This window comes from Lagenorhynchus albirostris, chromosome X, assembly GCF_949774975.1.
Source record: "Lagenorhynchus albirostris chromosome X, mLagAlb1.1, whole genome shotgun sequence".
Taxonomy (NCBI): Eukaryota; Metazoa; Chordata; class Mammalia; order Artiodactyla; family Delphinidae; genus Lagenorhynchus; species Lagenorhynchus albirostris.
Window position 1 is genome coordinate 77,440,783 of NC_083116.1, and position 144,179 is coordinate 77,584,961.

The 144,179-nt window shown below is 44.0% G+C and overlaps 1 protein-coding gene across 2 annotated transcripts; it reads right to left on the minus strand.

The window, feature by feature from the left end:
* Nucleotides 1–12,726: 12,726 nt before the first annotated feature.
* On the minus strand, nucleotides 12,727–80,800 carry MSN (moesin). Of its 2 annotated transcripts, none has more exons than XM_060136802.1 (13): nucleotides 80,569–80,800; nucleotides 37,899–37,982; nucleotides 28,763–28,858; nucleotides 27,344–27,618; nucleotides 25,916–25,999; nucleotides 25,089–25,235; nucleotides 23,689–23,785; nucleotides 21,790–21,953; nucleotides 19,197–19,327; nucleotides 18,776–18,936; nucleotides 17,447–17,539; nucleotides 15,720–15,971; nucleotides 12,727–14,895 (listed from the first exon to the last, which is right to left on the minus strand). In XM_060136802.1, exons 1-13 carry the CDS (start codon nucleotides 80,578–80,580, stop codon nucleotides 14,731–14,733), a joined length of 1,761 nt encoding a protein of 586 aa, XP_059992785.1. In that variant the 5' UTR covers nucleotides 80,581–80,800; the 3' UTR covers nucleotides 12,727–14,730. The 2 variants fall into 2 exon arrangements, with proteins under 2 accessions (XP_059992785.1, XP_059992784.1); XM_060136801.1 differs by lacking the exon at nucleotides 80,569–80,800 and adding an exon at nucleotides 71,441–71,500 and having other exon boundaries at nucleotides 15,720–15,944.
* Between the last annotated feature and the right edge of the window lie 63,379 nt (nucleotides 80,801–144,179).

Consider the following 144,179-nt stretch of genomic DNA (forward strand, 5'->3'; position numbering starts at 1 on the left):
ACATTCTCAAGTTCAGTGCTTGTGATTGGTCTGTTCATATTTTCTATTTCTTCATGATTCAGTTCTGGCAGTTTGTGCATTTCTAAAAATTTGTTCATTTCTTCCAGGTTGTCCATTTTATTGGCATAGAGTTGCTTGTAGTAATCTCTCATGATCTTTTGTATTTCTGCAGTGTCAGTTCTTACTGCTCCTTTTTCATTTCTAATTCTATTGATTTGAGTCTTCTCCCTTTTTCTCTTGGTGATTCTGGCTAATGGTTTATCAATTTTGTTTATTTTCTCAAAGAACCAGCTTTTAGTTTTATTGATCTTTGCTATTGTTTCCTTCAATTCTTTTTCATTTATTTCTTATCTTTATGATTTCTTTCCTTTTGCTAAGTTTGGGGCGTTTTTTTCTTCTTTCTCTAATTGCTTGAGGTGCAAGATTATGTTGTTTATTCGAGATTCCTGTTTCTTAAGGTACGATTGTATTGCTATAAACTCCCCTCTTAGAACTGCTTTTCCTGCATCCCATAGGTTTTGGGTCGTCGTGTCTCCATTGTCATTTGTTTCTAGGTATTTTTTTTTATTTCCTCTTTGATTTCTTCAGTGATCACTTCGTTATTAAGTAGTGTATGGTTTAGCCTCCATGTGTTTGTATTTTTACAGATCCTTTCCTCTAATTGATATCTAGTCTCAGAGCGTTGTGGTCAGAAAAGATACTTGATACAATTTCAATTTTCTTATATTTACCAAGGCTTGATTTATGACTCAAGATATGATCTATCCTGGAGAATGTTCCATGAGCACTTGAGAAAAATGTGTATTCTGTTGTTTTTGGGTGGAATGTCCTATAAATATCAATTAAGTCCATCTCATTTAATGTACATTTAAAGCTTGTGTTTCCTTATTTATTTTCATTTTGGATGATCTGTCAATTGGTGAAAGTGAGGTGTTAAAGTCCCCTACTATGAATGTGTTACTGTTGATTTCCCCTTTTATGGCTGTTAGTATTTGCCTGATGTATTATGGTGCTCCTATGTTTGGTGCATAAATATTTACAACTTTTATGTCTTCTTCTTGGATCGATCCCTTTATCATTATGTAGTGTCCTTCTTTGTCTCTTCTAATAGTCTTTATTTTAAAGTCTATTTTGTCTGATATGAGAATTGCTATTCCAGCTTTCTTGTGGTTTCCATTTGCATGGAATATCTTTTTCCATCCCCTTACTTTCAGTCTGTATGTGTCTCTAAGTCTTAAGTTGGTCTCTTGTAGACAGCATATATATGGGTCTTGTTTTTGTATCCATTCAGCCAGTCTGTGTCTTTTGGTGGGAGCATTTAAGCCATTTACAGTTAAGGTAATTACCGATATGTATGTTCCTATTTCCATTTTCCTAATTGTTTTGGATTTGTTATTGAAGGTCTTTTCCTTCTCTTGTGTTTCTTGCCTAGAGAAGTTCCTTTAGCATTTGTTGTAAAGCTGGTTTGGTGGTGCTGAACTCTCTCAGCTTTTGCTTGTCTGTAAAGGTTTTAATTTCTCCATCAAATCTGAATGAGATTCTTGCTGAGTAGAGTAATCTTGGTTGTAGTTTTCTCTCCTTCATCACTTTAAATATGTCCTGCCAGTCCCTTCTGGTTGGCAGAGTTTCTGCTGAAAGATCAGTTGTTAACCTTATGGGGATTCCTTTGTGTGTTATTTGTTGTTTTTCCCTTGCTGCTTTTAATATGTTTTCTTTGTGTTTAATTTTTGACAGTTTGATTAGTATGTGTCTTGGCATGTTTCTCCTTTGATTTATCCTATATGGAACTCTCTGTGCTTCCTGGACTTAGTTAACTATTTCCTTTCCCATATTAGGGAAATTTTCAACTATAATCTCTTCAAATATTTTCTCAGTCCCTTTATTTTTCTCTTCTTCTTCTGGAACCCCTATAATTCGAATGTTGGTGCGTTTAATGTTGTCCCAGATGTCTCTGAGACTGTCCTCGGTTCTTTTCATTCTTTTTTCTTTATTCTGCTCTGCAGTAGTTATTTCCACTATTTTATCTTCCAGGTCACTTATCCGTTTTTCTGCCTCAGTTATTCTACTATTGATCCCATCTAGAGTATTTTTCATTTCATTTATTGTGCTGTTCATCATTGCTTGTTTCATCTTTAGTTCTTCTAGGTGCTTGTAAAATGTTTCTTGCATTTTGTCTATTCTATTTCCAAGATTTTGGATCATCTTTACTATCATTTTTCTGAATTCTTTTTCAGGTAGACTGCCTATTTCCTCTTCATTTGTTAGGTTTTGTGGGTTTTTATCTTGCTCCTTCATCTGCTGTGTGTTTTTCTGTCTTCTCATGTTGCTTATCGTACTGTGTTTGAGGTCTCCTTTCTGCAGGCTGCAGGTTCATAGTTCCCGTTGTTTTTGGTGTCTGTCCCCAGTGGCTCAGGTTGGTTCAGTGGGTTGTGTAGGCTTCCTGGTGGAGGGGACTAGTGCCTGTGTTCTGATGGATGAGACTGGATCTTGTCTTTCTGGTGGGCAGATCCACGTCTGGTGGTATGTTTAGGGGTATCTGTGGACTTATTATGATTTTGGGCAGCCTCTCTGCTAATGGGTGGGGTTGTGTTCCTCTCTTTCTAGTTGTTTGGCATAGGGTGTCCAGCACTGTAGCTTGCTGGTCGTTGAGTGAAGCTGTGTGCTGGTTTTGTGATGGAGATCTCTGGGAGATTTTCACTGTTTGATATTATGTGGAGCTGGGAGGTGTCTTGTGGACCAGTGTCCTGAAGTTGGCTCTTGACCTCAGAGGCACAGCGCTGACTCCTGGCTGGAGCACCAAGAGACTTTCATCCACACCACTCACAATAAAAGGGAGAAAAATGAGAAAGAAAGAAAGAAAGAAAGAAAGAAAGAATGAAAAAAGAGGATAAAATAAAGTTATTAAAATAAAAAATAATTATTAAGAAAAAAAATTTTTAAAAGAAAAAAAAACCCACAAAAATGGATGGATAGAACCCTAGGACAAATGGTGAAAGCAAAGCTATACAGACAAAATCTCACACAGAAGCATACACATACACTCTCACAGAAAGAGGAAAAGGGGAAAAGATCATAAATCTTGCTCTCAAAGTCCACCTACTCAATTTGGTATGATTCGTTGTCTATTCAGGTATTCCACAGATGCAGGGTACATCAAGTTGATTGTGGAGATTTAATCTGCTGCTCCTGAGGCTGCTGGGAGGGATTTCTCTTTCTCTTCTTTGTTCAGACAGTTCCCAGAGCTCACCTTTGGATTTGACCCCGCTTCTGCGTGTAGGTCATCAGAGGGCGTCTGTTCTTCGCTCAGACAGGAAGGGGTTAAAGAAGCAGCTGATTCGGGGGCTCTGGCTCACTCAGTCTGGGGGGAGGGAGGGGTGCAGATGCGGGTTGAGCCTGCGGCGGCAGAGGCCAGCGGGATGTTGCACCAGCCTGAGGCGAGCCGTGCGTTCTCCCAAGGAAGTTGTCCCTGGATACCGGGACCCTGGCAGTGGCGGGCTGCACAGGCTCCCCGGAAGGGAGGTGTGGAGAGTGACCTGTGCTCGCACAGAGGCTTCTTGGTGGCGGCAGCAGCAGCCTTAGCGTCTCATGGTCGTCTCTGTGGTCCGTGCTGTTAGCCACGACTCACGCCCGTCTCTGGAGCTCCTTTAAGCAGCGCTCTTAATCCCCTGTCCTCACCCACCAGGAAACAAAGAGGGAAGAAAAAGTCTCTTGCCTCTTCGGCAGGTTCAGACTTTTCCCGAACTCCCTCCCGGCTAGCCGTGGTGCACTAACCCCTTCAGGCTATGTTCACGCTGCCAACCCCAGTCCTCTCCCTGCACTCTGACCAAAGCCCGAGCCTCAGCTCCCAGCCCCAGCCCATTCCAGTGGGTGAGCAGACAAGCCTCTTGGGCTGGTAGTGCTGGTTCACTGATCCTCTGTGCGGGAATCTCTCCACTTTGCCCTCCACACCCTGGTGGCTGCACTCTCCTCCACGGCTCCGTAGCTTCCCCCCTCTGCCACCCGCAGTCTCCGCCCATGAAGGGGCTTCCTAGTGTGTGGAAACCTTTCCTCCTTCACGGCTCCCTCCCACTGGTGCAGGTCCCATCCCTATTCTTTTGTCTGTGTTTATTCTTTGTTCTTTTGTCCTACCCAGGTACGTCGGGGCTTTCTTGCCTTTTGGGAGTTCTGAGGACTTCTGTCAGCGTTCAGTCGGTGTTCTGTAGGAGTTGTTCCACTTGTAGATGTATTTCTGATGTATCTGGGTAGCGTTGGAGGGCAAGAGGACCGGGGAGCCCTCAGGAAGAGAAGGAGGCGGCAGAGAATGGGCTTCCCAAGCCTCCGTCTGCCACAGCTCCAACCCCTCCGGAAGGAAACCCTTGTGTGAGGAGACTCTTCGTCACTTTAAACATATCATGCCACTCCCTTCTGGTCTTCAGGGTTTCTGCTGAAAAATCAGCTGATAGCCTTATGGAGATTCCCTTATATTGTGTCTGTTGCTTTTCCCTTATTGCTTTTAATATTTGTTCTTTGTATTTAATTTTTGTTCGTTTGATTATGTGTCTCAGCATGTTCCTCCTTGGGTTTATCCTGTATGGGACACTCTGGGTTTCCTGGATCTCGGTGACTATTTCCATATTAGGGAAGTTTTAGACTACAGTCTGTTCAAATATTTTCTGAGACACTTTCTCTTTCTCTTCTTCTGGGATCTCTATAATTCGAATGTTGGTGCATTAAAAGTTGTCTCAGAGGTCTCTGAGACTGTGCTCATTTCTTTTCATTCTTTTTTTTTTAATTCTCTTCTGTGGCAGTGATTTCCACCATTCCATCTTCCAGCTCACGTATCCGTTCTGCCTCAGTTATTCTGCTATTGATTCCTTCTAGTTTATTTTTCATTTTAGTTATTTTATTGTTCATCTCTGTTTGTTTGTTCTTCTAGGTCTTTGTTAAACATTTCTTGTATTATCTTCTCAATCTGTGCCTCCATTCTTTTTCTGAGATCTTGGATCATCTTTACTATCATTACTCTGAATTATTTTTCAGGTAGTTTGCCTATCTCCTCTTCATTTAGTTGTTCTTATAGGTTTTTATCTTGCTTGTTCATCTGCAACATACTTCTCTGTCTTCTCATTTTGTCTAGCTTACTGTGTTTGTGGTCTCCTTTCCACAGGCTGCAGAATCGTAGATCCTCTTTCCTCTGTTGTCTGCCCCCTGGTGGGTGAGATTTGTCTAGGGGCTTGTGCAGGCTTCCTGGTGGGAGGGTCTGGTGCCTCCCCTCCTGTGAGTGGAGCTGGGTCTTGTCCCTGTGGTTGGCAGGGCAATGTCAAGGGTTGTGTTTTGGGGTGTCTGTGAGCTTAATACAACTTTAGGCAGCCTGTCTGCTGATGGGTGGGGCTGTGTTCCTGTCTTGCTGGTTGTTTGGCCTGAGATGTTCCAGCACTGGAGCCTGCTGTCTGTTGGGTGGGGCCAGCTCTTGGTGTAGAGGTGGGTACCTCTGGGAGAGCTCACAGTGATTAATATTCCCTGGGGCCTCCACTACCTATCCCCTTGCCGCCACAGTGAGCTACATACAGCTAACCCCGCCTCTCTAGGAGATGCTCCAAGACCCCTAGGTAGGTCTAGACCTGTGTTCCTATGGAAGTACTGCTTTTTGCTGGGTTGCACTGTACATGAGGCCTTGTGTGTGCTCTCCAAGAGGAAATGTCCCTGTGTAGCCTGCATCTGCATGGGGTTAATTTTTTTTTTTTTTGGTCAAGGGCTCTTTTTAGTATGGATGACTGCCACCTCTTTCCTCAGTGTGTGCTGGTCATTTTTCCCTTGATAGGGTGTTTGATTGGTGTCTTGGTGACCAGAGCCTACCCTGGATATTGAGTGGGGCCTCCCCTTTGCTGTGTGGTTGTCACTGCCCTGTCAGGGACAGTGTCTTCTCCTTAGTTTTTGGAGTAGTGGCCCCCAGTTCTGTTTCTTTACTGTGTTTCTGATCTGCGTTGCAAGGTAGGTGGGATTGGAGCACTCCCACTGGGAGAGAAGGCACTGAGAATTCTTCCTCTGGAGCTGTTCAACTGTGTGTGTGCTCTGTTGTGTCTCCTTTCACCCATTGTGCTGGCTCACAAAGTACACTGTTGTTGGGACTGGTCTCAGTCCTTTCACCATGGGTATGCTGGTAATTGGCTCTGGTGTCTCTCAGGCACTCTTTCACCAGGCCACCAGTGCAGAATCACTGTGGTCAGGTCCCAGGACTGCAGTAATCATGTACCTGGACCTGCTATGGGAGCTATTGAAGTAGCTCAAATTCTGGCCTGACCCAACCCCCATGTGTACATGCCCACAAATCCCACATCTGCTAAAGCCAGACCCATCTCAGCTGCAGGAGCACTTGTCTGTTCAGATGTTGTGCAGGCGCTGAATTTAGGAAGCCTTTAGCAGAGTTATAACTCTACCATTCACACTGGTGGGAGGAGAGATTTCAGCTCTCCTTCCTTAGTCACACCACCTCTGGGACTCAGCTGTGGTTTCAGTCTCACCTCTGCATGTGAGCCACCCACTGGCATCTGCTCCAAAGTCTACCAGAGCACACAAGCTTGTCAAGTGGGAGGGAGCTGCAAAGGCGATGGGGCAAGCGGGCTGCCCAGGAAGGAGGGAGCAGAGGCAGAAATCGGAGCTAGCATGTTGCCCAGGTGGGGAGGGGCAGAGGAGGCGTCGGTTGTGTAAGCCTACTCCTGCGGGGCCCCTCCCTAGTGCCCATGGAGGCAGGGGTCAGCACCTGAGGGCAGAAGCTGCAATGGTGGCCCCACCCTTTGCACCTCACACAACAATGGTGCTTTGCTTCTCTGGTGGTCCGGGCTTCTTCCATGAGCACTCCTGTTTGCAGATTTCCTTACTCCCGTCCCCTCAGGCTGTCTCTTCACAGCCAACAGCAGTCCCCTCCCCATGTCTGCTCTCCAAACCCCACGTTCCAGCACCCATCCCCCTTGTGCACTGGCAGACACCCATCTCAGCCTAGGGTGTGCAGAGCTAGATGGCACAGATCATCTGTGTAGGTCTTACTCTGTCTTGCCTGCCACATACCGGTTGCTGTGCTCTCCTCCAAGCCCCCGAAGCTCCCCTTCTGTCCCAGCTGATCTCCTCACCAGTGAGGGGCCTTCCCCAGATGCAGAAACTTCTCCTCTTCTTTAGTTCTCCCCCAACCAGGGGTGCAGGTCCCATCCCACTTCCTTTCCTCTTCCTTTTCCCTTCTTTCTTTTGGCCTACCTGGTTATGTGGGGATATTTCTTGACCTTTTAGGTGTCTGAGGTCCTCTGCTAGTGTTCAGCATGTGCTCTGTGAGAATAGTTCCATATGTAGATGTATTCTTGCTGCATTTGTGGGGAGAGATGAACTCCATATCCTCCTACTCCTCCACCATCTTGACCTCCCTCTTTGCCATTTTAATGTGTCTTGGTGGTGTCCTCTTTGGGTTGAGCCTGTTTGGGACTCTGTGCTTTCTAGACCTGGGTGCCTGTTTCCTTTCCCAAGTTAGGTAAGTTTTCAGCTATGATGTCTCCAATATGTTCCCGTACATTCCTCTCTCTCTCTCTCTCTCTCTCTCTCTCTCTCTCTCTCTCTCTCTCTCTCTCTCCCCTCCTTCTGTGACCCCTATAATGCAAAAATTAGTATGCTTTATTTTGTCCCTGAGGTGTCTTAAACTATCCTAATTTTTTAAAATTCACTTTTCTTTTTTCTGTTCAACTTCGGTAATTTCAACTACTTTGCCTTCCAGCTTGCTGATTCATTCTTCTGTATCCTATAATCTACTGTTCATTCATTCTAGTGTATTTTTTATTTCAATTATTGTATTCTTCAGCTATGTTTGGTTCTTTATCTATATTTTCTATTTGTTAAAATTCTCTGTCTGTTCATTCATTCTTCTCCCAAGTTCATTAAGCATTTATGATTGTTATCTTGAACTCCTTTTTGGGTAGGTTACTTATCTCCATTTATTTTCTTTTTCTGAGGTTATATCTTGTTTGGTTTTTTTTTGTGGTACACGGGCCTCTCACTGTTGTGGCCTCTCCCGTTGTGGAGCACAGGCTCTGGACGCACAGGCTCAGCGGCTACGGCTCACGGGCCCAGCTGCTCCGCGGCGTGTGGGATCCTCCCGGACCGGGGCACGAACCCATGTCCCCTGCATCGGCAGGCGGACTCTCAACCACTGCGCCACCAGGGAAGCCCTCTTGTTCTTTCATTTGGAAGATAGTACTCTGTCTCTTCATTTTGCCTAATTTTTTCTGTTTATTTCTATGTATTATGTAGGTCTGTTACATTTTCTGACTTGGAGAAGTGGCCTTATGTAGGAGACATCCTATGAGGCCCAGAAGCATACTCTTCTCTGGTGACCAGAGCTATATTCTCTAGTGGTAACTTCCATGTTGGTTGCATGGGCCCTACTCGGTGGCAAGGCCTACTACTGTGGTTGTGCTGGTAGGTGAAGATGGCCACCAGCCCAGTTGACTGCCAGGCCCTGCCTTATGTGATGGTCACTGGCCCACTGGCTCACTGGCAGGCAGGGCTGGTCCTGGTGCAGCTGGCTGCAGGGCCCAGGGGACTCAGGGTTAGTGCTGGCCCACTGGTGGTGAGTAAGCCTCCGGCATTTGTTAAATTAAAGGGAGAACTCCAAAATAGTGCTTGCCAGCATGAGTGTCCTCACAGTAAAATGAGTTCCCCAAAATGGCTACTGCCAGCATCTCCATCCCCAGGGAGATTCTCAATTGCTCTCTCTCTCTCTCTCTCTCTCTCTCTGGGAGGCTCTCTAAGATCATCAGTGTGTCTGACCCAGGCTCCTTTCAAATTACTGCCTCTGCACTGGGACTTGGAGCATGTAAAATTGTTAATAGCAGAGTCTCTGTTTCCTCTGGCTCTCCGATATGCAAGCCCTGCTGGTGTCAAAGCCAGATGTTCTGAAGGTTTGCTTTCCTGGGGCAAGACTCCTGGGCTGGGAAGCCTGATGTGGGGTTCAGACCCCTTGCTCCTTGGGGAGAACCTATGCAATTGTCATTATCTTCCCATTTGTGGGTTGCACACCTGGAGGTGTGGGCCTTGACTATACCATGTCCCTGCCCCTCCCAATCATCTTGTTTTGGTTCCTTTTAAAAATCTTTAGTTGTAGAAAATATTTTCTGCTAGTCTTCAGATAATTCTCTTAGATAGTTGCTCTGTAAATAGTTTTGATTTTGGTGTGTCCATTGGAGGAGGTGAGCTCAGGGTCTTTCTACTCCACCATCTTGGCCACACCTTCTATAGCTGTTTAATTTCTCTGTGCCTTAGTTTCCTTCCTCATCTATAATGAGGTAATAAAAGTATTTACCTCATGGAAGCATAATGAGTATGATTTAATATATATAAAGAGCTTAGAACAGTATCTGTCATATAAGAAGTCATATGTTTTATTTATTGTAGGTGTGTATGTGTTGGGAGTTGGGGACTAATTTAGATAGGGTAGGAAAGGAAGGACTCCATGAATTGGGACCTGAACAATTAGGAGCCAGCCATTGGAAGAGCATTGCAGATAGCGGGACAGTTAAAGGCCTTGATACTGGAATGAGCTTAGAATATTAAAGGAACAAAAATAAGGACCAGGACCAACCTGGTAGGAGAATCTGAGCAAAGAAGATGAGAAGGGTATAGGGGTTTCTAGCAGGTGGCTGGCAGCAGAGGGTAGAAAGGTATACAGGAGATCTAGTGAGGAAGCCATGGCAATCGTCCCAGCACCAGAGGAGGAGTAAGGAGATGTGGCATTAAAAAGTTATTTAGGGAACAGTATTAAAGGCAGGAGGACTGGGAACAGGGACATGGTAAGACGAGAGGGAATTGTCAAGGAAAATATCCAGGTTCTTATTTTGGAAAAATGAGTAGATAGTGGTGCCACCAAGTGAGAGGGGAACAGATGAGGATAAGCAGAGTAGGGTGACAATATAGAGAATATATTTGCTTATTAGACATTCTGAATTTGAGGCTCCAAGAAATATTTAAATCTTGTCTCTGTCACTCCATGCTGTGTGACCTTTGACAATTTATCCTCTCTGTGCCTTAGTTTCCTCATCTGTAATAATTGGCCTTGACTCAGAGATGTGAAAATAACATGAAGAACTATAAATCACATTGAAGAGTGTCCAACATACAGTAAGCACTTAGTAAACATTAATTATAATTACAATTATTATTACAAAGCCATGAGCAAATCTGAGATGTTGAGGGGCTGGGAAGGATCTATGTCTAGAATGTAAAGTGCTGGGGGAAGACAGACGATGATGAATAGTGGAAGAAAAGACAAGTCAAATTCTGAAGAGTCATGAATGCTCCCTAAGCTAAGCAAGGTAATGGATGTTCTCAAAGAGCAACAGGCTTGGAGCCCTCCATTTCAGCTCTAGAAAAATGATCTAGAAGTAGTGTGGCCTATTTCCTTAAGATCTTGACTAAAGGCTTCAAGAAACATCACCTATGCACAGATATGTAAATGTGGGATGGGGGGATATCTTTAGGAAGAAGATTGGAAACAAAGCAGCTAAGGCAGTAAGGGTGCCCCATGGTAGACTGTGTACAGGTCTGGGGCAGATACAGGAGATAGTTCAAGGCTAAGTCCTGCCATTGTGACTGTGGACAAGTACCTTGGATCCTTGAGCTTCAGTTTCCCACTCTACAGAATGGGGAGAAAGGATTAGATCCAGAAATCTCTCTGGTCCCTTCCTGATCAGATATTATAATTAAGGGATATAGTAAAGCAAGCAATGGAGCACTACTCCTGGATGGCAGAGAAGGCCTGACCTAGGCCTTGAAGGCCTACCGAAGAGTCAGGAAGCAAGTTCTAGGCCCCTATCTGCCTGACTGCTTGTGTGACCTTAGACAAGTCTCTTATCTCTCCTCAGGAAAGTATTTGTCTAGTCTGGACTCCAGTGGCTCTCAAAGTGTGGCCCCTGGAACAGCAGCATCAATGCAAATTCTCAGGTTCCACTTTAGACCCACTGAATCAGAGACTCTGGAGGTGGAGTCTAGTAATCTGTTTTAAGCAGCCCACAGAGATTCCAATAGACAGTAAAATTTGAGAACCATTATTCTAGATATTTTCAAACTTTTGCAGTGAGGGAGCCCCCCCTTTATCTTTTCTTTTTTATGGATTTGTAATTTATATACATCTTGATGAATTTTTACATGTTTGTACCCTGTAACCACCACCCAAGCCAATTGTATTTCCATGACCTCAGGTTTCCTTGTGCCACTTTCCAGTCAATCCCTCGCATCCCAGCTCCAGACAACCACGCCTGCTCTAGAACTTGACATAAATGGAATTATATGTTCTCTTTTGTGTCTACTTTTTTTTCTGTACAAGATATTACCTGTGAGATTCATTCATACTGTAGTGTCAGTAGTTGTTTTTTCTTTAATTTCTACTGCTGAGCAATATACCATTATATGAATATACTATTGTTTTGTCCATTCTCTAGTTGATGAATATTTGTGTTGTTTTCAGATTTGGAGCTATTGCAAATAGTACTGCTACGTCTTTTGGTGGACAGAAGCACTCATTACTCTTGGATATGTACCCAGGAGTACCACCACCCCTTTTAAAAATTAAATCTTTTTCTTTTGAGATCACTGTAGATTCACATGCAGTTATAAGACAAATAATACAAAGAGATCTCATGTATACTTTATTCACTTTCCACCAATGGTAATACCTTGTAAACTATGGTATAATATCACAACCAAGATATTAATATTGACACAGTCAAGACAGAGTATCACTGCAAGGATCTCTCATGTTGCTCTCTTATATATCCAGATCTACTTCTCAGATGGCTTCCCCCCACTTCCTTAACTGCTGGAAACCTACACTTTGGAATCATTAAATACATTGATACCTGTGTCCCACTACTAGAGATTGTAATTTGATCTGAGGATGTGGTCTAGGCTTTGGAATCTTTAAGATTCTAATATGCAGACAAGTTTGAGAGCCACTGCCTCAAAGGGTTGTCGTAAGGATTTAAAGCTCACAGAATACATACTTACTTTTCCTTGCAAGTATTGGCTCACCAAGAAGGGAGGTGGTAAGTGAGAGTATGCCAGGTCCAAAACGGCCCGGAAGGCTGATCTGGGTCTCAGTTTCCTCGCCTGTAAAACTGGGATAACCACATCTAGGCTACAAAATTGCCATGTTTTATAAACCATAAAGTACAACATCTTTTGTACATACATATACTACTCTCCATTCTTACTTCATACTCCACTCCCTATTACCTTTTGCAACAGTGCTCAAGGTAATTTCTCTGACCTTCACTGGCACTGCAATAAGTGAGGACAGTAGGTGAGCAAGCCTGGAGGCCTTCCTGAAAATAGGCAGGATAGGGCCTGACCACCCCAGGGGGAGTCCAGAGATATAAACCACCCCCCACAAGCAGCCCCAAAGCTCCAATGCCAAACAAGCCCAGGAGCATCACATGGTCAATGCAGGGCCCATCTACACCAGAAAAAATTGGCCTAGGGCTACGGAAAGGACACAGGCTATTAAGTCATACAGTCCTGTGCCCTTGGGCAGTTATTCTACTTTTTCAAATCCATTCCCTCCTCTATAAAACGAGGATAGTCATATCCACTCTCCATAGGACTGAAGTGAGAATGAAATGAGACCAGGGATAGGAAAGTGGTCCACAGAGTGCAAATTACAGTGAAGTATCTTACAGCCACCCACTCATGCCACAAAGAAAGATCAAGTCACAGTGAAGTCTTCCTAGATTTTATTGGCACTGAAATAGAACATTGGTTAAGCATAAACCCCTCCAAAAACAAATTTTAAAAACCCCAAAAATACACACACAAAAAAACTGAATATAAAATCTAACCTTTTTCCCCAGCTTCCCTGGGGTGGGGGGGTACTACCTTTAAGGCAGCTAGATTGCCCCACAATTCCAGGTTTGAATTTAGCCAATATAGGGCGTATCACCAAGAGAGTGTCAATATAATTCACAGCAATGCACATAAGACTCCGCAAGGTCAAGCAGGAGGCAAGGGGAGGGAGGGATCAAAGCCATGGGCTCTGGGCTAGGGGCACTGCATGGAAGGACAGTAGGGCCCCTTGGGGAATGAACTCTGAGGAGAAGGCAAAAAAAGGAACAATAAAACCAAATACCAAGAACCTTAAAAAAGGATTGTATGACCTATAGTGACAGGTGATATCACTAATACTGAAAGCTTCCTACATTAATTTTTCTGGCAAAATATTCTTTTACAATATAGTATATGCTTCCTAGGTGTAGGGGGTGGTAAGGGAATGAGGCCAAAATGATCCTGTCCCAACACTAATATCTTCTAAGGGTGCATTAGCAAGAAACACAGAAATCAATATTTAGTTAGATGCCACTAAAATATATAATACTGGTGGAAAGAAAAAGAACACACATGAGACAGAGAGGAGGAGGAGGCTGCTCCTGGGTTGAAAGAAAGAGGTGGGAGTGTGAAAAGGACCAGGCCAGAGCCCCTAACAGCTCTCTGGTTTACAGCTCCAAGGGATAGCACAGTTGGTGGCAAGACCTGGGTTAGAGATTTATTAAACAGAGGCAGGACCAAATCACCACCTTGGAGAGGTGTAAACTGTAGGATCTAGGCCACAAGCTTCTCTCACCATACTCAGCTTCTTCCGCCCACTCACCAATTGAGCCAACTGACATCAAGATCTAGGGCTCACCAAACCAAGGCCTTAATGGCCCTGAAGCAGGAGCTGTGGTCCAACTCTGAAGGGAGAAGTAGTCTGGGACCCCTGGCAGGTAAAATACTGAAGCCACGTGTGAATATTTCCTCCCTTTAGCAAAAGTCCTGGATGGGGCTGGCTGGGTTTGGGGGTAACCATCCCTACTGTTCTACTTGGAGGGGGTTTGGGGATTGGAGTGGGGAGGGGCAGATCCCAAGAGGGGAAGAGGAACACAGAATAATAAGGGATATCTCTGCCCATAGAGCTCACTTGAAACAAGTCTAGGCTCCCATAAGGCATAGGGGCAGATCCTCTACCCAATCTTGTCTGAACAGAATGGCCAACGGCCTTCCAGGATGTTGGTGAAGCCTCTTGCAGGCACTGTCTCCCCCATATCACCCTGAAGAGAAACTAAGTCCCTGAACTCAGGGACAAGGTTTACTGGGACCAAGTTTGTAACAGGTCCAATCTGGGAGGTAGAGAGAAGAATGAGTGAACATCTTTTTAGCCTACAATCATTACAAAGCCTAAATAACTCTAGAAGGGATGGACACTGGGAGGCCTAATCCTAGGGCAGTTGACATCCTAGAGCATATAGCCAGGGCTCCGCCTCCTTCTCTAAACCCTATGATGTTTCAATTCTGCAAATCACAGGACCATGAAGAGGAAGGCAGTGGTGGGGGCTAGTTTTCAACCTACTACACTTGACTCCTGCAAAGCAACAGTAAATGTGGGGGTATTTCCCAAATCAAGTGGGAAGTGCCTCTGAGCTGAGAAAGTGATCTCTTCTAGAAAGCTAGATCACCTGGGATAGAAGAAAAAGAGGGTCCCATCATCACCATAGTGGGCCATCTCTCTGCCTAGGGAAGTGAGTGAGGGCTGAGGGTCTAGGTTTGGTCCCATGGCTGTACTGAATGCTTGGCATGACTCCGGGGCTGCTCTAGTTAGTGGCTCCAGCACAGTGTGAGTTAGGCAAGAGTGTAGGAGTGTGAGGGCAAGGAAGAAGGGAGGAGGGGTCCCTAGAGGCTGGCTGCCCATTACATGGACTCAAACTCATCAATGCGCTGCTTAGTATTGCCCTGCCGGATTTGGCGCAGGGTCTTGTACTTGTCTCGACCCAGTCGCATGTTCTCAGCATGGATCATGTCATTAGCAGTCTTCTTGGACTCATCACGGGCATTGGCCAGCTCTGAAGTGAGGGCCTGTGAGGGTGCAAGGGGATAAGGGGTTAATGGCTTCCTCTCATTTTACCTCCCCTCGTTAACCAGATGTACTTCCTGATTTATTTCCTTCTTACCTTCCTCCCACCCTCTCCACCACCTTTCTCTCTCACTCCCCCACCCCTGCCCCCCTCTTTATACACACAAACACAGACACACACATTTTTTGAGAGCCATTTCCAGCTCTGTTAGAACTGCAGTGGGGCAAGAATAATAATAATAAAAAAAAACCAGAACACCAACTTAGCAGATCAACTGATGACAGAATCCTGAGAGTAGAACAATACACCAAAGAGATTCAAGTAGGAATTGTGACAACTAAGTATTTTCTGAATATGAGGTAAATGGAATATGGGTGGAGGATGGAGCAAAAAAAACAAAAAAAAAGGAAGAGGCGGTCCAGGCTCTGATTAATAAGTGAGAGCTGGGACTTCCCTGGTGGCGCAGTGGTTAAGAATCCACCTGACAATGCAGGGGACACGGGTTCAAGCCCTGGTCCGGGAAGATCCCACATGCCGCAGAGCAACTAAGCCCACGTGCCACAGCTAGAGAAAGCCCACGTGCAGCAATGAAGACCCGACACAGCCAAAGATAAAATAAATAAATTTATAAAAATAAAAATTAAAAATTAAAAAAATAAGTGAGAGGTGCTCTCCCTTAAAGCTCTCATTGAGAAATGCTCAAGCTCCCACAGAGCACTGAGACAGGCTCCTCTACTGCTCCCGTGCCCCGATGATCTAGGGAAGGCCATGGGCTACTAAGTCAATACACATGGTCTCCATGACCCTTTGGGTCAGCCTTGATACCTTCAGGTGCTTCTGCACACGCTCATTCTTCTCTGCCTCAGTGGTACGTTCCTCCTCGCTGCGATCCTTGGCCATGGCATCAGCCCGCAGTTCAGCGCTGGCCTCTGCACCGTTCTCATCCTGCTCATCCTGCTCATTCTCGGCAGGCTCTGCCACATGAGGCGTGCTCATGGCAGTCTTCAGCTCTGCACGGGTCTTCTCCAAGTCTTCTTGTACCATCTGAGCCTGCCCAGTAACAGAGGAAGAGAAGGTCTGGCAGTCAGACCAGCTAACTTGCGGCATCCCTATGTGTGCCTAGAATGGCCCAGCAGAAAGCAGGCACCAGGTAGGCCAAGTCACTTTGCCTGACTGATCCTGAGTTCCTTCAGCTGTATAATAGGAGTAATTCCTATTACTAGTACCAAATTCCCTGGGGGTACTGGAGAATTCTGGGAAGTATCTGAGAAAGGCTTGAGCTCCTTCTCCCATGATACCCACTGTCAAGGAAGGATAGAAGCGTGAAGAAACCCAAATCCTCACATCGGTCAGAATGGCCATCATCAAAAAATCTGCAAACAATAAATGTTGAAGAGGGTGTGGAGAAAAGGGAACCCTCTTGCACTGTTGGTGGGAATGTAAGTTGATACAGCCACTATGGAGAACAGTATGGAGGTTCCTTAAAAAACTAAATAGAACTACCATATGACCCAGCAATCCCACTACTGGGCAAACCATATACCCTGAGAAAACCATAATTCAAAGAGAGTCATGTACCACAATGTTCACTGCAGCACTATTTACAATAGCCTGGACATGGAAGCAACCTAAGTGTCCATCGACCAATGAATGGATAAAGAAGATGCGACACATATATACAATGGAATATTACTCAGCCATAAAAGGAAATGAAATTGAGTTATTTGCAGTGAGGTGGATGGACCTAGAGTCTGTCATACAGAGTGAAGTAAGTCAGAAAGAGAAAAACAAATACTGTATGATAACACATATATATGGAATAAAAAGAAATGGTTCTGAAGAACCTAGGGGCAGAATAGGAATAAAGACACAGACGTAGAGAATGGACTTGAGGACACGGGGAGAGGGAACGGTAAGCTGAGAAGAAGTGAGAGAGTGGCGTGGACATATGTACACTACCAAATGTAAAATAGATAGCTAGTGGGAAGCAGCCGCATAGCACAGGGAGATCAGCTCGGTGCTTTGTGACCACCTAGAGGGGTGGGATAGGGATGGTGGGAGGGAGATGCAATAGGAGGAGATATGGGGATATATGTATATATACAGCTGATTCACTTTGTTGTACAGCAGAAACTAACACACCATTGTAAAGCAATTATACGCCAATGAAGATGTTAAAAAAATAAAATAATTTTTTAAATAAAATATAAAATAATGGGGCTTCCCTGGTGGCACAGTGGTTGAGAGTCTGCCTGCCGATGCAGGGGACATGGGTTCGTGCCCCGGTCTGGGAAGATCCCACATGCCACGGAGCGGCTGGGCCCGTGAGCCATGGCCACTGAGCCTGCACATCCGGAGCCTGTGTTCCACAACGGGAGAGGCCACAACAGTGAGAGGCCCACGTACCGGAAAAAATAAAAAAAAATAAAATAAAAGATACTTCCAGGTATTATCTTTAAAAATAAATAAATAAATAAAAGAATCTAAGGAACTGGAGCCTATGCATATGATACCCCATCCCACACTGCTTTGTCCTGGGCACGGTATCTTACCTTCTGCTGCCATTCCACAGCCTCACTCTCCTTTTTCTGTCGGGCCATCTCCAGCTGGGAGATCCGAGATGTCAGCTCTGCCATTTCCAAGGCCTTTGGATCAATTGGAAGCTTATGAGAGGTGGGCCTTCTGGTCCTCAGGCCCCAGGTGTCTTCAACCCCAGATCCCCTGAGAACTAACAGGGAACTTGCTGCTCCACTTGCTTGCTGCTCTTGGAGGCTCTTTTTACCACACTTCCTCCAGGAAGCCCAGAGGAACACTCATTCTCAGATCTACTATAGCACCCTATTAACTCCAAATTATTTCCTTATAAGTCAGAGCTCCCTGCCTAGACTATAGACCTGAGGACAAACAACGTGTCATCTCTGGCTCTTCCTCATCTCTCTCTCCCTCTCTCCCTCTTGGTATTGCCAATTGCACAGTTAGGGCCTCAGTAAAGCTTTGGAGATCACTGTGTCACTGCCTGAAGTGGCAGACCCTTTCCTGTTATCCTACAATGCTCAGGGCTCCACTAAGACTCTTCCCAGGACAAGTATAGGAATGACACTCAAGTGGTCACAAAGTGATCTGAAGAAGGGAATAAGCTTATGCACGCCCTCACACTTCAGGCAAATCTCCCAGAGGACATTTCCCCCTGAGAATTAGGTTTTAGGTTCTTGCACTCTCACTCCAAACAGTACAGGGGAAGAGCATACGTCAAGGAATTTGGGACACAGGTTCTTAATTTCTGAGTCACAGAACCCTTGGAAATTGTGATGAAAGAATAGATGCTCACCCTTCTCCCCTAAAAAATGTATAGACACACAGTTTTACGTGTGCTTTTAGGGAGCAAACCTTTAAAAGAGAGGCAGAAATGACTTCTCATTCTTACTCAGTCACAACAGTGTGACCTCTGACGAGTCTCTTCAACCTCTCTGAGTCCTAATTTCCTTTTCTGGGCATATTATCCCACAAGGATTAATCTCATAGGGTTATTAGGAAGAGGAAATAAGGAAGTAAGGAAAAGGGAAAAGTTGCTAGTATAGCTTGTAACACACGTAGCTAGTCAATCAAGTGTGAATCCCTTTACTACTTTCCTCCCTCTCTCCTTTGTCAGGTCATCAGCTCAAATCCCCAATTGCTAAGAAAGAGAATAAAAGTAAGGGTTAGGGAAGAGTATTTGCAAAATGACTTCTCAGCTTGCTTCTGAAGGAGCTATCTGCTGGAAGCCTGCTGAGAGTTACCCTGCTGGAAAGAACCAGTCCTGCAAGCAGAGGTAGCTGTGAATAGGTAGGCAGACAGAAGAGAAAACTAAGGTCCCATAATCCCAGCCCATTTTGTAGCTTTACCAGTTGTTCCTGGGTCTTCTTCTGGTCCCGGGAGGCCTGCAACAGGGCCTCCTTGGCCTCTTCAGCTTCTTGACGCTCTTTGGCCAGTTTCTCAGCCTCGCTCTGGGCACGCTTCCGCTCCTGTTCAAGTTCCAGAGCCCTGCGGGTCTGTTCTTCCAGTTCTGGGAAGAGAAGGTAGGGGAGAGGTGGTGAAAAGTGCAGAGATCAAGAAGGGACACCTAACTTCCTTCCTGGAAATGCTTCACCCCAGGACACAGCTGGCAGAAAGTTCTAGGCACTCTTCCTCTTGCTCCATCACTCCTCTATTCTTTAGTCATATCTGGAATATATGGCCTGAGTCTGCAGCTCAGACAGAAGGGTTTCCAGTTCATAGAGTCAGACTGTGGGAAAACCCAGTCTCCAAGGTGACTCCAAGCCTCACCTTGTTGAGCCTTCTTAGTCTGTTCCTCGATCTGCTTCAGCCTCTCCATCAGTTCCTCCTTTTCCCGTTCAATCTTCTCCTTCTCCTTTTCTGCCATCTCACGTTTCTTCTTCTCATTTTCCAGCAGAGCACTAGGAAAGGAGAAAGAAGGGAGGGAACAGGATAGCAAGGCCACATGGAAGCCTTGGAATTCCCAAGGCTCCCTGGCCCTGGCCCCTCAGTCCCCACCCATCCAACACACTCAGGGCTTGTGAGACAAGACCACTCTCCCTTCTCTCTACATTCTTGTCCTTACATCACAGCCCTACGTGGGCCGGTATGCTCAGGGCCCTGTCAGTTTGTCCCAGAATCAGGAGATCCAACCTGGACTCTCAGCTTGTCCACTACCCAGTGGGTAATCAGTGGGTGACCTTAGCTACATCATTTCTTTGCTCTTGCTCTCAGTAACCTTATCTGTAAAATGGCCAAATAAGTCCTGCCCTATCTACCTTATAAAGTTACAGGGAGAAAAGTTTTGGATCTGTGCTGATATACTGTGCTTCAAGTCTGGTGATCCCTATGGCTGGGGCATCAGTCCTCTGCCTGCCCTCTGAAGCTCAGCTCTAGGCTCCTTTTCTCCAGAATTTGTTGTAAATCTAAAATAAGTATTTGCTTTTTCTTGCCCCAGTGCCTCTTCCAGGAGGCCTTCTTTTCTCCCTTGGCTAGATGTCTTTTCTCTTTCTGACCCCTCAGAATACTTGGCCTACCCTTCTCCATATCCCTCCTCCCTGTTATTTTTCTCCATAGTACTTCTTATCATGTCACATACCATATAATATGCTTATTTGATCTGTCTGTCTCTTCCCACTAGAATGACAGCTTCATGGGAGCAGAGCAGAGATTTTTGTCTCTTTATTTTTCACTGCTCAATAAATATATATTGAGTGAATGAATGACACAGCATTTGTACCTTGAACCGTTATATATATACTATTTTTTCCCTTTCTTCTACTATACTGTGAGGTCCTTGAGGGCAGGTTCCTGCCAGATCCAGTTCTGTAAACTGCCCCTAATTTCATTTTTCCGGAATAAATGTGAACTTTGGTGTCTAACCTCCCATACACGGAGTCATTTTCCAGCCTACTAGATTAGAAGCCTCCTGAGGTTCCAAACTCTTTATGACAGAGTATCTACTAAAACAGTGCTCTCAAACATTAACATGCACAGGAATCACCAGGGATCTTATTTTTCAAATAACTTACTGAGGTGAAATTCACATAATATAAAATTAACCATTTTAAAGTGAATAATTCAGTGGCATTTAATACATTCACAATGTTGTATGACCACTACCTCTATTAGTTCCAAGACATTTCATCACTCCAAAGGAAAACCTCATACCTGGTATTAAGCAGTTTCTCCACATCTCCCCTCTCTCCAGCCCCTGACAACCACCAATCTGCCTTCTGTTTATCTATTCTGGATATTTCATATAAATGGAATAATACAATATGTGACCTTTTGTGTCTGGTTTCTTTCACTTAGCATAATGCTTTAGAGATTCATCTACATTGTAGTATGCATCAATACTTTGTTCTAAAATTTTTAATGGCTGAATAATATTTCATTGGATGGCTGTACAATTTGTTTATCCATTCATTCACTGATGGACATTTGGGCTGTTTCCAATTTTTGGTTATTGTGAATTGCACAGCTATGAACAGGTATGTGCATGTACCTGTTTGAACACCTGTTTTCAATTTTTTTCAGTATATACCTAGGAGTGGAATTGTGGAATTGTATGGTAATTCTACATTTAATTTTTTGAGGAACCATCAAATTGTTTTCTACAGCAGCTGAACCATTTTACATTCCCACTAGCAATGAGCATGAGTTCCAATTTCTCCATACCCTTGCCAACAACTGTTATTTTCTGTTTTCATTTATTATATCCATATTAGTGAGTATGAGGTGGTACCTCACTGTGGTTTTGACTTGCATTTCCCTAATGACTAAGGGTGTTTTCATGTGCCTGCTGGCCATTTGCATATCTTCTTTGAAGAAATGTTCAACTAGGATCTTAAGTTGCAGATTTTGAATCAGCAGCTTTGAGGTAGGTCTCAGAATACTGCCTTTCTAAAAAGTTCCAAAGTTGATGCTGATGCTGCTGAGCTTTGATGCACTTTGAGTAGCAAGGGTCCTCAGTGCAAAAGGGCTTGGTAGGGAAAATTCTGGTGGCTCTGCCCAATTCCACTCAAAAAACCCTAGAGTCCAGGTTTAAATGTGCATGAAGCCTTCTGCTACTGCTGCTATACTGGTCAGATAGCCCAGAGCAACCCAGAGTCCACCTAGAAAAGCAATGGCATGAGAGTCATAGATAATGGGGAACTATGAAATGTCCCTCCCTCCTATCAGCCTCTGAAATCCTAGGGTTCTAAATGCCTGCCTCCTGGGGATGGGGATGCCTGAGACTTAATGGAAGGGGTGTATCCCTGTACATCTCTCTCTCCCCCAGTACCAGGATGGCTTCATGCCTTGCCTTTAGCAGGCTTGGCACCTCTGAGAAGCTTCCTTGCCACAGCCCTGGCCCCCACTTCAGTTCCACGTCACCTACCGCTCCATCTGTTTCTGGTGCTTCTCCTCCCGGGCCTGTGCCTTCATCTGCTGCACCTCGATTGTGTCGGGCTTGCGGCGGCGCATGTATAGCTCATGGTTCCCCATACACAGAGCCAAGATCCGCTTGTTAATCCGCAGCCGAGGAGCATAGAAGACGAAGTCCTGGTGGAAAACCAGCAGTCAGAAAGAGTTTAGAGGGACAGATGAAGGTGGGCTTCTGCCTTCTGAAAAGCTAAGTCCAAAAGCACTGGAAAGATCATGTTACAGATGGGAAGACCAATTATCAGAGTGGTGAAGTGACTTGCCCAGGGTCAGATGGCAGGTTAGTGGCAGACCCAGGACTGGAACCCAGGCTTCTTGACTCCGAAACCAGTGCTCTTTCCACCGAGCCACAATTTCTTTCAACCTTTGCTTATGAAAAGCATCCTAAAATACCCTCAATGCAGTTGAAAGATAGAAACTGACTTTATCTGCTAATTAGATATCCTGCTGGGTCTCAGGGGCCTCTCTTAGAGGCCAAATAATCCCTGCATAATACCGTGGTGAGTGTAGTATGGGTGGGCTGGACTGGTTCTATAATCTCCTAAAAGCATATCCTAGACCCAGTCCCTTCAATCCTGTTTGGAATAAGGCAGTTTGTAAATACATACATGAATATATAAATCTGAACATCGATTATCCTGGTTGTTGTTTTTTAAATATGCCCTTGATCTCAGCTGACTTTGTTACTTACCTTTTTCTGATGAAAGTTGAGCACAGCAGCAGTATTAAAAAAAACAAAACAAAGAAAAACAAAAAAAAACAAAAAAAAACACACACACAAGAAAATCCAGTGAGTTTGAGTTTGTTACTACAAATACCACTGGACCAAGGTCACCAGCTGATGGACTAACCACCAGCTCCTCTGCCACTGAACCCAAACTGCTACCATCTCGCATTGCTTGGGGTGCAGTAGAAGAAGCACAAGAACCAGAGGTCAAACAACCTAGGTGTAAATCCCAGCTCTATCATTTTTAGCTATGTGATCTTGGGCAAATCACTCCATCCCTCTGAAACTCAGTTTCATCACTTATAAAACAGGTATGCTACTACCTACCTGACAATGTCGTTGAGGGTTTAAAGAGACAACATATATAAAGTTCCTAGCAGGACAAGTTCAGAGACCTCAGAGCTGGAGAGGAATGGTTGAGGCCTCATGAGAAAGGTCTGGTTCAGCATGGCCATTGGCCCTTGTTGGACATGAGGTACATCAAAAGAGGAGAGTCTCCTCTCAGTTTTCTATCCTATTCCCAAGCACCAGCTTTCCAGTCTTGTCAGCCACAGGCAACTGAGTAGGTGACAGGAATGGCAAGCATGTTAGAGGAATGACTGGACTGAAAGCACTTTCTTGGTTTTGGATTGCTCTGGAAAGAAGTCTTGAGAGGACAGCAGCAAAGTTATAACAGAAAGAACATCTGGAGAATCATCTTTGGATCTGGACTTCTCCTGGCTCTGTCCTTTCTCCAGAATTAAAGATAAATCGAGTACATGAACAGTTTCCACTTTCTAGGGCCTAGAGGCTTTAAAAGATAAGATGTACTCTCTGTTTCCACCCCAGAGCCTCAGGGAAGTAAAAGACAGTGGCTAAGAGGCAGTAATTAGACTGCCTGTGGCTCTCCATGATCCATGCTTCTCCTGAGACACAGGTAGCAGTGTGGCACCAGTTATAGGATGCCTCCTGACCATTTCTTGGCATCAGCATCCCCTTTCATTGCCAATCGCCTTTTGTGCCTCCTATTCCCACCCACATACACAAAAAAGCCAAAAAAGGGAGAGAAATATAGAATGACACAATTGCTTTTAGCATTATCCAGGCCTTGGCAAGTACCTGTGTTGGCCAGTGGGAGGAGTCACTTACCGGGGCTTTTTTGTCAATGGGCTTGATGACAAATTTCTTGTCATTAAAAGAGATGTTCCTGATTTCACTCCAGGGGAAGCCTATCTTAGGAGTCAGTCTGTAAAAATGGATGCCAAGAACATTAGGATAAAGGCAAGACAATAAGGACTTAGAGGGTTGGTGCCTTGCCCTCCCCACCACCAACTTCTCCCTTAAGGAGGTAGATTCATTGCCAGCTCAGCCAGTGTCATCACATGCCACCAGGTCAGTTGCCAGCATTGAGGGTGCACAAAGGACCTCCTGATACCACAATCAACATATCCCTTGTCCCAATATCTGAGGTTTGTTTTATTTTATTTTTTGTTGAGGCATGGACCTTGTAACAATCTCTCACAAGAATCCCCAGCCCTACTTAACTGGAACTCTTCTATTCTACCAAGGTTGTAAAAGTTGGGGAGAAGGTAAATAATAAGTTCCAAGACTCAGAAGTTACACAAAACAATAATATACTGATCTCCATCCTCATCAAGAGCAAGCCAAGAAGGGACTTCCCTGGTGGTCCAGTTGAGAACCCACCTTCCAATGCAGGGGACATAGGTTCGATCCCTGGTGGGGGAACTAAGATCCCACATGCTGCGGGGCAACTGAGCCCACATGCCGCAACTACTGAGCCCACGTGCTCTGGAGCCCACGCGCCACAACTAGAGAGAAGCCCGTGCACCGCAACGAAGAGCCCATGTGCTGCAACTAAGTGCCAACATGGCAATAAATAAATAAATATTTTTTTTAAAAAAAGAGCAATCCAAGGAAAAAAAATAAGCTAGTGCGATAAGGCTGTAGCAAGAGGGATTATAGGCCAAAAGGCACTTAATCATCATATGCAAAGGAGATTAATTACAAATCGTGACAAGGTAGGTTTTAGACCAGTGTTGTCCAACAGAAATATAATGAGAACCACACATGTAATTTTAAATTTTCTAGCAGCCACATGAAAATAAGTAAAAAGAAATAGGTGGAATTAACTGTAACAGCAGTTCATTTAACCCAGTATATGTAAAATACTATCATTTGTACATGTAAATCAATATTTTTAAAAATATTAGTGAGATATTTTGTATTCTGTTATTCACACCAAGTCTTCAAAGTCCAGTATGGAGTTTACACTTATAGCACATCTCAATTCAGAGCAGCCACATTTCAAGTGCTCAACACCTATATGTGGCCAAAAGCTACCATAGCAGACAGTGCAAGTCTAGTCAATGCAAGATTCAGAGACCTGAGGGAGGTTGTACAATCATCTGGACTGGTCTAAACTAGGTAGAAGAAGAATGATATAGGTGGGACTCAGGAAGTATAATCCTACTCTGTCAAATCCTAGGTGTCAAAGTGGCCCAAAAAACTAAGTAAGCTCTGAACTATACCTGTCATTCTGCTCATAGATGTTGAGACCCAGGGCATCTACTCCCAGCCACAGCTCTGAGCCTTTCTTGTTCTTGATGCTGAAGTAGTTCACACCATACATCTCCAGATCCTGGGCAATCTTCAGATACTCCAGGACAGCATCCTCCCTAAACAAGAGAGCAGGGTGGGGCGGGGGCGGGGAATATAGGGGACCCTGTGAATCAGACCCGGGGAGACAGAAAGCCTACTTGTTCTGCAATTCTGACAAGAATCTTGCTATAAGGGGTGGGAAAGAGGATGGAAGGTGAACAGATGATGGCGAACAGAGCACAACATGACTTTTGCCAAAACATGCTCACAGGAGCCTCAGGTCTGAGGTTCCCAAAGGGGAATAAAGGCGGGATGACCCTTGCTGGCCTCTGGCATGTTTGCTATCACAGAAGCCTCGTACGCAGGCACATTATTAGCAGAGCCCAGATGAGGTGGTGATGGCAAAATGGTAAAATTTGTTCTTCAACTAGACAATTCCCAAATGGTATGCCACGTTTATAGAGCTCCTTCTTCATTTCATTCTTGGGGAGGAGACCCTGGTGGCGCAGAAGCTCCCTAGGGATCCTGAGATCCCCTCCATTTCTTTATGGTCAAAATTGTCTGGGCTATCAGTTGCCATCATTCACAAAAAGTACAGCTTTATGATGGCCCTGATTTGCCTTCCATTTCTAATTTCCTGTTTCTCTCTCTCCAATGTCCTCCAGTGTTCCTTGCCCTCTGCCTCTTCTCTCTCCAGAATCAACTCTCATTCTCCCTGCAGGGGCAATAGAGCCCACAGTTGCTAGGGCCGGCTTACCTGAGCATGCCCCGGTGCTCCTCATGCCACACCTGGATACGTTCCTCCCACTGGTCCTTGTTAAGTTTGTGCTGTTCCAGGACCCTGGAAAGACAATGCATGGTGAGTAGTTTAAAGCACAAAGTCCAAAAGCAGGGGTAAAGGGAAGTCTACTTAGCTCCCCAAGGGGTTGATGCAAAAAGTATGTGGGGTCATTACACCAGAAGCAGACTGAAATTACAGCAGGAGGTATTAATTAGACATAGGGAACTGCCTGAGGAGTATGAGAGATACAGAATGGGTGACCAAGAAAGACAATAGGAACACCTTCCTTTGTACCTTTAACCAGAAAATCCAATAATGTGCTGTGGTCTCTAAGCAGAGCAATAACATATCAACAGTCTGTGCTGGCTTGTGGGGCTAAGAGTAGGAACGGGCCTCATGGAGGCATGCACGCGCTCTCCTAGATCTTTGTGGTACCAACAGTTTGCATTTGTGAGACTATTGCTCAGGGATAAGATTACAGCCTGTGGCTACAGAACAAAGAACTGAGTCCAAATGGCACTGGGAGAAACTATTGATAATGGGCTCAACCTCCCAGATCTACTAGATCATAAACAAGGCTTGCTTTAAATATGCTATCTCAGACATTATGGCAGTGACTTAGGTAGAGTCCCAGGGCACAACCACTATCCCTAATACCTTCAGGTGAGTTGTACATTTGCCACAGCTCCACTGGGACTGAGGCTACCAGAATGAAACAGAACTTTTCCTTCCAATCCAAAAGCCTATGAAAATAGCAAATGGAGGCAGTGGGGTTAAAAAAATCAAGAGACTAGGGTTCCAGGTCACCTTAAATGAGCTGTGGGAGATTGAGCAGGTCAGAGTGAGCACCTCTGCACATCTATTTCCTGAGCTAATAAGGATTGTGCTGCCTTATTCATTTTCTATGTTGTTGTGATGCTAAAACAAGAATGAGTGTTTGAGAATGTTCAATTTTGAAGTTTAAAAAAGCAGAAATCTCTGTACACTGGTTATCAATATTAAAAGACTGTTTGAGCTCCCCACATCCCTGGCTTAAGTATTTCTCACTCCTATGAACCTCTGATATAAGAGGTCTAAATCAGTGAAAAGGATTGAGAAAATGGAACCGGGGCAAGGAGAATTAATCCATCTCTGGTTCTCTATATAAGCACCTGTTTCCAGGGGAATGAAGTCCTGTAATTAGGCAAACAGAGGAGGAAAAAAAGCTTTTTATTTTGAGAACCAGAGAAATAACAACAGGGTATAGTGCCATATGCAAATATGTCTGTCTGAGCAGCATAACACGGTCTTCAGACAGACCCTAGTGGAGAGGGACAGATCTGGCAACCTCTGTATAATAGGGATCAGTCAGCTTTGGGCTGCAGCCCACTCTGAACAGGGCAGATGGCCAGTACATCACCTCACCTCTGTGGCAGCAACTTGTCCCCAGCCAAGTAGCCAGACTTGTGGACTTCCTTATTGAAGTCACCATACTTGGACTGGACAGCATAGGAGGCCAGCAACACAGCAGTCTCAGGTGGGCAGTAAATATCATCATTGAGAATGCCCTCCTTCACTTGCAGGAAGAATAGTCGCTGTGTGATGTCCTGGATCAATTCCTCGGATACATCCTCAGGGTAGAACTTAGCCCGGAACTTGAAAAGCAGGGGGCTTTCCTTCCGCACATCCTGGGCAGTCACCTGGGAGCAGCAAGGGGTTATGGGCTCTCAAAAAATAGACTTTAGGGATGGGGGAGTGGCTGTAGGGTGGGGAGAAGACACTGAAAAGTCATCAATTTGGATAATCCCAAAGAGTTGGGTGGCAATTCTCCTGATAATTCAGAAAAGAGACACATTACTTTCATTGGGGACCCAATCCCATATCCATAATTGCTTCCTGTAGGGAATTTCTTCCTGAAAAAACCTAACACCCACTGATAGTCATAAGCCCTTAAGCCATCATCATCTGACAATATATCCAGCTGCCCCCACGTTCTGAAAGTAGGCTTAAGAAACTTCTCTCTTAAGGCCCCCCCAACTCCATAAATCAGCAAAATAAAGACCAGGATGTATGACTGAGGTCTGGGAATTGACTATAGGCAAAAGCACAAATCAGACTGTCTTTTAAAGCCTGAAATTGGCTATTAGCGGCTCCACATTTTTCCAGCAGAAGTCTCCACTCTTTGTGAAAAGAAGACTCTGCCAGCAGAAGGTGGGGCACCCATCCCCTAGACACTGTCAGGAAAATAAGCCATAGGACAGTAATGGAGACCTCCAAGGACAAAGTCAGCCAGTTTGAGGATAATGAGATGGAGAACTGCCATGTTCCTGCAGAGATGCTGCTTGGAGGTGGAGAGTTTGAATGGACATATACTTAAACCATCCCACTTGGAGTTCAACTGAGAGAGAAAATCAAGAAAGGACACATCTGTATGGGGCTCAGGCAACAGTTGACAGGCAAGAAAAGGGACAAGATAAAGATTATGAGACTTTCAAGATTCTTTCCAGTTTAATAGTCTATGACTCTCTGTTTAACAAATTTCCTAAAGCCCTTCAGTTTGGAAAGGAAAAAAGGATACCAATTCCGTCCTGAAGAACTACTAATGGCTATGGTCCATAAGTGGGTCCCATCCTCCTTGGACACTGGCCATTTTCGCTGTTAGGAGTCCAAGTGGAGACAGCAAGAGGTCTGCCCTTATTCTGATCTAGTGGTCGATCAGAATTTTTCACTCATGAAAAACTGAGCCCTAGATGCCCTGCATTTGCCAGCGAACACATTTTACACCCCTGAGAAAGATCTGGCAGAGGAGTGAATTCCAAACCTGACGATGGGATAAGCAATTACCTTCTTATTGAGTTTTAGCCAAGTAGAGAAACCCTTAGTGTCCTGGTACTGCAGACCAAAAAACCAAACTTCCCTCAGGCCGATAGTTTTCACCACCTGAAAGAAAAAACACAAAACAACCACTAGTTGAATGCCTACCTTGTGCCAGGCACAGAGGACAGAAATGTGGAGCTCACATGGTCCCAGGGTCTGGCAAGAAAATATACTTGGGCAGGAGCTAAGAAACGATGTCAACATCTCTCTGAACAAAGTACTTTCGCTGAGGTAGGGACTGGATCGATTACTTATGAGCACGACCACACACCAATAACTTGATAGCCATTATTTCCTTGAATGTTCACAATAGCCCTATGATATAATTACAATTGGGCCAATTTTATAGATAATAAAAGTAAGGTTCAGAAGTGAAGGTTCAGTTAGTAAGTAGCAGAGTCAGGTCTGTTTGACTCCAAACCCATTCAAATCCAGTGCTTTCTGCCACCACCACCAGCCCCCTCAATTATGCCATGCAGCTTCACACACCCAGGATGGATTAAAAGCTGAAGGTAAAAACTGTTGGTTTAAATCCTGAATCTTGTTCTCCTGGATTACTTCTTTATGTTTAGCAACTAGGAATAATGCCCACACCCTTCAGACTGAGTCCTATTTACAATGTCCAAATAAAGAATGTTTGAGGAGACAGAGCAGGGACTGTGGTATCTATACACCCCAAAGCTGTGCTGTGCCTAGGGGCTGAGATGCTTCTTTCCAATCCTGATTAGAGTTCAGTCATGATTCCCCTTTACCACTCACACAGGTTGAGAGTGGGAATGAGGGTGGAAACAGGGTGAGCACCTCAATGTGGTAGCTGAGGGGCCCCATGGTGTTCTGGGCATCTTGGCTGAGCAGTGGGCAGGAAAGGGAGGCCAGCCAGGAGAAGACAGATGGGGTCTGTTTTCCAGTCCCCGACATTAGCATGTAAATAGTTCTGGCCGGTGGCTCAAACCCAGCATGCCCACCACTGGGGATAGAGGCAATAAAGCTGAGCCACATCCTAATGAGGTCACACTGGCATCAGAGTCTTCTTTATATTTTCTTCTATTGTGGGGGGGTGCCGGGGGGGGCGTTGAGGTGAAGAAATTTACCTGGACTTAGAAACAGGTAACAAGGACCCAGTGTTGCTTATGTCCTCCCTGTGAATAAGTCAGTATCTCCCCTCAAAACGCACACACGCACGCTCGCACACACACACACACACACACATACACACACACACACACACTGCACTGTATCCAAAGTCTGCACTACACATCCAAGGCCAGGCCCCATAGTCACTCCCAGAGCTTACGATCTAGAGCTTCAGAGGTCCCAAGGAAAAAGTAGATCATGTTTATTAAAGTACCTGTTATGTGCCAGGTATCAAACACTGAACAACCATGAGATAGTTATTATCTCCATTTTATAAATGAGGAAAATAAGGCTTAGAGAGGCAACCTGTCTAAAACTGTAGAGCCTAGACTAGAATCCTAACTGTATGACTCCAAAACCTATACACTTTTCTCTTGCATGCTATCTCCTAATGCCAAGGGCTCAAAGGATCTTAGAAGCCCTGGGGTTCCCAAGTGACTAACTCCCTTGTCTCTCTTTTGGCCCAGATATCCCAGCCAGACAATGAACTTTGACTACCTCTGCATCTAGATATAGTTCCTGGCTTTCCCACTAGACTCAGTCAACAACAGCTTTGGAGAGAAGCCATATCCCGAGGTCATTAACCTTCGTGAGCTCACCAGGGTATGCATGGTGATCACCCCTCCCTTTCTAGCTTGAATCAGGTATCAGAAAACCTCAGTGGAAGTCTCAATTCTGTCTCCAATTTGCTGTATGATCTTAAGGTAGCATATTTCCCTCTGTGGGCCTCAGCTTCCTCATCTATCCAGCTTCCCCATCTACTACAAATGGTGTGGCTTAAATGACCTCTTTCTGCTCTCAAGTTCTACCATTCTACTAATTAGGTTATTTGTAAATGACCAAGAAATACAACCCCATTTCCCACCTACCTCTTGCCAACTTGGGTAACTAGGAACATGCTTAGAAAAAATAAATGAAGGAAGGTGCAGGGTATGAGGAAAGATCAAAAGACTTCCAGGATTCAATGGCAAGGTGAGTCCTTGAGTCTAAGTCAATAGGCAGTAGGAATTACCAGGTTTTAGATGACAACAAAGTAGTCATGTTGAAATGTGATTTTGGCTTTTTTGCAGAGGACAGAGGGAGAGGATGTGGACAGGAAAGATTTTTTTAAAGCACCTCTTATCCTATATCTAAGATAGGGCCTAATTAACAATTCTAATGGTTTTTCACAAGGCTGCAAAATAATAATGTACCAAGGTACAGTTGGTGGAAAGAAATAAGTTCCAAGAAACGATTCAGCCCCAAGAGAGAAAGGGACCCACTGAAGATGTTGAAGATGGACCACTAGGGCCAGGATGCTAGGTCACGGCAGGGCAGACTGGGAACAGAACTAGTAGGGCAGCAACTGGTTTTTGTCTGTACCAATGGCACAGCTGTAGAGGCTCAGAGACCCCAGAACTAAAAGGAAATGAGGAAGGCACGGACTACACAGCCAGTCCCACAGGTCCCAGGAGTAAGTTCCTTAGCCTCTTCTTGCACCATGTTGTCTGTTTCACTAGTGGGATGGGTAGGGGTGTGATGAGAAGAGGATCATGGGAGCCAAAACAGTTCCAGGATCTAGAGTATCTCTGAGGATAAAGTAATAGCTAAAGCGATATCTAAAGAAAGATTTCAGGATCAGCAAGGCATTTTAATCTCTCTGAGCACTGCCTCTTCCCTTATGAATACAGAGAAATCAGATGCATATAAATTTTCCACTTCCTTAGGCTGTAGGGCTTGGAGAGATGAGCAATGTCTCTTAGCCTCCACTGAAGTCCTAAAGTGAGGAAGTGAGGGTGTTGGGGGAAGGAAATATGGTCTGAAGTCAGAATCAAGACTGAAAAAGAACAAAGGATAAAACAGATGACCCCCGGACCCCAGGCTATAAGGAAAACTCCAATTAAGGTCCACAGGGTGCTGGGAATCATTTGATCAGGCAACTCTTGGCCCCATTTCTAAGTCCTGAAATATGGAAATGAGGCCAAGCTTAGCTTGCTTCCAGCTTTGCCTCCAGCTGAGACCTTACTCCAGAGGAAACAGAAACCTCGTTTTCTAGTGGGAAAGAGTATCTAGGTCCCAGTTCCAGGAACAACATCTGTGGCTCCAGTGACGGGTCCTTACCATTCCACTCTGAGAAATGGCTGCAACCCTGAGAAAAAATGTCTTTCTTTGCTCCCTTTGATTCCAGAGAGCCAGCTCATCTGGCCTGAGCTAGTATTTCTCAAAGCTGCCATGGAAGAAATCCTTAAGCAGCAGAAGATAATGAATAAATACACCCCGGGGACGGGGGTGGGGTGGGGTGGGGGTGGCAGCGTGAGATACAAGAAGATGGCTGCAAGCCACAATTTTTTTGAAGCCTGAAGGTTTAACCTTAATCATTTGTGCAAATTTTACTTTCTACTCCTTAAATATCCATGTTTTAATAATGAAATAGATATTATCTACAAGTAAAACTGATGCGCCAAGATACTAAATCACATCCATCCCACGGCTCTGTGTACCTCCTGGAACCTGCCACATTCACCTAGAGGGACTAGGACTTCAGTTTGTAAGACACTGGCTGTGGATTCTATTCAGCCACACAATAGAAACCCCCCAAACAGACTGGAGCATTGCAGGATCCAAGCAGCATAGACTAGAAAACTGGGGTCCAGTGAGGGAAAGAGATTTGCCTCTGAGAAAATCCTCACTAATTACCAGGAGAATCTGGATGTAAGCAAGAACTCCCTTTTGCCTCTCTTTTGCATGTGAAGGCTACTTACGTCTGAGGTCTGGGGAGGGGAGAGGAGATTAGGTCAATTCTGGAAACCAAAGCCCCCCTCCTCATATCCCTTATGCATCTATCTGAGTAAATAAACTAGTGACATAAGCAGTCACTTCAGAAGTCCAGAGCAGGATTGGGAAGCAAGGCTTGGGCCTCAAGAGGAAAACTGCATGAGAAATTATGTGCAAAACTGCACCAATGCCCAAACACCTGAGGCCCACTGAGATCCCATTACAGGCTTGGCAGCAGCTGCATCAGCCACCCACCTGAAAGCAAATCAGTGCACAACTGGAAAATTCCAGGAGGGCTGCCACCATCGCTGCTTCTGCTACCCCACACTGCCTGTGCCCAAGTGGCCACCTGCTCTGTAACACAGAACCCGTTCAGCTAGGGTTCTAAGTTTAGGGACCAAACTTTGTTCTTAGAATGGAAACAGGCAAATAAAGAGGAGGTCACAGAGGACACAGCTGACAAAAGATTGCAATTGCTATGCTTTGCTATAAGCTTTGGTTCAAGCCACTATACTACTTCCTAGCTATCTGACCTTAAACAGGTATTTTCCCCTCTCCAAGCCTCAGTTCATCATCTATAAGATGGGGATACTATTATTATAATAATAGATATTAGTTATTTTATAAAACAAAAATGGTAAAAAAGAGAAGAAGGGATTGATGCCTTCAATGCAGAGTCGACAAATCCTAAGGCTTTCACTAAGCCAGAAAAGCATCCTGATTTCATGGCTCCCTTATCTGAACTCCCAGGGGAAATTCCACCCACTTATTTAGCCCTTAACAAGAATAAGCAACATTAGAATGCCTGCTATGCACCAGGCACTTTACTTACTCGAGGATTAAATAAGACTACAAAATCTCTAAGATTAGTGTGATTACTATTTTACTGAGGAAAGTAAAGTCCTAAGAGGCTAAACAAGCCGTCCAAGGTCACACGGCTGAATAGCAGGACAGAATTTGAACCCAAGGCTGACACCAAATCCCATGCTCTATATACCACCTCTATATACAACCTGAGCCTCAAGGGTGTTTGTTTCATTCAATGTGAGAGAAGAGTTGCATGCACTTTTCTCTGTTTCCATAGGTGAGTAACTCCAAGTTCCTTAAGGACAGAGATGGTGTTTGATAGGTCTAGAGATTCTCCTAGAGACACAGTAGACCTTCAGTCAATACTGAATCAGTCAATGAACAGATGAATGAATGGATGGATGCTCTGAGATTTCACCTCTCTTCTAGAGCTCAAAACCTTAAGTGGAGGGGGCAGGTAGAGCTAGAATAGAGCTAGAGCTAGAGACCACGGCTGAGGAGGAGCCAGGCAGAGGGTTCTTAAAGTGGAACTTATTATGGCAGCACTGCCCCTTAGTGGCACCTAGGTAATCAAGAGCCCTCGGAAGAACCTCACGCTTTAGAAATGGGGCTAAGTAACAAAATCGCTGTAACAAAATGTGTTCTCTCTCCTCCCTAGCTGTGAACACACTCACAAGAAGGAACAAAAGCAAACGGGAAGAACTATGGGCCCCACTTCCCTTTCCCACCAGGCCTTGTAACTCCTCAAGCTATGGCTTCCCATTGTTGCCTGTTGTTTATCGCTGGTGCCAAGGAGGGTGCTTCCTCTCCAGTCAGCTTCCTCTCTGGTCATCAGCCAGACAACTGCTGGATTCCAGGATGGCCCCAGAGCTTCTGTCAATTCCTCCCAAGGAGTCCAGCTCCTTCCTCCTAGGCCCCTGATCTCCCTGAATGATGGATCTCAAAGGTCAGACAGAATGGACTTCCCTCCTTATGCCTCATCAACTTAGAGAGAGGGAAGAAGGGAAGAGATCAAATGCCCCAGTGGCCTGTGAACACGCATCTCTGAGGATTTCCATCCAGACCGGCCTTGGTCCCGAGAGTGCCAGATGCTCAATTCTGTGCCAGAGTTGAAATTTTTTTTTTCCTGTAGCTTTCACCTATGGGATCCCAGCTCTGCTCCTTCTGACCTCACAGAACATGACTGCCCCCTCCTTCCTACAACAGCCCCTCAGTGATCTCAAGACAGAGAATACATCTTCTCTTGAGTCTTCTCCAAGCTAAACAGGCTCGTTCACCCCAAACAGAGTAGCACAGTAGGGAAAAGTATAGTTTTACAGTCAGAGCTATATTTGAAACTCTGTATCACAATTTACTAACTACATAACCTAGAGTGTGTTTTTTCACCTCTCATAGGCAGGGTCACTACAAGGATTCAAACAAGGTTAGTCCATAGTAGGTGCTCACTAAATCATATTTCTCAAAACAACACTTATCTTCCTGGTGGGAAATCATGAATTTTCGGGTTTCCTCCCTTTCCTCTCCCCAACCAGTATGAAAGATTCATGTCTCTCAAGGGTTTTTTTGGGGAAGCAGTAGCTTTCAGAACTAGCACACCAATCTGGCCAGGGCTCCCTACCAACTGGGCTTCCCTCAGAACCACACCCACAGTACGCAAACCAAACCAACACTAACAAAGAACTATCCGGCCCTGTGGCTTTTCAAAGTTAACAAACCCTTTTGTTCAAGTATTTTTCTGCTCTAGGCTCTAAATTATGCCTTCTTCACCCTCCACAGCAACGCCCTCCAATGCAAATGGACAAAGCCCCCAGTGTTGAAGGCAGGGAACAGTGTCATTTGTTTGAGAGAGGTGGGATATAGAACCAGGGCTCTGGGAAGGCGTCTGGGTAGAGGCCAAGGGAGTCTCTGGTACCCAGCTGGACTATAAAATCCACATTGGCTGATACTCTCCTCTCTACAGATGCTGCCCAGAATGATACTGCTGTCTGAAGCAAAGGGTCCAACAGCCTACCTATGGTATGGACACCTTCTCCCTTTTGTCCCAGAGACAGTAGAAGCCTATCTAGGAAGAGCTGTCCCCTCACCAGGTATCCTTCCCCTCCCCACCCCCTGGCATATGCCAATTACAGATCATACTCAAGTGAAGCATTTCCCTCCTTTTTACAGAAAGGGGTCATCTGAAATCCAAATAGTGGGGTTAGAAATGGGAAAGAAAAGATATGGAATACAGAAATAAATGCCACAGATAAATTTCTGAGAGATAACCAGATTTGAGATATCAGTTAGACAGTGTACAGATGGGGAAACTGAGGCCCAAAGAGGGGAAAGTTTTGTGTAAGGTATCAGGAGAGTTAGTGGTAGAGCCAGGCCTAAGGCTCCAAATTTCCAACTTTCTATCCAGTGCCCTTTCGACTTCACCAGGCTGTCCCTTGAAAAGCTTTCCAGTATAAAACCTGCATGCAAAGGGAGAATGCAAAACCTTAATGTAATCAAAATGCATTCAGTCATTCCAGACTAGCATTGTAATCACTTGTGAACTATGTGAATGTCAGCACATTAATTGTAGTAAATGTGTGTTTAAATGTTCCTCTGACTAATTTGTCTTTTGTAAATTAAATATCAATGACTACCTTTCACCATTCGATACAAAACAAACTCCAGAGAAGAAGCAAGTTCTAGCTAGATCCAAAGTTAGATATGCTGAGGATCTTCAAGCCCATCTCCCAACTCTAGCTGATTAATGAGACAAGAAGTGTCACAGCATTTGGAAGCTATCATTTATTACATCTCTACTACATGCCAGATGCTTCACATAACACTCACTTCTCTATTTATATTTTCTTATTGCCTTTCTCTCCTATTTCTAATTTATCCTTTTGTATAATTATAAACCACCGTAACAAGTTTTCTGAGTAGCAAGTGAGATACAAATAACATACTCTTTCATAACCTCACAAAAAGCCTTTGAGGTAGGTATTAGACCCACTTTTGGGGGGCAGGGCCAGGAGAGGAATGAGACTACCAACCCAGAAAGGTTCAATAATTTTCCCAAGGCCTAGCTACGAATATGAAGATTTTGTTTCCCCATCTGTAAAATGGGGCCAGTACTAATTCCTGCATTCATTGGGCCTTGTGATAGTCAAATGATATGGTACACAAAATGTCTGTCATAGTACCTGACATACTGTAAGCCCTGGACAAATGTTAACTTTCATCTGTAATAGCCATAGACAACAATTTTCCCACTCTACCACATGACATCAGGGACTCAGGAGACATGCCCAAGCTGTCCTCACATTTCTAGGCATATTTTCCTTCCTTTTACATAGAGATCTGAATGGAAAACAGCCTTGCACCATCCCCATCTCCATCCTCTCCCCTCACCAGTCAGGAGTATTCATAGTAACAGAATGATCTCATTTGAATATAATCTCCTTCTTCCTTTCCTTTCCCAACTCTGGGTAAGCTCTCAGACAGCAGAGGTACTCAGAGAGCAAAGGAAGGGAAGCAAGAGGGCCTGGAAAATCCATTAAGGGGACATGCGGTCCCAACATCCAGGACAATGTTAGACTCCCACCTCACCAGAGGCGGGTGTGGAAGTAGGATAATGGCCCACCTGGAGGGATTCCAATCTCTGGAAATGGGAACCCATTTTTACTCCTAGAAGTCTGGTCACAGATGGCACACTCCTTTGGCCCCTGGAGGGTCTTTGAATGCTAACAGATTCTGTGGCCCCCACCTGCCTATTATATAGCACATCCCTTTTGACAATGATGATTCACAGCAAAGGAACACCCCTTGGATTGGAGATGGGAATGACCACTTCAGCATTATCTCCATGGCATGATTACAGGAGCTGAGGTATCCTCTTATTGCATTCATCACCCCCAGTGGTATCCTAAGTCCCAATATTCCTTGAGGGAAATGTACATAGAGCACACTACTTCAGGGAGAATATGTTGGTTTCCTTCTACTAGGAAGAAAAAACAATGTGACAGAGGCCATGTTGTAGTGACAAGAACATGGGGTTCAAATACCAGCCAGATACCAGCTGAGTGCAATTAAGTTATTTAATTTCTGAGCGTCATCATCAAAATAGAGATCACTTACATCTTTCAGAGTTGAGAGAAAGGCTTTGCATGCTGACATTTTAAAAGCATCTAGCACAGTCATATCCTACTCACTTTTCTTTTCTCCCATGTTCAGCACCAAGGATAGGATTAATCGGGGCCATCAAGGTGTAGGCTGCCAAAGTTAAACTTTGCCTCCTTTGTTATTAAGGCTGAGGCCAGCCTTTGTTTTGACCTATCCTGGAGGAGTGAGTAGAAGAGATTCCCCAAAAGTGGGTATTATGGTGGAAGCTATTGGGAGAAGTGGGGGGCTAAGGAGCAACAAGTCCCTCCCTTACCTGGTCAAACAGCTGCTTGCCAGTGGTGTTGGGCTGAATGGCAAATTCCAGCTCTGCGTCCATGGTGGTCACACGCACATTGATCTAGGATGAGATCAAAGGAGGCAAGTTAGTTTTCTGGCTCTATGCTCAGCAGAGCCTGGGACAAGTCTCTGTTCAACCACAGGAGAGGGAACTAAGATGCAAGAACCTAAGACATTTAGATACTGGTGTGAAGGAAGGGAGACTATTTTAACAAACAATAACCTAGCCCCTGCTCCCAACCAGTTTACTGAAGACAAAAAACCCCAGAGCTACAGGGCAATGCTTACCAAGGGGCAAACAAATGAATGCAAATCAACCTACTATCAAGAGGAAACAAGTGTTGACTGTACTTCTTCCACCTACACCAGCCAGCTGCAAGCCCACAGCGTTCTCTCCCCACCTCTGATCTATAGCCTGGATTATCTACAGCACTGATCTTTGCAGAGGCAAGTTAAGGGCAGGATAAAGAACACTGCATTCTAAGCCTAGCATCATAACTGGTTCACTCCACAACCTTGGATAAGTCTTATCCCCTTCCTGGGCCTTAGTTCCCCTCATCTCTCCAAGGGCAGGAGTGCAGGGGGTGGAGGTTGTCAGTTACACTAGGCAATCTCCAACAACCATTTCAGTGCTGACGTCTATGGTTCTATATACTGACTTACATTGTTAACACTTCCTGTATTTATGTCTCACTGGTCTCCCTAGGCTCAAGATAGGAAAGGGGCCTCAACAGAGATAGGTGTGGGCAGCACAGAGGTGCTTGACTTCCCAAAGCCAAGTCAGCAGAGAGAAAAGGAATAGGGACAGGCCCAGATGGAAACACACAGTATTTCACAGGCACTAGAAAAAGTACCCTCTACCTTTAAGAAGAGATCCCCTAGCCAAAGTCAATGATAGCTGAAATTTCATCAATAGAGATATGTTCCTTTGGCTGAAAGCTTGGTGGTGGTGGTAATAGTATTAATAGCAATAATAAGCAGCAGCTTTCATGTATGCAGACTTATTACTCACTAGGCACTTTATATGCACTACCCCATTTAATATCAACAATCACCCTGTGAAGTAGAGAGTATTATCTCCACAGTGGGGATGAAGACTTAGATATTTGCCTAAAGTCACATCACTAGTAAGTGGGGAAGACAGGGTTTGAATTCAGATCTAAGTCCAAGCCTCACAATTTAAACCAATACGCCAAACTCCTCTTACACCAAAGTGTAAAAGTCTCCATTAAAAGAAATCAAAGATTAAGTGTTCTTTGTTGTTGTTGGACATTTTGCTTAAGTAACCTATATGGTATAGCCACAAGATGGCTTGTTACATGGTCATATAAAATATTCATAAAGACTATTTCATGCCCAAGGCAAATACTTCAGTAATATTAAGTAAGGAAGACTAAGCAACAAGATTTCATGAGCTCAACTTTGTAAAAAGTATGCATACAGAGGTTATTGGAACCATACCCAAGTGTTAGTCAGTCTTGGTTTTTGGGTAGTGATCTTATGAGAGCATTCTCCCTTCTTTAAATTAAAAAAAAAAACTAATCTACATTTTCTAAGATGCTCACATATTACTTATACTATTGGGAGGGAACTAAAAATAGAATTGTCAAAGATGCAAATCCCCACGGAGTGGGTAAGACATAAGGCCTTATCAGTCTTTGACACCTATGGGCCCTTCCTGAGCACAGGGGTCAGCTAGCAGGGAAGAGAGGGCCAGACAGCAATTTTGCCAGCTAAACAATTCTGATGAGGACTAGGCCTGGGGAACAATTTTGTAAATAAATCTCACCAGGGAGCCAAGGAGGAAATCTATTTCAGGATTGACAATGGGACAGGAAAGGCCATGAAGGCAGGAACAAGTAAGGCAAGTACCCCAGTGGGAGACAACGGGCAGGGTTAGCCACTTTGACTCAGTGTTACCTAGGCTTCCTGCCAATACAGTGACCTCCATAGAATAGGCCCTCATAAGGTAGGGAGAATGAGGCCCAAAGGGCTGGAATTTGGCCTCAACATCTAGCCTTAAATCACCCTTGAGCTGAGTTAGGTGAGCCCTCAAAACACCAATGACTTGATAGGGATAGGGAAGAGTAGAAAAGGGACAGTGGCCCTTTTAGTGCACTGAGAAATTTCATTCTCACCTCAAGGTTTCTGTCTTAATTAGAGTTACCTCTCTAGTATCCAAGACTCAGTGGGTACTCACAAGATACTGGCTAAATGAACAGTACTAAGCAAGGGGATATAAGAGATAGATATAACATAGTATACAGAATCAGAGGTGGGAACATTTTACATCTTGACATTTTTGTGCCATGGACCTTGCCAAGCAGTTTAGTGTGGTCTATGGACTTCCTTCTCAGAATATTTGTAAATGCATGAAATAAAGTAGATACAAAGAGACCAATTATACTGAAATAGTTATCAAAGTTTAATATGTACTTCTTTATTATATTATATATTTACCTAACACTGGGTCTTATTAATTATTACTACTGTAATTTCAACTTTGTCTTCGGCATAAATGATATTTTGAGAAATCTATAATAAGTAAATCGTGATACAAAAGTATCTTAGATTTCCACTGGTGACAAAGTCATAGGTACTAACTTTTTTTTTTGGCCTACATTCATAATTGAAAGAGGGGCTAAATTTCAGTGAGAGGTTAGTGAAAACAAATATGTAATTTTCCTCCATCCAACTTCATAGATCCTTCCCACTTCAAATTATACCCATGGACTTCACGGAGGCTCAAGGACTCCAGGTTAAGGAGCTTCCTATAAATTTATTTCAGTTTACCCAATATTAATGGAATAGTATGTTTAAAGAACTATGGTTGCAGTAGAGCTACAGGACCAGTCCCTGACCCCAAGGTACTTACTGAATTAACAGCAAAATTATAATATACAAGGGAAACCCTGAGAAGTGCCATACCAGAACAGAAGAAACATTTTGTGGAAATACGGAACCATAGTTCAAAGTGGTATTTGCACTGGTCTCTAAGGATAACCTGGATTTTGAAAAAGGGAGAGTGTGGGAATTGGGGGGAAGAGCATACAAATGCCCTAGGTAGAGAAAGAAACACGTGCAATGGCCCAAAAGGAGACAGAGATAAAAGCATGCAGGTCTATACTGCTGAACTGAATGAATAAGCATTTTCAGAACTCTAATGGAAAACTGATTAATTCATAAAAGTACTAACAAAAGATCAAGATGAAAAAAAAATTAATTACATGGGACTGAGTGAACTGATGAGGATGATTATAATTTTTGTGACTTTCTGTTTGAATAAAAAAAACACATTTGTAATTAAAAAAAAAAAGCATGCAGGTCTCCTCCAGGGTAAATGAGGCCTGCAAGGTGAAGAGTGGGCAGAGAGGCCAGGAAGGTAGGTGGAAGGCCTTGAAGAATATGCTAGAAAGCTGGGCCTTAATCCTGTTGAGAGTGGCCAGCCACCCTGAAGGTTCTGAGCAGGGTGGGGCAGAATCAGAACAGGGCTTTTTAGAAGAAAGCACCCAGGGAGGACACCGAGGAAAGGGGTGGGGCTCTAGGGAACATTCCACAGCTAGGAGTTCTCTTTATTTTTTTTTAAGATTTATTATTAATTATTTTTATTTAATTATTTAATTATTTTTTAAAATATTTTTTATTTTTAAATATTTTTAAATATTTTTAATATTTTTAAATATTTAAAAATTTAAATATTTATTTTTAAATATTTAAATATTTTTATTTTTAAATATTTAATTATTTTATTTAATTATTTAATTATTAATAATTTAATTATTTAATTTATTAATTAATTTTAAGATTTATTATTTATTTTATTTATTTTTGGCTGTGTTGGGTCTTAGTTGCAGCACGCGGGATCTTCGTTGGGGCATGCAGGATCTTTCATTGCGGTGCACGGGCTTTTCTCTAGTTGTGGCATGTGAATTTTCTATCTCTAGTTGTGGCGTGCAGGCTCCAGGGTGCGTGGGCTCTGTAGTTGTGGCGTGTGGGTTCCAGAGTGCATGAGCTCTGTAGTTTGCGGCACACAGGCTCTCTAGTTGAGGTGAGGGGGCTCAGTAGTTGTGGCACATGGGCTCAGTTGCCCCGCGGCATGTGGGATCTTAGTTCCCTGACCAGGGATCAAACCCGTGTCCCCTGCATTGGAAGGCGGATTCTTTACCACTGGACCACCAAGGAATTCCCAAGAGTTCCCTTTAATTCACACTACTGGGAAGAATTTTCAAAGGAAATTCAGTGTCTCTTGCAGATCATGTCAATCACAGGTCATACCAATCTATCATCTTCAAGGGCTGGCCCACAAGTCCAAATATTTAACTTAAATATTTGGTAAATAAATGTTTCTTAAATAAATCAACTGGTAGAAAAGAACTCAGCCTGGGTTAGGAATAAGCATGTCAGAGAGGCTAGTACTGTACAGCTTCCTCCCTCCTAATAGAGCATCGCCCCAGAACAAGGGCTCTCCTCAAATCTGAAGCTGTCCAGCTGAAACCAAACTGGAACCTACTTCTCTAGAATCTCTGCTCAGAGTTTCTGTCATTCCACTGTGGCTGCTTCTCGAGGGAAAGCAGCCTGTGGTTCCCTGAACTTCACTGTGGAGACAAATAATCTTAGGTTTAAAAAAACTGGAAAGAAAAGCAAACACAAAGGGACTTCTCTTCTTGCCATCACTTAACTCAGAAGAAAATGTGAGTCATGAAGACAGGGTCATGGGTCTGTGTTCTCCTTTTTTTCTGTGTGTCAGAGGTAGGGGGTAGTAAGGGTAATAGCATGACTGGGGTTGAAGGTGATAGGTATAGGGCAGGAGTTTTGATCAAAGAATATCCCTTGTTTTCCATAAGAGTAATCTGAGACTCAAATGTGTACAAGGAGCTGCAGGCCCAGACCCACTGCCACACAGGGCCCACTGGATGCTCACCCTAGTGGGCACCCACTGCCTTCCTTTTGGGCCTGGCCTCTTCAATCTCAATGAGGAGAAGAGGGCAGTCTAGTTTGAGAGGCAAGAACTTGAAAATAAAGCCTCCAAAGTCAGCAGAAAGTTCCCAGGCAGGCCCTCAGCTCAGCAGGAGTGGAGGAGCTGGCCTGGGTGGAGTAGCATTTCAAGATGTGGTCCCCAACAGAGAACTAACGCCCTGTCTAAGCCTGTCCTTGAAAACTGTGTCTCTGGAGAACATTTAGAGTTTAAGGAACAAAAAAAGTCTGGGTGTGGTGGGGGGGTGACACCCTCTCATACACCCTAGCCCTCCCACCCCTAGCGCAAGAACAATAAATCCACTGTTATTTATTGAACAATTGAACACAGACACTTCCCACACCAAGCCTTTCATTGGACACTAACAAGCCCATGTCAGTGGTCTGTCATCCAAAGCCCTCAACAAACTGGGATCTCTCCTGTGTCCCCAGTTGGCTGGCCTAAGAAACAAAATAACCAGGCCACATGCTACCTCTGCCTTGGCTGCAACAGCTGGGGTACTTTGCTCTCTGGACCTGGCCAGCTTCAAATAAGGGAACCTCTCTTTCCCTAGGGCCAGGAGCACCCAGATGAGCAGTAGCTGGGCCACAGTGAGATCAGGGCAAAGTTTCCTCTTACTCACCCCTGTCACTGAACTACAAGATGGCTCTTTCCTGGAAAGGAATTTGGGGGAGATAGAGGACAAAGCAGAGAGAGTCAAATAATCACAAGTGGCTTGTCTGAAGCATGGACCTGTAAACAGAAGGCAAATGGCATTACCAGCCTCACACCATGGATAAGGAAACTGACGAGCATAAAGGCAGGTAACAGAAGGATGGAAATGAACACTTACTGTATAGCAACTATGTGCCAAGCCCCTTCACTCACAGTCTCACTCAACATCACTGAAACCACATTTACTCAGCCAGCAAGTGGTGAAGACAAGTCTTCTGGACATTCCCAGAGCACCATCCTTGACTCCACCTACCTCTCCAGTAACGCTGATTTCACTGCTGACTTCAGACACCGCCTTGGCAGCTATTTTGGCTAAGGCCCAAACACTTTAGCATAGGAAGCCTGGGCACATCTGGGAAGCACTGCTTGGGAAGGCCCCCTTGCCAGGGCAGAGCTTATGAGTCAGCCCAGTCGGGGCTGAGCTCAATGACATCACCCCTCACCTGCCACCCCACCATTCTCTTCAAAGGCCCAACTCCTCTGGGCTTTCAGTGGCACTGCTGCTATGGAGAAGGCAAAGGTAAGTGTAGGAGGGTGGCCAGAGGCAGGACAAGCCCTACCAGGGTAACCCCAGAACTTCAGTCTCTTCCCTGGGCAGAGAGCAGTCACCACAGTGTCACTCAAACTGCCTATCCCCATTATTTAGGCTCTAGCACCCACCACTTCCTGCTTCCAGAACTGGGGCCAGGGCAGGGCAGGGCAGGGCAGGGCCTGGTCTGTCTTGCCTCTTGGGATGACAGCACTGCCTCAAGCAGCTGTTTTCCATAAGGGGTAAAACAAGGGTTGCTTTGAATCTCTAGCCTAGGAGGCATTCTCCCCCTCCCCCTTCCCCTCCTCCTCCTCCACTGACTCACTTCCCGGCAACTCAGTCTCTTCCCTGTGGACTTGGAAGTGGTACCTGGTACAGTTATCTGTTCTGACCTCTTCCTGCCCATTTCCAGACCCTTAATACAGCTGGCAAGACCTGCCTAGGGTTAACCCTTCCTATGCCTGTGCTTTTTCCCAGTAGGTTCTAGAAAGGAGACCACACCCAACCCCATGCACACCCATACCTTTAATGGGTCAGCAGTAATTCTTTAATCACTCCAACTGCTGCAAAGGGCATGGGAGACAACGGTCCCCTTTCACTTGCTTTGTCCCAGTCCTGCCTTCCAAAAGCTCCCTGAGAAGCATTTCAACTGGGAGACAAGGGCATATTGGATACTGGGTGTTACTCCTCCAGTTATCATATACTTAGAGGAGTAACCCCAAACAAAACTAACCCCTCTTAGCAATGAGAATATAACTACATTGTCACTATAGGAGGAGAGCTCAGGACAGAGAACAAAGCTGAAAAGGTCAAAGGTCAGAAACAGTGAGGTTACCTTAGTAAGCTACAGCTTCCCCATTAATTCAGCCTTAATTGCACAGTCTTTTGCTCAAACTCAGACTAAGGTAGATTCCCCCTCTTCTTCTCAACACATGAAGGTCAGGAAGGAAACTAGTTCCTCACCATTTATACCTAACTCCAGGACTTATTTTCAAAATCAGCTCATACAAACCATATCCCAGGAGCAAACACCACCCACTCCCCTATCCCCCACCCCAGCACATCTCTCTTTCCAAGGCACAGGGGACTGCCCCACAAGCTCCTTAGCATAGCCATTCCTCTTTAAATTTCCTCAAGATTTCAATCCACTCATCCTAGAATCTCATCTGGCACCTCCAGAATAAACCCTTCTGAACTTCTCATCCCTATTCTCCAAAAGAATAAATAATCCAGAATCCCCAACTATCAGACCTGAAAGGAACCTTAGAGATCACTTGATTCAAACTCTGCAATATACAGCTCGGGAAACTGAGGTCCAAGGAAGGGGAAGCACTGGCCCAGGGTCACACAGCTGCTGGACAGTGTGAGAGCAAGGATTAAAAATCTGGCTCTTGAACCACTGGCCATAATAAGCAATAGAAACATCCTAGCACTTGGAAAACAGGAGACATGTCAGGCTGTTGAGCTGGAAAGACTATGTGGAGGAGGCAGGACCAGCTTGCTTCCATGAAAAACTCCAAGCTGACACCGAATGGAAGTCTAGTTTATGACAGAGGGCAAGCCTAACTTTCAGGCTCTGATACATTCACCATCACCCATTCTAGGGAGACTAAACCTTTTATAACAGCATGGAAGGAAACTCAAAGATCCCTTGTTTCTAGGATATTTTCTTTTGCAAAAACTTGGATAGCAACTGATTGGGAAGGTCCCTGGCAGCAGTCACAGCCAAGCTGGAGGTTGGGACAGGGCGGGGAGGTACAGAGAGGGTGGAGATGACACAGCAAGGAAAGAGGCAGGGAATTTGAGGAACGGATTTATATCTAGATAGCCAAGAACAACAGATTCTTCAATTCTCATAAAACTTTGAAGCTGCCGAAATAAAAGGAAAGAGGGCCCATCATTAATAAAATAAGTCTCTCAAATGGGTTAAGCCCCTCTCTGGGGCCCCACCCAGCTGGGCTTCAGTCTCTAGCATCAGTTTCCTGCTTGACCCAGCTTCCTGCCTACAAGTTTCACAGGAAGTATTTATAGACTGGAAACACAGACCATTTGCAGCTGCCTGGAGACACCAGTTCTGCCCAGAGCACCAGAAGAGGGCTCTACTTTCTGTGCTCAAGAACACATCACAGCGACCTCCAGCATCCCAGCTCTGAAAGGCACTGGAGATGATCTAACCCAAGCCTCAGCTTGGGTTCCATCCATTACTCATGGGATTTCTGCCCTGTCCTGTGCTCCTCGGTATTAAAATTGCTGAAGCCAGGATCAGTCAACTATGCAGGAGCAAGGGGAAGCTTCCAGGGTAAATCAAAAAGCTGTTTCTAAACTTATGGTTACCAGCGGGGAAAGGGAGGAAGGGATAAATTGGGAGATTGGGATTGGCATATATACACTACTACATATAAAATAGATAACGAATAAGGACCTACTGTATAGCACAGGGAACTCTACTCAATACTCTGTAGTGACCTATATGGGAAAAGAATCTAAAAAAGAGTGGATATATGTATATGTATGACTGATTCACTTTGCTGTACACCTGAAACTAACATAACATTGTAAATCAACTATACTCCAATAAAAATTGAAAAAAAAAAGCAGCTCTGTTTTCAACACCAGAGCTAAGCTAAGGTCAGCTTCCTGCCAATGTTGCTGGTAAGCCAACAGCCAAACCTGGTATCTGGGGAACTCACAAAATTGCAGCCCTCGTCCCAGAAATAATGGTCTCAGTTCTTTGAGGAACAAATCATGGTATAGCAGAAAGAGGTTCTGGAGTCTCTCTGACCTTCCTCTTTCTGAAACTCAGTTTTCTAATATATAAAATGGGTCTAATAACATCAACCTCACAACAGGGTTACTGGGAGATTTAAGTTAAAATAACAGACATGAAAGTACTTGGTATATCATAAGTAGAATGTGATGATTACTAACCCCTCCTTTTTAAGCCATATTATTACAAATATTCTACCTCTCTGAAATGATTTAAAACAAAAACCTGTTCAACTGCACCTAAGGGCTATGGATTGCCCAAGAAGACCTCCAGAGAACCCTCCTAGCATAAAGGACTCTTTGACTGTAGGGGCAAACTCTAAAAATGTGATTAGATTTCTACTTGGTTACACAGTTTGAAGCCATGCACATCAGGTAGACACACACACATCCTTGCATTATTTTAAATGTTTTCTCTCTTGGGAGGGATGGGGATTTCCCCCAAGAAGCAGAGCCCTGAGGGGAGGCAGAATACAACAGAGCACCTATGCTACCTTGTCCTTTTAAAGGCTGCCTGATTTTCTTTCCTCGTTCTAGGCTCTGCCTTGCCATTTTCTCCAAACATGTCCCATCAATATATACAAGTTCCCAACCCTTCAACACAACACACTAAGACGTCCAAAGTCCTTCAGCTGTTATCCATAAAAATCACAAACTTTTTAAAATACAGATTCCCTGGCTTCATCCACAGAGATCATGATTTATTATTATGTAAGAAGCAGGGCCTGGGCACCAGAAGTTAAGAGCTTCAGATGATTCCAAGGCCCAGCCAGGTTTGGGAACCTCTGGAATGGAATACAGCCTCTCATGTGCTGGTGTTAATATGGCCAGAGGGATGCTTGATGGAAGGGAAACAAAGCCAAGTAGAGAGCAGTAACTACAGGGACATCTAGGCCGGTTAGCCTAGTGAATGGCTCTCCAGAGTTGAATGCAGTTCACCTCCACAAAAGATCAGGAATGCAGTCAGTCCTGCTACTGCCTCCAAAGCCCTCTGCAACCTGGTCTCTTTATTTGTAAAGTAGGGCAGGAATTATCCTTGCCCCTCCCTACCTAGTCATCACTTCCCACCACCACAGACACTATTATATACTAAAGCAATTTCTCTCTTGTAGCAGGAACATAGATTTGTAGTCTAAAAACCTGAGGGCAGCATCCATCTCTGCCAATAACAAGTCATGATCTCTCAATCATCCTATCTGTAAAATGGGCATAATGACATCCACCTGGCAGACAGTTGTGCAGTGGTAATGTGGTGTTTCCCAAACTTAACTGTTGGGAATCATTTGGGGCACTAGTTTAAAAACCCAGATACCTGGACTCCACTCCAAGCTTACTGAAACAGACTCTCCAGAGGAGGAGCTTGGGAAGCAGTAGCTTTGTCCCAAGTGATTCTTACCCTCTGGGAAGTTTAAAGAAACATCACCTGGCACAGATGCTGTTGAGATGAAATGAGAGGTCAGACCAGAGCTCCGGTCCTCCAAAATGCTTCCTGGCCCAGAGATCCTCATGGCAGGAACCTTTAGGTTAGAACCCAGCAGAGAATGCTCTGCAGGCAGAAGAGGGAGGAGAAAGCTTTGGAATTCCAATCAGAAAGCTAAGTGCAGGACTTCCCTGGTGGCCCAGTGGTTAAGAATCTGCCTTCCAATGCAGGGGACATGGGGTTCCATTCCTGGTCGGGGAACTAAGATCCCACATGCCCCCGGGCAACTAAACCTGCAGGCTGCAGCTACAGAAAAGCCCGCTTCGGAAGACCCAGCTCAGCCAAAAAAAAGGAAGACAGCTAAGTGCTTTCTGATATGACCATACCCTCAGGCCACTGTCCAGAGCCTTCCATTATCTTCCCATCTAGTTAAGAATTAGACAGTGGGAGGAAACAACTGGTGCAAATACCTCAGCAGCCAAAACACATTGATCAAAATACTCTAATTAGGGGCTTCCCTGGTAGCACAGTGGTTGAGAGTCCGCCTGCCGATGCAGGGGATACGGTTTGTGCCCCGGTCCGGGAAGATCCCACATGCCGCGGAGCGACTGGGCCTGTGAGCCATGGCCGCTGAGCCTGCGCGTCCGGAGCGCAACGGGAGAGACCACAACAGTGAGAGGCCTGCGTACCGTGCAAAATAATAATAATAATAATAATAATACTCTAATTAGGGCGACAATCAAAATCTTGTCAAGTTCTCTGCCCCTTAAACACTTTCTCTTGGGAGAACTTTCAGGCAAGAAGCAGACCTTAAATGATACTCTCTCTTTCCTGGATGCTCTGGGAACTTGGGGAACAGAAAAAACATGGTGAGAGGGTCTTGCATTTGCATATAGATGTGAACAGATTGAGGGTGGGAGTGAGCCTGGGACTCTAAAATAGGTGTGATTAATAACAGTGCACTGGAACCAGCTCGTACTAGAGCTGATCATGTGCCACTCCGTACAACTCCTCCTTCAAAGCCCTTGTATTGGTAGTTTGAAATTGGCCATGGTGAGAGTATTTACACCACAGGGATTAGTAAACAGTTCAAATCATGGCTTCACCAGAGAGTTTGTTGTGAAACATTTACCAGCACATGAAACACACATGAAGTAAGCCACCTTTAGGCCCATTTTACAAATGAGGAAACTGATCTCAATGAACGGAAGCAACTGCCATCCTTTAGTTGCATGATCTTGGCCAAGAACCAGGTCTGTCCAACTAGCAACAAATCCCAGGCTCTTGCTACCAGCACCCCAGGGCAGTAGGAAGCCCTCATCAACAAAAAGGGAGCTGACCCAAAGGGCTCCTCCATCAACTAACACCCAAAGGGCACCTAAGTGCACCTGGTGTACCACCAAGGAAAGCAAGAGGTAAAGAGCCCAGGACTAAGACATGAAGGCAACAAGAGACAGTTTCATCCCCACCAGAGGAGAGAGGCTGGAGTGGAGCAGGGAATGGGGTTGGAAAGCCCCAAAGGAAACCACAGCACTTTCTTAAGGTCTCTTTACAAATACATGATGGAGAGTGTGGGTCCTGGAAGGAAGCCCTGGGGGCACTGCAAGTCCCTAGATCTCTTGAAGCATCAGTTTTCCTGGAAGTAAAATGGGAGTAACAATGCCTACCTCACAGATTGTTGTGAGGACAGCATTATCTCCTTTACTCATAAGAAAGGACCTGGCTTGGCACCTAGCATGTATTAGTTGTTTGATACATTTTAGTTCCTTTCTCCTGCAACCTCATTATCCAATCCAGGACCTCTGGCTCACCCTTATACAATAAAAATCCTAACCCCATGTGCACAGTGCTTTACACTTTAAAAGACACTGTCCACATGCATTCTCTCACTGAACTCAACTCTGTATGAAAGGCAGAGCAGAGATGAGCACCATTTTATAGACAGGAAAAATGGAAGCTCAGTGAGGTAAATGGCAATTTGCTCAAGTGTGAAGGAGACAGGACTAGAACCCAGGTCTCCTCGACTACTAGCAAGTACACTGTTCTTTGCCCTTCCAAGTTTCTCTTATTTAAGGTTGCAAGAGAGTCCTTCCAAAGGCTTACTTGCTATCATTTATTTCATCCAAGAAACCTAGTGGCCTCTGGCCTCTAGCTCTGTCTCAGGGTGCTACAAGAGGGGCTCTCCTTGGGATGGGAGAAGACCAAGGCAGCACAGGGTGGGAACAGTCTTTCTTCTAGTGGAGGGAGCCACACCATTAGTTGGAAGCAACCAGCCAAAAACAGTGGACCAGTAACCTTGAGATAGTCCCTTCCCCCTCTAGGTTGGAGTGTCCCTAACTGTACTGGGTAGGTCTTGATCAGTGGTTTTCAGTTTTATTACTTTTTTAAGCAGCTTCCTGCCTCTTCATTCTTCCAAACAGAAAATCTCATGAAATTTCAGGATATAAAGTACATAAAAGTAGAATTGTTCTGGTCGAAGGATGGCTACAGCTCCCCAGGAAGCTTGGCCAAATACAGTTTGCAAACCACTGGACTAGCAGCTTGGGGGAAGGGAGGGAGCTCCAGTTCTAACCCTGTAAAAATCTACTCATCTTAACTCTGCTGATTCCTTAGAGGACTTAAAGACTCCTTGGGGCTCAGTTTACCCATCTATGGTATGAGGTGATTGGACCAGTTAGTCTCTAAAAGCCCTTTTTGCCTTGTGATTCTAGGAAAAGGGAGCCCAGCAATCCTCGTGGTGGAGAACTGTGATGAGAGACCAACAAGAGCAAAGCCTCATCCCCATGCCCAGAAAGCCCCTTTGCCTCTGATGACTCTGAACTTAACTCTACAGTCAGTTCCTCAAGCGCTGTCAGCTGGTCGGGTGGGCAGACAGGCAGGAAGGCGGGCGCCCCACCCTCCCTTGCACAGGAAGCTAGCTACATCCTCTTTTCCCCACCCCAGGCAGCACATCTCCAAAGGTCCCCAGAAGAAGTACTGGGGGCGGGGAAAAGAAGAGGATGGGGCCTGAAAGGAAACTGAACATGCAAATCACCTTAGTGTTCTAGGCAGCCATCTGTTCAGAGGGGAGTGACTGGGGCCTGGGGATAAGCAACAAAACAACCCCATTCTCTACTGGGGTACAGCTCCCCGGACAAAACCTTGCCAAAATGGCCTATGGCTGCAGGAGTCACAAGGCATGGGCTGATACAGCGGGCAGCCTGGGCCCACCCACTTCTTGCCACTGAGTTTCTCCAACCTGAAGAGCTGGGCCTCATTCACAGGTGTTTACAGTTCTTTCTTAGAGTAAGAACACAGATATGCCATGGGTGGGTGGGTGTACACGAGTTAACACTCCAGAATAGAGGGGCTCTTCATGCCTCTCAAAGCCAACGAGGCAGGCACCAACCCACATGGCCACACTACCAGCCCACTTTCCCGTGCCCGCCCCCATACCCTGTGACTGGGCCCCAGCCCTCCCCACATCCTGTTCTCAGAGAACACGTGGCTGCCTGGGGAAAGATAATGTCATTACCACACTTCCCCTCCCTGGAAGAGGCGTTCCTTGACTGGGGAGGGAGCTAGAGTAACCTGCTTGATCAAGCTGAAAAATCTGCAGTAATCTCCCAGTTTCACAGACAGGGACAGGAAGAGTGACCAGCTAACCACTGGAGCACCTTCCACACTGGAGAACCCATGCCTAGAGAAAGATGGTGATGGTCCAAAGTACTTCTGGAAAAATGAATTTTCTGAGAAAACACAAATTGGCAACTTCTCCTATATTTGGAAACTGAAAGAAAACATGCCAATGCTCTTCCTTGATTAATGAACCAGGAGATGCAAAAATACAGTAAACGTATTTTTTAAAGGCTCCCAAACATCACTGAAGTCTCACTACACATGGGTTTTAGATGCCAGTATCAGCATTTCTGCTAAAGCAACATGATTTGCACAGGGTCTTAATGGGCCTAGAGTGGCTTTGGCCACTGGATAAAAGAAAATGACTTCAGTCCAATAGGAACAGCTCCCCCAACAAGATCAGAGGAAGGGATGGTGAGGGGGTACCACAGTCTGAGCCCACTCATTGTTCAATTTCCCTTCACTCCTCTCTGACCAGCTGACGCCCTGGATCCCCCCTTGTCTTCCCTTCCCAGACTATAAGTAGCAAAGAATGCAGTTGAACATTCCATCTGAATATTCAGGGAGGGCCTCCTCATTCATCCAGGGTGAGAAATCAGAAGGCAGATGCCATTCCACAGCACTGCCTCACTAAGTGCAGACCTTCAGTGCAGCATAATCCCAGGCTAGATTTATATGGGAGACCTTGACTGACTACCCCTAAACAAGTCGTCCCCAGTCCCAACCAGCCTGCTGCTCTCTGACACCTAATCTTGCAGCCCAATCTAACTCTTGCCCCCATCAAGGAACAAGGTTTGTCATATAGGCCTTAAGAAAATACCAACTCTTAGCACCTGCCTCCAGTGGATGTGCTGAAGGCTGAAGAGTGGCATCTGGCATCACACCTGCCCTAGGTATCTCTGTTTGTAGCCACAGTCTTCATTTTTGTCACGGTAACCTTCCTGGAAGCAGAGGTATAGAGAGCCCAAATAATGTCCTTGAGCTCTGTGGATCTATGATTGTTTTGGAAAAGTCCTAGGGCAGGGTGAGGGGGGCAGTCAGTAAGAGAACAGGGACATGACATCCAGCTTATTAATTTTGGTTCCTATGTAGATTAACATAACTTCTTTAAATGCTGGCTCTGTATTTTTTGAGCTGATAAAGCCACATCTTGCCCTCCAAACCACAAGCTCAGCTACTAATTTACTGAGACCAGTAAAAACTGTTTAACCTATCTAACCAACAATACCAGGGTTTTTAGCACCCCTACCACCAGAAACTTACAATCTTTGTATCCCCTAATGGTAAGGTTGAGCATGCATGAAACCACTCACTCCCAACACATACACACATCAGAGTTCTTCGGGTAGGGTAAGAAGCGCCCACACCCTAACTTTGGTTTAGTTTCTTTCCATAGCAGCAGGAAAGAGGCCCACCAGAATCTCTATAGAAATTACCTGGCAGCCTCTCTTATGGCCCAGGCAATAGATATTGTTCCACAATCCAAAGTGAGTCCTAAAATTGTACCTACAATTCTAATAAGACCTAGAAAAGCAAACAAGGCCACCTCTTACCTACCTCAGGTTTTTCAGAAAGGACCTCTACCCCTGACACAGTCACATATATATACATGCTTGCTTCACACACCACTATGGACCAGGCCTTGAGATGATTCTAATGCTTGCAAATGTGCATTGTGAAAGTGAGTGAGCAAGTGTGTGAGAGTGTTTTTGTTGGGGAGGGGTTGCAAGTTCATGGGGAATTACCGTGCTGTACAGCAAGAGCAGTGATAGAGGTAATCAGAGGAAACTGTGGAAACATAAAGGGGCACCCAGGCCATAATGGAGAAGGCAGGAGGGCAGGTTTCTAGAGAAAGAGCAGACCTGTCCTGAATGACAAATAATATTTTCACAGGAAAAAGATGTTAAAGGGAAAGGGAAGCTCATGGTATTCCAGGTAGACAAATAGCCTGTACAAGGACACAGAGTGTAGGCCCTTCAAATGCCATAGGAAAATATACAATATGTGAAATCTCTCCCAAAAGTACAAAGTTAAGTATCAAGTCCTCCTTTCCCAGCTCTCTGACCCTCTTGCCAGAAATCAGAAGAAAATACATTAGAGAGCTTTCCACCATCACAGTATTAAACACCAGCTCATCAGATGTGGGGGAGAGGCATGCCACAGGCAGAGACAGAAATCCCTGAAGACAAAGCCAGACAAGGTGGCCTAGTATACAAGATAAGGTAGGAAGCTGGTTCTATTCCACACAGCCACACTGAGGTACCAGCTTAGCTTAATGAGCACTCCCTACCCTAGCTTCCACAAACCTTGGGGGAACCACTCTCCAGATCTTGAGGGATCCTACTACAACCCACTTTCAGTCCATATGGAAAACCTGTCTACCCACAGATAGACCTGGGTGACCAGACTAAGATCCCCCTGCACACTACCCTACCACACACACACACACACACACACACACACACACACACACCGGAAGTGAAAGCTACCAGCACAGCAAGGGCTTGGGGTGGGCCTCAGCTATGGCTGCCTAGCTTCTGCAAAGGGGTGGGGACCCAATGATTTCACAAACTGTTTTGCTTTCTTGAGTAAGGGTTCCTCTAACCATTGTCTCCTCTGAACATTCTCTCTTCTTCCCATTCCAAAACCATCCTGTCTAACCTGGGTCTCATAATACCCAACTCCCTCATCTTGGGACTTTCAAGACTCCCCAGAGCTGGGGTTCTTCTTCACAGAGCAACAGATTCACCCACACAAATTCTTGGACTGTTTCCCCTCAACGAGCTGCAGTGGAAGGTAGTGCAGTGCAGGGAGCCCATTTACAAATTAGAGGAAAAGCCTAACTAGGGTACTAAAATTCTTTGATCTCAAATACTTAAAAGACAGCAAAATACAATGAAAGAAATTAAGAGAAAAGGGGCTTTTATCAAGCACCTTCAATATGCCAGGCACCCTTCTAGGTATACTTTCATGCTCATGCGCTCTTTTCTCTCTCATAAATTCCAAGGAAGTGGGGGTCATTTTTTATCTCCATTTTAAAGATGGAAAACTAAGATTCACAAGGTTAAATACCTTACCCAAGGTCATGCAGCTATAAATAATGGTTGAAAATAATTCTACAGGGGCTTCCCTGGTGGCACAGTGGTTAAGAATCCGCCTGCCAATACAGCAGACACAGGTTCAAGCCCTGGTCCAGGAAGATCCCACATGCGGGAGCAACTAAGCCCGTGAACCACAACTACTGAGCCTGCACTCTAGAGCCCACAAGCCACAACTACTGAGCCTGCATGCCACAACTACTGAGCCCACGTGCCACAACTACTGAAGCCCACGTGCCTAGAGCCTGTGCTCCACAACAAGAGAAGCCACCACAATGAGAAGCCCATGCACCACAACAAAGAGTAGCCCCCGCTCGCCACAACTAGAGAAAGCCCATGTGCAGCAACGAAGACCCAATGCAGCCAAAAATAAATAAATTTTTTTAAAAAAGAAAATAATTCTACATAATTGGCCCACTTAATTTATCTTATGGCTACCATCTTCCTTTCTCTCAAGTCACCTTGAACAATGCCGACCAGACACTGGCCCAAAGAAGTCAGGAGAAAAACCTGAGGCAACTCTACTTGCAATGCTCACCATTAATTGTCGCCTTAAAACCATTTAAGCTAGCCTCACTCACTGACTATTCACAAACATGCTTCAGTCCCTAAGGGTAGAAACATCTTTACACATTCCACAAGTCTTCTATACTTTTGGGCATAGAGGTATAGGGCTTTGGGGACAGAAAGGAAGGGGAGAGGAGTAACAGCCCTGGTCACCCCTCAGAAAGCTCAGTGGTTGAGTCTCCCAGGCCTAGTAGCCTAGAGTTGGGTGGATATCTACAGTCCTAGGTGTGTTTGGGGAAGGGTGGGGACAGCAGAGGAGAAAAGAGAAAGCATTCCAAAGCAGATCTAGTACAACACCTCTTATAATCCTGGCTTTTCCAGGAGAATGACTCAGCCTTGGCACCATACTGTCTCCATTACAGGATTCCCAGGAACTCGGCAAGAATGGGCATGGGTGACCAAATAGGCATATACCCACAGAAACACACAACAGTTAACAAAATGCAAACCTCCAGAACACTGGATGTAAGGGCTCCAGATAGAGCTGAGAATGCCTCCCTGTCTGGGTAAAAGCTACGCTCTAATATCACCCCTACAACAAACGGTCTCTGTATCTTATTCCAAAAGTACCCAGGATTCCTTCTGTTCAAGCACAGTCTGGAAAGAACACAAAAGAGGCACCTTCTCAAAAAGCCAGGATTGATTTTAGGAGGCTCAGCAAAGCCAGGGATGAAGTGTTCGGGGAGGAGCAGGAAGAATCAGCCCCTGCTCCAGAATCCCCTGTTGAACACAGCTTTGGACTTTTGTGATTTTGTTTTCAAATCTCCCTAATTACCATCAACAGGAGCTGCTTACTTATCAGATTTGGGGCCATCTGAGATGAAAAGCTAAGTCTTACACAGGAACAGTGAGCTGGAGGAGAGCATCATCTATCGGGTTCTTTCCCCTCCAAGAAGGATACAATTCTAATTCTAACCCCCAGTGACTATGACACCAAGTACACACCAGAAGGAGTCAATGTGGTTTGGTTAGTCAGTAACCAACACAGAAGGGACTAGCTACAAACATCCCAATCATAAATCAGGAGTCAAAGGCCTACCATGTGCCTGGCTCAGGGAAGAGGAATCATGAGTTTATAAGAAATTGGTACATAATAGGGACTTTCCTGGTGGTCCAGTGGTTAAGAATCCACCTTCCAATGTAGGGGACGCGGGTTCGATCCCTGGTCAGGGAACTAAGATCCCACATGCCGCAGGGCAACTAAGCCTGCGCGCTCAAGAGCCCATGTGCCACAACTAGAGAAGCCCACGTGCCGCAACGAAGAACCCGCATGCCACAATGAAAGATCTCGCATACATCAACTAAGACCCAACACAGCCAAATAAATAAATATTTTTTTTAAAAAAGGATTTTGGAATCTTAAAAAGAAAAAGAAATTGGTATATGATAACTTGGTAGTGTAAAGCATAGATTACCAGGGGTTGGCAAACTGTTTCTATGGGCCACATACAGTCTCTGTTGCATATTCCTCTTTTTTCTTTTTAACAATGCTTTTAAAATATGAAACCTATTCTTACAATACATACAAAATCAGGCCTCACGGGCAAGTCTGCTAATTGCTAGACTAGGCTAGTAACTCCATTCACTATCTGCAAGGTCTCAAACCTGGACCAATAGCACTCTTCACATTCTACTTTCCATAGAAGATGGGCAGAAAGAGTCTTATCTGAAAGTTAACCAAAGAAAACTGGACCAGATCATCATACACAGTAACCTATTCCCTTCCTAAGTAAAGGCAGTGGGGGAAAAAAAGGTAATAAGCTTAGACCACTAACCATCTATTCCCCAAAGGCTCATTCAGATACCAGAAAGGCCCTGGGCCAAGCTGACCCCCCTGCAATAGCAGGCCCCAGACCAAAGGCTGAATCAAGGATTGTGGGGCCCCTAGGCCTCTGGCTCAAACCCCTGGCCTTGAAGAGCAAGAGGCATGCATGAAGAAGAAAGAAGAAGGGCACCTTCCTAGCCGGCCTATTAAGGGCTAAAGAAACAAAGGGACATAATAAGTGGCTTGTTTCCCTCCCTATCCCCTTAGAAAATATTTGGAAAATAAAAGAAAATCAAGTTGGAGCTGCCAAACTCAGCGGGAGGGACAGCTAAGAATGAAACTAATGCCAACCACAAAGTTCCAAGGCTAAAGACCTCCATTAGTGGCCAACACTGCACACAAGCCTTTCTCCTCTGGACGAGGTCTAGGATCTTCAGGATCCAGTTAGCACTTCTCTCACAAAGAAGTGGTGAAAAGAAACAACCATTCAAGAGTGCCCACCTTCTAACCTCCCACTTCACGCCCTGGCTCCTCATACTTGCCCCTCCTGTAGAAAAAGAAAAAAAGAAAAAAAAAACATATGTGCGAAAGTATGTGTACTCTAAAAGTCAACTACTACTAAGAACTGTGGGCTTCTGGATACAAGGAATACACCAACAGCTAATGCTCAGATGCAGCCCTTTCCTCCTCCCTAGCTTCCAGATTCTTCCCCCAGGAGACAGAAGGCTTCTAGGGAATCTAGCCTGACTCAAGGGAGGGAACAGGAGAAGAGATGCCTTCCAATCAATTCAGCAGCTATTGAGCACCTGCAAAGTGTGGGGCAGGGTGCTGGGCACTGAGAATACAGAGATTATGACAAGCCCCTACTTCAAAGCGTTCCCCATCTAGTAGTGAAAAGATGTAATTATTGGATCCCAAAGAATGCAGTGTGTGCTATATCCACCCTGAAGCTCCCAGTCACCTTTCTCTTCAAATAAAAAGTTCCTTTGGAGGCTGGGAGGAGAAAAGAAACCAAGATACCCTCTTAGCACTGCCTGGTTCTCCACACTAAGCACCTTCTTGTGCTTCTGGGAAGACTGGGAGCAAAGCCCTCTTTCCAACCATAAAAGGAATTTATTCTCTAATTGGGGTGCCACATACAAAACAGTGGGAAATAATAAAAGACCACACTGTGATATGGTACCAGGGCTTACGAGAGAGCTTGGGGTACTCTGAAAGTACAGGAGCAGCAAGGGCTGGGACCTAGTCAGATGTAAAGGCCATCCAGCTGAAGCAGGAAGTGGAGAATCAGCAGTCTTCAGTTCCAAAGCACCTTGCCTTGGACACAAGGCAGGGTCCCAGCCCAGCATTTCTATATGGAACTGAGGAATGAAGTCACCAGGTCCTTGGGCTCTTACTCACCAACTCCCTGTAATGTTCCCACTAACTGAATGCCTTGGTGTCCACAGCATTACTCACTTTCCATCCTGTCCTACCCTTTCTCTCCTACCACCACTGGTATGCAGATGCCTAGCCAGTGAACTTGAGCTCTAAAGAGAGCTGCTTACCTCCCTGGGGTCCAGTTAGTTTCTGTGAACCTCACCCCTTCCTCTAGTACTTGAGGTGGGGAGTGGTGCACAACTCCCATCTCATCCAGGCCCAATAACCAAGTTTAGAGGATGCTCAATTGAGCTGTTTGGGCCACCTTTACTTCCAGCTACGAATGGAGTGGAAATAGCCCTAGACAAAATCTCAGCTCAGCTTAGCTATATTCATGCTGTGTTCATGGGCATAGGCCTCCGTTTCTTAGGCTCAGTTTTCTCAGATGTAACATGGAGAGGCTTCAGTTAGGGATGTAGTTATCAACCCTGGCCCAAAATTAGAATATCCTACGGGAGCTCTTAAAGAATACTGATGCCCAAAGCCCTAAGCCAAAACATGAATCAGAGTCTACAACATGCTTCCACAAGCTGGCCAAGACCAACTAACTGTATAGGCAAGCTGGACTTCCCCAATGGATCAGAAGGCTGTTCCCATGCAGAACTCAACACCCTACTATAAGAAGGGGAGCCCTAACAGTTAAACTCCACCTTCATTCTAGCCCTTAGGGCCACTAGGGTCATGAGTTCAAATTTCCCCCTTTTCCCAACTTTGCTTCAAATCCACAATAAAAGAATTCAAATGCATCAGCACTAGTAAATTCAACCTCACATGCTTTGACATTAAGCAAGCATTATGATTTTTCCTTCTTCTAAAAGACCAGGCTTATCTGCCATTACAAACTGGGTTTCTCCATTGCCACATCTGGTCTCCACGGCCCAACTTTAAGGACCTCACACTCTACACAACGGGAATGGTGACAAGGGAGAGCTGTTCCTCCTGCTTCCACAGCCTTTGACTGCTCTAGTGACACATTGCTTAGTGACAGTGTCACATTCCTGAGGGCTTACCAACTACTTGTGACCAGGAACTATCTGGCCAGAGACTACACTAAACTGTCTACACCTCATGATGCCATCCTATTGCCTGTTTCTGGGGGGCTGCCCAAGTACTACCTTTCCAGAGCACCTCTTCCTTCCTTACCCAGATCAGGCCAGGTCTGACTCTTGCCACCCTGGCCTGCCCAACCGTCTACCCAATTATGCTCCATAACATTTCCAAGGCCTTTCTATGAAGGGTTCGCCTCTAAGGCCAGGTGTAGCTGATCACTCCCAACCTCTCAGAGCTGGCAGGGTTGCCATTTGGCCCAGTATCCCACAGAATGAGAACATTTCTGAGATGTATGCCACAATCCCCCTACCCAAGGTGGGGCAGACCAGCCTCCATTGTTGAGGGAATACATCTCTGAATAAATCACAGACTTGAGGAGCAGGAATGGCACTCAGAGATTAGCCAAACCAACTCCTCGTAGAACAGACGGTGGTCCCAAAAGGGGCAAGGGCCTGGTAAAGATTGCCCTGGGAAGCTAGCAGCAGAGCTCAGACTAAACTCCAGCTCTCCAACTCCAGAAGAGTGCTCTTTCCACAATTCCCCAGTACCTCTTCCACTAACGCTCCCACCAAGGTCCAAACAAGACTCTACATTAGCTAGGCTGAAGCAATCCCCAAACAATTCTCACTTCCTAACAAGCAACATCTATGTGTCTAAGAGCAAGGTAAAGCCAAGTAAGTTATTGGCCCAACCAGGTGGAAAGCTCAACTAGCCTTGAAGGCAGTAGTCTGACATTAGCAAGAAGGGTAACATATGAAGCCAGATACAAAACAAGTGTCAGGCCAGGCCCCAAGCAGGCAGAACATGACAGGTGGACATCCACACACAGATCCCAACTACTACAATTCTCTCTGAACTTTATTCTTCACTCATGATCTTTTAGGAGAGACTAAAGGGATGTTGAGCAACTATTAGAACACGGGAAGGACCTGATGTTTAAAGCTGAAACTTCCTTTCTAGTCTCAAAACTCTGGCCTAATCATGACTAGAGCTTAAGTCCAGGCCTTTATGAAACAACACTCATCTCCCCTTTCTACACCCCCACCCCATGCAAAGTCTAAAACCAAAGTCTAATGTTTCCCACTGAACTCTTGTGCTCCTTATTCATTAGCTGAGTGATTTCTGCAGTCACTTAACCTCTCTGAGCCTCAGTTTCCCCATATGAAAAAGCGGGGGTAATAATTCCTAACCTTAAATTCCATATATATGTGTTAGCATATGGTATTTGTCTCTCTCTTTCTGACTTACTTCACTCTGTATGACAGACTCTAGGTCTATCCACCTCATTATAAATAGCTCAATTTCGTTTCTTTTTATGGCTGAGTAAATATTCCATTGTATATATGTGCCACATCTTCTTTATCCATTCATCCGATGATGGGCACTTAGGTTGTTTCCATCTCCGGGCTATTGTAAATAGAGCTGCAATGAACATTTTGGTACATGACTCTTTTTGAATTATGGTTTTCTCAGGGTATATGCCCAGTAGTGGGATTGCTGGGTCATATGGTATTTCTATTTGTAGTTTTTTAAAGAACCTCCATACTGTTCTCTACAGTGGCTGTATCAATTTACATTCCCACCAACAGTGCAAGAGGGTTCCCTTTTCTCCACACCCTCTCTAGCATTTATTGTTTGTAGATTTTTGGATGATAGCCATTCTGACTGGTGTGAGATGATATCTCATTGTAGTTTTCATTTGCATTTCTCTAATGATTAATGAAGTTGAGCATTATTTCATGTGTTTGTTGGCAGTCTGTATATCTTCTTTGGAGAAATGTCTATTTAGGTCTTCTGCGCATTTTTGGATTGGGTTGTTTGTTTTTTTGTTACTGAGCTGCATGAGCTGCTTATAAATTTTGGAGGTATGCTAACACATATATATGGAATTTAAGGGGAAAAAATGTCATGAAGAACCTAGGGGTAAGACAGGAATAAAGACACAGACCTACTAGAGCATGGACTTGAGGATATGGGGAGGGGGAAGGGTAAGCTGTGACAAAGCGAGAGAGAGAGGCATGGACATATATACACTACCAAACGTAAGGTAGATAGCTAGTGGGTAGCAGCCGCATAGCACAGGGAGATCAGCTCAGTGCTTTGTGACTGCCTGGAGGGGTGGGATAGGGAGGGTGGGTGGGAGGGAAGGAGATGCAAGAGGGAAGAGATATGGGAACATATGTATATATATAACTGATTCATTTTGTTGTAAAGCAGAAACTAACACACCATTGTAAAGCAATTATACTCCAATAAAGATGTTAAAAAAATAATTCCTAACCTGCCAACTGGAGAGAGTTAATGAATATCAAATGACATAATAATAATAGTGGTAAAAAGGGTTTTGACAACTACAATGCATATCGCAAATGTAAAGATTATCAGTATTTGTGTTGGGGACTTTTTTTTTGGTCCAGACATGGGGTGAGTACAGCTAGGAACACTGAAAAATAATTGCAGGGCAATGCCAGCCAACCTATAAAGGGATTCCTTCAATTCACATCTGACAGGGCCATTTTAAACAGGGAACTACTTGGACAACAGGCAGCTACCCTCTAAACTTATAACTCCCTCCCAGATTCCTAACCAAAAAATTCCCTTTTCTGGGCTGCTCAACAGCTAGAGGTTCCAGTGGAACTTGCCCAGAGAGGTCTCTAGTAGTTCTTTCAAGATTTCTTCAGTCTTGCCTCTTTCTGACAAAGGCTAGATCCCAGCAGGGGGGGCGGGATTGAGAACTGTTCCAATCCTCCCTGGAATAACAGTCCATATAGGGCAATCTCACACATGGTCTTTCCTAGCTCCATCCTTTGAATGGTTGCCTCTCTCCCAATCCCAGTCTTATAAATTTGTCACATCTACCTGAGTTCATAGGCTGGAGGGATGGTCACAGAGGGCATAAATGATCTGCGAAGTAGAAGCCCATCATTTTCCTTGCTCCAGAAGCCAAAGTTCACCATTATTCTTTTGGTTAAGGTCAGTTATCCACATCAATGTAAGAATAATACCCTGTGGATAACTCAGCAGTAGCAATCTAACCACTTCACTTCGAGTTTTTTTTGGAAATATTTATGTAACTAACTATGTCTTGTTTGGACTATCAGAAGAGCCAAGGGAGTTTGCATTCCCTGGGCTCATATGGCTTAGGACAGGCAGTCCACACATAGCTAGGAGAAGAATGTTTTGTTATGGATAGTTGAGAGCTGATTATATTTCAATGCATCATTCGTCCCAAATGGTCTATAAATGATCTGTTCCACAGAAGTGAACTTTTCCTGATAACTGAGGCTTACCCTTTTAAGGATCATAACCATTCTTAATGGTGAAGTGAAAGCCTTTCATCCACTGAACACATTTTACTGCTTTTGTCAACAGAAGGTGAGAAAATATGATTTACGCTTCTCTGAGCACCTGAATCCTATATGCTTGATTTTCTATAGAACTAACATTCGAGGGCTTTTTAATGTATTCTTATCCAAGTTTCCCACCAGCACTGAGGATTATCATCCCCACTTTACCGATGAAGAATGGGAGGTTAAGGAACTTCCAAAAGGTCACACAGCTAATATGTGCTGAAACACATATCTTCTTACAAGCCTGACCTACAATAAATTCCTGAAGATACTTTGGATCCAAGCCTTCTCAAGTAGTGCAAGGAATTCTTTAAAATGTCATTCCCTTGCCCTTTTTAGACTCTGACCTCAGAGCTTGCTCTCCCTGCCCCACAAGGATTCAGAAAGCTCCAATCCCTCAATTTGCAGGCAGCTTCCTGTTTGTCTAAAGGGGAAGGAATAATGCCTGCAGTGGCCTGTAGTAGGCCTGGCCTAATCAAGGTCAACCTCTGGCGGCAGAGGCTCTAGGATTAAAGGCTGGGCGAGCATAAGCTCCGCTCCACCCACCGTGAAAGTCTGGGAACTAAGACAAGAGAAGGGTGGGGCATGCCATGAATGAGCAGAAGAGAGCCTGCATTTCTGGTAATCCTGCTTCTCCTTGCCTGGCCTGGCTTCGGATCAGTACCCTCAATCTAACAAGCTTCGAAGAGTAGGAGTGGCCACTGGGCTAGATTTTTTTTAATATACTGTGTACAGCTGACCCTTGAACAACATGGCTTTCAACTGTGCTGGTCCACTTATAAGCGAGTATTTTTCAATAAAAACGTACCACAGTACCACACAATCTGCAGTTGGCTGAATCTGTGGTTGGTTGGTTGAATATGCGGATGTCGAACCAGGGATATGGAAGGCCAATTGTAAAGTTATATGCAATTTCGACTGGCAGAACACGGTGGTGGTGGGGAGCCTATGACCTCCCTATTGTTCAAGGGTCAACTGTATTTATTTGTATTTCAAACAACACTATCTTTCTCAGCTCTTCAACAGGATGCCTCAGCTATAGCTGAGCACTCTGCAAAATTCCACTTTTCTGCCACTTGGACAAGATCCCTGGTAAGTACGGGGTGAGGGGATTCTAATCCAGCTTCACTGCTCTTCTCTGGAGAAGACTGGAAAGGCATGTGCACACCAACAAAAAACACAGCTTCTTTCCTCAACCTCAGATAGCTATAGCAGCCAGAGGTCTTCTGAGGAACAGGGTTCTCAGTCAGGTACTGTTTGGAATCAAACTACCCCAAACTGGCGAAACCACAGAAGAGGGAGAGGGCCACGTTAAGCACAGAAAAGTGGTTTACCCTACCACAAATCACTCCACTCAGATCATTTAGGCATGGGTGAAATCACAGCAATCTCTAAATGTGGGGCCTACTGAGCTTGAAAAGGGGAACAGCTTTCATCACCCTATCCTTCATCCCAACAGAAGGGTCCACAACTCCCTCCTTCTCCAGAAAGCCTTCTCTCTCAGGCAGGCAAGCCCTTACAATGTTCTCTTTATTTTCCATTCAATGAAGAATATGAGCCCTTTTCATTTGTGAAACACTTTTAAGTGCTTTTAAGTGTTCCACCCACTTGATAATTTGATTATTAATGAGCCCATATAGATGTTAAAATCTGATTTGATATGAAAAGATGGCCACCACATAGTAAGTTTAAAAAAACAAGTTGCAGAACAGTATGGATTTACATTATGTGTGTATTTAAAGTTATATGTATATAAATGCATTTAAAAAGGAGTCTAAGTTCATATAACTAACTAGGTCACATAAATGTTGGTTCTCTCTGGAGAATAGAGTCAGGGCAGAAAACAGGGGATTTTGTATTTTTCAGTGTTGTTTTATTTCTCACAGCAAATACGTATTAGTTTCACAATGAAAAAACACAAATCAAAAATTGTAAAATAAATAAAGTCTGGTTTTATTTAAGTCTGCCCTACCAAAAAGCACAGACTATGTCTGTTTCTATTCTTCGTACGGTGTCTAGCTCAGCACTATAAGAACAGATGGAAAAAGTCCTTTAAAGACCAGATAACCTTCAGAGGCTCTTGCTATTTTAGGCCACCCAACCCTATCTAGTAAGCCTAAACCTATACCTCCCAAATGCTGGCCATACCCCTCTCTCAAGGGAATGTGTGGGAGGAAGAATACCTCCTACTGCTCCCCAAATTAGCCTACCTTGACTAAAACAGGCCGAATTCTGCAAAGATATGCAGTCTGGGACCTAAGGCAGCCTGGGTGATGGTGGTGGCAGTGGTGGTGACAACAGCAGCAACAGCAGAACACGGCTGCTGGGTGCCCCAACATGATGATCTACAGCATTTCCCTGCTGTCCTTCTCTGGCCCTACCCATCTCTAAGCAGAGGAGCCAACTCAATCCTTAAACCTTGGGAGTACAAACCTCTCAGGATTAGATTACACAATGCAGTCCTGCAATGCTGGCCATGCCACAATGAGCAGCACACATACAAAAAAAGTAAAAAATTTTAAAAGCTGGGTAATGCTTCAACTTTGTACTCTAGGGCCAAACTCTGGGTTGCTTCACAAACGCAGATAGAAATGCTTGCATGGCTACCTGTTAAAATCCACTAAAAACTTTGATTTGAATATTCTCCCTTGGTGTGAACACTACTGCATTGTGTGAAGACATGGGAAAAGGGAATGGAAATTAGCTATGAACAAGCTGGTCACTCACACACAGGTAAACAGGTTCTTCAAGGCGCACAAGAGGGAAAACTCCTCCCCATTTCTTGGCACTACTTAGCTCCACTCTGCCAGGGCCCAGCTGGGTCCACATTAGGTAATTTCCAGTGGGTCCCTGAAATTGTTTGGCTTTCTAGTAGACCTAGCCAAAGGAGTCTGTGCAAGACAATTCCAACTTGACAATAGTAGCTATTAATGTATTTATTCAACAAATATTTGTCGAGCACCTCCTCTATGTCAAGCACTGTGCTAGGTACTGGGGATAAAATGGGAAACTGTCCCTGTTCTCAAGAAGCTTACATTCTCAGTGGGCTAAGCTGATAGAATGAAAACAACACACTCCTGAGAGTCTTGGCTTAAAGCCTTGCTTCTGCCCCTGACTCTCTACATGACCTTGAGCAAGTCTCTTCACCTTGTTGTGTTTTACAGTTGACAAAGATCTTCCATAGATTCAGGTAATTTGCTTCCTTTATAAAACATAAAATTCTGGGGTGGATTCGGGGTTTTCAAATGGCCAGGACAGCAGCAAGAAGCCATGGGTAGTATGTGGAGAAAATAAAAGTCACACTAGATGGAGGAGAATCTCTATCCAAAGACCTTGAATGTTCCCCATGAGCTATTTGCCCAAGACAGGTGGGATGGGCAGGCCTTTGAAGAGCATATAGTCAGTGACAGACACAGAGTCCTGTCCTTCTAACAGTACATGGCTGGTTTGAGGCCAGAAGGCCTGAAAGGTGCCCAGTTTCACTGAAGCTTCTATAAATACTTCCACCTCCAGATGAAGAGACATTAGGAAACCCTCTACTCTAGTACCACTCATTTGTTGCTAAAGAGCTGAAGAGAAGGTGGTACCTCCCTCCCCGGCCACTTGTGGCCATTTTTTAGTAGGGCTGTACTGGGGCCAGTTGCCATGCTGCCCAGGTAAGTGGGGAGATAGGGACTTCCCTGCATACCTCCCACTAAAAGCATCAGGTTGTGGCACACCTATGGGAATGCTTGCTCGGGGAAACTCTAGCATCTGACATTATGGGCTCAGAAGCTTGATGAGCAACACACGTAGAGCAGAACTTTAAAAGGCCAACTGGAACAAAAATTATGGGGTGTCATGGACCTACCCTCCCTCCCCTGTGCCCCACACCTCACAGAGCACTTCCAGGTGCATTAGTGCCCGAATCTTCACCATAACCCTAAGAAGTAGGGTGCTATTACCCTTTCCATTTTACAGATGGGAAATCGAGATCTGGAATGGTTTGAGAAGTCTACTCTGGTGTGTCAAGGCCAGCAAGACTCTCTCTCAGGGCTCTCCACCCTATAGGTGCTAATGCATCTTCCCTTCTCCAACGTGTATTTTCTCTATTATCAGTACCTAGTATGTCCTACCAGGTGCTCATCCAACACTGTTGGATCCCTTGCATACCTTACTGCTGCTTCCCCTTCTCCATGTCTGTCACTGACTATGCACTCTTCAAAGGCCTGCCCATCCCTAACCATCTCCACAACAGCCCCTTCTTGAAGCAGGAGGAGTTAGAAACTTTCAAATCCACAAGTTTACTAAAGGAGAAAGCATGGGAGCCCAGGTGGCTTCAATACCACATGGTAAGTATCATAACAGAAATTCTTACAAGGTACAGTGGGCACACAGAAGATAGTACAACTAATACTACCTGGGAGTATTAAAGAAAATATCCAGTGGAGGTGTCATGGAGTGAGGGGAGGGGAGGAAGAGACACTTGACATTTCAAGTTGAAAGAAGAAACATATGCTAAAGGTGAAAGATATAAGAGGTATGGCTTACTTGGGGAAACTTAATCCCACAAAGCTACAGCATAGCGTACATGTGGGGCCAAGTGGACCTGAGTCTGGAGAGAGAGCTAGGATGGAGCCTGGTATCAAAGGGCTCTCCATATATACCATGCTAAGGGGTTTAAATTTTCTCTTGTTCACATTCACTGCAGTGTTATAAATACTGGCAAATGCTGGGAGTAATATAAATGACCGGCAAAAGGGGAATGGTTAGTAAATTATGACATAGTCATTGGATGGAATTTTGTAAAGGCATTAAAATGTTCATTTTTAAAAACTAAATAGCATTTACCTAAGTTTTTAGTGACATGTTAAATAGGGATAAAGAAGTAAGATTTTTTTATGTACAATACGATTATACCATGAAAAACTAAGGTACATATATGAGATGTGATGAGAAATACACATAAACAATAACTGCTATGTTAAAATGGTGGACTTATGGAAGATGTCTCCCTCTATTTGCTAAACTCTGTCATATGCCACGTTGGGTTTTATAAAAAGGAGAAGTATAAAAATAACCACTCTTCTTCTATTTGACTCCTCTTTCCTTCTCCCCTTCTCTCTCCTCTACCGGTTTCCCTACTCTCCCTCACCAACAGCATTTCTAATCTACCAACTGTGACTGGAATCCTTAACAACACATGTGAGGCCCCTAGGAAGGAAAGGCTGCCAGCAAGGTGGCTACTCCAAGCAGCAAGTTCCTGCATGGTCCAGAGGCCGTTCCAGCTCAATGCTGGAGAAGAATCTTCCACCCAAAAGCATTGTCCAGCTTTACCCAACTAAGTCTTCTCTGATTAAACTGCCCTAAGAACTTATTCCCAAAGGAAAGAAGACAGACACCAAGAAGACTTCTATCTTGCCCTCACTCCAGGAGGCTCAGGGCAGGTGAAGATCATGTTCATGGCCAACTCCTAGGTGGTTGATATACAGCCCGGGATCCTTGTGCAAAATGTCAGTGAGGAGGAAGAAGAAGGGTGAAAACAGATCCAGCCAAGGGCACACCATCTCCAGGAACTAGCTTATGCCTCATCAGCCTATCACTCCCTCATGGGAAATTCAGAAATCCCTCCCCTTTCATCTACAGGTCTAACACCACAGGAAGCCATATTCACAAAATGCAAGATAAGTTGAAGGCTGAACACTAGGCCTATGGCAATCTCCCTCACTAGAAATTTCTCCCCTTCACTCCACCCAAGACCACATCACCTAGCTCTCCCGATCCAAGGGCAACAAAGGCACCGGTGACTCTGACAGAAGAAGGGGACGGGGAGCTTAGCAATTTAAGACTCAGCCAAAAGCAATTTCATAACCCTAAGGAGAGGGATGTTGTGGGGGAAGGGAGTAGAGGAAGTCAAATCTCATTTGCATTTCAGTTTTGGTTTGTTTCTTGGTCTTCTCCTTCCCTACTGGAACAATGACCAATTCAAGGGTCTTCTATTCTTCCTGGAGTCACCAATGACCCAAAATAGCCTGCAACTGTACTCTGCAGGCTGAACTCAAAGGCCCCACCCCCAAGGCACTCAGTTAACAGTTGTCTCTCCAAGCCAGGATACCTATGGCAAGCTCTGTGGTAGGTGGATCTAATATGCCTAAGGAAAACTCACTGAAATAGAGAGGGCTACTTACACTTTGATAGCTGGGGGGGGAAATGACACTTCCAATACCATTCTAAAGAGGAAAGAGCAACTTCTCCAAATAGTCACTGTTCTCTGTTCTGTTACACTCTTTCCAAGAACCTCTTACTACCTTCTTAAAGACTAGGCACAAATAATCTGAATGTCAGAAAAAGCCAATGTTCTCATTTTACAGATATGAAAACTAAGGCCCATAAAAGTGACCTGCCCAAGGTCACACAGGCAGAGACTAAAAACCAAATATCCTGATTCGGTCTGTTATTCTTTTTGTTGTACCATTTCTACTCAAAAGCATTAAAAAAAAAAATTCCAGACAAGTGCTCCAAGCTGTGTCAAAAGCTAAGCTCTTCTAAGCTAGGGCTAGACAGCTCAGGACTGGAGATAAGAGGCAGAGGGACGCTGGACGCAGCCCGCTCAGGAAAGTCAATTGAGAAGCCTAAGCAAACGAAAGGCACACGTAAAGAACTCAGCAACTGGAAGGCTTTACTTACTCCAAAGGAGTAATTTCAGATGCTGAGAGCCCAACCGCGCCCCACCCCACCCCCACACTCTGAGCCTTTCCAGGCTGAGCAAGACTACTCTTAGGCTATCAGAGATCTAAGTAAGAAGCTAGAGGGAGGTGACCAGGCAGAGTAAGGAGGGCAATGAGAGATAAGAAAGCAGGGTGGAGAAATCACAGTCATTCCAAAGCTCTCTCATCTTCCTCTCTCCTTTCTCACTGGCCCCCACCCTGGCCCCAACAAAGAGCCTCACCTCCTGCTCCAAACAAAACCCAAAGAAGGAGAAAATAAAAGTTTGCAGATGGCACTATATAAACATGAGGAAGGTGTTCCCTGTACCAAAGAAGAACAAGGCACTAGTTGAGGTGGCAAAGGCATTTGAGGGGGGAAAATATAGCCAAATAAGGCATACTTGACTGGTAAGGAATCATCAGGAAAGGTTCCAGAAGCTGACGTCGCAGGGAGGAAGCCTTTAGTCATTGGTTTCCTCTGGCAACTGGCCTAAGGCCAGGCGGCAAACTCCCAACCTTAGGAAAATGCCCAGGCTATGGTAGAAAGAAAGGCAACTAAGGCTAAATTTTCCCCAGGCCCTCTTCAGGTCCTGCTGGAGCACCTCTCCAAGTACCAGCAGAGAGGTGTAGTATAACCCTGAAGCAAAGTGGCAGATATCCTCACCAAGCATATGCTAGATTGGCCAAGGCCCAGGTGCCAAGAAGAGTAAGGAACCTGAGGAAAAGGGCTTTACTCCAGTTATATATTTCTGATATTGTTGGTATTTTCAAGTCAGAGAAAAGAAAAATTCAAACATAAAATGTTAAGTTACTTTTGCTCTCAACAAGGGAACTTCTATGGGTTAGTCAATCTCCCAGGAATATCTGCAAGGATAATTAGAGAGACGTTTGGCTCACTTAAAACCCTTGAAGATAGCAAAGATTTGTACACCTTAACTAAAGACAACCAAATTGGCTATTACCTTGACCCCCACCCTCCAACTGCATACCACAGTTTAGTCAACCCCAGTTAAAGATTACAACAGGTATACAACAGGTATATAGGAATACTCTTGGTATACTTCATCTAACCTTCAGGCTGAGATTTCTGAAAAAGGACAGGGGTGGGGGAGGGGGGAGGGGCAGATTAGACCAAAACAGTAAGATCAGGAACCTTATCTAAATATACTTCAGTGGAGAAAAACGAGCCTTGACCTTTCCCAGGTATTTAAGGGAGGCCAGGACTAAAGATAGGGAAGGAAATGCTGACCAAGCCCGATAGGTATGCCTTATTCCCCCTCCTATCTGCCAAATAAATATCCAGGAAAGGATTTCTCAGGGTTATACTTTGTTACGTATGACCAAATGCCCACATCTCAACTTTTCTCTCATTAGATCCGGATTGATACCCTGCCCACACAAAATATCTACCAAATTCCCACATAGAACGGTCCCCAGGGACAGGAAGAAACTTCAACCTTTGAAGTCACCTATCACAGGAGTTACCTGGCAAAGCATTACTACTAAGCAAACACAGTGGTAGGTCACCATACCAGTGGCCTAGGAGCTAACTCAACACTTACCTTATGCCACAACAAGCCCACTGAAAGGAGCATCAAATCTGGTTCTGTCATCAGGCACAGCCGAAGAGCTGTGCTTTGAAAGTTACCCAAAAGTTCTTTCTTCAAGTTTAAGGCCCAGATGCTCCAGCTGGGTCCTGGCCAGAAAATTCCACACTGTTCAACCTATCACAATCACACACGAAGAAATCCTCCCCTCATTTACATCCTTTCTCAAATACCTATATCATAGCAAAGCCACTGAGAGAACTAAAAGCTGGTTTTAGGCTGCTGACCTAAAGAGAGTAATCACTAAGCTCTATTCCTTGGTTTAGCTCACATGGAAACATGAAGGAAAGAGCTGCTCACATACCCACTTGGGTAACAAAGACAACAAAATTTGTTTTAGTTAATTCACCGGATTCTGGAAAACCCAAGGTAGAGTCTCCCCCAACAGACCCCTTCAGAAGGGGTTTGCCAGTTGAGACAGGACTGTTGGCTCCAACTGACCCTATAAAAAGCAACTTGGTCTATGCTGACATGTACTCTGTGGCTTGTACAATCCACAATCCCTTCAAACAGTCAGCACATGAAGCCTTCCTTCATTTCAGACAAACTCATTTTCAAGAGAACACTGGCATAGGGCCACTTGGTTTACACCCACATACCAAAACTACATCACTGTCCCACCCAGAAAAGCCACTGCCCCCAAGTGTACACATCCTCTAAGGCCCTGTTCATGTCCCAATAAACTCCCTTCTTCTCAAAATCTATAGAAAATGTCATGTACACACTTTTGTCAAACTGTTTTTAAGTGAGTTAGCCCTAAATCTCCAGTTAAATAGGAGATCTATGAAGGCAGCAATTGTATCCTCCATTCATTTATTTGTATCCCTTATAGTAAATAGTACCTAGTAACCACTCAAATAACAGTGAGAATGCAGCTGCCTGCCTTCATTCTTACCATCCTACCTAGCACAGGGTTGGGCACATAGTAGTTCCATAAATAATAATAACTAACATTTGCATAGCACTGATTAGATAGATGCTAGGCACAGTTCTAAGCACTTTATAGGAATTGCCCTGTTTAATCCTTACAACAACCCTACGAGATAGGTACTACCATTATCTTCACTTTACAGTTGAGGAAAATGAAGCACATAAGTTAAGTAACCTGCCCAAGGCTACAAAACTAGTTGGTCACAGAGCTGGGATTTGAATCCAAGCAGTCTGGTTCTAGAGTTTGTGCTTTTCACCAGTACTCTATGTTCCCTTTCTATAAAGGCCTAAAAAGTCCTTTTTTTGGCTAGCTACCTTCATCAGCCTTGGCCTACAAAACCTAAAGGTGAGTAGTGAGGGTTGAGGCCAGGACACTCCAGTCTGTATTCAAATGGTTGCAAAGCAGAAAATAGCGTCACCAAAGTGGAAGAAAGTACCATAATATTCACCTAACTCAAGGAACAAGACAAGCTGGAGCACTGAGTCAGAATACAAAGAGGTCAGAGCTCAAAATTTTAAATGGCAAAGAGAAAGTGGGGAACTTGGGTGAGGGGCAGGCAGGAAGAGAAAAAAGTCATTTTGAGGCCCCAGAAGAAGTGAGTCACCCACTGACTGAAACTTGCTACAGCAGAAGCTATTTAGGGGAACTCCACTGTGGCCATATTGTTAATGTAATCACCACAGAGCCAATTCTCTGGACGTCTATGTCTCATGGATGAAAAGAATCATCCTTCCAAGTCAGGCAAGTCCAGTGAGAGATCACTAACTTGGGAATCAGGAAAGCCAAGTTCTCCTTTCAAAACTGTTACCGAGGGACTTCCCTGGTGGTGCAGTGGTTAAGAATCCACCTGCCAATGCAGGGCACACGGGTTCGAGCCCTGGTCCGGGAAGATCGCACATGCCGTGGAGCAACTAAGCCCGTGCACCACAACTACTGAGCCTGCACTCTAGAGCCCATGAGCCACAACTACTGAGCACGCATGCCACAACTAACGAAGCCCATGTGCCTAGAGCCCATGCTCCGCAACAAGAGAAGCCACCGCAATGAGAAGCCCGCGCACTGCAATGAAGAGTAGTCCCCGCTCGCCGCAACTAGAGAAAGCCCGCACGCAGCAACAAAGACCCAACACAGCCATAAATTAATTAATTAATTAATTAATTGGTAAGGATAATCATAGCTATCATAAAAAACAAAACCTGTTACCAACTTCATGTGATCCTGAACAAGCGGGCTAACCTTTCCAGGTATGAATATGGGAAAGAAATAACTCTACTCAATAAAGACTCTTACTGGGACGTCCCTGGTGGTCCAGTGGTTACAAATCCGCCTTCCAATGCAGGGAACGTGTGTTTGATCCCTGGTCGGGGAATTAAGATGCAACATGTTGCAGGGCAACTAAGCCCGCACACCACAACTACTGAGCCCGCACGCTCTGGAGCCCATGTGCCACAACTAGAGAGAAGCCCACACTCTGGAACAAAGAGCTCATGTGCTGCAACAAAAGATCCCGCATGCCGCAACTAAGACCCGACACAGCCAATAAATAAATAAAAATATATACATATATATATCTAAATAAAGACTCTTAAAACTGTGAAGTCTAGCCTCAAGCAGGAAAACATAGCTAGTCTCCTCTCCTTACCTCCCTTCAGTGCACATATCTACTTTCCACCACACTTTACAGCCAAAGCAAAACACTTACCTTCCTGGGAAGTACTACAAAGAATCCCAAAAGCAAGGTCAGAGCCTGAACCATCTCAATTATCTCCATACAAAGTAACCTTTGAGATGAGCTCTACATACTCAGAACCACTGCTCTTCCCAGGACCATTTTAACACTATGGTCAAGTCACCCACAGCACAAAGGGCGAAAACACTGAGCACACTGCATCAAGTGCCATTTGAAAGGCAGACATTCAAAATTCCTCCCTTAATCTGGGACCAGGCAAGTTGGATTTTAGTCATAGCCTTATTACCAGTTCATTCAAATTACTTCTGTTTGTTGGACTTTGGTATCCCCATCTAAAATATAAACTAAACTTAAACTACAAAGTTTAAGGCCAGCTCCTTTGCTCTGTGATTCAACACTCCTGTGAGAAACCCAGACCACTCAGAACAATCAGCTAAAAGGGAAGCTTAAGGCTAAGGAAGCTCTTGGTCATCGTAAATACAGATGCATTTGAAATGCTGCACCCCACAACAGCCAGCCTTCAGCTCATTGGTGATAGATACCTTAGGAGGTCGGTTTATGCCCACCAGCTCCTCACTGTCTACCAGTATATCTAACTACCACACAGGTTAAAAGTAAACTTGAAATATAACTCAGTAGCTTCCTGGCCTCTCAGCGACAGTCAAGGAGAAGAAATGGGGGGAAACCCAGGAGGTTTTCTGAGTGTTTGTCTGAGGCTCTTCAGTCAACCCACAGCCTTCACAATATAGTCTCAGTTGGTTTCTTTCTTGTTCCTCAGACATAGCCCATAGACATAGGCCGTAGTCTGTAGCCTCAAGAGGAAACGGCCAAGAACACTCATGCCAGTGTTCGTGTCAGAGCTACTAATGAGACAAACCAATTCCCAAGCTAGAAACTCTCTATTCCGAACCCAGTACCCAGGAAGAAACAGCACTCCAGAGGTGTAGGGAGACAAGAAGATACATTTTAGCAAGTGCTGTTGAACTTTGTATTCTCAGCATAGCCTAGCACACTGCCTGGTACAAAGAAGGCACTCAAATGTTAAGGAAAGGATGTCTGAAGGAATAGACGTACCAATGGGAGGCTTGAGGTTGTACCATCAAGGCTTTCAAGAACATCAGTACTGGAAGGGTCCCTAGAATGTATCTATTACTAGTACAGTTCTCTCATGACAAGCTGGAGAGACTGAGGGCCTGAAGAAAGACCTTGCCTAAAGGCCCACTTCATTTAGATCACTTTACTGAGGACAGGGAAGATGTTCTTCTTACATGGAAAGAGAAGAAGAAAAATTATCAGGTCAGTGTTACCTGCCGTTTCCCAACACCCACCTACCAAATCAATGGAGTCCTGAGCTAACCCTCCAAGTGACTGCTCCTGCACCACAAATCAGAACCTGGAACTGAAAAGTTTTTCAGCTCTATCAAGCATTAAATAGGAGGAGGGGGGCTTCCCTGGTGGCGCTGTGGTTGGGAGTCTGCCTGCCGATGCGGGGGACAAGGGTTCGTGCCCTGGTCCGGGAGGGTCCCACATGCCGCGGAGCGGCTGAGCCTGTGCGTCCAGAGCCTGTGTTCCGCAGCGGGAGAGGCCGCAGCAGTGAGAGGCCCGCGTACAGCAAAAAAAAAATAGTCTTCCTTTAAAAAAAAAAAAAAAGGAGGAGGAATGAATAGCAAAACCAGTCAGTCATGACAAGACGACCTCCTTCACTTGACCAACAGACTTCCCCAAAAGGTATCACCTTTGTACTGTTTTCTTCGGGGGAAGAAGAGTAGAATGAGGTAGCAGGGAGAAAATATCATGAGTTAGGAAAGATATACATGATAAACTCAGTTCTATCTTTGAAAGATCAGAAACAGACTGTTCCCAACCTGTAATGATGCCAATTTTCAGCAACTCTAGCCGCTAAAGACCCAATCCTAGTAGTGTTGGTAGACAGATATTCTCCCTTCTGGGGACCCTGAGTTTTGAAATTCCAGTGACGGGGATTCCCAGGAAACTACAAAGGGACCTAGATATCCTGTTGCCAAGTAACACTTAGAAAAGATTTCAGAATAAATGTAGCTGTCAACTCATCTCATCCCTCTAGACAGAATTGGAATTGGAGTCAGAGAAATAGACCAGATGACCTCTGAATCTCCCTTCCAGCTCCACCATTCAGTAAAGCAATCTCCTGAGAGAAGGAAGAAAGAGAAAAGTAAGAAGAACACCCTCAAGGGCTTCCCTGGTGGCACAGTGGTTGGTAGTCTGCCTGCCAATGCCGGGGACACGGCTTCCATCCCTGGTCCGGGAAGATCCCACATGCCGCGGAGCAACTAAGCCCATGGGCCACAACTACTGAGCCTGCACTCTAGAGCCCGTGAGCCACAACTACTGGGCCCACGCACCACAACTACTAAAGCCCATGAGCCTAGAGCCTGTGCTCTGCAACAGTAGAAGACCCCACAATGAGAAGCCTGCACACGGCAACGAAGAATAGCCCCTGCTCGCCATAACTAGAGAAAGCCTGCATGCAGCAACGAAGACCCAACGCAGCCAAAACTAAATAAATTTTTTTTAAAGTTTAAAAAAAAGAACACCCTTAAAACAAGCTATTGTTACAGGCAGCTAGATAATAATGAAGAGTTAGCAGACTTGTGATCAATACCATCTCTGTCACCCACTCATAGAGCAACCTTCCCTTCTCCAAGCCTTACATATAGATTAGTTGGTACCTTCGAGGGTCCCACAAAGGCTCTCTTGCCACACTAGCCCCTCTCTTCCCAGAGAGCTATTCAAGGAGAAGCCTAAAGGAAATCCCCAAGATGGTTCCTGCTCTATCATCTAAACTTCACAGAGGGCCAAGTGAACTGGAGAACCGAAGAAGTGGACAAATGCAGGATCCAAAGAGTAGTCTCTCTCACATAACCTCCATTCCTGATCCTTTGTCCACCCCTGAAGTCTACAGGCAGGGAAGGGTTAAGAGACTGATATTCTGCCTCCTATTCAGCAAGTACCACTTTAGTGCCACTCGAGTGGCTCAAGTAATGCTAGGAATGGCAGGAGAATAAACAGTCCACACAGCCCCTGTTAAAGTTTAGCTGAATGCAGACCCAGAAGCCTTCAGATACTTCAAGGAGCTGGACTCCTTACATCTGCTCACATGGATGGTCCCATCAATGACCATTTGATCACCTTTCCCCTGACCTGTCGAGCTAGAGCTAAAAACTCAGCAAACTGAAGAGGTTTTACGAAGACTGATCCTCTAACTAAGTCCCAGATTCAAATCCTAGCTTCACTACTGACTTGCTGCATCATTCTAGGTCAGTCCCTCCTATCTGTGGGTCTCAGTTTCGCCATCTATACAATGAGAACAATTGGACTTGACAATTGTGAAGAGCCTTTTCGACTCTAGTAAACCAAAAACTCAAGAACATCTTGAAAATTCAAAACAGTCACTTTTTAGGGAATCCAAGAGTCCCAAAGACTTTGTGATCTAAAAAAGTTAAAGAGGGTAGGGAGGGGAAAAAACTTTTTTTTTTTGTTTTACAACTGTCTTATCATCATCACAAAGTATAGACAGTAGTTAATAAACTTCTTCATTCTGGCTACTAAAGCAGACTCAGGAAACTGGCAAGTAGAAGCACAGAATCCAAGAACTGGTTGGGGGGACGGGCGTGTAGAGGGGCATGTTTTAACAGATTTAAAGGTAGCTGGGTGACTAAGGGAGAAAATTGGCTGTAAAAGTGAAACTAACCCTAGACAGACTGTAGACATCGTTCATATGAATGAATGGATTTGACTTTTCCACTACCTTCCCTATCTGTCATACTCCAGAAATAGCCTAAAGCACACTAGTAAAGAAGGAATAGAGAATAAGGAATTTTTTTCTCTTCATTAAAGTTACTAGCTGGTATGCAGTGAACTAGAGTGTGCCCCTGGATGCCTCAGCATTGGGATAAGGAATGAGAAAAGTAACATGAGGCACTTTGTGACACCTCAAACTCTCACCAGGAGACCACACAAATGCCAACCTTGGTTACTTTGCCCAAATCATCTACTTCCTTTTATCTGAGGACCAGAAGTCCTGAGAATAGGGGCCAATTTGCTTTGAGCAAGAGAGGGGGCTCAACTTCAAAAATCCTTCACTGAGTGAGAATAGAGGGTCAATGGAATGAGCATCAAAAAGCACAGACACCGATCTTGGTTCTGTCACCATGTGCCCTTAGGTGGTAAGTCCTTTCCTGTTAGGCCTAAATATCCTCATTAGTTGAGAGAGAGAGAGATACTAGATAGTGTCTGAGATCTCTTTCAGGTTAAGATTCTATGGTCTTAACAGGCATGATATAGTTGTTTCTCCTAAAAGTTGACCATTCCTTACTTGGGACACGTCCCATTGCCCAGGTGGGCGTCACCCAGGTGGGCTCAGGAATTTCGTAACCATCGCAACATGGTGGGGAGGGAGATTAAGAGTCAGGTAGGGGGTGTAACGCTGAAACTTTTTCAGGCAGGGTCGTCCTTTGTCCTTGAAGCACCATTGTCCTTGGAGTACCACAATTCCTTGAGCCAAACAGCATAGGAAATTCTCCAAATCTGCCAGTCTATCAAAATTCAGCCCTCTCCTTCCAACATGATTCAAGTTTCAGTCAATCTGTATAAAACTACTTTCAGTATTCAGGTACTTTCAGTACCCTAGGCCTGACCTCAAACAGCTCATACTCCAATCTCTCCACAGCAGGAAAAAGATCACCATGCTGTCTTCTTTGCCACTTTTGACTGAGACAGGATGGTTTAGATAACTTTGAGATAATTTCCAGGCCCATTAAGTTGCACATAAATGAGAGATATCTCAGGATTGAACAGGAGACATGTCACTAAAGAAAAGCGGTTGTGGGGCACAGTCTATTCCCAGAGATCCACCCACCTATTTAGGCAAAGCCACATCTGAAAAGGAGTCAAAGAGTCAACCACAGAGAGATAAAGCCAAAGAGAGGCTCCTGGAAGGATTTTTATAATCCTCTGTGATAGCAGAGACTGCCCTCCCCCCTTTTCAAAACCATTCTGTCTCACTTTGTGTGTATGTGGGGCGGTAGAAGGGGGTGTGTGGAAAAGCCCCATGTCATAAAACCATTAGCAACTGAAAAGAGAAAGAAGGTAGAAGTACACACTTGTTGAAAACTTGGTGTTTTTGAAGGACAGGTTCTGGAAAGGCAACAATGACTTTGCAGTAAGGCTGGAACACAGCAATGTGGCAACTAAAGCTCAGCACACACCAAAAGAACTGGGCCCCCCACTCCTCTCTTTCAGGGACCCTCAGTCCTTCTCAAGGCCACTAGTCACTATCTCAGCTCTACAAGGCTCAGGCAGTCCTAGGGAGAGGGGTCTGGGATAACTGCAGAGCCTAAGCCAGTGCAACAAGTTGCCTGGCCTAAGGGACTCAAGCTAGGGTGGTCACCCAGCTTTCCTGAGCAAGGGAAGAGCCTCAGCAGCCATTTGGCATGACTTGCACAAAAGCAAGCAGGGCTCATTATTCAGGCACACCCCTCCCCCCTCCCTCCTGGGCATCCGGCCCCCCCTAGGCCCCACTCCCAGGAGGCTTCTTCTCTTCTCAAAACAGCCAGTAGGGTGGAGACCAGATCCTTAGAAGCTACCACCACCCTAGAAAGGTGTGGCCCCACTGGAGAGTCCACACCTCACAGAATAGTACGGAGTGAATAGGAGGAAATAGAGAGCCAGTAAGTAATGGGAAAGGCAGGGATTTGGCGAGTGGAGAAGAGGAAGAAACCAGTCTTCTTCTCCCCGACCCGCCCCCCACCGCGCGCGTCCAGCCGCCCCCCAACCGTGCGCGTCCAGCCCGCCCCGCCTGCAAAGTCTTCTTGCCTCCCTTCAGACTGGTGCCTAGTGAAGTGTTAGCGCTCCCGGTTAAGAGCAAGCGGCCTCGATGAGTCCACAACTCTCTCCTCCCCTCCTAGTGGGAAACAGCTGAAGCCGCCTGGGGAGGCTGTGGGAAAGGTGAGTGGGGTTACGGGATCCGCCCTGAGCAGCTCCCACCCTCCTCCTTGCTTCTCGGTTCCCATGGCCCCTCCTGGTCAGTGGCAGCCTCGCCCCATAAAAGCGCCAATTCCTGGACTGGGGTAAGTGTCCTCTTCCGAACCAGAGTCCTCTCCCCTGCGCCCAGGGCCCGTCAGGGGTAAAAGGAGACCTTGGGCCCCCAAGGAAGCCTTCCCTACTGTGGCAATCCAAACACAAGGAACTAGAATCTTTGAAAGAAACCGGCCCGCCCGGCCCACACTTCTATCCCTGGACCCCTTTACCCGCGAGGGCGCGCCAGACCCGGACTCCACTGCCGCCCCTCCCCACGCCTGGCCTCGGCGGAAGGCGCGGCATCGCGAGCGGACGCGCGGCTGCCCAAGTCCCCGGCCATCGGCGAGGGGCTATGAGGGTCCGCAAGAGCCCCCGGGGTCGGAAGCGCCCATCCCCGGCACTCACCGTCTTGGGCATGGTGGCGGAAAAGGCGGCGGAGTTGGTGAAGTTTGGCTGGGAGCTGTCGGACAGCGCTGAGAACGCAGTACACAGGGCTCGGACTCCGGGGACTGGGGGTTCGGACTGGGTCTCTCGCCAGCGTCGGGGCGACTGCTCCGCTTCCTGCTAACGGGCCACGACTTCACAAACCCCACCCAGGAAAGAGCCGCCCCCGTCGCACCGCCCGCTCCTTTATGTGGCCCGGCTTCCGCACCGCTCCCCGCCCTCGCGCCCGCCTTCTAGCCGGCCGCGGGCCTCGCCCCGCCCAGCCCAGCCCTGCCCTGCCCTGCCTGGCCACACCAGCTACTTGGGGGCCAGGCTGGGCCTGGGCGCCCCGGTGGGGGCTCTCACCCCTCACCTGGGCCTCCCTGCCCCTCTCCCACCCCCTTCACGGCCCCTGGCCCTCAGCATCCGGGCCATTCGGCCCCACCCCCAAGTAGGGCTGGGCCCTAGGCCGCACCCTGGAAAGAGGCTTACAGCTCTGACTGCAACTTTCCACTAATGGGGAGCTCACTACCTGTCAAAACTCTCCGTTCCTACTCAAGACGGCTCTGACTCTCAGAAAGTTCTTCCCGTGTGTATTTGAACTCCTCTGTGGCTCCGCCTATGGATCTCAGCTCTGCTGCCTGAGACAACACAAATCCCCTGCTGTCCCTAACTCCTCAGAAGTCTGAAGATCCCATATCCCCCTGAAACTTCTTTTCTCTTGGCTAAACTGCCTCAGCTTCTCCAACACTTCATCAATTCTCTTCTGTAGGATTCTATATCGCTTTTCCCATCATATTTCAACCCCATCCTTGCTCAATCCTCATTTTTATCAGAATTGGGCTCCTTTTTCCCATATCTGTCTCTATTCACTTTCCTTCCTACAAATCCCAGTCTCCACTTTCTTCAAATCCTGATCCTATAGCCCCCACAACACATTCACTGATACCTGATTCACTGTCTGATAATTCCCCCAGGTTAGATGCACCCCCAGTCCACTCCTTTGAGATATGTCTGCCAGCACCCTTTCTGCTTCTTGTCAAGGTCACAGAATCCCAAGATAGAGGTGTTCTAGACTGTAACAGTCATCTAGTTAAGTCTGAGCTTTAGTTTGAAAGTGACGGGCCATAGTTCTTTTTTCTACTATCCACTGGTAATTGTGCGGAGGCACGGTCTGAGTATTCTTTGTGAGGTAGGGTAACACATACCTCAGGGATGATGAGCCAGCTTGGGGCAGTGAAAAGGATATTTGAGAGGGATGGTCGGGACACCTGGATTTTAGTCATAACTTTGCCATTAACTCACTCTCTGATCACTGTGTAGCCTTGGGTAAGTCCCTTACCCTCTCTGGGCTTGAGTTTCCCCTTCTGTAACAAGAAAGGGCTGAACTCCTGGGCTTCCAAGGTCCTTTCCCACTCTGACATTATAAAAGGATAACAAAGGAAGTAGACTTCCTAGGACAATAGATGAGTCTAGCAGGGTTGCATAAAGACTGGCCTTGCATTTGCTCTCAGGAATCAGCAGTCCTATTCACTATGCTTTCCCAGCTCAACAGGGTCCATGCATCAATGTACCTCAGCTTCTCTCAGTGCTGTCAAAATCCATTGATATGTGCTAGGGAAAACAGAGTTCCCTGCCCAGACCATTTTCTGGAGCTGAGCAGTTGACCCAAGGAAGAGCAGCACTCCCCAGAAAGCCTCAGCAGCATGGGTAGCAATGGCATCAATCACATTCCTTGACATTGTCATGGCCTTTTTCTCCCAGGAGTTCAAGGAACTCACTGATTCCCTCATTCATATTCTAGAGCTCACAGGGGCCTGGAACTAGGCTAAGTGCCTAAAGCGGGAGGAGAAATTGATTGGAAACTCCAACTTTCATTGTCCATCCTGGAAAGTGGAAACCCCCTGTGTGTCATTCCCCACATCCCATGCCAACACACCCCCTGCTCCAAACACAGACACATAAGAGACCTGATTAGGGAGTGTCAAGCATCTGAACACAGTATTAAAAGGGAAAAGAGACACAGGAGTTCAAGTGAGGGAAGGGAAGTCAAAAGGTAGGGAAGCAAGGAGGTTGATGGAAAGGGGCTGAGAGAGGAGGTGGTTAGCCCCCTGGGGAGAAGGGTGGGGAAATGGGAGGAGACTGTTTAGTCTAGCCCCCATTCAGGTCAAGGGAACTGAGGATCCAAAAGAGGAAAGAACTTACTCAAGATCAGGCAACTAGTGTGGAGAATGGATTCAGGGGTAATAAAGAAGACAAAGGGCTCAGTTAAGCTGTTTCTGTAATACAAGCAAGAATTTTTGAAGGCTAGAATCAGAGGAGTAGTGCTGCCGCCACTTCACCAGACAGAAGTTTGTTATGGTGATTATAGTCAAGCAGCTGGACATTGCTTGAAGGTTAGACTTGAAACCTCCTGGCTAGGAGGGACCCATATTTGATATTTCCATGTCTCCAAAGCAGAGCAGAGGCAGCTGAGGTGCCCTCTTGTTCTTCAAGATGGCCAGGGAAACACACCTTTGTTTTTACCTCTTTGTAAAATACTTCATGCCTATATGGCCAGAACTAATCTCCCTCACCCACCCCACACCCTACCATGATCCCATGTGAATTGAGTTAGCTCAATCTTCTTGGGGCCAGAGTAATCCCAATACTTAGCTTTAGACATGATGAGGTTTATGCCAGTGTTTGTAGAGAGAAGACATGGGAGTAAGGGCTAAACATCCCCACATATGTTGGCTGGGTGAGGGAAGTAAGAGGTATGAAGATACTTGGGGTTTTTTTGTTTGTTTGTTTTTTGTTTTTAATAGTGTGCTCGGGGCACACTATCACCTATTCTGCCTTTTATTAATTTTATTTATTTATTTTTGCTGTGTTGGGTCTTTGTTTCTGTGCGAGGGCTTTCTCTAGTTGTGGCAAGCGGGGGCCACTCTTGATCGCGGTGCGCGGGCCCCTCACTATCACGGCCTCTCTTGTTGTGGAGCACAGGCTCCAGACGCGCAGGCTCAGTAGTTGTGGCTCACGGGCCTAGTTGCTCCGCAGCACATGGGATCCTCCCAGACCAGGGCTCGAACCCGTGTCCCCTGCATTAGCAGGCAGATTCTCAACCACTGCATCACCAGTGAAGCCCAGACACTTGGGTTTTTAGAAGAGCTGAATTCAAAGTTCAAGGAGGAACAGGCAACTATTTTTCAAGCAGTAAAGCTAGGTGAGGGGCAGTGCAAGGACATTCTGAAGCTGGAGTCCAAAGAAGCGGGGGTGGAGGGGGGGATCTGAATCAGGGGGTAGGAGATACAAAAGGAGAAATCTGACCTGTGCTTTAGGGCCATACATGGGTTCAAGTGGAAAGGCTCAGGATTCCTCGGAGGCTGGGACTGTTCCAGAGCTGCCCCACATCTGGATGTCAGAGTCAAGGAAATGGCAAGCAGGAACTGAGTAAGGCTGATTTATGTGAAAGCCTATGCCAAGCTCAAGAGAGAAATGAGATTGGACTTGTAATCACTTCCCACTCAAGATATAAGCTCACTGCAGTAAAGAAGCTTCTGCATTCTAAATGGTATTCGTCTTTCAGAGGACACAATAGTGCAGGAGAGGCAATATCAGAGAGGAACTGGGTAGGGTGCAGTCCTGAATCCCAAGAATACTTTGACTAAAGAAGCATTCCTCCCCAATCCATTGGATGGTAACAGTTAAAAGTTCCCCTTCACTCAGAACTTTCTGAGGACTGCTTTTCATTTTCATCGTTAGAAAGTCCTTCTTTACATCTAAATTAGATCTCTTCTGCTTCACTCCACACAATTGCTCTTGGCTGATGCTTGGGTAAGGAATTAACTAAGCCTCTAAGTTGCTCTTCTCCTTCATTCATAGAAGAGAAATTTAACAGAGAGGTGAGGACAAACATAAGCTTAAGGCTATGCACTCAGAGTCCTTCTCTCTCTCTCTCTTAATTCCCCTGGATCAGCAGCCCAAGCACTAGGCTAGCTGTGCTCTTTACACAAACAAGAAAATAAGCAGAAGGATATACTCTTGTCTCCCCAAAGGTAAGAGGTCCTCTTGTCATAATATGGCTGAGAATAAAAACTGCAGCAGTAGAGAAGTCTTGCTTTTAACCATCCTCAATCTTCTACCTACTTCTTGGAAACAAAAGCTAGGGTTTGGTTTAAAGAAGAGAAAATATCATTAATGAGGCACTTATCGTGTGCTGAGCAGGGGGGGAGGCCATTTCAATACCTAACAAGAACCTTTAAGGGTAGAAATGAGGAAATTTAGGGTCTAAGGAGTTATCTAAAAGTCACACAATTTGTTGTTGGTGGGACTGGGATTTGGGGCCCGGTCCTGTGAGTCCAAGGTCCACCTTCTTTCCACCAGTCTGACCTGTGACCTTCTCAGTCCCTAGCTGTGACCAGGCAAACCCGAGGAAGGAGATGGATTTTAAGATTCATATCACCCCTGCACCTCAGTGGTCAGACTAGACAGCTTGAGAGAGTGGGTGTGTAATAAAAATAAACAGTGGTAATATGGCATCTTGCCAATATAAAGTGCCTGGGAATATTTATTATTAATCCTACAAATGGACCACAGTGAGAGGGAAGAGAGTTTCTCTCTGGCTTTTCCTCTTAGTAGTAAGGCTGGAAGCTTTTTGAGAGCTTCCCCCAGCCAGCCAATATCAAGTCAGTTTGAGCCAGTGCCATCTTGGAATGTGAAATTAGCCCTGCAGAGAGGGTCTCCCAGTGGAATCACTAGCTCCCAGCCCTACCCCCAGCAGCCAGTGACCAGCAACCACACCTATGTGTCTGGTCTGCCTATGGGGCCCAGAGAGAAAACAGCCCGCTGAGCACATGGCCCTTCCTTCTGTGAACAACCCACAATTCAAACTCAATACACTTAGAAGGAAACTATCCATCTGTCCATCCTACCATGCCTCCAGCGGTGACCAGGTGTCTGCTGGGTGCCCAGTTCTATGTGAGGCTCTGCAAGGGGTACTCACCCTCTTCCTCCCCAGGAGCTCTCCTTCCCAACCGCTCTGTGTTTGTTGGTGGTTTTGCTGTTAGCGCCGTCCTTTGTATGCACGATGTCGTCATCTTTAACTCCCCTCTGCCTTCCCCTCTACCATCTGATCACCAAGCCCTGCTCTCTGTCTGTCTGTCCTTCATAGCTTCTCTCCCTCCCATCGCTGCTGCCAGTGCCCTAGGTCAGCCCTCACCGACTCTCCCTGGTCTCCCTGACTCCAGGCTGCCCCACCCAGGCCATCCTCCACATGGTCACCACGGTCATCTTCAGAAATGCAGCCTTCACCTGTGCTTGAGCACACGTCAGATGACCCCCTCCACCCAACACACACACACTTAACCTTTGCAGGCTTCTCTTGCTCCCACAGCTGCTCAGCACAGCCCTTCCGCTCGAGCCAGGCTACTCTCACCGCATGCACACAGCCCAGTGTGCTCCCTCTTGTCTCTGCACAAAGCCTTCCCTTGATCTCTCCTGCCCTCCTTGTGCTCTCTGCCTCCCCCCAGCTCCTGTAGTGCCCAGGTCTGCAGTGCTCATCTGGCCTCCCGCCCACATTCTGCTTTGTCTTGTCAGCTGCTGCTTTTTTTTTTTCTTTTCCTCCATCCCAGGCTGGGCTGTAGTTGTCCCTCAAAAGGGATCACACTTTGTGTTCCATGCAGAAGGAGCACAGCACACTTCCAGGCATATCTTTAGAGCTCAGGATAGATTGCTCAGCTAAAGAGAGGGATCTACTATTCTCATGTCCAACCCTAGAAGCCTATCAACTGGTATTATGTGCAGATTCTCTGAAGGCCCAAGTTCCCCCTTACACTGCCTCAAATTCTCCTGTTAGGAGACAAGACCAATGAATAGAGCCTTCTATTCCTATCTCATTACTCCTCCCCCCATTCACAGCTCTATTTGTGGGGGTGGGCTGGGTGTGTGTGTGTGCATGCGCCAGCTCTACTACCAGTCTATCTTAGGGAAACACTCTATTGTTCACAAAGAGGCATCTATAAGGACATTTACTACAATACTATAATAATAAAAAGAAACAACCTAAATGTTCATCACTATGGGACTGACTATATACATGGTATAGCCATACAACAGGATGTTATTCAGCCTTTTAAAAGGATGAACTACTATGAAAAGACTTTTTTAAAAATCTACTCTGAAATCACAGAACAGTATGAATAGTATGATACCATTTATGAATTAAAATATCTATGTTTTTATAAATATGTTTGTAAGTCCCCAGAAAAGGGGAAAGATGCACATGAAATTGATACTAGTTGTTACCTCTGGAACGGGGACTGGGATTTTAGAGGAGAGTAAAGGGAGAATTTTTCCTTCTTAATATATATATTTTTATACTATTTGAGTTTTTCAATGAGCCTGAAAGAAAGAAAGAAAGAAAAAAGAAAAAGAAAGAAAGAAAGAAAGGCGAGTAGGAGGAGGAAGAAGAGAAGGAAGAAAAAAATCTGGGAGGGAATGTGGATAGGTTGGGCAACAGAGTCAGGATCCAAAAAGTTTATGACAAGCCCGAGTGATGGTAAAGCTTAAAAGGATAACAGATGTAAAGGTTGTGCTTGGGTCCAAATAATCACCTTGTGAGGAAAAGATGGGAAAGATGTGACTTAGCAGCAGTATGGCTAAAAAGACCTCTGAGGTTTTACTTGTTAATAAACTACGTGAACGTTAGCAGTGAGCTGTGGCTGCCAGGAGAGTTAATTCAAACTCAGAAGGCTAATTTTTAGGGGGAAGGGGACAGTCCTGCCTTTTGCTTCCCTGGTCTGAGCCCATCTGATGACTGTATCCTTCTGTGCACCCCTCTTTAAGGGAGAGACACACACACTGGGGTATATGTCCATGTGAGCTAGCTGGGGAGAGAGCTGGGCCCAGGACACATGAATAATTGGAGGATCTGAGGTTGTTTGACCTTGGGAAGATTCAAGGAGATGTTGTCTATGTCTTTGGACTGCTAAATGCCCACCTTAAGAAAGAAGGAACAGACGGGCTCCATATGACCCCAAAGGGCAGAGCTCAGAGAAAGCTATGATGGATGCAAGGAAGAAGGTCCTTATGGTCATATCTGTCTAAAACTGGAAATGGCCACTCAATGAATACTGAAGTCATAATTGGAAGTGTGTGAGCAAAGGTTGGATGACTACACACTGTGGGTGGTTGAAGAGGAGATTGCTATACTTTGAGAGTCTATGAAACCAGCATGTTAAAAGCTTCAAGTAAAAACAGGGCTATTTTCAAATCATTATTTCATTTACTCCTAAGAAAAACTTAGGTAGACTTAGGTAGACAAAGTAGGTATCAATCCTTATTTGACAGATAAGGTAACTGAAATTCAAAAAAGTTAGGGCACTTGGCCATGATCACACTACAAGTAAGGACTTGAAATTAAGCCATTTGACTTTATTATTCATCCATCCATTTTTTAAATTCATTCAGAAAATGAGTGTGTGTGTGTGTGTGTGCTTATTATACACAAGGCACTGTACTAAGCCCCAGGGATATAGACATGAAAAGACAGAAGAAATCCCCACTCTCACAGAGCTCATTGCCCGGTGGGAGAGACAGAGAAGAAACATAGAAATAATGTGTTCTTTCCACTACTCCCCACATCCTAAGTGTTGAGGTATAGGGATCAAAGGTTTCATCTCAGCAGGGCCAATTGAAATCATTGGCCCGTCATGGAAAGCTCCTATGCTCTGTAAAAGGAGCCCATAGGTGAGTGGAAAAGGAACAGAAGGAAGGATAACTCGTGGGTTTGAACAGACTCTTCCCCTCATTACTGAGGCCTCCATAAAAGTGCTGCTCAGCACCTTCTGCTGGTGGCTTTGTGCATTTATATATGTATTAAGCCATTTGACGTTATTATTCATCCATCCATTTTATTCATTCAGAAAATGTGAATGCATATTTGTACCATATAGAGATAGGCATATATGCAGCAAGATAGCAGCATGAATTTTTGTATGTGTATGGGAGAGAGAAAGAAAGCACCACATAGAATGCAGCATGAGATAGTATAAAAGAGCACTGAATTTGAAGCCAGAAGACCGGGTTTTAGCCTCAGTTTTGCCATTTACTAGTTCGATAAATTTAGGCAAATCAATTGATTAACCCCAAGCCTCAGTTTCCTCATCTGTAAAAATTGAGGTAATAATAATTGATACCTTCCAGGATTGTTGTCAAGAAGATATATAAGGTTGAACATGAGAAGTATTTTGCAAACCATAAGGTACTTGCATGTGGAAAAAGGATGGTCATAGCTGTGTTTATTTGGGGTAGAAATGCATGTTCCAGGGTTTTCCTGGGTCCAGATGTGCCTCTATTTGGTCATATGTGTATTGTCTATATGCTCCCATACTTGTCTATTTATGCATTTGCATGTATGTGTGTGTATTTCCAAGTGAGTGACATGTAGGTTCATCCTCCTGAAATACTTTTTCTTTCCTTAATCCCTAGTCTCAGACCAGAAAACATTCTAACATTCTTTTACCTGAGAAATGTAGGTCTCAAACATCCCTAACTATATTTCGAGAGCTCTTCCCCTTCTTCCCACCGCCCCCCAATGCACTGGGTATGTTCAACCCAGCCATTTGTATACATGCAGATGAGAGCCCATATGTGGATGTTTCTCAATGGGGAAAATGCGGGGCCTTCCCCTGGGTTGGACATGCCTTTCAGAGCCAGACACATCATGTGCTCCTTAACCTCCCCAGTGGCTCTAGATGATGTGCTGCTGGTGGATGTAATGCCTCAGGGGAAAAAGAGGAGCTGTTCCCCACTTCCCCTCACACAAACACCACTCCTCAACCCTTTCAGCCTCCCCTTCTCAAAGGCTTTGGGATTGGGAGCTTGAGAAGTCTGGCTCTACTTTCCTCAGATCAACAAAGCCTCAAATGTACTGCCAGATGTCCCAAGACCTCTGGTCAATTATTCTGAATGTCAGAATGTTTGGGAGAAGAGAGAGAGCCCTGTGTTTAACTCATAGAAACACTGAATCTTAGAACTGGCATGGTCCTTCATCACTTCCTAATCCCACCTCTCTCACATCCTTGTGAAAGGATGAAAACAGAAATCAGAATCCTGAAATATCACACCTTTAACGTCATCTAGGGTACATGTCCCCATTTTATATGTGAGCACATAAAGACCAAGAGAAGCAAATGAACTTGCTCAGGGAAAAACTTAGCTCTCCTGAGTCCCAGGCCAGTGTTCTTTCTGCTGGATCTCCGAACTCAAGAGCAATAAGGGTCAAGCAAGTTAGGAGAAAAGAGGAATGGTCCTACAGTCCTGTTGCTTTGGGGATATCTCCTGGAAATAGAAGCTGAGTGGTTCTTGGGGAGGGGAATAAAGGTACAGAAGCATGCTGGTGAGTCTCTCTGCCGAGAACAAACCTGGACAAATTACCTACCATGGCTCAGCGGAGTATCTGACACCCAGGAAAAATGTGGGCTCTCTTGTCTAGCAGTTGATCTGGAAACTGAGTAGGTCTTATTCCTCCTGTGACATGAATTCCAGATCTCCAGCCAAAGCTCCTGACATCAAGGATTGTGGCTTGCATTCTCTCTTCATCTCCCAGAAACGTGCCCAACTCCAGGCCTCCTGATTGATGATGCTTGCGATTGAGATGAGATCATCCTGGCTTCCTGGGCAAAAGCCTCTGTCTGGATCTACCCACTGGCTGGATGTGTCCTTGAGCTGCAAGTACACCAGTCCTTTGGCGCTCCACATTCTGATTGTCCCCATCTTCTAGGGAGTTGAATCAGCACAGTACACTGCAGGGCTCATGGGGTTGCCTGCTGGTCTAGGGGGGCTGCTTCTCATCCTTATGCCTCTGACCTCATAGACTACATGGAGAATGGAGGTGGAGGCAATGAAACCCCTTCACCTTATCACATTTATTTGATTTACTTCTGTGAGGTATTCTGCTCCTACTTGAGCTCTCCCACTCTTTAGGAAAGGCTGGACTTGGGCTACTTCCACTTACCATTCAGTGTCATACTTTTTCAACTTTGGGGTCTTTGCAGATGCCTTTCCTTCTGCCTGATACACTCTTCCTGGAACACTCTTCCTCTAGCTATCTGCATAGCTGGCTCCTTCCTTTCCTTTAGGTCTCAGCTTAAATATAATTCCTTTCTTTGTCCGTCCTTTCTAAAGTAGAATGCCTTCTGTCCCCACCTCCCCCCAAAAAACCCTTTATTCTCAGAGATTTGTTTCCCCAGCACTTACTATAGTTTGCAATAATGTATTTTATCTATGTATTTGCTTATTTAATGTCTACCTCTCTGCAGCAGGCAGAATAACAGAATAATGTCCCCCCCAAAATGTCCACCTCCTAATCACCAGAACCTGTGAATATGTTATATTTTATGACAAAGAGGAATTAAGGTTGCAGATAGAATTAAGGCTGCTAATCAGCTGACATTGAGATGGGGAGATTATCCTGGATTATCCAGGTGAGCCCAATGTCATCACAAGGGTCCTTATAAGTGGAAGAGCAGAAGAGGAAGGCACAAGAAGATGTCAGAGTGATGTGATGAGGATTCAACCTGCCATTGCTGACTTTGAAGATGGAGGAAGGGATCACAAGTCAAGGAATGCAGACAGTCTCAAGAAGCTGGAAAAGACAAGAAAACGGATTCTCCTCCAGAGTTTCAGAAAGGAACGTAGCCCTGCTGGCCCATTTTAGATTTCTGACCTCCAGACTGTAAGAGAATAAGCTAGTGTTGCTTTAAGTCTTTAAGTTTGTACTAATTTGTTATAGTAGCCATAGAAAACTATTACACTCCCCGTTAGACCATAATTTTGATGAGGGCAGGAACTAGGTTCTGCTTACCATTGTAGCCCCAGCATGCAATATAGTGCCTGGCACAGAGTAGGATCTCAATTAACACTGGTTGGTTTTGATAATGAATGGAGCCTGGGCGTGCCTTATGCCCCACAAACCCTCCCTCCATAATGCCCCTCAGTGTGGGGTGGCCTTCTCTTCAAGGGGCTGAGCCCAAGAGAGGCCAGTAACTTCCCAGCCAGTGTTTGGTAGGAGAAAGAAACTAGAAGCCTGGAAACACATCTTTTATTTCTAAGAAAAGGAAGCCTGTGAACTCTATATCAACCACCTGTCTATCCACACAGGAATGTACAGATGTTCTTTTTCACACTTTCTTATATACAGATGCTGATTTTCATCCAAGAACCTTTTCTGGAGCTCCTGCTATCTGGCATGTGCAATGTTAACAATGATGCTCATATGTTATTTGTGGATGGTGGTGGTTATAGTCTGTTTTCCCACATGTTAATTTTATTATCTTATTTATTCCTTGTTTTGACAAGGTAGAGATTCCCAGCCCTACTATGAAAAGGCTCAGAGAAGGTATGAGCCCTGCCCAAAACCACACAGCCAGGGTATAAGAGCTGAAACTAGAGTCCAGCTCACCAGACACTAGACCCAGTAATAATTTTACTTTTTTTAACTACTGCCTACCTCCACCATTCCTTTTTACACAATATCCCATATGCTGGACCTACCTTATTTCTTCCCTTAGACTACATCCTGAACATTCCACCATCTCCCTGCTGAAGTGATACACCCTGCCTTTTAGCAAGCACTTTTTCTTCATTTTCCCTCTAGTGAACGAAAACAGTAAGTTGAGTAGAAGGGTCATAGGATTTGGCATCCTGGCCTAGGTGTGAGTGCTCCTTTGGTGACTTATGAACAGTGTGATTTTTGGCACTTTCTCTCTGTCCACAGCCAGGCCCTATACCTTTCATTTCCAGACTCATCTCTCCCTTTAAATGCAGCTGGATTTCTCTATCAGGCTGGTGTCTTCTTTGCCCATGCCCACCCCAACCCCCACTACACACACACACAAGCACACACACACACACACACACACACAAATGCCCAACAATAAATACAATCTTAATTGAGTGTTTATTATGTATCGGACACCTTGCTAAGTACTAGATATGCATTATTATCTCATTTAATCCTCACAACCACCTCAAATCATTAGTATTATTATCTTTGTGTTATAGATGAGGAAGCTGAAGCTGAGAGAGGTTTAAGTAAGTTGCCCAAGGTCATTGGCATCTGAAGATGAGAGGATATAAGCCCAGATGCTCTGACGCAGGACACACACTTTTAACTACTGCACTCACTTGGTTATTCTATATTCACACACACATACACACCCTGTACATTCACACCTTAGAGACATTCTTCTAGCTACTCCTTCCTCCTGGAAAGTGGGGATGGAGTGGGGGGAGTAATGAAAGTAGTGCCTCAGACAGAAGGAACAGGATCTATAAAGTGAAGAAAGCAAGAGAGATCACAGAAATTTAGAAACCTGCAAGCAGATTGATAAGGCTGGAGCACTAGGTCATGTGGCAAAGAGGCTCCACATTACAGATTCCTCTAACTCAACACTTCAAAAAGTCGGATTTCTCTTATCTTCCCTCTCAAACCTGTCCTCCTTCAGAAACCTAAGAGTCATTCTTAACATCTCTTTCTTCTTCGCCCCTACCATTTCAGTCCATTGCCAAGTCCTATCAATGGGCCTCATAAATAGCTCTCAAATCTGTCCACTTCTCCCCATCTCTACTGTTACTACCCTGGTCCCAGCTGAGTCAAATGGACAACTGTAGCAGGTTCCTAACTGATCTCTCCACATCCTTTCTGGCTCTTCTCCAATCTATTCTCCACAAAGCAGTCAGAGGAAACTTTTCAATATGCAAATCGGATCCTGTCACTCTCTAGTTTAAAAACCTTCAGTGGCTTCTTCTCTTAGCTCTTATGATGAAGAACAGAATCTTTGTCATGGCCTTTGAAAGCCCTTTATGGTCTGGCTCCTGCCTGCCTCTACAGCCTCTCAACCAACTCTCTCTGTTGCTATTTGCATCCCAGTTACACTGGCGTTCTCTTTCTGTTTCTAAAATGTATCATGCTTCCTCCAATCTATCCCCTACAAAGACCTTTGCATACTATTTGTTCTGCAGGGGGCACATACTTCCCTACACCCACAATTTACCTAGTTAACACCAACCTATTCCTTCTTTTAGACCAAATACCACTTCTTGTGGAACTTTCTAAAACTTAGGCCCCCTGCCATATGTCCTCAGAGAACTAGCCACCCTTCATCCAGAGAACTGACCACAGTTTGTAAGTATACATTCATTTGAGTCTTGAGCTGATTAATGTCTGTCTCCCCAAATAGCCTGTAAGTTCCATGAGGGCAAGAACAGTACATATTTTTGATCACTATTGAATGCCAGTGCCTAGAACAGTATTTAGCACATAGTATAATTGGTACTCAATAAGTACAAATAAATGAAAGGTGGTAAGTTTCCAAAGGGTCTTGCAACTCATGCTAAGGGTCTTTAATGTTATCCTCAGGGCAATGAGGAACTGCTGATGGTTTTAAAGCAGGGGGATGACTTGATCAGGATTTGCTTTTAGAAAGAATAATGTTACAGGCCAGAGGAAGACAGATTGGAGGGGATGAGATAGGGGTGTGAGATATAGAACTCAGTTTGGAAGCCATTGTAATAGTTCAGGTGAAAATAATGAGGATCTGAAATATTTTATCTCCTGTGGGCCAACCATCTGTCAACTCATCCAGTTCTCAATTTGTTCCATAAATGATCTGAGGTAACTCACCACAGAAATGCAATAGAATTATAAAATAAATAAATACAATTTTTAAATCAGTATGACAGACATTAGAATCAGAAGACAAAATTGAGGAACCTTGTTGATGGTGAGAGAGGAGGATAAATTGGTAAGAATAGAGGACAGATATGGAAGCCACTAGGGCTGACACAGTTGAGCTGTGAATTTGGCTCTGAGCATCCTGTACTCCATATGAAAAAGGAGACATGATCAGTCACATAATTTTCTTTGTAGAATGGGAAAAGTCATATTCATTCTTCAGTACTGGGCTAGGATGGTAGTTTTAGGAACAGAGAGAAGAGGATACATTACAGAGAAATTAAAGAGGTAGAATTACTAGGACTCAGTGATTAGAAGCTCTAGAAGAGGACCAATTTGTGGGGCAAGAAGATGAAGTTTTTGGACACGGTGAGTTTGAGGTATCCATGAACCATCAAGTGGAGAGGCCCAGGAGGAAGCTGAGCAGTCTTATCTCAACGTTTCCTCCCGCATTCCCTGTCCTCCCTAACCCCACCATGCATTTCCTCTATGCTGGAACCGCACCTAATCATCCCTAGGTCAGTTCAAAGCTCTGTTCCTTCGAGCCTATTGTTCCCTCAGTTTTATAATCCTTCTCCCCCTGACCAACCCCTATCAACCTTTACATCTCAAGCCATATGTCATCTTCCCTGGGAAGCTGCCCACCCCCACCACAGGTACTGCCTTCCTTCTCTGTGTTACCACTATGCTTTGGACACCCAGCTCTCCTACTGTCCTATAATTACTTTTGTCTGCCTTCCTCATTAGACTGTCAGTGAATGAACATGCTTCAGGAAAACTCCATGGGGGAGAAAGGAAGAGAACCTTGTGCTATAGGGAACTGAATTGAAGGGATCATTACATGAAGCCCAGAATACAGATGGGGAACACTCCCCCAGTGCAGATTGGAACAAGAACCAGAGCAGAGATCTTGGGGGATGCATTTCCAGGGAACAGAACTGCCAGGGGTAGAGAGGCCCGGGGCCCCTGGGCCCCTTGTCCCGGAGCAACCTAGGAAGCACACTCTTTGAGCGACAGCCTGAAGGCCAGCCAGCTTGGGCCCAGAGTCTATCTGGCTCAGCCTAGACTCAGCCCAGACAGGGGAGGGTGAGGCTGAACCTCCACACAGGAGCTGGGCCTCCTCCCAGTCCAGTATCCCAGGGATGAGTCAGGGCTAGGTGTCATTCCATTACTCAGCAACTTGGGCCAGGAAAGTGTGTGTCTTGTTCTGAGATTGAGGATAACGCTAACTCTCACATTGTTTTTGTTAATCCCTCTCTATTTGTCCTGGAGTTAAAAGTGGTTAAAGAGAGTTAAATATCTGACCCAAGCTTAAAACCCTTCAATGGTGTTCTGACATCTACAGACTAAAGTTCAAACTCCTTAGTAGGAATTTATATGACCAGCCTCATCTGTCCAGCTACCAATCACCCTGCTTTCTAGTCACACCAACCACTGGACTGGACTGAAGAACCATGTTTTCTGACTCTTCTGGGCCATTGGGTCTGCTTTTCCCACTGCCTAAAATGCCCTTTCCCTGCTGGTTTCCCCCCGCCACACACACACCCCTGTTTACCTGAAGAACTATTACTTTTCTTCAAGTCTCAACTCATCTCATCTGAAAGGCCCTTCCTGACCATAGCCACTTCCCCAAGCTGAATTTGGTTCCCCTGCCTTGAACTCCCATAGTCCCTTGAGCTTCCTTTTCTCTTTGTGCTCAGACAATGTTTATGGGAAAAATTAAATACAGTGCCCTCATAAAGGACATATGGGCTTATGGGAGTCAGGGAGGTGGTTGGACAATGTTATGTAACTCTGGAATGAAGGGGCTGGGCATCAAGATGTGCTGAGTTTGAATCCCAGCTCTGGCATTAATGAGCTGTATGATCTTGATCAACAGTTACTTTACCTCCTAGGCCTCTGTCTCTCCATCTGTTTAATGGTGGGATAGGAATGAAAGGTGTCAGTGGTCCTTTCCAACATTTTTTAAATGTTGAAAGAAGAGGTAAAGAAAACCATGGGAGAGAAGAAAAGGATAAATGAGAGCCAGCCAATCACCACAATGGACATTACAGATTTGACTGGCAAGAATCCTATGACCTTTACAGCCTGGCAGGTAGTGCTTATTATTTATAACATTCCATCCAGTACTGTATGCAGTGCTTTACAGATCACTGAGCCCTTTCACTAATGTTATTCCATTTTATAGTAGCAAGTGAGAGAGTCAGCATAAACATTCAAAGGCTATTCCTGTTTCACAGAAGAGAAAACTGAGGGGGAAAAAGAAGTGGTTGTCCCAATCTGTGTTCAAATAAATGACTGAAGGTTTAAATACTTGCAGTCACACTGTGGTGGCCACCCTTTCTGATTTGCTGGGGATGTGGGAAATCAGAAAAGTTTTAAAATCAGAAAAATCCCAGGAAAACCGGAAAGTTTGGTCATCTACACAAGTAACTAGCCCTCCTGCCTTTAATCACCCTTGAGGCAAGGGGCTGTAGCTGGGGGGCAGAGGGGTAGTACTGTCCCTTCCACATGATTCTGCACTACTGAGAACCAGAAGGCTGATCTAGCCCTGTTTGTTCTCCCCCAAACTAGATTATATCTGACTGGGCTTCTCTTAACTTGGTTCACAGCCCTGGCTGCACATTAGAATCAGTTAGGAAGACTTGCAAAAACAACTATGCTTGAACCCCACCCTAGACCAATTAAATCAGAATCTTCTGGCTTGAGTGAAATCTGGGCATCAGTATTTTTAAAAACTCTCTGGGTGATTCTAATGCGCAGCCAGGCCTAGGAGCTACTGAGTCTAGCTGTTCTAAGCTTTAACTGCACTGTAGATTGGGCCCCTGGATAGAAAAATTCCTCCCCAAAGGCCTCCTCCCCTCTTCTGCCTTACTTAGCTTCCCAGCATACAAAACTTCTCTAGATACTCTCAGAAGAGGCTTTCTGCAGAATGCAGAAGCCCTTCCCTACCCCTCCCCTTTTCCTGGCAGCTTAAGGTGATCCCCTTCCCGGAATTATTGGCATTTTTGCAAAGAAACTTTGGAAAGCATTCAAGATTCAAAGGACAAAGCACTATGGTGAAAAATCAGACATTGGGGAGGTCTCTTAAAACAAGGGGATCTGCCTAGTGCCCTTGGAATCACACCACCTAGGTAACCGCCTACCTATTCAGCCTAACAATCAACCAATTTAAACTCTCTGACCCAGAAGGAGGGAAGGGCTGTAGGAGTTCCAGTCTCCTTGCTGGAAGCCCTGCAGTCCCAACAGGTCAGATGCTGTAGGAGAAGGAAAGGGCTAGTGGGGAAGAGAGGCCAGGAGAGGTAAGGGGAGATCTCTCCAAGGGACTGGGGGTGGGAAGCCAGGCTGACTGTGGTCTTTGCTCTAACTCAACACAGGTCCCACCAGGCTTTATTCCCAGGGGCTCCTGCCCTTGCCTTTCCCATCCGTCTCAGGCAGGCAATGCAGGTTCACATTTGTCAAGTGTGAGACTCAAAAACTAGAGGGGAACTGACTTGGAAGCCATCTAACTGACTCCCTGACCCTCTTCTTACTTACCTCCAGTGGTGAGAAGCTCACTTCCCATACCTAGCTAGACAGCCTACTCAATCACAAGAGAACTAGAGCATTTAAAGAGTTTCTTTTATTTAAGCCAGAACCAGTTTCCCTGGAATTTTTATCCTCTCTGGCTCCAGCACCTTCACCTATTTCCCTGAGTTGGGTCCCTTCTAACCTACTTACTTCCCTCTGGATAGACCTCAATTTTTCATTTGTCATTTGTCTGTGTGCCTGTTAACACACCATGCCCAAAGCTGGACTCTGGAGGACTCTGCCCAAGGTGTAGCTGAACTTCTTCTAGAAATGATATTTCTCTTAATATAGTCCAGGATATATATATATATATTTGTGTTGTCTTGCACAATGGTCAGAAGGCTCATGTGTTTCTGAAGAAGGAAATAAACTACTTTTAAAGCTAATATGTGTGTGTGTGTGTGTGTGTGTGTGTACACACACACACACACCCCAACAATAATTTACACTCTCTACATGATGATTTATAATTTGCTTTTTTTCACTCAAAAGTATTTCATGGGCATCCTTTTATATCAACTAATATAAATCTATTTCATCATTTTAAGTGGCTGCATAGTGTTTCATTGCATAGATGTACCATAGTTTATTTAAGCATTCTGCTATCTAAGGACACTTGGGTTATTTTTAATTTTGTATTATCAAACAACATTGTAATGAATAACCTTATGCATATATCTCTACACACTGTTCCACAATTATTTCTCAGTGAGTCAAAGGGTAAGCAGATTTTAAATTTTGATACGTGTTGCCAAATAATCTTCAGAGAGATTGTTCTTTCATTTCCATGAGCAGTGCATGCAAGTACTTTTATCCCCACATGCCCACCAACACTGGGTATCAATCATTTTAATCTTTGCCAATATGCTAGACAAAAAAAAAATTCCTTCATCTTTATCTTCATTTATATAATTACTAGTGAGGTTGAGCATCTTTTCATGTTAAGTTAGTCATATATTGCTTATTTTGTGAATTGACTCATATCCTTTGTTCAATTTTTCCTGAGGTGTTCTCTTTTTATCGTTGATTTAGAAAATTTCCTTATAACTAAGGATATCACCCCCTTATATGTCAAATATCTTGCAAATATGTCATCAGTTTTTCCTTTGTCTTTTGACTTTAATTTTTCACAATGCAAATTTTTTTTCTGTTGTCAACCTTATCAATATTTGTTTTGTTATTTCTGTTTTGTCCTGCCAAGGTTATAAAAATATTAATCCATATTTACTTCCAATACATTTAAGCCCTCATTCTGGCTACTATATCATTCTTCTGCCTTCCATCAGAGCTCAGCATCTGGCACCTGCTTTCCTTTGCTTCCTGCTAGAGATTAAAGCTAGTAAACTGAGAAATGCTAATAGCCACCTATGTGTTCTCAGGCTCCCAGGTATACTGTCCTAACATGTTGATAGGGAATTCTTGGAAGCAAGTGCTACCCCACAAGAGTACCATTCTAATGGAGTAATTTTGAGAACTAAGACAGGTAGGTGAAGGAAATGATTTGGAGGCAGCAGGTTCAGGGAGGTAGGTAGTGGAAATAGCGGAAATAGTACCAAGTTTAAAGTTAAACAAATCTGCATTTGGGATCTCAGCACTAGCTGTATGTTGTGGACAAATCATATTCTCTCTCTGAGACCCAGTTTCCTCATCCATAAAATGAGAAGACTACCATGTGTTCTTTATGTTTATTGCCTGTTTGCCCTCTGTGTCCTCCCCCTCTGGTCTCATTCACTGTACACTCCCAGCACCCAGCACAGTACCTGACAGATAGTAGATGCTCAATAAGCTGTTTTAATTTCTATCAGTAGGCATGTGTTAATGGGTTTTTTTTTGGGGGGACAGATGTTGGGAGAGGGGAAAGAGAGAATGTCAGGTTGTGAGAATATGGAGAGTGGCAGGGAGTTTGAACATTCCAAAGGGAAACATGGCAAGTAAGAGAATAATTTAGAAAGGTAAGTGGGAACTAACAAACAGGCTTAGGCTTACATGTCAAGCTAATGGATTTTGGATTTTATCCAATAGGTACTGGGGAGCTAGTGAAGGCTTTAAGCAGGTGTGACACACTCCTGCAATCCCACCCCAACCCCAAATTACGATAGGTTTCTCTGGCCAGTATGGAGGCTAGATTGCCCAGAGAGAGTCTAGAAGCCAAAAAAACAAGCTATTGAAACAATCCATGACAGATATAGTAAACTAGGACACAGGTGATGGAAATGGATCTAAGAGATTTTTTCTCCCTTCCTTTTTGAGAAATATAAATAGTGCCCTCTCCAGTCTTCCCCATGTATACATATTCAGGGAGCAAGACCAGCTGACTTCTAGGATGCCTTCCAGATAGGATACTTTGGCATCTTGGGGTTTGAGGTGCTTTATTCACCTCCATTGTGCTCCCTGAGTGTCTCATCATGTGTTGCGACTACTCCCCTCTCTCTCCAAGACACTCCATTCTGGGCCAGTGTTACTATTGTTTTCTCAGGCCTGGTGGGAGCTCAGGAAGGATAGACGGCAGGCCTTAGTTCTTCTATCATCAATGAATCCTCTGACAACCCAGGCTGAATGGAGGGGGTAGGAGTCTTCTGGGATATTTTGAAAGCTTCCAAAAATAGCCTCAAGGCCTCAGTTAGAGAGCACAGGGCCAGGACACTGACTGAACATTGGAGCTCACAGTTTTTGCCAAGTTCCCACCCCAGCCTCCATCCTATTACTGAGTAAGCCAGTTTTCCCTCCTGCTTTAGTTTTCTCTTTGGAGGGCCCCACCCAAGCCTGAAAAGTTCAAATTTAGCCTTAAGTCTCCATCCCTAACTCCTCTGGAGAAAAAGCCCAGGATATAGCAACTTAACTTCTTTAAAAGTCCCTGTGGGCTCTGTGATGGGAAAGAAAATAAGACAAAGAGAGGGAGATAATGAGACCAAGACACACATCCACAGAGGTCAAGAAGCAAAGGAAGAAACACTGAAATATGAGGAAAATAGAGAAAGAAAGACAGAATGACAAGGAGAGAAATAGAGAGGATAAAATAAAGGAGAAACTGAGTCTGAGAGACTAGGGCAAAGAAAGAGAAAGACTAAGAGATATAACTGAATAGAGAGGGCAAGAAAAAAGCAAAGAGAAAGAGGCAAAAATATATATATAGTCAGAGACAGGCAGAGAAAAAGGGAGAGTGGGAGCCAGAGAAAAGTGGGAGCCTCAGTTCCTTGTCCTGTCCTAAACTCCTTCATCAAGCCAACAACTTTTAGCTAGAGGCTTGAACTGAGCCCTTGAGGCAGTCCCTACGAAACCCAGTTCCTCAGGGGTGGGAGCTGAGAGGGCCCCCCAGAGACCATGACAGACAGAGAGACCAAGGCAAGTGTGGCCGTCAGCCCAAGCAGCCCTCATTAGGCACTCACACCCACCATGTACTGCAGATAGGCCAATAAATAGTCACCCTCAAAGCCAGTGCACAAAAAAATGACCTCTAAAGTGAGAACACTTTCCTATTTGATATTTTAAAACACTTCAAATTAGTTATCATGAGATATCAGAATATTAATTAACTTCTTTACACTGATTTCAATGGCTTTTTGTTTTTATTTTGAATTACGTATTGGCAGGGCCACCACAATCTGTTCATCATCTGGGACCTTTAAAGGTTTTCACCTGATGTGCCACCGTGGTTCTGGGTGTTAGTTTACAGTGATGAAAGGACGTGCTTCCCTTCTAGACCTGTTTGGATGCCTCTCTGACTGCCCCTTCTCAGTCATTTTGTCAGAGTCCTTGGATAAGAAGTAGAAACTTTCAAGCCCAAACCTGTCCTTTGGGGGTTGTAAGGATCAGTGGGGAGAAAGCAAAGAGATTTGGCCAAGAAGGTGAAGAAGCGGTGTCTAATCTAGTAAGGCATTGGACCACATAGGTTTAAGGCCCAACTGCCTCAGAAACACTGAGTAAACTTGGGCATGTGACTTCATCCTTCTGAAATTCAGCTTCCTTTTTAACAAAACAGAATACCTATCTTGCCAGAGTTCTCATGAGGTTAACAAGAGAATAAGCTATTAGAAACTACAAGTGTGAGAAGAGTTCCTATTATTACAAATAGCTTTAAGGAATGTCAGACCATTAAAGCAAACACACTTCCTGGTAGAGATGAGGCAACCCAGGCTCTCTGAATTTCACTAGGGCAGGCACAGGAAGAGAAAGCAAGAAAGCCTGAAAGAGGCCTGGGGGAAAACAGGGGAAACAGGAGCAGGGGGTTAAAAAATGGAAATCAGAGTTTATTGTCTTAATAAGAACTGAGATGTGATTAATTACACATCTATGGCCATGTTTGGGCTTTGTTTGGTGATGGGTTAGGGAGGAATTATAAATATGTCTAATATGTAGAGAGCTTTTTATAACAAACCATTGAAAAGGGAGCATGGCCAACCCATTGGAGACCCAGAAAATAGCCAGCTCCTTGACATCAGGAGTCTGAGAAAGAAGCCTCAGGAGATAAGGGACACCATAAAAGTCTCCAACCTGGCTAAATGTCACTCCTGGAGATTCTATGGCTCCCCAGTACCTATGAGGTTAATTCTAAACTCCATTTTGTAGTAAGTCCCTGCTCGATCCCTCGCTGCCTCCTCCACAACCTTTTGGTTGGGGAGACTTTTCTCCACCCCAATCTCCCTGTCACACAGCCATATTAAACTTCTGGCCATCATCCCCTATGTGTACTCTCTGCCTGAAATGCATCCATGTCACTCCTCCCTTTACTTAGCTAAACTAACTTGTTCTTCAAAGCTTAGCTAAATATCACCTTTCCTAGGAAATCTTGCCCAACCATCTTCCATCCCCAGTCTGGGATCTCTTAATTTCTGGTTCATGCCTCCTCCATTTAGCAATCTGGGTTGACATTATTGTTTCCATGTCTTTTTCTTCCACAATATAATGACTATTTTGAAGGTGGGGACTATATCATTAACATTTTTGTAATAATTATTATAGCTAGCATTTACCTAGCTATGCCAGACACTTAACACACATGAACTCTCACATGAACCCCATTGAGGTGGACACCATAAAATAGCTCAGGTCATACAATGAGATATCACTATAAACCCATCAAAATGTCTAAAATAAAGAAACAGTGACAACACCAAATGCTGATAATGATATGAAGAAACTGATTCACTCATACATTGCTGCTGGGAATGCAAAATGGTGTAGCTCTGAAATACAGTTTGGCAGTTTCTTTTCTTTTTATAATTTATTTATTTATTTATTTATTTTTGGCTGCATTGGGTCTTCATTGCTGCATGCAGGCTTTCTGTAGTTGTGGTGAGTGGGGGCTACTCTTCATTGTGGTGCATGGGTTTCTCATTGTGGTGGCTTCTCTTTGTTGTGGAACATGGGCTCTAGGCATGTGGGCTTCAGTAGTGGTGGCACATGGGCTCAGTAGTTGTGGCTCGTGGGCTCTACAGCTCAGGGTCAGTAGTTGTGGCACACAGGCTTAGTTGCTCCATGGCATGTGGGATCTTCCTGGACCAGGGATCGAACCCATGTCCCCTGCATTGGCAGGCAGATTCTTAACCACTGCACCACCGGGGGAGTCCTGGCAGTTTCTTTTTCTTTTTTTTTTTGAATTTTACTTTTTGAATTTAACTTTATTTATTTTTTATACAGCATGTTCTTATTAGTTATCTATTTTCTACATATTAGTGTATATATGTCAATCCCAATCTCCCAATTCATCCCACCACCACTTTCCCCCCTTGGTGTCCATATATTTATTCTCTACATCTGTGTCTCTATTTCTGCCTTGCAAACCAGTTCATCTGTACCATTTTTCTAGATTCCACATATATGCATTAATACATGATATTTGTTTTTCTCTTCCTGACCTACTTCACTCTGTATGACAGTCTCTAGGTCCATCCATGTCTCTACAGATGACCCAATTTCTGGCAGTTTCTTATAAAACTAAAAATGTAACTACCATATGACCCAACAATTGCACTCTTGGGCATTTATCCCAGATAAGTGAGAATTTCTGTTCACACAAAAACCTGCACATGAAAGTTCATAACAGCTTTATTCATAATAGCTCCAAATCAGAAACTACCTAACTGTCCTTCAGTGGGTGAATGTTTGAACAAACTGTGGTACATCCATAACATGGAATACCACTCAGCAATAAAAAGGGAATAAACGATTAAAACATACAATATGTATGGACCTCAAAAGATTATGCTGAGTGAAAAAAGTCAATTCCCAAAGCTACATATTGTAAATTATAGTCACTTAACATTCCTGAAATGACAAAAATTATATATATGGAAAACAGATAAGAGACTGCCAGGTATAAAGAAGAGGGTGGAGGTAGGAGAGTGGTGAATATGGCTATAATAGGGAAACATGAGGGATCCTTGTAGTAATGGAAATGTTCTGTATTTTGACTGTTTCAACGTCAACATCCTGGTTGTGATATTGTACTATAGTTGTCGGTAACTGGGAAAAAACTGCAGAGGACCCCCCTGTCTTATTTCCTACAACTGCATGTGAATCTACTACTATCTCAAAATTAAGAGTTAATTTTTTAAAAAGGAATAGAGTACTGATACATGTCATGACATGGATGAACTATGTAAAAATTATACTAAGTGAAAGAAGTCAGTAACAAAAGACCACATAATGCATCATTCTATTTATATGAAATATTAAGAAAAGACAAATCCCTAGAGACAGAAATTGGACTAATGGTTGCCTAGAGCTGGAGGAGGGGGAAAATGGGAAGTGACTGATAAAGTCACTTTTTATGGTGATGAGAATGTTCAAAATTAAGATAATAGTGATGTTTGCAAAACTCTGTGATTACTAAAGCCCACTGAATTGTACACTTTAAAAGGTAAAGTTTATGATATATGAATTATATCTCAATAAAGCTATTGTTTAAAAAATTATAGATCACGTAGCAAAATAGCAAAGTAGAAAATTCCAAGCTCTCATTTCTCCACAGAGACATCAAAAAATAAGCAGAAAGTGTTAGAACCAACTTTGTTAGAACTATGAAAAGCAGTCAAATGTTTCTAGCAATCAAGTGAATGCTAAATCAAGAAAAAGGCAACTGGAAATGGTAGGAGAGCTTTGTGGTGCATACCCTTGCTCCCCACTTCCTTGGTATGGTAGCAGTCTTAACGTGGTAAAAGCCCATGCTTCCAGTGTGGGACCCTGGTCCCTGGTTCCAGAGGGAGCAGAGAAGACCTTATTTGCAAAGTATTGTATATGTCTGTTCTAAGTTTTATGAGGTCTACTTGAAGGACTAATGCAAGGAACTTGTCTCTACTTTGCCTAACTTAGAATTCAGACCACACTAACTTTCACCCCAGCTCAGTGCAAACCTGACTAAGTGTTAGATTGCCCCAGCACAGAACCAGTCTGTAAAGACTGGGAGAGGTGTTTCAGGTTGTTCTGAGGGAGGGTGCTTTTCTTTTATTGTTGTTATTTGATTTTGTTTTTAGCTCCTGGCATTCAGGGAAATCTCTATCAAAACACTAGCCAAACATGAGCTAAAGGAATAGAGACTTCAGAGACCATTCATGACAAGGAATACAATCTTTTCAAAAATAGTTTGGAGTACTCACTAAACATACAGACTACTCCAGCCTTTCAACAATCAACAAAACAGCAAACCCTGGGAAAGGAGGAGAATCTGATTTCCAGAGTTATAACATTATAATATTCAAATGTCCAGTTTTCAACAAAAAAAAATCACAAGATATGCAAAGAAATTGGAAAGTATGGCCCATTCAAAAGGAATAAAATTAATAGAAACTATCCCTAATGAAGTTCAGACATAAGACTTACTAGACAAAGACTTCAAAACAACTGTATTAAATATGTTCAAAGTGCTAAAGGAAAACATGAAGAAAAAACTAAAGAAAATCAGAAGGAAGATGTATCAAAAAGTTTTGAACATCAATAAAGAGATAGAAATTATAAAAAAAAAAGAACCAAATGGAAATTCTGGAGCTAAAAAGTATAGTAACTGAAAAAATTCAACAGAGGGATTTAACAACATATTTAATCAGGGAGAAATAAAAATCAGTGAACTTGAAGGGAGGCCAATTGAAATTTATGAAGTGTGAAATTTATCAAGTAGAAAGAAAAAAGAATAATGAAAAGTGAATAGAACCTAAGGGACCTGAAGTAAATCAAGTGGAGTAACATACATATTATGGGAATCTCAGAGGGAGAAATGAGAGATAAAGGGGAAGAAAGAATCCTGGAAGAAATAATGTTCAAAAACTTCCCAAATCTAATGCAAGACATGAATTTAAAAATCAAGAACCTTAACAAATTCCAACTAGAGTAAATTCAAAGATATCCACACAGAGATACATGATCAAACTGTCAAAAGACAGTATCTTGAAAGCAGTAAGGGAGAAAAGTGATTCATTATGTAAATAAATACAAGAGATTCTGAAGAAGATTAACACCCAATTTGTCATCAGAAACCATTGAGGATAGAAGATATTGTGATGATATATTTAGAATGCTGAAAGGAAAAAAACCCCTCTCAACCAAGAATTCTGTACCTGGCAAAACTCTTCTTCAAAAACAAGGGCAAAATTGAGGCATTTCTAGATAAACAATAGCTGAGGAAATTTGTTAACACTGGACCTGCCCTGCAAGATAAATGCTAGAGCAAGTCTCTTAGGTTGAAATGAAAGGACACTAGACAGTAACTAGAAGTCATATGAAGAAATAAAGATCTCTGATAAAGGTCCATAGATAGGTAAACATCAAGGCTAATACTTTTAACTCCAATTTTTATTTCTTACATTATTTAAAAGACATATAAAAATAATTATAATATGTTATTGGGCACAAAACATATAAAGTTGTAATTTGTGAAACAGTAACACAAAAGGACTGAGCTGTATAGTAGCAGAGTTTTTGTATGCTATTGAAGTTAAGCTGTTAATAATTCAATTTAGATTGTTATAAACACATAATATGTTATTAACATATAAATATGTTAAACATAATCCATATGGTAACCACACAAAAAAACCTAAAGTATATGCATATAAGGAAAAGAGAAGGGACTCAAAATGGTTCCTCATGAAAAAAAAATAAACTCAAAAGTAGACAGTAATGGAGAAAATGAGGGACAAAAAAGAATACAAATAGCAAAAGGGTAAGTAAGTCCGTACTTATCAGTAATTTTCTTAAATGTAAATGGATTAAACTAACTAATCAAGAGGCAGAGATTGATGAAGTGGTTAAAAAACATGACCCAACTATATACTGTCAACAAGAGACTCACTTTGTATCCAAAAAATGCAAATAGGTTGAAAGTGAAAGGATGGAAAAATATTATCCATTGCAAATAGTAACCAAAAGTAGCTGGGTGGCTATATAAATATCAGATAAAATAAAATTTAAGTCACAATATTACAAGACACAAAAAAGGAAATTATATATTGGTAAAGTGTCAATGCAACCAGAATATATAATCATTAGAAACATATATGCACCAAACATTTGAGTGCCCAAAACATAAAGCAAATGATGACAAAATTGAAGGAGAAATAGATAATTGTACAAAACTAGTGGAAAACTCAATAACCCACTTTCAATAATAAATAGAACATCTAGACAGAAGATAACCAAGAAAACAGAGGACTTAAGTAGCACTGTAAACCAACTAGACCTAACAGACATATATAGAACACTATGCAACAATGGTTGAATGCATGCTTTTCAAGTTCATGGTGATGAATTCTCCAGGATAAACCATATGTTAAGTCACAAAACAAGTCTCAATAAATTAAAAAAAAATTGAAATCATACAAAGCGTTTTATCCAGCCACAATGGAATGAAGCTAGAAGTCAATAACAAAAGGAAAATGGAAATGATGTAAATATATGGAAATTAAACATCATAATCTTAAATGACAAATGGATCAAAGAATAAATCACAGGGAAAATTAGAACCTACTTAAATATAAATTAAAATAAAAGCACAACATACCAAAATTATTGAGATGAATTGAAGACAATTATCAGAAGGAAATTTATAGCTGTCAATACCTACATTAAAAAGAAGAGAAATCTATACTCAATACCCTAACTTTACACCTTGAGGAATTATTAAAAAACCCAAAGGTAGCAGAAGGAAGGAACAAGAAAGATTAGAATTGAGACAAGAAAATAGAGAAAAGAAAACCAATAGAGGGCGTCCCTGGTGGCACAGTGGTTAAGAATCCGCCTGCCAATGCAGGGGACACAGGTTCAAGCCCTGGTCCAAGAAGATTCCACATGCTGCAGAGCAACTAAACCCATGTGCCACAACTACTGAGCCTGCATGCCTAGAGCCTGTGCTCCGCAACAAGAGAAGCCACGACAATGAGATGCCTCCACTGTCCACAATTAGAGAAAAGCTCACGCATAGCAATGAAGACCCAACACAGCCAAAAATAAATAAATTAATTAATTTTTTTAAAAAAGAAAACCAATAGAGAGAATTACTGAAACCAGAAGTTGGTTCTTTGAAAAGATCAACAAAACTGACAAACCTTAACTAGAATGACAAAGAAAAAGAGAGAGAATGCACATGAAACTAAAGACAGAAATAACAGTGGGGACATTGCTACTGACCTTACAGAAATAAAAAGGATTGTAAGAGAATATTAGGAAAAATTATATAACAACAAATTACATAACTTAGATGAATTGGAAAAATTCCTAGAAACATACAAATTACCTGACTCAAGAAGAAATAGAAAACCTCAACAGACTTATAACAAGTAAAGAGATTAAATCAGTAGTCAAAAACCTCCCAAAGGAAAATCCAGGACCAGGTAGCTTCATTGATGAATTCTACCAAATATTTAAAGAAGAATTACCACCATTGGTATTCTTAGATATGACACCAAAAACAAAAAAGAAGAAAATTGATAATTTGGACTTAATGAAAATTAAAAACTTTTGTGTATCAAAAGACATTATCTATAAACTGAAAAGACAACCTACATAATGAGAGAAAACATTTGCAAATCATATATGTGTTAAGGGCTTAATATCCAGAATATATCAAAAACTCGTACAAGTCAACAACAAAAATACAAAAAGTCCAATTTTAAAAATGAGCAAAAGATTTGAATAGAGACAAATGATATTACATAAAGATCAAGGGATCAATCCAAGAAAATATAATAATTATATATATATATGTGTATATATATATATACACACACACACCCAACATAGAACCACCTAAATATATAAAGCATGTATTAAGAGACATGAAGGGGAAATTGACATTAACACAATAATAGTAGGGAACTTTAACACCCCACTTAAATCAATGGATGGATCATCCAGACAGAAAATCAATAAGGCAAAACTGGCCTTAAATGACACATTAGACCAGATGCACTTAATAGGTATACATAGAACATTCCATCCAAAAGCAGCAGAATACATATTCTTTTCAAGCATACATGGAACATTCTCCAGGATAGATCACATGCTAGGCAACAAAACAAGCCTCAATGAATTTAAGAAAATTGAATACATATGAAGCATCTTTTCTGACTGCAACACTATGAGACTAGAAATCAACTATAAGAATAAAAACACAAAAAACAAACACATGGATGCTAAACAAGATACTGCTTTAAACAACCAGTGGATCACTAAAGAAATTTTTTAAAAAATACCTGGGGACAAATGAAAAAGAAAAACACAATGGGGCTTCCCTGGTGGCGCAGTGGTTGAGAGTCCGCCTGCCGATGCAGGGGACACGGGTTCGTGCCCTGGTCCGGGAAGATCCCACATGCCACGGAGCGGCTGGGCCCGTGAGCCATGGCCACTGAGCCTGCGCGTCCGGAGCCTGTGCTCCGCAACAGGAGAGGCCACAGCAGTGAGAGGCCCGCGTACCACAAAAAAAAAAGAAAAAAAAGAAAAACACAATGATCCAAAATCTATGGGATGGAGGAAAAGCAGTTCTAAGGGGGAAGATTACAGTGATACAAGCTTACCTCAGGAGAAAAGAAAAATCTCAAATAAACAACATAACCTTATATCTAAAGGAACTAGAAGAACAAACAAAACCTAAAGTTTTAGAAGGAAAGAAATCATAAAGGTCAGAGTATAAATAAATGAATTAGAGACTATAAAAACAATAGAAAAAAATCAATGAAACTCAAAATGGATTGAAGACTTAAGTGTAAGACCAGAAGCCATAAAAATTCTAGAAGAAAACATAGACAGAACATTCTTTGACATAAATTGTAGCAATTTGGGGGGAGCTATCGCTTAAGGTAAAGGAGGCAAATGCAAAGATAAACAAATGGAATCTAATTAAACTTAAAAGCTTTTGCACAGCAAAGGAAACCATCAACAAAACGAAAAGACAACCCACAGAATGGGAGAAAATATCTGCAAATGATACGACCAATAAGGGGTTGATATCCAAAATAAATATACAACTACTAATACAATACTCAATGTCAAAAAAACCCTGATTAAAAAATGGGCAGAAGGGCTTCCCTGGTGGCTCAGTGGTTGAGAGTCCGCCTGCCGATGCAGGGGACATGGGTTCGTGCCCTGGTCTGGGAAGATCCCACATCCTGTGGAGTAGCTGGGCCCATGAGCCATGGCCGCTGAGCCTGTGCATCTGGAGCCTGTGCTCCGTAATGGGAGAGGCCACAACAGTGAGAAGCCTGCATACCACAAAAAAAAAAAAAAAAATGGGCAGAAGACCAGAATAGACAATTTTCTTTTTAAAAATTTTTTATTGAAATATAGTTGATTTACAATGTTGTGTTAGTGATTCAGTTATACATATATATAATATATATATTCTTTCTTTACATTCTTTTCCATTATAGGTTATTATAAGATATTGAGTATAGTTCCTTGTGCTATACAGTAGGTCCTTGTCGGTTATGTATTTTACATACAGTAGTATGAATATTTTAATCCCAAACTCCTAATTTATCCCTCCCCCACTCCCTTTTGGTAACCATGTTTGTTTTCTATGTCTGTGAGTCTATTTCTGTTTTTTATATAAGTTCATTTGTATCATTTTTTTAGATTCCACATATAAGCAAAATCATACGATATTTGTTTTTCTCTGTCTGGTTTACTTCACTTAGTATGATAATCTCTAGGTCCATCCATGTTGCTGTAAATGGCATTATTTCATTTTTTTTAATGGCTGAGTAATATTGCATTAAATATATATATGTGTGTGTGTATATATATATATATATATATATATATATATATATATATACCACATTTTCTTTATCCATTCATCTGTCAATGGACACTTAGGTTGCTTCCATGTCTAGGCTATTGTAAATTGTGCTGCTATGAACACTGGGCTGCATGTAACTTTTGAATTATGTTTTTCTCCAGATATATGCCCAGGAGTGGATTGCAGGATCATATGTTAGCTCTATTTTTAGTTTTTTCAGGAGCCTCCATACTGTCCTCCATAGTGGTTGTACTAATTTACATTCCCACCAACAGTGTAGGAGGGTTCCTTTTTCTCCACACCTTCTCCAACATTTATTATTTGTAGACTTTTTGATGTTGGCCATTCTGACTGCTGCGAGGTGACAGCTCATTGTAGTTTTGACTTGTGTTTCTCTAATAATTAGCAATGCTGAACATCTTTTCATGTGCCTTTTGGCCATCTGTATGTCTTCTTTGGAGAAATGCCTATTTAGATCTTCTGCCCATTTTTTGATTGGGTTGTTTTCTTTTTGTGATATTGGGCTGTGTGAGCTGTTTTGTATATTTTGCAGATTAATCCTTTGTGAGTCACATCGTTTGCAAATACTTTCTCCCACAGAATAGACAACCCTTAGAATGGGAGAAAAGATTTGCAAACAAAGAAATCAACAAGGGAATAATTTCCAAAATATACACACAGCCTAAGCAGCTCGATATCAAAACAAACAAACAAATCAAAAAAATGGATGGAAGATCTAAATAGACAATTCTTCAAAGAAGACATACAGATGGCTAAAAAGCACATGAAAAGATGCTCAACATCGCTAATTATTAGAGAAATGTAAATCAAAACTACAGTGAGGTATCACCTCACATGGGTCAGAATGGTCATCATCAAAAATCTACAAACAGTAAATGCTGGAGAGGGTTTGGAGAAAAGGGAACCTTCCTACACTGTTGGTGGGAATGTAAATTGGTACAGCCACTATGGAGAACAATATGGAGGTTCCTTAAAAAACTACAAATAGAACTACCGTACGACCCAGCAATCCCACTACTGGGCATATACCCTGAGAAAACCATAATTCAAAAAGAGTCATGTACCAAAATGTTCATTGCAGCTCTATTCACAATAGCCAGGACATGGAAGCAACCTAAGTGTCCATCGACAGATGAATGGATAAAGACGACATGGTATATATATATACAATGGAATATTACTCAGCCATAAAAAGCAATGAAATAATGCCATTTGCAGCAACATGGATGGACTTGGAGATTGTCATACTGAGTGAAGTATGTCAGACAGAGAAAGACAGATGTCATATGATATCACTTATATGTGGAATCTAAAAAAAATGATACAAATGAACTTATATACAAAACAGAAATAAACTCACAGCCATAGGAAACACACATGCTTACCAAAGGGGAGTGGGAGAGGGATAAATTGGGAGATTGGTATTGACATGTACACACTACTATATATAAAGTAGATAACTAATAAGGACTTACTGTATAGCACAGGGAACTCTACTCAATACTCTGTAATGACCTATATGGGAAAAGAATCTAAAAAAGAGTGGATATATGTATAACTGATTCACTTTGCTGTACACCTGAAACTAACACAGCATTGTAAATCAACTATACTCCAATAAAAAAATTTAAAAAATAAATAAAATACCTATAGTAAAAATAAATAAATAAAACTAGTCAATGTAACCAAAAAGAAACAGACTTACAGATATAGAGAATAAACTACTGGTTACCAGTGCGGATACGGTAGGGGGAAGGGGCAAGATAGGGGATATGGTAGGGGGAAGGGGGAAGATATGGTGGGGGAAGGGGCAAGATAGAGGTACAAATTACTATGCATAAAACAAGTAAGCTGCAAGGATATATTGTAAAGCACAGGGAATATAGCCAATATTTTATAATAACTATAAATGGAGTATAATTTATATAAATTTTGAGTCACTATGTTGTACACCTGAAACTAATATAGTCTTACAACTCAACTATACCTCAATTTAGAAAATAAATGAACTACATACAAACAATTTTTTTTAATATGCACTATGCACACAATGGAATATTATTCAGCTTTACAAAAAGAAGGAAATTCTGACATATGCTACAACATGGATGAAACTTGAGGACATTATGCTAAATGAAATAAGTTAGTCACAAAAAGAGAAATAGTGTATGATTTCACATATATGAGGTATCTGGAGTAGTCAAATTTATTGAGACAGAAAGTAGAATGGTGCTTGCCAGGGACTGGAGGAAAGTGCAAATAAGAAATTATTGTTAAATGGGTATAGAGTTTCAGTTCTGCAAGATGGAGAGTTGTGTAGATAGTTTGCACAACAATGTGAATGTATTTAACACTACTGAACACTTAAAAATTGCTAAGGCTGTAAACATTGTTTTATATATTTTACCAGAATTAAAAATAAAGTAAATAAATAAATATCAAAAGCTTTAAAAAAAGAATGGAAAGTAAGGGTTGGCAAAGTTGTGGAGAAATTCGGAACTCCTACATTGCTGTGGGAATGTTAAATAGTGCAGTCACTGCAGAAAACAATTTGGCAGTTCCTCTAAAAGCTAAACATTGAATTACATATTATCCAGTAATTCCACTCTGATGTATATACCCCAAAGAATTGAAAACAGGGACTCAAAACATATATTTGTATGCTAATGTTCGTTGTAGTATTATCCACAATAACGAAATGCAGAAACACTCCAAGTGTCCATGAACAAATGAATTGATAAATAAAGTGGGTATATACATACAATGGAATCTTATTCAGCCACTAAAAGGAAAGAAATCTGATATAGGCCACTGATACATGAATGAACCTTGAAAACATTATGCTAAGTGAAATAAGTCCGAAACTAAAGGACAAATATTGTATGCTTCCACTTACATGAAATATCCAGAATAGGAAAATTCATAGACAGAAAGTAAATTACGGGTTACTGGGGGCTGGGGGGAGGGGGAGAAGTAAGTTATTGCTTAAAGGTTACAGAATTTCTGTTTGGGTTAATGGAAGAATTTCAGAAATAGATAAGTGGCAATGGTTGCACAACACTGAATGTAATGGTGCCACTGTGTACACTTAAAATGGTTAAATTGGCAAGTGTTATACACATTTTATCACAATAAAAAATATCCAAAAAAGAGGGGAAAAGTGAAAATAACAGCTACAAGTACTACTCTTACTGCTGTGATCTAGTGTAACCCTTTGTAAAGTACCTCCTCCATGCCAGGTACTATTTTAGGTACTGGGGAAACAGTCATGAAGAACTGTGAGAAAAGACAGATGATATACAAACAAGTAAGGAATCAGGAAACCAAATTTATAGCCCAGCACTGTTGTAGCCCTGGCACTATGTGGCTTCTGTTCTCCATGACCACTTCATGAGCCCCTGCCTTGGGCCAGACCCTAGAGACATAGGTTGTAGAACTATGCTTTACATATGGTCAAGTTCATGGCAATGAGTAGTTACTTTGCAAGCAATTTTTGCCCCTCCCTTCCCTCTGCTCTCTAGGTGGCCAATTTTCCCTTGTCCTGGATAGGCTTGAGCCTCAAACTCAAGAGCTGCCTTGGAATAACAGAATCCAGGCCAGGCATGGAGAATTTAGATGTTTCTCACCCTTCACAATATTCCCTTGGGTGCTGGCACCTCACTGCCTTCACCTCTCCTGGAATCAGTTCCTTGAGTGCCTGGACAGCTCCTGGCACTGTCCGTCCCCTGGTTTTTGTCCAGGCCTGGCTGACTGACTTCACCCATCTCCTCCCTTCTCCATCTCACCCACCACGGACTTTGAAAGTCCAGGGCTCCAGCTCCAGGGCTCTCAACATAGACAAAATAATGGGCCAATTCAAGGCCTAATTTAGTTATTGACTATTTCGTGTCAAACAGGCAAAACCAAACCAAAGTCATTCATTCCTCAATTTGGCAAATATTTAAAGAGCCCCTGCTCTGATCCAGATGTTAGCAACTTCACTTTGCAGCCAGAATAATGGTAATAACCATTTCTTGAGCACCTATTATGTGCTGGATACGTCTCATGGATTAACTCACTGACTTTTCATACAACCCTGTGTAGGGGTGGGGATTATCCCGATTTTTCAGCAGAGAGGCTGAGGTTCAAAAAGACATGGCTAGGGCTTCCCTGGTGGCGCAGTGGTTGAGAGTCCACCTGCCGATGCAGGGGACATGGGATTGTGCCCCGGTCCGGGAAGATCCCACGTGCCGCGGAGTGGCTGGGCCCGTGAGCCATGGCTGCTGAGCCTGCGGGTCCGGAGCCTGTGCTCCGCAACGGGAGAGGCCATAACAGTGAGAGGCCCGCATACCGCAAAAAAAAAAAAAAAGACATGGCTAAGACCACTGAGGGGCCTGATGCACCTAGACCATTCCACAGCTCATGTATACTCCACACAGCCAGTGCACCATGCACTCTGCCAAAACCTCACTTTTCAATGTACCCCTACAATCCACACCACACACTGCTCACTTCACCCATGTTTCTCTTGTATACCTCTCATGTAACATGTCTCTTAGACATACTGTCTGTATCCAGTGTTTCTTGAATACCACACAGAAACTGACATGCACATCCATACAGACAGACTTTACAAAGACACTGGTACTAGTCCTCTTCCCCTGGCACTTTACACACATACACATATGTTTGCACAGGCCATGCAAATATTAGGCCCTGGGCTTCCCTTGTGGCACACTGGTTAAGAATCCACCTGCCAATGCAGGGAACACGGGTTCAAGCCCTGGTCTGGGAAGATCCCACAGGCCATGGAGCAACTAAGCCCGTGCACTGCAACTACTGAGCCTGCACTCTAGAGCCACAACTACTGAGCCTGTGTGCCACAGCTACTGAACCCTGCATGTCTAGAGCCTGTGCTCCGCAACAAGAGAAGCCACCACACAACGCAATGAAGATTAGCCCCTGCTCACCGCAACTAGAGAAAGACTGTATGCAGCAACGAAGACCCAACGCAGCCAAAAATAAACAAACAAACAAATAAATAAATAAATAATAAGCCCTGCCTCCTTCCCACCCACTGTGTTCTGGTAACAAAACTAGGCACAGAGATTCTTCACTTATTCTGCCACATCCCCCTTTGAATCTCCTCCCTTCCCAGACCTGCTCTATCTCCATGTCAAGCTGTTTTCATTTTACCCACAAACAGATCCCACGCACAGGCTCATGCTCACTGATAGGCACAGCCCAGGCCACACCCAGGAACTGCCAACTCTTCCCCTACTTCCTTTGTTTGTTTTCCCAACACTGTGGATTGGGAGTCACTTAGCAGAAGGTGGCTATGCAACAGAGCTCTGCCCCGGACTTCAGGGAAGACCAGTCTGGTAGGGCTATGCCCCCTTCTACCTGTCCTTGCACTTTATCCCTCTTTCAGTGTTGGAGTTTTTTTCCCTATATCTGCCTTTATAGTGGGAGATGAACCACTGAACCATTTTCTCTGGCTCTTATCTTCCAGATACTTGGTCAAAGGTAAGGAGGAATTGGAGATCAGTGCTCATATAAAGGCATGGAAGTGGGGTTTTCCCTAGGAGTTCAGGTTTTAGAGTGACAATCAAGTGCTTGTTCTATAGCTACCACTGCCTTCCCCCTTCCTGGAGTTAACCCTCAGTGCCCTGTCCTATGCGTCCTTAAATAAAAGGATGCCAGTGTCTTTCTTCACAGTCAATATGCCTTTAGGTGACTCCTTCCCTGGTCCTGTCTCTATTTCCCCCATCTGTCAAATAGAAACCAATTATGAGGTCTACCCTATCACTGTGAGAAGTGGAGAATGCAAAAGGAGCCATATCAGGCCTGGTCTAGACTGGACATTTTCTGCATGGCTGCCTTTTCTCAAGGTCTCCCTCTGTATCAGTGGCCTTGCAAGGGTTCTTGCATATCATTTTAGGCCCAGAACTGATGTGTCAAAAGTAGCATGCTAATCTTGAGAAAGAAAAATGGAGCTGGAGGAATCAGGCTCCCAGACTTCAAACTACACTACAAAGCTACCGTAATCAAGACACTATGGTACTGGCACAAAAACAGAAATATAGATCAATGGAACAGGATAGAAAGCCCAGAGATAAACCCATGAACATATGGTAATCTTATCTTTGATAAAGGAGGCAAGAATATACAATGGAGAAAAGACAGCCTCTTTAATACATGGTGCTGGGAAAACCAGACAGCTACATGTAAAAGAATGAAATTAGAACACTCCCTAACACTATACACAAAAATAAACTCAAAATGGATTAAAGACCTAAATGTAAGGCCAAACACTATAAAACTCTTAGAGGAAAGCGTAGACAGAACACTCCATGACATAAATCACAGCAAGATCTTTTTGACCCACCACCTACAGAAATGGAAATAAAAACAAAAATAAACAAAGGGACCCAATGAAACTTAAAATCTTTTGCACAGCAAGGGAAAACATAAACAAGAGGAAAAGACAACCCTCAGAATGGGAGAAAATATTTGCAAATGAAGCAATTGACAAAGGATTAATCTCCAAAGTTTACAAGCAGCTCATGCAGCTCAATACGAAAAAAACAAAAAACCCAATCCAAAAATGGGCAGAAGACATAAATAGATATTTCTCCAAAGAAAATATACAGATTGTCAACAAACACATGAAAGGATGCTCAGCATCACTCATCATTAGAGAAACGCAAATCAAAACTACAATGAGGTATCACCTCACACCAGTCAGAATGGCCATCATCAAAAAATCTAGAAACAATAAATGCTGGAGAGGGTGTGGAGAAAAGGGAACCCTCTTGCACTGTTGGTGGGAATGTAAATTGATACAGCCACTATGGAGAACAGTATGGAGGTTCCTTAAAAAACTAAAACTAGAACTCCCACAGGATCCAGCAATCCCACTACTGGGTATATACCCTGGGAAAACCATAATTCAAGAAGACTCATGTACCACAATGTTCATTGCAGCTCTATTTACAATAGCCAGGACATGGAAATAACCTAAGTGCCCACTGACAGATGAATGGATAAAGAAGATGTGGCACATCTATACAGTGGAATATTACTCAGCCATAAAAAGAAACAAAATTGAGTTACTGGTAGTGAGGTGGATGGACCTAGAGTCTGTCATACAGAGTGAAGTAAGTCAAAAAGAGAAAAACAAATACTGTATGATAACACATATATATGGAATCTAAAAAAAAAAACGTTCTGAAGAACCTAGGGGCAAGACAGGAATAAAGACACAGACATGGAGAATGGGCTTGAGGACATGGGGACTGGAAAGGGTAAGCTGGGAGGAAGTGAGAGAGTGGCATGGACATATGTACACTACCAAATAAATAGATAGCTAGTGGGTAGCAGCTGCATAGCACAGGGAGATCAGCTTGGTGCTTTGTGACCACCTAGAGGGGTGGGATAGGGAGGGTGGGAGGGAGACGTAAGAGGGAGGAGATATGGGGATATATGTATATGTATAGCTGATTCACTTTGTTATAAAGCAGAAATTAACACACCATTGTAAAGCAATTACACTCCAATAAAGATGTTTAAAAAAAAAAAGTAGTGTGCCATACTGTGATGTGTAAGCTAGCAGGCCTTGTGGCCAAACTGCCTGTACTTGACTCTTTACTAGTTATTTGACCTAAGGTGAGTTGCTAAATCATTCTGACCTCAGTTACTCTGTCCTAGAAATGGGGTTCATGATGGTATCTCTTTCATAGGGTTGTTTTGAGGATTAAATGAAAGGATGCAAAAGTTCTTGGTTCATTGAAAATAATCAGTAGATGTTTGTTGAATAAATGAATAAACTAAGTAATACCATTTCTTCTTAGGCTCAAGATCACAGACCCAGTAAATACCAAATATAATACCTGCCACTCACTGTGTGTCCCACTGGAATGCAAGCTCCATGAGGGCAGAGACTTTATGTCTGTTTTGTACCCCAAGCTTCTAGAACAGGGCCTGGAAAAAATAAGTGCTTATAAATATTTCTTCAATGAATGAATGAGCAAATGAATGAATACTATATTCCAGGCACTGTGTTAGGCATGTGGGACAGAGTTCTAAGACAGGCAATACCTGTCCTCATAGAGTTTGCAATCTAGTCATTAAATTGATAACCACACCAATAATTGAACCTGGGGTAAATACTGTGAAAGAAGAGGGGAGGATGCTGTGAGAGTGAAACACAAAAGGAATTTCCTAGTCTGGTAGGTGAGAGGGAATCTCCCAGAGCCACTGACCATCTGAACCTGAAGGAGTGAATCAGACGACAAGTAAGGAAGAGAAGATGGCAATGAACTTGGACCACTGAAAGATCAGAAAATGGTCAGCATGGGCTGGATTGTGGTGAGAAAGGGAATGAGTAGCAAGAAGTAGGATTGGAGAGCCTGGAAGAGGCCAGATTATGTAGGACCTTGTGGACCATGGAAAAGAATTTGGCTTGTGGTCCTCACATGATAGGAAGACACTGGAGGGTTTTGAGCAGGGGAAAGGCATAATCTATGTTTTACAAAGATTCTTCTGGGTTCCTTATGGAGAATGTGTTGTAGGGGGCAAGGGTGAAAACAAGGAGACCTGTTAGGAGGCTATGGCAGTTGTCCAGGTGAGAGATGATGGGGACTATGACCCAACAGTTGGAAGTAAATGAGGAGAGAGGTGTATATATTAGGGATATATTCTGAGTATAGCAAGACTTGCTGATAGACTGAATAATGAGGGGGTGATAGAGGAAGAGGAGACAAAAATAACTAGATTTCTGACTTGCCACCTGGGTATAATGATGCCATCTTTCTTTGATAGGGAAGATTGTGGAAGGACAGGCTTTGAGGTGGAGGGAAACAGAAGTTCTGCTGTAAACCAAAGTTGTCTTTGGTTTACCAGCAAGACATGCAAATGGATATGCTAAACATGAGTCTGGAGCCCAAGATAGAGGCTGGGCATCTTTAATAGAATTATGTCTTGAGTGTGCTGGGGGAGCCATGGGGCAGTTGTGAGCAAAGGAGCAACATGAACTAACTTTTGTTTTAACACTATCATTCTGGACGCTGGGTTGAGAACTGACTATAAAGAGGCAAGGATGTAAGTAAGACCAAGAAGGAGGCTATTTCAGTCATATGGGCAAAAATTGATGGTAGCCTGGACCAGGGAAATGGAGATTGGGGAAAGAGGTCAAGTTTGGAAAAAGAGCCAACAGTCCTTGATAACAGATTGGATATGATAGGTGAAGGAGATGGAAATGTCAAAGATGACGCCCAGGGTTGGGGTTTGCCCAATTGTGTTCATGATGGAGCCAAAGTCTGAGCTAGAGACCACTGGATAAGAATAGATTTGGGGGAAAGACATTCCTACTGGGGGAAGCCAGAGAAGATTCCCCCACAGGGGAAAATGTTCAGTTTCTCTCCCTGACCTCCTTGTTCCTTTTACTTTTTCTTGCTTACCTACCACAAGCTTCAAAAGGAGTCCATACATTCTACATAAAATTCCACTATCAGAGAATCTCTCCTTCATGTTGATGCATAGTGCTTTCTGGCCTCTGTTAACACTACAAAGTATCCCTGGGAGATCACATCTACTCCTGTGACTTCAATTACCATTATTATTCTGATGACTTCCAATGTTCTATCTATAGATCTGCACACTTCTTTGAGCTCCAAACCCACATGGCCAACCATCTACTGTATATCTTCCCCTGGACATCCCACATGCAACACAACCCTACTATGAACCAAACCAAAGTCTTCATATTGCTCCCCGTACATCTGTTCCTTTGCCCCAGTGTCCCCTAGATGCATAAATGTCCTACTGGTTACCCAGAATTCCATGACCAAAAGAACATGTAAGTCATCTTTGACTGCTCTTAATCCCCACATCTAACCCAACACTGAGTCCCACAGATACTATCTTCTTCTTCACAGTATACAGTCATTGTTGAGATTGGGTTCTAATGCCAGATTTCCTTGGCTTATATGCTGGCTCTGCAACTTACTAGTCACTTAAACTTTCTGTGCCTCAGTGCCTTCACCTGCAAAATGGGAATGATGATAACAGTACTTATACCTACTTCATAAGGTTGTGAATTAATCCAGGTAGATCACTTAGAACAGTTGCCTAGCACATAGTAAGTATTTAATACCTGTTAGCTATCTATGATAATAGTGATGATAACAATGATTTCCCAAATATCCCTCCTGACTGTAACTGCTGTAGTATAGACTCCCTTCTTGCCTGAATCACAAAATCCTCCTAACTTAGCTGAATAGATGAATGTAATAGATTTGCCATGCACTGTGCAGGGCACTGTCATGACACAAAAGTTTATTAGATATGATTTCTATCCTTCTGGAGAAGCAGTATTGCCTACACCTGCTCTGTCCAACATGGTAGCCACTAGCTTCAAGTGACTATTAAACTTTAACTTTAGATTTATTGAAATAAAATTATATTAAAAATTAAGTTCCTTAGTAAGAGTAACCACATTTCAGGTGCTCATCAACTTGGAGTCAGACTACTTAGATTTACCTCCTGGACCTGTCATTTCCAGCTGTGTGACCTTGGGCAAATCACATAACCTATCAGAGCCTATATTTTCATCTATTAAATGGGTCTAATAATAATAGTACCTACCTTAAAGGGTTGTTGTGAGGATGAAATGAGTTGATACTTATAACGTATTCATAATAATACTCAATAAATTTTAGTATTGTAGTTTAGCAGTAGCGATACTACACACACACACACACACACACACACACACACACACACACACAAATACATACATCCTCTTGGAGAAAAGTAGTATTACCAGTTGATGAATCATAAGGGCTACTAAGGGTTTGGTCTAGCAGTTGGTGCTTTTTGAGTTCAGCATGGTGCACTGGAACCATAGCTGAGCTAGGGTTCTGGAGAATCCAAGTTTTAGTTCTAGTAGTAGTTCTAGCCATGGCTATAGAATTCATTTTCTGTGTAACCTTGGGAAAACTGTTTCCCCTTCACTGGCCTCAGTGGGGTGATTGCACTGTTCTAGATGGTGTCTCTGCCCTACCAGTTGAAGCACGCTTTAAGAGAAAGGATCCTATTTCAGATGGCATAAAGGAGTTAAGATAGATTTTTTTTAAACTTGGCACGTCTGAGGAATAGTAATTAAAGCTGACATTTATCGAGTGCTAACTCTGCACTGGACACCATACATACCATACATTAGTTCATTTAATTCTCAGAACTGCCCTGTGAGGTATTAGTTATCCTCATTTGGCCAATGAAGAAACTGAGGCTAGAGAAGTAAGGGTTTGGAAAAGCAAAGCCACTGTTCACTCTCAGACAGCCAGCGGTGAGTGGTAAGGTAGATCGTCAAACCCAGGTCCGCCTGACACCAAGACCACATTCTGAACCACCCTGTCATACTGCCTAGGAGCTTGGTGAAAGATAGTGGGGCTGGAGAGGTAGGTCAGAGTCACTTTAGTATAATTATGGAGGAGGCATTATGGTTGTAGAGCACTCAGAGCATGTCCTAACTACCTTGCTTCCCCTATCCTAAGATCTGTCCTTGGCAGGGCCCCAGCTAGAGTAATGCTAACCTTCCCTCCCAATCATCTAGCACTCTGGGCTGGGAAGGGGGCTGTTTCTCCTGAGGTCCTCCCTTCCGCTTTTCCTGGCCTGGGCAGTGAGTCTCTCTTCATAGTATTTGAATCAGAGGAAACAGATAGACTGAGGAAGTGAAGAAAAAACAGGCTGCCTGGGCTCTACAAGCCAATGTAAACACTCAGTGGTTTCCTGTTGTTGCAGCCCAAAGCGTCCCATGACATCATTCCTGGCCTTTCCAGAACACACTGGCTTGGCCCAGGGCTAAGTGGCAGTCGCCCCCCTTCCCCACCAGAGTTAGATCCTCCGGAACTGAAGAACTTCTCTGGGCCAACCATTCCCCACCTGCCTGGTCAGCCACTTAGGCCTTTCTAACCCTATAAGGTTTTGGAGGCTACAGACCGGACATGCTGTCCCACTTCCCAGAGGCCCAGTGGCTTATGGGTCAGAGCAAGTTTTCCTAAACCGGAAAAGTTATTTTACTTCTTTTAATGGAGATTTGGAGTCAGGAGAAGGGGAGAAATGTATGACACATAGACTCTGAGACAGGCCCTAACTGCTTCCTTCCCTCTCTACCTCACCCAGGGGCATACAAGTTTATTTCTCAGTGTTGGTCACAAATTCCTAGAAACAGAACTTTAAGGGCCCTTTCAAGACCTCATAGTCTAAACTTTCCATGGTGTAGATGACAGCACTAAGGCCCAGAGAGGGAAAAGGAACTGGTCCCAGTTGCACCGTTGGTCAGTGCAGCATAAGCCATCCACTCCCGTGGTCTGAAATTGAGCTATCTCAAGCCTGAGCAGGATGATATAGTTAAAAGAGCTCTTGACAGGAAATTCAGAAACCAGGGTTCAAGCTGTAATTCTTCTATGAGAGATTAGATAAAGTTCTTTTTTTCTTTGAGCCTTGGCCTAGACAGCCATAATTCAATTCAAGGCAACACATACTTATTGACAGTCTACTGTGCCTGATAGAGCTGCTGGCTCCTGGGGAGGAGAAGAAAGCATGATGAGAAGACTCCCCAGTTCACAGGTTGAAATGGAAAGAAAATGAAGTGGATGGTCTAAACTCTGTAAGTGACCTAAAGCCTGTGTGGACTCCACGCTTCTGTCTCTAGGCAGAATCAAACCATAATCAGGTGTCTGGGGTCCTTCAGGGCTGCAGCCCCCTCCCCACTTCATTCACAAGGCAGCAGAGAACTCTCATTGAGCCAGAGTTCCATTTGCAAAAAACTTTCTCAGTTCTGGTCTCATTTAGCTGGGTACATTTGCATAGAGAAGTAGTGAGGTCCTAAATTATTGTCTGGAAATCAAGCCAAACACATTATTGTAGTTCCTACAGCCAGCAATAATTGGATTTCAAGCTGTAGCTGTGCCATGGAGCACAGGCAATTTGAAATAGTTCTTTTAATCAATCAAGTTCATCACAGCCTAGATTAGCAAGTAGAATTCAGAAACACATTTAGGGAAAAGGATGACTATTCCTGCACCCCCAAATGCATAAGACAATGTGAAGTCATTCTGTTAGCCAACAATTTAACCACAGCATAGATTAGATGAAACACACAGAAAATATAGACTCATTTAGATGCTTGGAGACACGCATCGATACACAGATGCAGGAAGCTGCACATGAGCATTGGGAGACACAAAGAAACATACACTCTCAGAGCAACAGACACACAGAAAAAAAAAGATGCACGCATGCGCACACACACACACACACACACACACACACACACACACACACATTGTAGCTCCAATGGGAAGCTACAAAAAAAGTTAGCTGTCTGGAAGTTCTGAGGGACGACTTCCTGAACCCCTGTTCATCCTTCTGCTTCCTCCCCCAACAATCATCCTAATTCAAATCCTATAGAGTATTTTTTCCAAAGAAGCCTTAGAAAGCCATCCTCTCCTCACCACATCCATACCCACTCCCACTCCACTGCATCAGACCCGTCTATCACCAGACAACAGAAAATATCTTCTATCAGGGTTCCCTGATGTCAGTATCTTTCCACTAATACACTTTCCCTGAGGCAGGCTGCCTGCCAGAGGGAATCTTTCTACAGCTCAGCCCTGTTCTTGCCTCATCTCTGCTCAAAAATCCTTCCTATTCTCTCCACTGTCAGCGCAAGCAAACCTGGACACCTGACATTCATGGGGCAACCAAAACCTGGAACTCCTTGCCTCTGTTCATGCCCTCTGCTCTCCAGAAAGCAAATGGCACCTTGCCCAGCCCCTTACACATGCTCACCCCAAGCTCTCCTGACCCTTGTGCTATTCACTTGGACTAGAACCACTCCGTCTGCACTTATCAAAATCTTACCCATGTTAGATTTTCCTGGGTTGTTTGAATTTTTCAGTAGGATGACTCCATCTTTGCCATTAAAATTTTTTAAATGTTTTCATCCTTTAAGGCCCAACCCTAAGGTAACCTCTTCCATGAAGTCTACCTCTAAAATCTCCCAAAAGCACTGTATAAGAGAACAGAACTTACCCCATTTAGCCTTCACAGCTTTGTGTGTCTTGGTCCTCAGAGGAGAGCTGATTGGGGAAAAGGACGAAATCCCCTCATGCTACTGCCTCCTCTGGGGCAGTCAATGTGCTGGCACTCTTCTTGTGTTACTGCATTGCCCACAGTCCAGCAAAGACAGACTGACAAAGCCCAGGCCTCTGGAATCTCACTCCAGCCTCTTTTTGAGTTACCTTATTCTAGTCATGAGTTTGAGTCTTGACATTGCCACTAGCTTGCTGTGTGACTACAGGCAAGTCTCAACTCCTCTCCAGCCTCAGTTTTTTCAAGGATACTTCCAGTTCTGGATTCTATTATTGCAAGATGCAGGATTTTATGCAGCTACTCCCATGAGGACATCAGGGACTAGATATGTCCACTATCTCTATTATTCTCTCTCTTTCTCTGCCACCTCCCCTGCCTGTCTCTCTCCTCACTGTTTTGTGTTTCCTTATCTCCTCTTTCTCTGTCTCTTTTTGTCTCTTCCTGCCTCTCTCCCTCTCCCTCTCTCTTCTCTCTCTCCCTCTCTCTTCTCTGTCTCTGTCTCTGTCTCTGTCTCTCTCTCTCTCTCTCTCTCTCACTGGCTTTCTCCCTCCCTCCCCTCTTCCTTCCTCTCCCTCTCTCTTTCCTTCTATCTTTCTGTCTCTTTTTCTTCTCTCTCTTCCTCTTCTCCCTCTCTGCCCTTCTCTCTCTGCTCCCTCTTTGTTTCTCTGCCTCTTCCTTTCTGCCTCTCTCTCTTCTATGTCTCTCTGTTTCTGATTCTATCTCTCTGTCTCTGCCCCACCCTCAACCCCAGGGGGTGAATCTGGTTGAATAGCTTCTAACTCAAAACAGCTCTGATGCTTCCTGAGTGTTGCTGGTGAGTAGAGGTAGAAATGAGGTCCCTCTGAGGGCCTCAGGAAGCTCAAATCCCTCACCCCTCCCCTTGAAAAGGGCTCACAGAGCTAAGGAGGAAGGCAGCCAGGATGAAGGGTCTCATAGCAGAGTCAGCTGGCTCCTACCCTCCAGCTTTTCACCTAAAGAGAGGGCATTGCCCAAAGAATCTCCATCTCCTAGATGATCTGAGCCAGAGGTTCTTAACACCCAAATGCTCCATCTTCCCACTCCTCAGCCTTACCATTTTACAGATGTGAAACAGACAACAGGAAAGGAATGACCCATCACTCCACAGTGAAGTAATGGAAGAACTAGAACTAGAATGCTGGTCTCCTGACTCCTAATCAAGTGCTCTGAAAAGATTATAAAATTGATTTAACACCATCAGTTGAAAGGCACTTTTCAGAGCATTTTGCTAGAAGAGATAGTGATGGGTCAGGTAGAGACTTGATAGATATCCAGATTGTGAATATTCAAAAACAGTGTCTAGATCTTCTTCATCTCCAGTGAAAGTTCAATATAGTGTCTGACACTGATGAATAAATGAGGGAGGAAGCTGCCATCAGGGAAGTTGGGGGACACTGATGCTTCCTCTGGGGCTCTGGGTGTTCATGTGGAAAACTCCAGAAACTTGGAAATCAAAGGATCAAGGGATTCTTTGATCAAGGGACTTGGAAATCAAGGGATTAAGGGATTAGTCTGTTCTAAATTTGTTCAGTCAAGACTTCCCCCCTGTCCAACCCCCATAAATCAGTTTCTCTTTGTAAAAGGAGTAATGATATCTGCCTCATCTGGCTCCCTAGGGCTTGGAGCAGTTTCAATGAAAGAAAAATATAGGAAAGAACCTTGACAAAAACAAGACAGCACTCTGCAAATGTGATGGCTGGGTGCTATGGTGATATCCTAGCTAGCAATTATGTTCTCAGCAGGGGCAACTGTGGGTGCTGAATGAGTCATCCTCTCACTCTCAAACCAGAGGCCTTGAAAGGGGAGAAATGAGGTGAGCCTTTCGTTAGGAGCTTTTTCCATGAAGGGGGGCCGGAACAAGGGTGGACAGAACCTCCCCCCCCCCACATACATGCACACTGTGCCCCAGATTCCAGCCTCTTAGGGACTAAATGTCCAGCTTAAGCAAGGACTGCAAGTATCTGCTATTTAATTCAGAGATGCCAAGTCCCCAAGCCACTGGAGCTTCTGAGGCACTAAAAGTCAGAATCCCCAATTTTTCTTCAGCCTCTATTCTACAGCCAGCCTTGGGTTCTAGTTCTGACTGTAATTAATTTATTCTGTGATTTCAGGAAGATTGCATTCCCTCTCTGAGCCCTTTCCATCTATAACGTACAGGATAATCTAGATGCCTAACATTATCTTTCAAGAGTCCTGGACTAGAATTTAGAATATCTGGGTTCCAGTCCTAGCTCTGTCACAACAACTGTATGATTTTAGACAAATTCATTCCTGAGCCTCAGTTTCTGAAACTATAAAATGAGGCATTTGGATTAGAGCCTTAGTGCTGTGTTTCAAGAGTTCTGGACTGAGATTTGGGAAATCTGAGTTCTAGCTCTAACTGCCAGACTGAATCATTGTCTGAGTTTAGACTGGTCTCATCCCTTCTCTGGGCCTCAATTTCTCCTATCTATATCATAAAGGGATCCAAATATAAGTTTTCTAAAACACACCCTCTAGTTCTTTTTTTAAAGTTTTTTTTTTTTTTAATTTTTGGCCATGCCACATGACATGTGGGATCTTAGTTCCCTGTCCAGGGATTGAACTCGTGCCCCCTGCAGTGGAAGCATGGAGTCTTAACCACTGGACCACCAGAGAAGTCCCATACACTCTGATTCTGATAGCCTGTGGTTCTAGAATTTTACGAAGGCTAAAAATGAAGTGAAGGGAGGGGGAGACCACACCCTGAATAATTTCTCATAAACTAGCAGTGGTTGCCCTCTATAGGTCAGACCTGAAAGCACAGGCCAAACTCGACTTGACCTGCTGAGGCCAACTCTGCCAAAAGAGCTGAAGCAGGAGTGGGACACAGAAGACAACCAGATGCTTCACCAGAAAAAGCCAGACACATAAACTAGGGGTTGGCCGGCAGACTTTCTGGCCCCTCCCTAATTAGAGGGATCCAGACAGAAGTGTGTGCTGGGAGATTGTACCTTCCTTCCCAGACAGCAGTAGCAAGAGGCTTTCCAGTGCTGTACAGAGGCCATGGCCAGTGGGGTCTCTGCCATGGGTAAAATATGTAGATTTGGGGTGATGTGGCTCAGTATTTGGGGGTGGAGTGTGACTGTGCTGTGAGGGTGAGTATAAGTTAATTCTGTGACTGAGAAGTTTTCACATATGAGACACACATATCTACCATATGCTCAAATTAAAGTGTTTAGCATCCCCATCTACTTCTTGCCCTCCTCAGAGTAGAAACAATTCATGCCTTTGCAGAAGACCCAGTATGACCTTAGTACAAAAATGAGAACATAAATCATAAGGAGAATAAATACTGGAAAATGCTCAATATTTGGGGAAGGCCCTAAGGTTCAAGGGATTTGTGGGCTTAGTCTTAGAGTTTCACTATATTTGGGACAATCTGTGGACTCATTCTTGCAGGGCATTATGTGCTGGAGGCTTAGGATGAATTCAGATGTATGGTTCTGTTACAGAAATAGGCACAGACTAAGCCTTTTATTGCTGTCATTCCATTATGTTCCATTATAGAAGTACTAGGCAAGTCACGAAACCATATACTCCCCCACCCTCCTTCTTGGTTAAAACGTCTGACCATCCAATGCAGATGCAAGGGGGAACACAAAGGAAGACAGTGTTCTCATGTGACAGAGGTGGTTGCAGCTCTAGTTCTGCTCCTGACTCACTATATAAACCAGGTCAAGTCCCAGCCTCTTTCTGGGTCTCAGTTTCCCCACCTGAAACAGGAGGGTGTTGGACTTGATGAACTCTCAGTTTTCTCCCAGCCCTGACATTTTACCTCATTCTCTTTATAATGTTCTGTTACATTCTTTTCCTACCCAAATAGGGCCCAGCCATTCCCTGAGGTCTTCCAAGGCTCTCCCTGACATCCTAACCCCATCTCCACCCCCTCATCCCACTGCTACCATTGCTGCTGCCTACAATGGGATACAGTCTTCTCTACTTTTGGCTGGAAATTCTAATCATCCACTTCTGATGCTGGTGAGTTAACAAAGATTGATACAGTATTTCTCTGAAGTAACAGAACTCCCAGCTCTGCCAGTACTTCTGCGTGCCCTTGGGAAAATCCTCTCCCTTCGCTACACCTCATTTTTCCCATTTTTAACTTAAGGGCAGTGGACTAGAATGGTCTCTGAAAGCAGCTAAGTGTTCCAACATCTTTCACTACTAGGTAATGAGAAGATGGAGATTGTCTTTGATGTTTTGTCATACTCTTGTTCTTCTTTCAGTGCTTCTTTTTTTTTTTTTTTTTTTTGCGGTACGTGGGCCTCTCACTGTTGTGCCCTCCCCCGTTGCTCCGGACGCACAGGCTCTGTGGCCATGGCTCACGGGCCCAGCCGCTCCGCGGCAGGTGGGATCTTCCCAGACCGGGGCACGAACCCGTGTCCCCTGAATCGGCAGGCGGACTCTCAACCACTGCGCCACCAGGGAAGCCCTTTCAGTGCTTCTTAAATGGAAACCTCTCCTTCCTCAACCTCCCACCTATGATAAGGGTTTCCACCACCATGCCCTAAACAAGAAAGCCAGCCTTCCATTACACTTCTTCAACTCCTGGACCTGTCTCCTTCCTCTCCCTGCCCTGTTCCCACCACAAACAAAAAGTTCTTCTTTCCTAGTCAAGGTGTCTGTGAGTAATACTAGTTTATTGTGAGGAACACATACAATAAAGATAGAAACTGCTTTTTACTCTATCAAATTATTTGTCCACACATCTTGCCATTAGTTTATTACGCCACCCTATCCCTGCTGGTGCCCATAATCTACTGTCAGAGGAACCACAGATGGACCCTGGAATGGAGACTTCAAAGGATATTTTATTTAAAAGTTTTGTAAACAGAATTACGCTCACAGCTTCAGCAACAGTGAGAGTTCAATTCAACCTCCCAGTTCAGCCTAGTTCCCTGGGGCACTTCCTCAGACACCCCAGTGACCTGACTTGAAGTCAGACCTGAGTACGTCCCTTCTCTCCTTCCTGGAAGCCAGTTCAAAGAGAGGTGCATGGTTGTGGGCACCACAGGAAAAGCCAGGAGGGAAGAGCATGCAGGTAGCAGAAAGAGGAGGGGGAAAGGAGAGGGAGGAGAAGAAAAGGTAGGAAGGTGGGAATATTCAGTAGCAGCAAGGATTGGAGGTAGACCCGTTGTGGGTACTGAAAAGTGTTTAGAAGAAATTAAAAAAAGAAAAGAATTGTAAATGAGTAAAAATCCAAAAATATGTAAAAAATCTTGAAGAGGAAATCACTTGCTTATTCTTGCCAACAAATCCAATTTCCTCCTTCCCATCTATGTAATATGCAATGATAACATTTCGTGTCTATTAGTGACTATATATTGTTATTGTAGCTGAAATAGTGTGACTAATAATGACTAATATATCATGGTTAATGATGGTTAATACTATATCTAAAATATTATTAAAAAATCAGAGATGGGAAGGAGAGGAGAGGAAGGGGGAAGGACAAAATGGGATGAAGAGGAGGTTATCAAGTTAGAGTGCTACTCTGGGTTCAGATCTGACTGACTCTCATCTGTTTAATGTCTCTGAGAATCTTCAAAGGCCCCTTTATGATTCTAAGGAGCACTTGTGCCAGGAGCAGTACAGGGAGCAATGTTACAATCTGGCTATACCTGGGCACTGCTGGTACCATTCACCATCAACACCCATAACCAGTCAGATATCCACAGCCAATCACCAATGATATCTATAGGTGACTGATGTTAATATTATATTGCTACCATCACTCAAAATTCCCCCATCTAGACTACAGTCTAGCTGGGGGACTGGGATTAGGTAATGGTAAGGGAGAACTTGTTGAGAGGGGCATATAGCACCAGTCCAGGAAGAACTATCCTCTATGCCTCCTGGTCACTCTAGGATTAAGAGAAAAGTCTAGGGTGGGGCAGGGGGAAGCTGAAGCCTAGCTGGCCTTGCCCCTAAGCTGCCTCCTTCAGGGTGCCTCCCTGATGATGGGAAGGAGTCTACCTTTCAGGCCATGACTAGCTGATCCTGACTAGCAGGGATTGCCATGACCTGGGACTACTCTTGAAGGATTCTTTGCCAAATCCAAAGCCAGAAATCCTTATCTGTAACCAAAAACTGACAAGAGGAAGGAAGGGAAGGTGGGATACACCCGTCTAGACCACTGGGACCATCACAGGATCCCACTGGGCCTATGTTTCTGGCGAGCCAGGGCTACAGCATAATAGCACTGGAAGCAGACTAGGAGCACAGGCACCAGCACGACACTGGTGCACAAGCTCACAGTGGCTGTGACAGCAGCATTGAGCTGGCGCAGAGCAGAGAGAGGGTAGACATCTCCATAGCCGACAGTGGTGAGTGTTATGACAGTCCATCAGAGACATGTAGAAATGTCTCCAAAGTGAGGCTCACCCTGACCTCGGGTGGACATACTCAAGAGCTCCCCATAGAGGAAGAGCAAGCCAAAGAATAAGATCTCAGCCACCCAAATCAGGAGAAAGGCACACAGAGGACATAGAGAAAATGAATGGCCCCAAGCATTAGGCTGAGATGGGGTTGCCATTCAGCCTTGTCACCCACTACCAGTTCCACCAGCACAGGGAACAGACAGAAGATGTAGGCTAGATTGAGAGGGCTACACAGGAAGTGCACCTTATCAGGGCAGGAAATGGCACGGGCAAAGAGCTCAGCTCCAAACCAAAGGGCACAGAGTAGTTCCAGGTAGAGCAGGTCGGGGGCACAGTGGTAAACGAGACCGTTGTTCTGCTGCTGCTACTGCTGCTGTTTTTCCCCCTGCCCTCACCCCATGTCCCATAGGAATGAAGTTGGCAGAGAAGTAATCCAGCTGGACCTCTGTCTCCTGGAAGAAGATGACCAGAGCACACACGGCAAAGAGTGTGGAGATCATAGAAAAGCACTGGGGAAAAAGAGGCATGTCAGAAGTACCCCCATTTACCAGCCATCCCACCTCTCTAACTAGACTCCCACCCTTCTTCCCTCCCCCGTTTTTGGAGATTCCCTCAAATTGTCCTGAGCATCTCTTCAGATTCAGGTCCCAAACACCATGTCAAGTGTGTAGCCATTGTGGCAACTTGGCAGGGTCCTTTGGGAGTACAAATGACTAGCATGGCACCGCACAATGTTAGTGAGTTACCTTGACCCCTAGGGAAGACTGGGGTTGGTCAAGAAGCACCCAGAGCCATGGCTTCCAAGTATTCCGCAGTCTCTGGTCTTCACTGGAGTTCCACTGAAGGCGCTCATCCATGTGGACATTCTCACAGACCTCCCAAGATAGGAAGTCCTGGGTTTGTGTGTCCTTGCCACTCAGCTTAAGCCAGCAGCAAGGTGCCAGCAGTGCTTCCACCAGGCCCCAATAAGCCTCCTCTAGGACATCCCGACAAACATTGGCAGGGCAGTGCAGCTGCTGAGTACCATAGCCAGCACATAGCCAAAGGGCTCAGGATTTTGGTCAAAGAAAAACTCTTGAATTGGTGGACCCTGAGCAGCTGGGGTGCCAGGTTGGGGTGGCTCAGTCAACTTGTAGAGGCAGGTGCCTGGAAAGGCCCACAAGGTGCCCTTGTAGGTCTCATGGCACGTGCCCACCACGTTCAGGATCAGTTTATCGTCAGCCCTCCATGACCAACCGTGAGCCTGCTTCTCGGCTGGCTCGGATCCGCTAGCAAGAGGAGGGATGACAGGGGTTACGACGGGGTCCTCCTGCCTTCCTCTCCCCTCCCAGGCTTGGCCAGAGCAGGGAAGGGGCTGAGGGCAACAAAAGTGATGTGGTAGCCCAGGCACCCAAGAGAAGCTACCTCAGGCACCCAAGAGAAGCTACCCTAGGCATGGAGCTGGGGATGTCTCTTCCTTCTGGGTCTTCGGGAATCAGGAGGACAGCCAGCTCTCAGGTATGGTCACAGTGGCTAGCCAGAATCTCTCCTGGACCCAGCAATTCCAAGAGAAAAACCAGCCTAGCATGGAAACAAATGTCTTTCAGAGGCTCTTGGGAGACACCTGGCCTGGTGACTCTGAGAGAACAATTGTGCCATGGTATACAGCAGGGTAAGTCACAGACAGGCAAACACAGACTAAATGGCCAAGATGGGGACAGGGATGTCGCTCAATCCTCTGTCCCTCACTTTAAAAACTTGGGACAGTGATGGGGTGGGGTGAGGGAGGGAATAAAAAAAGGGGTACTGAGGGAGGCTAAGGGCAGGGAATGGGGAGTGAAGATGGGGATGACAGGGGAAGTTGGAGGGTCTTAGAGATCCCTAGGCCTCCACAGGGAGTAGGAAGTGCCTGACTTGAGAAACTGGCTGGGGGGTCGGCAGACCTGACAGCGATGCGTATTTTTTTTTGCTTTAAACATATATTTTTAATTTAAAAGGCTGTTAGTAAAGATGAAAGGTTAAAATGTGAGTTCTAATCATATTTGGAAATTTGTGTATTTGAAAAACATTAGTAAACTAATGAACAATTAATTGTGTCAGTTTAATTTTTCTTTCACATTAAAAAAATCAAACAAATATTTTGTGAAGTGTTCTTAGGCTTCTTATTTTAACTCTGGGTTTGCGTCTTGGATTTCCAGATATAAAATGATTTTTTTTTGACTCTGACTCCCCTGGCACCTAGTCCTGGGCACTCCTCAGCAGCACTACCAGCACCACCAGCACTAGCAGGAGAAGCAGCAGCCTCTGTGGATCTCTCTACTGGGTGCCCTAAAATTGCTTTGGGCTAAATGAGTTCCTTGCCTGGGAACAGAAAGGAGTAAGAACAGAGTTGGGCGGGGGGGGGGGTCTGAAGAGAGACAGAGGGTGGGAGGAGCACAGAAAAGCAAACCAAAGGAGTCAAAACACCTACACAGATCAACATTTCAGTGTTCCCTACCCCCTGACAGGCAACCTGCTGGGGCCTCCTGTGTTTGTCCCTGAGGGCTAAAAAGGAAGAGAGCACAGACAACCACCTCCAGTTTGGGAACCTCAAACCCCCTACCCCGAACTGCCCCCACTCCTTGGTCAGCCCTTGCTCACTCACTTGGTTGTTTTGCGTAGTCCATGAATACTGGCAGGGAAGGGACGGGCGGCTGGCTGGGCGTTGGGGCCAGTGACGCTGGGACGGGTGTTGTAGCCAGCATTGCTGCCACCTCTGGAGTTTGTGACTGCTCCTGCATGGAGAGGCCCCAGGACCAGGGTGTGTTCATGGAAGAGCTGGCAAGGAGGTGGGGTTTTCCAGGAGCCTCTTGCTCCTGCTGTGGCCAGAGAAGCAAGTACTGAGAGGCAACTATCTGATTCAAGACCGTATGTGTTCCTGCCTGCTTGCTTACAGAGGCTGTCCTGGCCTCCAGCCTGCAGGGAATCAGACAAGAGACCCTGGCCAACTTTGCTGCTCCTCCTTCCTCCCCCGGGCACAGTTCCAGCCCAGAGCAGAGGGAGGGGAGGAGGCAGCTGGAGGGAAAACAGGAAGTTAGGTGGTCAGGCTCCAGGCAAGAGGCCACCTCACAAGACCAGTTAATCCAGTTAATATTTCAACAACTCTCTCCCCCAATTCCAACCAACCCAGCCCCGCTTTAATATTTTGAAAACTTTCTCTTCCCCTCCCCCTCCCCCATCTCCATAACAGTTCTCCTATCAGAAGCCTGCAAAGGAGAAAGGGGTGTGGGAGGAGGGAGAAGTGAGAACCAGAAGACAGCCTGGGAGGCCAGATGTGTTCCTGGCTATATCCAGTTGTTTCTGCCCACTCATTTTTCTTCCCTTTTCTCCGGACACCCTGGTGCCAAGGATTGGGGTAGGAATGGGTGAAGGGGAAGGGCAGAGGAGCAAGCCACCTCAGAGAGAAGCTTGTCTATGGCCTATGCCAGGATTGGCAGAGGCTCCAGCCCCCTGGGACAAGCCACATCTCCTCCCCCCTCTCCCACAACCTCTGCCTCCAGAAATCCTTCCTGGGAATTGGGCCAGTCTCCTATCTTGCTGCTGTTGAGAGTTTGCCAATGGAGCACCCAGATGATCCTAAATTCCAAGATAGCCCTCACTCCCACCCTTTGGCCCAGCCTCCATGCCTCTTTCCCATCACTAGACCAGAAATTCCCAGGAGGAATGAAGATTCTTACCACAATCCAACACCCTCCCCAACTCTTCCTTTTCAGCCCATCCCTCAGAGCCAGGGCCTTGTTGGATTGAGAGTTTCAAGACATGGCTCCCCTCCTCCCTCTTGGTCATTGCCTAACTGTGGGGCTGCTGTGAGGGAGGGTCACCACAGTGGACTTCATGGTGAGAATGGAGGGAGGAAAGGTGGTGGTGACAAACACAGCCGTATCAGGCCTTAGTTCTACAAAGCCGAATTCTTACCTCAGCCAAAGAGGGCAGAAAATAATTTGGGCACTTTACAAGTGGGAAGGGTAGCAGCAGCAGCTTCCTCTCTCACTCCATCCATCCCTGCCCCTTTCCCCTCAAATGTCCTGTCCCTTATCCACACTAGCCCATTTGCTTTTTGATTCCCTAAACCAGCCAGTCTTGGGACTTCCCTGGTGGTCCAGTGGTTAAGACTCATGCTTCCACTGTAGGGGGCATGGGTTCAATCCCTGTTCAGGGAAGTAAGATCCCACATGCCATGCGGTGTGGCCAAAAAAAAAAAAAAAAGAGTCCTAAACCAGCCAGCCTCTTTTTCTTTTCTTTTCTTTTTTTAGCTTTTTATGTTGGAGTATAGCTGATTAACAGTGCTGTGATAGTTTCAGGTTCACAGCAAAGGGACTCAGCCATACATATACATGTATCCATTCTCTCCCAAACTCCCCTCCCATCCAGACTGCCACATAACATTGAACAGTGTTCCCCGTTCTACACAGTAGGTCCTTGTTGGTTATCTATTTTAAATATAGCAGTGTGTACATGTCGATCCCAAACTCCCTCTTTCCCTCTTCCTCCCCACCTGGTAACCATAAGTTAATTCTCTAAGTCTGTGAATCTGTTTCTGTTTTGTAAATAAGTTCATTTGTATCATTTCTTTTTAGATTCTGCATATAAGGGATATCATACGATATTTCTCTTTGACTTACTTCACTCATTATGACAATCTCGAGGTCCATCCATGGTGCTGCAAATGGCATTATTTCATTCTTTTTAATGGCTGAGTAATATTCCATTGTGTATATATATATATATATATATATATATATATATATATATATATACACAACATCTTCTTTATCCATTCCTCTGTCGATGGACATTTACATAGCTTCCATGTCTTGGCTACTATAAACAGTGCTGCAATGAACACTGGGGTGCATGTATCCTTTCGGACCACGTTTTTCTCCAGATATATGCCAAGGAGTGGTATTGCAGGGTCATACAGTAGCTCTATTTTTAGTTTTTTAAGGAACTTCCATACTGTTCTCCATAGTGGCTGTACCAGTTTACATTCCCATCAACAGTATAGGAGTGTTGCATTCTCTCCACATCCTCTCCAGCATTTATTGTTTGTGGATTTTTTAATGATAGCCATTTTGACTGGTGTGAGGTGATATCCCATTGCAGTTTTGATTTGCATTTCTCTAATAATTAACAATGTTGAACATCTTTTCATGTGCCTATTGGCCATTTGTATGAGTTCTTTGGAGAAATGTATATTTAGGTCTTCTGTCCATTTTTTGACTGGGTTGTTTGTTTTGATGACATTAAGCCTCATGAGCTGTTTGTAAATTTTGGAGACTAATCCCTTGTCAGTCACATCATTTGCAAATATTTTCTCCCAATCTGTGGGTTGTCTTTACGTTTTGTTTATGGTTTCCCTTGCTGTGCAAAAGCTTTTGAGTTTAATTAGGTCCCATTTGTTTATTACTGTTTGTATTTCCATTATTCTGGGAGATGGATCAAAAAAGATATTGCTGCGATTAATGTCAGAGAGTGTTCTGCCTATGATTTCCTCTAGTAGTTTTATAGTGTCCAGTCTGACATTCAGGTCTTTAATCCATTTTGAGCTTACTTTTGTGTATGGTGTTAAAGAATGATCTAATTTCATTTTTTAACATGTACCTGGCAAGTTTTCCCAGCACCATTTGTTGCAGAGATTGTCTTTTCACCATTGAGTAGTCTTGCCTCCTTCGTTGTAGATTAATTGACTGTAGGTGTGTGGGTTTATTTCTGGGTTTTCTTTTTTTTTCTTTTTTTAATTTTAATTTTTAAAATTTTTTAAATTAATTAATTAGTTTATTTATTTATTTTGGCTGCGTTGGGTCTTCATTGCTGTGCACAGGCTTTATCTAGTTGTGGCGAACGGGGGCTACTCTTTGTTGCAGTGCATGGGCTCCTTGTTGCAGTGTCTTCTTGTTGTGGAGCACAGACTCTAGGCATACAGGCTTCAGTAGTTGTGGCACGTGGGGTCAGTAGTTGTGACTCGTGGGCTCTAGAGTGCAGGCTCAGTAGTTGTGGCGCACAGGCTTAGTTGCTCTGCAGCATGTGGAATCTTCCTGGACCAGGGCTTGAACCCGTGTCCCCTGCATTGGCAGGTGGATTCTTAAACACTGTGCGACCAGGGAAGTGCCTATTTTTATTTTTTTAAACATCTTTATTGGAGTATAATTGCTTTACAATGGTGTTAGTTTCTGCTGTATAACAAAGTAAATCAGCTATACATATACATATATCCCCATATCTCCTCCCTCTTTCATCACCTTCCCATCCTCCCTATCCCACCCCTCTAGGTGGACACAAAACGCTGAGCTGATCTCCCTGTGCTATGCAGCTGCTTTCCACTAGCTATCTATTTTACATTTGGTAATGTATATATGTCCACGCCACTCTCTCACTTCTTCTCAGCTTACCCTTCCCTGTGTCCTCAAGTCCATTCTCTATGTCTGAGTCTTTATTCCTGTCCTGCCCCTAAGTTCTTCAGAACCACCTTTCTTTTTTTTAGATTCCATATATATATATAGATAGATAGATAGATAGATAGATAGATAGATAGATAGATGTGTGTGTGTGTTAGCATATGGTATTTGTTTTTCTCTTTCTGATTTACTTCCCTCTGTATGACAGTCTCTAAGTCCATCCACCTCACTACAAATAACTCAGTTTCGTTTCTTTTTATGGCTGAGTAATATTCCATTGTATATATGTGCCACATCTTCTTTATCTATTCATCTGTTGATGGACACTTAGGTTGTTTCCATGTCCTGGCTATTGTAAATAGAGCTGCAATGAACATTGTGGTACATGAGTCTTTTTGAATTATGGTTTTCTCAGGGTATATGCCCAGGAGTGGGATTTCTGGGTCGTATGGTAGTTCTATTTTTAGTTTTTTGAGGAACCTCCATACTGTTCTCCATAGTGGCTGTATCAATTTACATTCCCACCAACAGTTCAAGAGGGTATATTTCTGGGCCTTCTATCCTGTTCCATTGATCTATATTTCTTTTTTTTTTTTGCCAGTACCATACAGTTTTGATGGCTATAGCTTTGTAGTGTAGTTTGGAGTCAGGAAGTCTGATTCCTCCAGCTTAATTTTTCTTTCTCAAGATTGCTTTGGGTATTTGGGGCCTTTTGTCTCTCCATACAAATTTAAAAATTTTTTTGTTCTAATTCTGTGAAAAATGCCATTGGTAGTTTGATGGGGATTGCATTGAATCTGTAGATTGCTTTGGGTAGTATAGTTATTTTGACAATATCGATTCTTCCAATCCATGAACATGGTATATCTTTACATCTGTTAGTGTCTTCTTCGATTTCTTTTATCAGCGTCTTATAGTTTTTGGAGTACAGGTCTTTTGTCTCCTAGGTAGGTTTATCCCTAAGTATTTTATTCTTTTTGATGCAATGGTAAATGGGATTGTTTCTTGAATTTCTCTTTCTGATCTTTTGTTGTTAGTGTATAGAAATGCAACAGATTTCTCTGTGTTAAATTTGGAACCCACAACTTTACCAAATTCATTGATGAGCTCTAGTAGCTTTCTGGTAGTGTCTTTAAGAGCTTCTATGTATAGTGTCATGTCATCTGCAAACAGTGACTGTTTAACTTCTTCTTTTCCAATTTAGATTCCTTTTATTTCTTTTTCTTCTCTGATTGCCATACCTAGGACTTCCAAAACTATGTTGAATAAAAGTGGCAAGAGTGGACATCCTTGTCTTGTTCCTGATCTTAGAGGAAATGTTTTCAGCATTCCACCATTGAGTATGATGTCAGCTGTGAGTTTGTTGTATATGGCCCTTATTATGTTGAGGTATGTTCCCTCAATGCCCACTCTCTGGAGAGTTTTTATCATAAATAGGTGCTGAATTTTGTCAAAAGCTTTTTCTGCATGTATTGAGATGAACCTATGGTTTCTATTCTTCAATTTGTTGATCTGGTGTATCACACTGATTGATTTGCAGATACTGAAAAATCCTTGCATCCCTGGGATAAATCCCACTTGATCATGGTATCTGATCCTTTTAATGTGTTGTTGGATTCTGTTTGCTAGTATTTTGTTGAGGATTTTTGTGTCTATGTTCATCAGAGATATTGGCATGTAATTTTCTTTTTTTGTGGCATCTTTGTCTGGTTTTGGTATCAGGTTGATGGTGGCCTCATAGAATGAGTTTGGGAGTCTCCCTTCCTCTGTAATTTTTTGGAACAGTTTCAGAAGGATAGGCGTTAGCTCTTCTCTAAATGTTTGGTAGAATTTGCCTGTGAAGCCATCAGGTCCTGGACTTTTGTTTTTTGGGAGTTTTTTAATCACAGTTTCAATTTCAGTGCTTCTGATTGGTCTGTTCATACTTTATATTTCTTCCTGGTTCAGTCTTGGGAGACTGTACCTTTCTAAGAATTTGTCCATTTCTTCCAGGTTGTCCATTTTATTGGCATACAGTTGCTTGTAGTAGTCTCTTATGATCCTTTGTATTTCTGTGGTGTCAGTTGTAACTTCTCCTTTTTCACTTCTAATTTTATAGATTTAAGTCCTCTCCCTGTTTTTCTTGATGAGTCTGGCTAAAGATTTATCAATTTTGTTTACCTTTTCAAAGAACAAGCTTTTAGTTTCATTGATCTTTGCTCTTGTTTTCTTAGTCTCTATTTTATTTATTTCTTCTCTGATCTTTATGATTTCTCTCTTTCTACTAACTTTGGGTTTTGTTTGTTCTTCTTTCTCTAGTTGCTTTAGTTGTAAGACTAGGTCGTTTATTTGAGATTTTTCTTGTTTCCTGAGGTAAGATTTTATAGCTCTAAACTTCCGTCTTAGAACTGCTTTTGCTGCATCCCATAGGTTTTGGATCATTGTGTTTTCATTGTCATTTGTCTCTAGGTATTTTTTGATTTCCTCTTTGATTTCTTCAGTGATCCATTGGCTGTTTAGTAGCATATTGTTTAGCCTCCACGTGTTTGTGTTTTTTATAGTTTTTTTTTCTTGTAGTTCATTTCTAATCTCATAGTGTTGTGATCAGAAAAGGTGCTTGATGTGATTGCAATTTTCTTAAATTTACTGAGGCTTACCTTGTGGCCCAGAATGTGGTCAATCCTGGAGAATGTTCCATATGCACTTGAGAAAAATGTGTATTCTGCTGTTTTGGATGGAATGCTCTATAAATATCAGTTAAGTCATGTGGTCTAATGTGTCGTTTAAGGCCTGTGTTTCCTTATTGATGTTCTGTCTAGATGATCTGTCAATTGATGAAAGTGGGGTGTTAAGAGCCCCCACAATTATTGTGTTACTGTCAATTTCTCCCTTAATGGCTGTCAGTACTTGTCTTATATACCAAGGTGCTCCTATGTTGGGTGCATATATATTTACAATTGTTATATCTTCTTCTTGGATTGATCCCTTGATCATTATGTAGTGTCCTTCTTTGCCTCTTACAACAGTCTTTATTTTAAAGTGTATTTTGTCTGATATGAGTATTGTTATTCCAGCTTTCTTTTGATTTCCATTTGCGTGGAATACCTTCTTCCAACCCCTCACTTTCAGTCGGTATGTGCCTCTAGGTCTGAGGTGGGTCTCTTGTAGATTGCATATGTATGGGTCTTGTTTTTGTATCTACTCAGCCAGTCTATGTCTTTTGGTTGTCACATTTAATCCATTTACCTTTATGGTAATTATTGATATGTGTATTCTTATTGTCATTTTCTTAATTGCTTTGGGTTTGTTTTTGCCAGTCTTTTTTCTTTCTTTCCTCTTTTGTTTTTTTCTCGTGGTGTGTTGACGTCTTTAGTGTTGTGTTTAGTTTGCTTTTTCTTTTGTGTGTGTATATCTACTGTAGTTTTGGGGTGTGCTGTTCCTATGAGGTATTTTTTTTACATCTTTATTGAAGTATAATTGCTTTACAATGGTGTGTTAGTTTCTGCTTTATAACAAAGTGAATCTGTTATACATACACATATGTTCCCATATCTCTTTCCTCTTGCATCTCCCTCCCTCCTACCTTCCCTATCCCACCCCTCCAGGCAGTCACAAAGTGCCAAGCTGATCTCCCTGTGCTATGCAGCTGCTTCCCACTAGCTACCTACCTTACGTTTGGTAGTGTATATATGCCCATGCCTCTCTCCCGCTTTGTCACACCTTACCCTTCCCCCTCCCCCATCCTCAAGTCCATTCTCTAGTAGGTCTGTGTCTTTATTCCTTTCTTACCCCTAGGTTCTTCATGACATTTTTTTTCTTAAATTCCATATATATGTGTTAGCATGCGGTATTTGTCTTTCTCTTTCTGACTTACTTCACTCTGTATGACAGACTCTAGGTCTATCCACCTCATTACAAATACCTCAATTTTGTTTCTTTTTATGGCTGAGTAATATTCCATTGTATATATGTGCCACATCTTCTTTATCCATTCATCTGATGATGGGCAGAAGACCTAGATAGACATTTCTCCAAAGAAGATATACAGACTGCCAACAAACACATGAAAGAATGCTCAACATTAATCATTAGAGAAATGCAAATCAAAACTACAATGAGATATCATCTCACACCGGTCAGAATGGCCATCATCAAAAAATCTAGAAACAATCAATGCTGGAGATGGTGTGGAGAAAAGGGAACACTCTTGCACTGCTGGTGGGAATGTGAATTGGTACAGCCACTATAGAGAACAGTATGGAGGTTCCTTAAAAAACTACAAATAGAACTACCATATGACCCAGCAATCCCACTACTGGGCATATACCCTGAGAAAACTATACTTCAAAAAGAGTCATGTACCAAAATGTTCACTGCAGCTCTATTTACAATAGCCCGGAGATGGAAACAATCCCATGAGGTTTTGACTTAATAGTCTATATATGTACAAGACTTTTTAAAAAAATGCTAGTCTCTTTCCTGCCTAGAGGACTTCCTTTAGCATTTGTTGCAAAGCTGGTCTGGTGCACTGAATTCTCTTAGCTTTTTCTTGTTTGTAAAGCTTTTGATTTCTCCATCATATCTTAACTGGGTCTTGCTCTGGTGGGTGGGGCTGTGCTCAGTAATACTTTAATCCACTTGTTTGCTGCTGGGTGGGGCTGTGTTCCCTCCCTGTTAGTTGTTTGGCCTGAGGCAACCCAGTACTGGAGCCTACAGGCTATATAGTGGGGTTAGTGGCAGCCTCCAGGAGGGCTTACACCAATGGATACTTCCCAGAACTGCTGCTGCCAGTTCCCTTGCCCTCACTGTGAGCCACAGCTGCCTCCTGCCTCTGCAAGAGACCCTCCAACACAAGCAGGTAGGTTTGGTTCTACCTCCTACGGGGTCACTGCTCCTTTTCCTGGGTCCTGGTGCACACAAGACTTTGTGTGTGCCCTCCAAGAGTGGATTCTCTGTTTCTCCCAGTCCTGTGGAGTCCCTGCAATCAAATCCCACTGGCTTTCAAAGTCAGATTTCCTGGGAATCCCTAGTCCCATTGCCAGACTCCCAGGCTGAGAAGCCTGACATGCGGCTCAGAACCTTTAATCCAATGGGAGAACTTCTGTGGTATATTTGTTCTCCAGTTTGTGGGTTCCCCACCAGCAGGTATGGGATTTGATTTTATCGCGATTACACCCCTCCTACCGTCTCATTGCAGCTTCTCCTTTGTCTTTGGATGTGAGGTATCTTCTTTGGTGGGTTCCAACATCTTCCTGTCGATCGTTGTTCCACAGTTAGTTGTCATTTTGGTGCTCTTGAAAAAGGAGGTGAGTGTACTTCCTTCTACTCCACCACCTTGAACCAATCTCCCCCAGCCAGTCTCTTAATGACTGTCCCATCCCCTCCAGCTATCTATCGAGGAGACTACTTATTCTTCCATACCCATCTCCAATGCCACCTCTTTGGGGGAAATATCTTGAATCCTCCCTAAGACAACGTCCTGTCCTCTGCACTCTCACAACTTGCTTTGGGTTTTTTTTTTCTAGAGTACTTTTCATACTAAAACATAATTATGTATGTTCCCATTACCCCATTGTATCCATTTTCTAACTGATGCTGTAAAAAAGTGCCACACACAACATAAATGGACCAGTGAGACCTTCAAGGTGGTGGAGGAGTAAGACGTGGAGATCACCTTCCTCCCCACAAATACACCAGAAATACATCTACATGTGTAACAACTCCTATAGAACACCTACTGAACGCTGGCAGAAGACCTCAGACTTCCCAAAAGGCAAGAAACTTCACACGTACCTGGCTACGGCAAAAGAGATAAAGAGACAAAAGATTAAGGAGAGGGGGCTTCCCTGGTGGCGCAGTGGTCGGGAGTCGGCCTGCCAATGCAAGGGACACGGGTTCGTGTCCCCTTCCGGGAAGATCCCACATGCCACAGAGCAGCTGGGCCCGTGAGCCATGGCTGCTGAGCCTGCACATCCGGAGCCTGTGCTCCGCAACGGGAGAGGCCACAACAGTGAGAGGTCCGTGTACCGCAAAAAAAAAAAAAAGATTAGGGACAAGACCTGCACTTCTGGGAGGGACCTGTGAAGGAGGAAAAGTTTCCACACACTATG

Bases quoted from the DNA above. Each gene is read 5' to 3' on its own strand.
- MSN (XM_060136801.1), bottom strand. From the start codon at position 71,491: ATGACAGAACCAGATTTGATGCTCCTTTCAGTGGGCTTGTTGTGGCAT. The intron at 23,786-25,088 runs GTATAGTTCAGA...CCATTTTTACAG, and splicing joins ATCTATGAGCAGAATGACAG to ACTGACTCCTAAGATAGGCT. The intron at 18,937-19,196 runs GTGAGGCTTGGA...TTCTCTTCCCAG, and splicing joins GACTAAGAAGGCTCAACAAG to AACTGGAAGAACAGACCCGC.